This window comes from Ochlerotatus camptorhynchus, unplaced genomic scaffold, assembly GCF_037179485.1.
Source record: "Ochlerotatus camptorhynchus isolate MF236.1 unplaced genomic scaffold, CSIRO-AGI_Acam_v1.1 ptg000221l, whole genome shotgun sequence".
In the NCBI taxonomy this organism is placed as follows: Eukaryota; Metazoa; Arthropoda; class Insecta; order Diptera; family Culicidae; genus Ochlerotatus; species Ochlerotatus camptorhynchus.
In genome coordinates this window covers 408705-552883 of record NW_027040711.1, presented here as the reverse complement: position 1 = coordinate 552883, position 144179 = coordinate 408705, and the positions used below count along the sequence as shown (strand labels likewise).

General features: G+C 38.1%; 9 protein-coding genes across 15 annotated transcripts in view; 5 read left to right on the top strand and 4 right to left on the bottom strand.

The window, feature by feature from the left end:
* The window catches only part of LOC135703768 (peptidoglycan-recognition protein LF-like), a 19940-nt gene extending 8968 nt beyond the window's left edge, over nucleotides 1–10972 (top strand). For 2 of the 4 annotated variants that reach the window (XM_065225090.1, XM_065225088.1), the window contains exons 4-5: nucleotides 10481–10634; nucleotides 10704–10972. In XM_065225090.1, the coding sequence (XP_065081162.1) occupies nucleotides 10481–10634; nucleotides 10704–10957 (408 nt within the window). In that variant the 3' untranslated portion in view covers nucleotides 10958–10972. Of the gene's footprint in view, nucleotides 1–9823; nucleotides 9978–10046; nucleotides 10301–10480; nucleotides 10635–10703 lie in introns of those variants that run through there. The other 2 variants (XM_065225091.1, XM_065225089.1) reach the window with 1 other exon arrangement.
* A 5697-nt stretch (nucleotides 10973–16669) lies between these two features.
* Nucleotides 16670–17512, top strand: LOC135703760 (SOSS complex subunit B homolog). The gene is made up of 2 exons (XM_065225077.1): nucleotides 16670–16829; nucleotides 16891–17512. The coding sequence occupies exons 1-2, from the start codon at nucleotides 16810–16812 to the stop codon at nucleotides 17510–17512; spliced, it is 642 nt and encodes a 213-aa protein (XP_065081149.1). The 5' UTR covers nucleotides 16670–16809.
* Nucleotides 17513–24179: 6667 nt separating this feature from the next.
* On the top strand, nucleotides 24180–60129 carry Coq4 (Coenzyme Q4). Its single transcript, XM_065225098.1, has 5 exons — nucleotides 24180–24278; nucleotides 59036–59290; nucleotides 59355–59559; nucleotides 59627–59850; nucleotides 59908–60129. Exons 2-5 carry the CDS (start codon nucleotides 59049–59051, stop codon nucleotides 60062–60064), a joined length of 828 nt encoding a protein of 275 aa, XP_065081170.1. The 5' UTR covers nucleotides 24180–24278; nucleotides 59036–59048; the 3' UTR covers nucleotides 60065–60129.
* Nucleotides 27769–29816, top strand: frc (fringe connection). The gene has a single exon (XM_065225095.1). The coding sequence runs from the start codon at nucleotides 28480–28482 to the stop codon at nucleotides 29494–29496; it is 1017 nt and encodes a 338-aa protein (XP_065081167.1). The 5' UTR covers nucleotides 27769–28479; the 3' UTR covers nucleotides 29497–29816.
* On the bottom strand, nucleotides 60100–61592 carry LOC135703769 (uncharacterized). Its single transcript, XM_065225092.1, has 3 exons — nucleotides 60639–61592; nucleotides 60432–60565; nucleotides 60100–60367 (listed from the first exon to the last, which is right to left on the bottom strand). The coding sequence occupies exons 1-3, from the start codon at nucleotides 61517–61519 to the stop codon at nucleotides 60168–60170; spliced, it is 1215 nt and encodes a 404-aa protein (XP_065081164.1). The 5' UTR covers nucleotides 61520–61592; the 3' UTR covers nucleotides 60100–60167.
* Nucleotides 61593–66459: 4867 nt separating this feature from the next.
* On the top strand, nucleotides 66460–77409 carry LOC135703758 (ubiquitin-conjugating enzyme E2 N). Of its 2 annotated transcripts, none has more exons than XM_065225076.1 (2): nucleotides 66460–67672; nucleotides 77195–77409. In XM_065225076.1, exon 1 carries the CDS (start codon nucleotides 66708–66710, stop codon nucleotides 67164–67166), a length of 459 nt encoding a protein of 152 aa, XP_065081148.1. In that variant the 5' UTR covers nucleotides 66460–66707; the 3' UTR covers nucleotides 67167–67672; nucleotides 77195–77409. The 2 variants fall into 2 exon arrangements, with proteins under 2 accessions (XP_065081148.1, XP_065081147.1); XM_065225075.1 differs by having other exon boundaries at nucleotides 66460–67676; nucleotides 77199–77409.
* Nucleotides 77410–88613: 11204 nt separating this feature from the next.
* LOC135703757 (chymotrypsin-2-like) lies at nucleotides 88614–89939 on the bottom strand. Its single transcript, XM_065225074.1, has 4 exons — nucleotides 89465–89939; nucleotides 89244–89339; nucleotides 88880–89177; nucleotides 88614–88822 (listed from the first exon to the last, which is right to left on the bottom strand). Exons 1-4 carry the CDS (start codon nucleotides 89698–89700, stop codon nucleotides 88670–88672), a joined length of 783 nt encoding a protein of 260 aa, XP_065081146.1. The 5' UTR covers nucleotides 89701–89939; the 3' UTR covers nucleotides 88614–88669.
* A 6031-nt stretch (nucleotides 89940–95970) lies between these two features.
* On the bottom strand, nucleotides 95971–111445 carry GLS (Glutaminase). 3 transcript variants are annotated; one of them, XM_065225080.1, is made up of 5 exons: nucleotides 110603–111445; nucleotides 102050–102138; nucleotides 98586–98621; nucleotides 98358–98454; nucleotides 95971–98288 (listed from the first exon to the last, which is right to left on the bottom strand). In XM_065225080.1, exons 1-5 carry the CDS (start codon nucleotides 110861–110863, stop codon nucleotides 96684–96686), a joined length of 2088 nt encoding a protein of 695 aa, XP_065081152.1. In that variant the 5' UTR covers nucleotides 110864–111445; the 3' UTR covers nucleotides 95971–96683. The 3 variants fall into 3 exon arrangements, with proteins under 3 accessions (XP_065081152.1, XP_065081153.1, XP_065081154.1); XM_065225081.1 differs by lacking the exon at nucleotides 98586–98621 and having other exon boundaries at nucleotides 110603–111443; XM_065225082.1 differs by lacking the exons at nucleotides 98586–98621; nucleotides 102050–102138; nucleotides 110603–111445 and adding an exon at nucleotides 101058–101222 and having other exon boundaries at nucleotides 95973–98288.
* A 5492-nt stretch (nucleotides 111446–116937) lies between these two features.
* On the bottom strand, nucleotides 116938–123254 carry Nup188 (nuclear pore complex protein Nup188). The gene is made up of 7 exons (XM_065225079.1): nucleotides 123102–123254; nucleotides 122801–123026; nucleotides 121289–122735; nucleotides 118787–121230; nucleotides 118433–118720; nucleotides 117993–118367; nucleotides 116938–117928 (listed from the first exon to the last, which is right to left on the bottom strand). Exons 1-7 carry the CDS (start codon nucleotides 123125–123127, stop codon nucleotides 116993–116995), a joined length of 5742 nt encoding a protein of 1913 aa, XP_065081151.1. The 5' UTR covers nucleotides 123128–123254; the 3' UTR covers nucleotides 116938–116992.
* Nucleotides 123255–144179: the final 20925 nt, after the last annotated feature.

Genomic DNA, 144179 nt, shown 5'->3' with positions numbered 1-144179 from the left:
CGATTCAAAATGCACCTGGAGATCCCACATTGAGTATCTGAAGCGGAAATGCCAACAAAGAATCAATTTTCTCCGAACAATTACCGGAACGTGGTGGGGAGCCCATCCGCAAGATCTTCTAACGTTGTACCGGACAACGATTTTATCGGTTTTAGAGTACGGTAGTTTTTGCTTCCAGTCGGCGGCACATCATCAAACTGGAACGGATCCAGTATCGCTGTCTTCGTATCGCGTTAGGATGCAAGTTGGTCGACTCATACGATGAGTCTCGAAGTGTTAGCGGGCATGTTGCCACTCTCTGATCGGTTTTCGGAATTATCCCTCAGGCTCCTCACCCGTTGTGAAATTATGAACCCACTGGTGATTGCAAACTTTGAGAAGCTTCTTGAGCTAAACCCTCAAACTCGTTTTATGTCATTATACTACGTGTACATAACACAGGATGTCAGCCCTTCGCAGCATAATCCCTATCGTGTTTGCTTCTCCGACTTCGACAGTTCTGATCATTTTGATTTATCAATGACGCAAGAGATTCGCGGAATCCCAGAGCATCATCGTTCCATGATTGCTCCGTCAATTTTCGCTGCAAAGTTTGGCCAAGTTGATTCCGCAAGATCATTCTTCACAGATGGATCACTAATAGAGGCGTCCGCTGGTTTTGGTATTTATAACGAATTTCATAGCGCCTCTCGAATGCTTCATGCTCCTTGTTCCGTATATGTTGCGGAACTGGCGGCAATACATTATACGCTAGAAACGATCGCCTCACTTGCACCAGATCATTATTTTATTTTTACGGATAGTCTCAGTTCTGTCGAGGCTATTCGCTCCATGAGGCCGGTAAAGCACTCCTCGTATTTTCTCATGAAAATACGAGAGTTTCTAAGTGCTTTATCTTTAAGATCTTTTGTCATCACCTTTGCATGGGTCCCATCTCATTGCTCGATTCCGGGCAATGAGAAGGCGGACTCGCTTGCAAAGGTGGGCGCTATGGAAGGCGATATTTACGATCGACAAATCGCCTACGACGAATTTTTCTACATTTATCGTCAACAGTCCCTCGCCAGCTGGCAAAATAAATGGAGGGAAGGGAGTTTGGGACGATGGTTATATTCAATCATCCCTAAGGTGTCGAAGTGTCCTTGGTTCAAGGGGTTGGATGTGGGTCGAGACTTCATTCGTATGATGTCTCGCCTCATGTCCAATCACTACTCGTTAAACGCTCACTTGTTCCGTGTTGAGCTGGGGGACAGTGATCTCTGTGAATGTGGACAAGGTTACCAAGACGCAGATCACATTATTTGGTCATGTGCTGAGCACCGTGGAGTCAGATCCGAGTTGTACGATTCCCTTCGGGCTCGAGGTAGACAACCTAATGTTCCAGTTCGGGATATTTTGGCTAGACGCGATCTGGAGTTTATGCAACTCATATATGTTTTCTTGAAGAATATTAACCATAGATTGTAAGTTTGATTAACCTTGTGTTTAGTTTGTGTTTTGTATGTGTGTGTATTTTTTTTTGTGGATTTGTTTCTGTAATAATTGTATAATTACAGAGTTGATATAACGTCGATAGGATTAAGTATATGTTTTAGAAATAGTGAAATTTTTGAATCATAAATCATATTCCAAATTTCCTTTTCCCTCTCCTGATCCAAACAATTGTACAAATAAAGTAATTAACAAAAAAAAAAAAAAAAAAACTGCTTTGGGTTTTTGTTAGATATGAATTTAAGCCTTTCTGAATTGGTACTTGCCTATAAAAGTTTAGAAGCGTATTCTACGTAGCGTATGACTACGGAACAGTGCTGAGGATCAATAAATGTATTATTAAGACATCTGATATTAAGAAACTTAACGACTGTAAAAGTTATCTTTGATGCACTCGAGGCCCTCTACATATGTTTGGCCGCGAGCTCCCACAAACGTAAATCCGGCCCTGGTAATGATATACAAAAACACAGTCATGAATAAATATTTTCCAAAACATTTAAAGCATTTCTACTTGCCCCACATTCTTACACCCACTCTAGTAAATCGAAATTAGTACAGAGGGGCAAGTTGTAACGGGAAACGCCACATTCTCAATACAAAAAATCATTTCAATTTGTTGGAGGACAGCTGCCCGAGCAAAGCTGAAGATCAAATTGAAATCAAAATTTGCTGTTATGATGTAACTTATTTTGAATACTCCAGTTGATCTCATTTTGGTTGACTTAACGGTTAACACAGCAAAAATGAGAGCAAAATTTTACACTGTTGAAGCAAACGGAAAACTAATCCTGCTTTCAATGAAATCAATTTGATTACTGATTTTGCATTCATAATGTTTAACTGAATACGGGCCTAGAGTAAATGGTTACCATTCATGTTTCTCAAGCTGAAAGACTTAGGCTCCAATCTCACCGCGGGCAAGTCACGAATGACCTAAAATGTGTTAAATAAATCAGATAAACGATAATCATTAGTTCAACGACAGATGAATTTCCATTAAATTTTAAACAAGACGTAAACAGCAGAACTTCAAGTTAAGTTGCTTTCATTTAAAAAGTTTTGACTGCATAATGAAAGCACAATATGATATCAGACTTATGTCGCAACATTTGAAATCAAAATGAGTTTTCATTATGATAGGAACTGCACACTTTAATATCGATTTGCTTTCATTTTGTTAACCGACTTTGCTCGGGTGGGTGCCCGTAAATTATCCACAATATCATAAACAATAGAACCTAATGGTAAAACATTTTAAACAACTCAATTTTTTCACCAACAAACTAAACCCAATGGTTAATTTATCTGATTAAAAGCTGAATAAGCATGCATTAAGTTGCATTAAGTAATATTTGACTGTATAAGCTGTTCTGCAGCTAAAATTGTTTGGTAAGGGGCTCCATCCGATATATTTTAATATTTTCCTATTATTGAAGTTTATGATAATACTGCATTCCAGCCATTAACTTTACAAATTGCATCCATGCAATTGCATCTCCATTAGCATCAATATTTGATTCTTCGTTGGCTTCTGATGTTTTTCCTAGCTGGTGGAAAAACTCATTCGTTTTCCCGGTTTTCCCCGTACTGTTTCCAACTATCGAGATATTGCCGCCTTGTGTGCGTCGTCAAAACATTTTGTACTGATTGTCCTGGACTTCTTATCACAGTAATGCTCGCAATATATCTCATCAGATCAACATAGATTTGTTCCAAAACAATTAACTACCACCAACCTTGTGACCAGGGTTGCTTCCACTCACTTGCTATAAAAAATATTTTTCGGAATTATAAAATCGTTAAAAGAAGAGGTTGCAAAGTATGCGTTTGACACATGTCAATTTTGCTTTCAGAGTGTCACAATCAGCGATTATATGATTCGTGAGCGTTCACTAAGAGTGAGCGCTAGCGAGTCGAAAAATCGCTGATTGACAAGTTGATACGAATTTGACAAGTTTTATGTGTCAAACACTTACCTTTCAACCTTTTCTTGTATCTAACAAGGACAAAATATCATTCCGAAAATCATTTTTTATAGCAAGTGAGTGGAAGCAAGCCTGCTTGTGACATTTACTTCTTTCGTCGTTCGCCAAATAGAGAAAGGCTGGCAAGTAGATGCGATTTATACGGATCTGTCGGCTGCTTTCGATAAAATCAAGGAGCTGCTAAGCCAGTATTTTTCTATTGTCTGCTATTTTTCACCCATTTTTATTTTTTAAGTCCAGAGTACCACAAGGCAGTCATCTTGGACCATTCCTTTTCCTGTTATACAATAACGATGTAACGTCCTTAAATGCCACAAACAAATCTTACGCTGACGACCTCAAGCTATATTATGTTATCAACGAACCAAGTGACGCTTTCTTTCTTCAAGAATAACTAGATACCTTCGCAGCTTGGTACAAGATGAATCGTATGATCTTAAATGCTTCTAAATGTTCTGTTATTTCCTTTGGGCGTAAACGATCATTGACTCTACACGACTACGTAATAAGTGGTAATTCTCTAAAACGTGAGAGTACTGTGAAAGATCTTGGAGAACTTCTTGACTCTTGACTGTTGTTCAAAGATCAAGTGTCATACGTCGTTTCGAGAGCCTCATCACAATTGGGATTAATTTTCCGATTTGGACAGAATTTCAAGGATGTGTAGGTATTGCATGAAGACATTATATTGCGCCTTCAACGCTCGAGTATTCTGCTGTGGTGTGGACGCCGTATTTTCAGAACGGAATAAATAGAATTGACGCCCTCCAACGGAAGTTCGTACGTTACGCACACTCAAAAAATAAATCACATTTCCAATGGAAAATATCCATTAGAATTTCACTTAACTTTCATGTGATCTCATAATTGGGAATCGCATCACAAAATCACATGAACCTTATGTGTCCAATGAAGTTTATGTGATTTGTCATATACAATTCATGTGATCGTATGAACGTTATTTGAATTTCAGATAAAAATCATTAATTTTGTTATTGGAAAAATATCATGTGCGTTTCCAATGGAAACTATTTGAAAACTTTTTACAGTGCACTTCGTCACCTGCCATGGAATGACCGTACTAATCTTCCCAGCTATACTGATCGATGCAGGTTGATTCATCTTGATTCACCCAACGTTAGGAGAGATGTAGCAAAGCTTCTCTCGTCAGCGACTTACTAACAACCAATATCGATTGCCCAGAGCTTCTTAGTCAACTGAACGTGACGATTAACAGACGTGCCCTTCGTTCCCATACGTTTCTCAATATAGCTAGATCTAGGACTAGTTATGGAATGCACGAACACATCTAGAGTATGTATCGTGTTTTGGACAATTGTTTCGAGTGTTTCGATTTTAACTTGTCTAGACGTGTGATAAAACTTAATTTTGTGAGAGCCCTATCTATATGATGTTATTTTTACTGTTACTTAAACGCTGTCCAGACTGGAGAGTTATAACATGTTATAACGGTTGTCAAATAATTGCAACACAGAAACCACCATCAAGATAGCGCTATAACATGTTATAACTCTGTAGTCTGAACGTACTATAACAATAGAATGTATGGATACATCATTGTCATTTCATAATTATTTTTCTGGATCTACTGAACTACCCACGAACCATTATTTTATACACGCTTAATTAAGATTACCAAAGTCAGTAAAAGTTTACTGGATTTTTGAATTGCGGATCACCCAGTACTTATTCCAGCAATAATTTTAACTACTGAGCTGTCAGTAAATGAAAGTAGCCCTGAACTGTCAGAAAAACAACTGTTTATTCAGTAAATTTATCGAAAGGGGATCAGTAATATTAACTGGAAAGTTTTTGAGTTTATCATTTTGTCAGCATTTAACTGACCAGGTAATTATTTTTTTTATCGCTAGTACCGTGTAAGCCAGTTAATTTTTTTTTTCTATTGTTTTTTTTTCTCCTTGATTTGTTTTCCGTCGATATTGTTTTCCGTGCTGAGCACCAATGCTACCAACGCCAGGGAGGCAGCTCCTTCCAGGTGTCCGTACCTATCGATCCATCAACTCATGAACCGGGGACCAACGGCTTTACTTCCCTTCCAAAGAAAGGCGTGATCAGAGATGTTATGCCTCAGAACATCCCGGCGGCGCCGACTGGGATTGAACCCAGGCCTGCTGGGGTGAGAGGTAATCACGCTTACTACTGCACCACCATCGCCGCTGTTTTTCTATAGTTGAAAAAACAAATATTTCAATTCAATAATAATGAACTGCAGAGGTTATAAAGAGACCTTTTCATGATTATTGGTCTATAGAAGAACGATCTCTTATTTTTAATTATCAGAAAAACAAATACCATCATGTAATGCCTCCCACTCTCATGGGAACTCGCTTTTAAAAACAAAGTATGGGGAAAATCAGAATCAAGCACAGAACGAATTTAAACAGCATTTGGAAGCATTCCAAATGGAGCCTTACACTGAAGCAAAGACCATAGTTAGGAATACTATTTTGCAAAAAACACCTATTTTCGGTATAACTATGCTTAATGCCGTTAAATCTACCATGATTTCAGTATAGTTGACTAAAAATATAATCAAATTTACTACCATTCTGTCAAAACTACTATGATTACTCAAAAGGCATAGTAGTTTTGATAGAAAAAATAGTAAAGTTAAATGAATTTCGTTTCTGCACAAATCTATTGGTGGGAGTATTTAATTTAAACCATCAATATAGTATTTTTGCCAATGGATTTTGTTTCTGTGTAGGAATAGTATCATCTTCCAGGAGATAACGCCATCGTCATAGTTGTGTGTTGCAATTGGATGGTCCATTAGTAGATAATACTATTAATTAAAGTTTCCAGTCTTACTCAGTTGATGACAAAATCAATTTTTGCAGTAATTCTTTTAATGAAAATTAACAGGAAAACGCTACTAATTTCTGATGTTTACTGCAATGGGTCTACCCATTTGGCTGTTATTCCAATCTTTTCAGAAAAAGTTGTTGAGTTTATCCAGTATTATGATGATTAGCTCCCACTTCCATTGAAAAACTCGGTTTTGACAAAAACGCGAATGGGACCGACGTGCTATGAGCGGCAGTATTGTAAGCACAAACGAAGTGACAGACGACTAACTGGCGAAGAAATCAATTAAAATAATGTGGTTCGCTGTAATAGAATTTTCTTAGAAGCTTGTGCCATCATCCACGATATGGGCTAGTATTTTGGTTTTAGTTTTGCACAAAGCTGATTTTGTGTACAATGTTTCTTTGACAGTGTGCAAAAAGTGTATCATTTTGTCATTTTTTTATGCATTTCAGTTTTGAGTAGAGTGAAAGAGATAGAACCAAAACATTCTAGTAGATTTGGAGAAAATGCTAGTTCAATCCAGTAGTACTGTTGCCATGTGGTACAATCCAGTAGTAGTGGTGTTGCCATGTGGTACACTGAAAAATTGCAATAGCAGGTTAGTCACCAATGTTTTCGAGCCGCTCCGTCTGTCACTTCGTTTGTGATTGTAAGTCCCCAGGACCACATTAGCCTCATCTGGAAGTGTTTTGGGTATCCCATGGAAGTGGCCAGTTTCTGGCTTTGATTAAAACCTATCATTAAACAACATAAGAACTCATATCCAAGTTCAATGTTTGGTCATATCAAGTGTCAAGGACCATTGTGGTCTCATCCGGATATGTTCCGGGCACTTCCAGGAAAGTGGTCAGTTTCTGACTGGGACCAAAAACCGTCATGTGACATCTCAAAACCAAGTTAGTCATATCGAGTTGCCACATTGGCCAAATCCAGACATTTTCCAGGTATTTGCGGAGAAGTAACCAGTTTCTGCCTTAGACAAATATTCATTATGCAACACTTTAAATCACATGTTAATTCAAAACCAATGGTAGCTATATTAAGTGCCAGAACCACTGTTCGGGAGTTACCACACCCTACCAAGCTACGCAGCTGTCGTTTGTACAGAAACTCTTCCCAAATCTTACCACGTAGAATCGGACCATCTCTCCGCTCGTACGGACACTACCACGGAACCGATAACAGATAGGAGAATACTGTAGCGATATTGATCGGGATTAATGACGTCACTGCAATGATCGTCTAGCTATCAGTAAGAGATCGATAATCATTTATATTTAGGAATAGACAGTCGACTTTGACTCTTTAGGAGGCTGGTAGGAGTGGAGCCAAGGGTTTTTTAAAGTGTTAAATGTGTTGTAATGACTTTGTAAATATGTGAATAAATTGTATATTAGAGTTTTATGTTGGATGAAAATATATGTGTGATGTATGTGACGGATGTACGAATGCGAGTGTGTATATAAACATTTATGGATGAAAGGAACCCCTGTTGCGTTTGAAATTTGTATGGAAATTAGTATTGGAAAACCTACTTTTTGCATTTTCACCCGTAGAGACCACAATTTTGCTTAAACCATGTGACTAACCATATACAAATATAGTCCAAGAAGTGTATAACAACTTTGTCGAAGGAATGACGGTGCAAGAATGTCTCTAAAAAAGTTATAACTGTTCAAATATGTATGGTTTGAATTTAATGCCAAAAATCACTTTTCTGCCAACACTGCCGGTCAATGGAAGTCAGATTCTAAACTGAAATAATTTCAGAGAATCGATCTGCTGCATGTTTAAATTCTACGTTCGACTGGTTCAATACAATTTATCTGGAGGGTGCCTAGATAATTCTGAAGGCGGCACCTGGCACCCCCATTAGCTACGCAAATGAATACAATGGTGTAATAATTGGCGTTTTACACTACAGAATCGGTAATTTTCAGATCCTTAAAATGAAAAATAGTTTCCACCTTAAAATGAAAAATAGTAATTTCCAGATGAATAAATCCGCGCGGAATTAGATGCATTAATGAGCGGAATTAGAAAAATCGCCCAAAACAGTGAGCAGAATTGTGTTCACCGTCACAACATTTTTCAACGCAAATTTTGAAATATTGTTTATGATTTTTTTTTAATCTTATATGTTTTAATGATAATACAATAACAAATCTACTAAATAAAACATTAGACGGTTACTTTTCTCTTCTATCAGAGTTTCTGTAGAGAAAAATAGTTTACATCTTGTCCCGGTATATGTTCCGAGAGCTCTCTGTCCAAAATTTGCTATTTGCCAAAACTTTTCTCATGCAAATTTTTTTTTTCTATTTCTACAGACAAACAGGCTTAACATATTGAATATTGAATATTGAATATTGAATACACTACCGCCATCTGTTGAGTACACTGTGTCGGGCAGTACGATCAACAGATAGCGGTAGTGTCAGCCGTAAGGAAATTGACTATGGACGGTATAGTTAGCAGTACTACCAACTAAGAAAAACAGTAGAACCAACTAAGAAAGAAGGTTGATAAATTTAGGTTTTTTTACGCCTCAATTGTTCCAAATTCAAATAAATTTAAAATCATGCTTTAACAAGAGAGGGTCTAGTTTAAGAGAGAAGCGGACTGGCTAGTTTTGCGCCAAACGAACTGTCAAAGTCAGAGCTAACCAAGCAGTACCTATTTTGATTGCATTGGCAGTGTTTCTAGAAATCACCTAGGCATAGGTTGCCAACGCAATTTATTTTGAATCCGCTCCTATCTTATTCTGGGCCCTCTCTAGTTTTAACCTAGGTGCTCAAGCTACTACAGTATCTTACCAACCTTATTTGTTATGGTATATACCTAAGTGTGTTTACATTGTTGATGCCTAAGCAGTTCGGTATTTTAAACTGGTTTTCCATACCAGCGTGTCAGTAAAACGGTTGTCATCTTAAAACTAAATTTATTAATTATTTTATTGGACTTTTTTTCTGAAGTCTCAACATTTGAAATGCCTCTTCTCACTGTGTTATTCGATCAAAGATATGGTGAACCAAACATTAAGCATACATAAAATGCAAGTTGTTTTTGAAACATACATCGAGCATCCCGTGCTTTATTATAATCAGGTATACGTACTTGTACTTATATTTTACTTTGTTTAGCTGTTAAATTATTTTATATATATATCGCACATTTTGCACCAAAGTAGACTCCTGCGCTGAAATTAATCCCTGCGTATTTTTGTTCGATCAGACAAAAAAAATCCTAATTTTTAATGTTCTATTACCGCTAGTATGTCGATATGATATTGTATTGTAAAATGTAGTACTTTTTGGCATTTAAAATTTCGAAATTCTACTTTTGCTTGCCTAAGCGAAAATACTTCTGAGGGATTATTTTCAGCGCATGAGTCTACTTTGGTGCCAAATGTGCAATATGCTTTGTAAGTCCATTTCAACTGGTATCAATCGTTATTATTCGCCCACAATGTATCCAATGTATCCTTCCAGACGGCCTGTGTGTTTCGCGTTCGGTTTATTCAAGAGCAACACATTGGCTTCCAGAACTTCGGTGACATTGGCTACAACTTTCTAATCGGTGGCGATGGCAATGGCAATGTGTATGAAGGACGTGGTTGGCTCTCAGTAGGAGCCTTCCTAAGAGGTACACCATTCAACCGTTGCATGATAATTTAAACAAACCTATTGCAAATATTTTACATTTATTCATTAGGTCAAAATTCTAAGAGCGAAGGTATTGCCTTCATCGGTAACTACAACAACATGGCGCCTACGAATGAACAAATCGAAGCACTGGATGCTTTATTGGAGAAGGGTGTCAATAGCGGTTACATTACATCTGATTTCAAACTTTACGGTGCCCGACAATGGCAAGCCACAGATAGTCCTGGACATAAGCTCTACGAACGTTTACAGAAACATAAGCATTGGAGCGATGATTATTCTGATTAAATGTTCTTAATAAATCAAAACAAAAGACTGACAAAAATGGCACGAATACAAAAATGAGAAAATATTGTTAGTTCGAATCGAGTTTGTTTCTTTTTTAATTGAGAAAGAAAATCCACGATCTTCAGATGATCCATTTTTTAATATTTAAAAAAATCCACTAACGATTGCCATCATAACAATTACTTACTATTTCAGGCACAATGTAGCTTCATGACGCAGCGAATTCAGGAATTCCACATGGCTGAAGATTCGAAAAACTACTCCGACATTGCGTACAACTTCTTGGTAGGAGGAGACGGTAATGCGTACGTAGGACGTGATTGGGATAAACAAGGAGCTCACACTAAAGGTATATACATATTTCGAATAATGTAATATCGAAGAGTTTACAAAAACTAAACTGTTTTTATCGTAACAGGATTCAACGTGGATAGTATCTGCATAGCGTTTATTGGAACGTTCACTGACATACAACCATCCGTTGTACAGTTGAGTGCAGCCGAACAACTCATAGCGATGGGTTTGAAGGATAACAAGCTATCCAAACATTACCGTCTTTACGGTCACAGGCAGTTAGCCCCCTTCGAAAGCCCTGGTCGGATGTTGTACAAAATAATACAAAAATGGCCACACTGGGCCAGTGAACTAGGGCCCAATCATTGGCAGGAATGATCTATTACCAAATAATCAAAACACTCTAGCTTCCGAGCTTCGGAGTTGTGATTTATGTCGAATATGAAAATACGAGCTCAAATATGTATGTATAATGTAAAAGAATGCTTTGCATTCGTGTCAAATTTTTACTTGTAAACAACTGTGATTCCGATCGAATAAAGTTTTATGTTTTCATCAACGAGAAAAGTGAATATCAATTCCGTATCGATGGCTGGGCCGGTTAACACGGTCCCGGTCTCGTCAAACGACATTCGTTTTATCTTGTGATTTTTTCCACCCACATGTTTTTTTCCGCATCACATTGCACAGTGTCCATGTGACTAACGTACGTCTTTTGGTTGCACCTTCATTCGGCCAGCCCGTTTATTTCGAGTGTCCATCTTTACCCCAGTGAAAGGACATCATCACCATTATCATCATCAATATCGGCATCATTATTCTCACGAAAACAACAACCGATAATATTTAGCTATGACCTGCCTGGCTCGACAATCGAACGCGTGAATCAGGTGAAAGACTTGGGTGTGATCTTGGATTCGCAGCTTTCATTCAAGCAACACATTACATATGTTGTTGATAAGCCGTCAAGAACTTTAGGGTTCATTTTTAGGATAGCTAAAAACTTCACTGATATCTACTGTCTAAAATCTCTCTATTGTTCGCTTGAGTATTGTTCAGCGGTTTGGAACCCAAACTACACGGACAGAAAATTGTTTGCATTGAACCAAAAAAAACTTTAGTTCTATTTAAACAAACAATTCCGGTTGAAATTATATTGCATTTTGTTGTTTCAATAAAACTTAGTCATAGAAGTTCAAAATAGGATTCTTTTTGTTTTAATAAGCCACTTTTCAACTGCAACTATTGTAAAAATAACAATAATGTATTATTAAACCAACAATAGTTCATATTAATTTAGCATTTATTTGCTGTGTCCATTGCCCGGGCCATGAATGCAAAAATTACTACCAACCATTCCCTCGTTTTCAACCGGACAAAAATGTAAACAATAACAAAACTTGTGAATTTCGGGAAATAAGTGCAAAATTTCCGAAAATCGTGAGACTTGAGGCAAGTAAGTATGCTGCAGTTCGAGCTGCAGTTGCTACATATAATCAATTTTCTGTTTTTTTCCTTGATTTTTTTCCGTCGATCTGGTTTTCCGTACTGAGTACCAATGCTGCCGACGCCAGGAAGGCAGCTCCCACACCTGGACCCTACATATCGACCCATCAACTAATTAACCGGGAACCAATGGCTTTACTTCCCTTCCGAAGGATGATCAGTGAAAAATAAAACAAAACATAAAAAATGGCCATATTATTGAATAATTATTTGAATCAATAAACATATTTTTAATTCTGCTGCGTGAATTGTCAGACTTCATAAAATAAATATGATTGAATCAACAAGAAATCTCTTTTAAAAACAAACATATTTTTGTTGTTGACCCAGCTGCCAAATTTGACAGCTTACGTCAAAACCATGAAAGCTCTTGTAAATTCGAAAAGATTTTCTTTTTGATTTAACAATCCATGGGTTTTGAGGAACAAAAATACTGGATTGTTGAAACAATAATGATTTCTTTTTGCAGTCAAAACAAAATGAAATTCTTATTGATTTTACGTCAAATATTATTACGTTTAAAATATTTTTTTTGCGTGTACAACAACGGTGCCGAGAGTATTGAATCTGTTCAACGTCGCTTTCTTGAAAAGTACCAACACGTCAATTGCGTGAACAGATATTTTACAGACGGGTCTCGTCTCAGTGGATCCACTGGCTTCGGTGTCTTCAATGAAAACTCTAGCGCCTTCCGCAAACTTCAGGAACCTTGTTCCGTTTATGTTGCTGAGCTGGCAGCAATCAACTTCGCATTGGGGATGATTTCCAACATGCCCTCAGACCATTACTTCATCTTCACTATCCGAGAAGATTGTTCGATTGAGGCTATTCGATCAATGAAACCAAGTAGGCACTCATCTTATTTCCTTTCAAAGATAAGGGAGCAGATGAGTGTGCTGGTCGAAAGATCATATATGATTACCTTTGTATGGGTCCCTTCACATTGCTCAATCCCAGGCTATGAGAAAACGGACTCTCTCGCAAAGGTGGGCGCGCAGGAAGGCGCATTTTATGACAGGCAAATTTCACACGATGAATTTTACCATTTAGTGCGTCAGAGTACCCTTTCGAGTTCGCAAACCGATTGGGACAATGGAAATCTTAGACGTTGGTTACATTCAATTATTCCTAATGTTTCTTCGAGAGCGTGGTTAAAAGGCTTGGACTTAAGTCGTAACTTCATTCGCGTGATGAGTAGACTCATGTCCAACCACTACTCGCTAGATGCGCATCTCAATAGAATAAACCTCGTGGACAGCAACATATGTCGGTGTGGAAACGGTTACGACGACATCGATCACGCAGTTTGGCAATGTACGGATAATGACGCCGCCAGAGAGCGACTTTTGAATACCCTCGAGGCCCAAGGAAGACAACCCTATATTCCTATCAGAGACGTGTTGGGTACCCGCGATCTCTGCTATATGCAGTCGATTTATGTGTTTCTGCAAATGTCTAGTATAAGAATTTAATTCGTTTGTCTTTTGTATCTCTTTATTAGTTTTTGTTTGTCTTGTCCCCCGTCTCGATGAGTCTCAACGTCGCCCACTGGTCACCATAGCCGGTCGAACTCCAGACAAATCCAGAACCACACTACCGTTCATACTGGCGACATCGCTCTGATGAGACAACGAAACCCTACCCCAAGCTCTTCCCCTTTTCCTATCCTTGGACAATGTACCCCTCTAACCTAAGCCGCGAGTATTCGGCCCAACTCCTACCAGACATAGAATTAAGTGAATTTTGTTACAAACAAAGAACAATGAATTATCGGCTCCGTAAAGCTAACGCGATTGAGCCTTACAAATAAACGAACTAGATCAAAAAAACGTCGCTTTCTTCGTTTTGCGTTGCGTAGATTGCCTTGGAATGATCCGTTTCAATTACCAGCAGATACGAAGGCCATTGTCAACTTATCCGGACTAGAAGAGACACAAGCAGAGCCCTAACCGTGGCCGATATCCTGCAAGGAAGGACAGATTGCGAGGCTATCCTGAGGCAAATTGACCTGAATGTTCAACCCCGACCGCTTCGTAATAACCTTATGCTAAGACTGCCTCTACGTTGCACAAATTATGGAGCATACGGTGCGATTTGCGGACTGCAGAGAACATTCAACAGAGTTGCATCTGTTTTCGACTTTCATCTCTCCCGTGATGGAGCCGGAGATGAACCAGCGCCTGGCTGAAAATCTTCTTAGGCTCTGAACCATTTGGTGGATTATTTTAACTTTTGGTTAAAATTTGACAGATGGAAAGTTATCGATTAACCCTGCTATCCGAGCGTGGTTATTTCTGACAGACAAGAAGTTAAATTTTGACGACCGTGGCTCGAAAACCGGTCGATCGACAGCACGGGGATTTTCGAACATAAGAAATAACTTTAGAAATGTCACTTTTAACTACGAGTTAAATTTAACTCGGCAAATGGTTCACAGCCTTAGGCTCTGAACCATTTGGCGAATTTTTTTAACTTTTGGTTAAAATTTGACAGATGGAAAGTTATCGGTTAACCCTGCTATCCGAGCATGGTTATTTCTGACAGACAAGAAGTTAAATTTTGACAACCGTGGCTCGAAAACCGGTCGATCGACAGCACGGGGATTTTCGAACATAAGAAATAACTTTCGAAATGTCACTTTTAACCACGAGTTAAATTTAACTCGGCAAATGGTTCACAGCCTTAATAAAGACAACCAACCAACCTCCCGTGATGCGCTTCGTCGATTTTTTTCTTCTGTTTTTCACCGTTCTTCTGTGTTTCAGTTCGAAATCTATAACACGCTATGAATTGGTTCGTGTCTGATCTATTATGGACAAATTATTTATATCTAGATAAAACAATCCTGGGAGGGAGAAGCAGATAGCATACACGGAATCCATTGTATACTTGTGCTTCTTGTCATGAAAATTTGTGCCATTGAAATCAAATCAAAACAGGCGCATTAAAATAGCGTGTTTTGTTTTGAGCGTGTAGTGATTATTTGAGATTGTTCAGTGTGCAGTGAAAAACTGTACTTTTCTGTTTGGTATTTTACTATGCCACTAGATTTTTTGACAAAACAAATGTTTTGACCTTGATTATTAATATCTTTAAATTTTGATTTGTGTGTACTTCGAATGAATTAAAAATAGACGGTGTTCCATTGAATAAAATATTTGGAAACGACAGTTTGTCGACAATTTGCGCAAGAATTCAATACCGCCTTGTGTATTCCTGTTCAACTGTAAGAAAAGCATCATAAAATTACTTGGCTTCCAATGACAGTTCGTGGCAGCAGCCGTCTGGCTGCAGTTGACGTTCCATTTTTCTCTCTTCGCGACTATCCCTCAGGTGTTGACAGTTCGGATCACTGAACATTTAAATCGGCCGTTTACGATTTTCGTGCATCAGTCAATATTAAGTGTCATGTCGATTTGCCGGTGGTTTAACTGTTATGTGCTTGATGGAGTACCCGGGTACCCAGCTCCCATTTGAATAACACGGTGTAGAAAAAAAAGCAAAAAATCTTCATGCACAAAAAGCCTGGCGAACACTTTAAAAGAAAGCGGGTTTCAGCATTTTATTGAAAATATTTTAAATAACATTTTCCCAAATTTTGGTTCGCTTGGAATGTACATATACACCCATGTGTTGGCTGTTTTGTTTTGCTCTGGACGATGGTTTTGAAAAAAAAAGGTTATTTGCCACCACTGCCACACAGTTTACCCATTTACAGTTTCGACTGATGTGAGTGGATTATACCCAAACTTGGATAGTTTTTAAATAGCGTGTATAAGTAAGTAATCCCAAGTTTACTAATTTTCCCAATGTATCATGCAATAATTACGCACGAAGTTTTTTTTACTTTTCTATCCCAGCTCCGCCTTAGTAAGATCTTATATCGATTATTTACATGTGTTGTATTATTTGCGTAAGGTACAAAAATACTTATCACAAGCTCTTTCCACTTCTAACGAAAATTAATCGAATGTTACACACTTTTGAGTAAAATTACACCAGCGTGAAGACCTTTATTATTTTTTTTTTTATGTCATTTTCAAATATGTTTCAGTGTATAAATCACTGATACTAAGCTCCAACCGGTATTATCCTCGGATTAAATTATGATCCAGAATGTTCGGCAACTTTGGTGTCGATATCAGATTCAATCAACACGACTCAACATAAACACTTGTAGATCATTCAAACAGGGTCGATATTAATAGTTAAACTGAGTTGGAGTTGGAGCTTACCGTCTGGAGGCTAACTTCGCTTTCATTATGGCCAGTTTCACGCTATTTCAAAACTCACCCACATTTCTGTAGGATCGACACATATCGGTCAAAAGTGAAGCTTCTCAAAAATGAGAAAATTAAGTTGGTATTGGCAAGTTGACATACTAACAACATCGACCTGATTCAGGTCGATGTTGTTGATTTGTCACTTCCAACTTAATCCACTCATTTTTGAAGCTTAACTTTTAATCGATTTGAGTTGATCCTACTCCAATTTGGGTAGTTTTAAAATAGCGTGATGATGTTTTGAAAATTCGATATACTCCCGATACTCAAAAAAGTCCATATACAAAACATAAAGAGCCTGAATTTGGCTGAGGCGACATCTTATCCATTTGACAGGTCTTCTGCTCGATTCGAATTCAGGCTCTTAAACAAAACAATCTCAAGCCCAGCACCACTCGCAGTTATCTTTCATACATTACATTAAACTTTGACTGTTGAATTATGGCTTTGCCACCACACAGGTAAGTAAAACTACTTACCTTTTGTTGTTAAGCGTTCACTATTCCAAGCAATTTTTTTCAGCACAATTGAAATAATTGCCATTAAGGACATCTACCCGGGCCTCAAGAATGTAAATGTGATTTTTATTGTCCTTGATGTAGGACCCGTTACATTGACGAAGGAGAACCGAGAAGTACGTACTTTCAAGGTCGCAGACCAGAGTGCCGCAATAAACGTGTCCGTTTGGGACGAACCTGGTAAACTACTGATGCCGGGAGATATCGTGCGGTTAACGAAAGGATACGCAGCCGTTTGGCGCCAATGCTTAACTCTATACTCCGGAAAAAATGGCGAAATACATCGGTTGGGAGATTTCTGTTTCACCTTCAATGAAATGATTAATATGAGCGAACCGAATCCAACTCTGGCGGTGGGCAATGCTCCGATTCATGGAAATGGTGTAGCGGCTACCAACACTGCTGGAGCTAAAGGTGGACGACAGCCGGTTACAACTGAAGCTGGACCGCCACAAGTCATGGCGGGAGCGGGGGCAGGTGGAGCTGGAGGAGCAAAAGGAGCTCAACAGACAGCACGATTTTCATCCGGTGGAGCTGAGCAGAACAAGTCTTCACCAAAAAACGCTCCACGGACGGGCAGAAGTGGTCAGGCAAAGGGTTCTGCATCGAAAGCTGAGAGGAGATAATAAACGAATGATACTGCTACTAAATACGTGGAATTGAAAATCCTTAATTCAAGTGTGTCCAACACAATGAAAATATTATAGTTATTTTGAAAATTTAATTCATGAGAGCAAGTCGACAATATGGTTATACCACGGACTACTACGTCCTTGGTTATACCCTGCGACGGTTTGGTGCCTCATTGGGAAAGTTGAAATGAAGCGTTTTTCGTATGAAAAAAAGTCGTTTCGAATAATCGTTGATTTCATGAGCCCGTTTTTTTTTTTCTAGGGATAATCATCTTTAACTTTTTTTTCCCTATTCCCGCTTACGAAAGATCCTGATTTGTGTGAAAACTTCGTTTCGACCGTATACGGTAATAGAAGTGAAAGTCTAGAATATACTTATGCCACGTTTTTATAAGTACCACCCCCTTTATGAATTAAGGTATGTTATCCAAGTCGATCGATTGTATCATCTAATTTAAAAAGTAGAATGCATTGAATTAGAATAACACTTCAAAATCCACATACGCTAACTATAAATTCTCTGTGCTATAAACACTGAAATGCCCACCAAACTTGAAGCCCTCTAGTTAAAGTATGGACGACTGTCACAACAAAACTGAAAAAAAAACTGTACCAATCGAGCAAAGTGGTGCATTTTGACGGTTCGATTGGAACAACAGTTGTTACTTTTGATAGACGTCCATACTTTTACCACCCTTTTACTGTATGGCATAAACCAAACTGGGCAAGCTTGTTTTCACTAGAAATCAGTCCCCCATTTGGGTTTTCGTCAATTTTGAGATAACAACACTATCCACTATCAATTAATCATGTTTTGTTGTTTTTGACATCATCCACATCCAGAGGGTCAGTCACTTCGAATGTATGGGAATGGTAGGAAACCATTTGGAAGTGCATGAAAATTTTCAGTTTTTATTCATTATCGTCTTTATGGGCAGTTTTAGAAGCACAAAAATTGCACGAGTACATTACTATGGTGATAAGGTAAACACTCGTTTATTTGCTTTCTTCTGTGAAAGCATGTTTAGTCACAAATCGTGGATTTTCTGATATTCTCCATACTGCAAAAATGATTTTCCTACCACTGAAGGGGTGACATCTCTCGGATCTTCAGTATAGCTACTACCAAATCATATAATTAATTGGCATCTACTTTCATATTATGTGATAAAACTACGGACCTTGATCATGTCAAATGTGAAAACAACATCAAGTCAGTTTGTCCCATCAAGCAAAGTAATCGCATATCAGTCACATCCTTTCAATCGTCCAGAGGTGACGTTACAGCACCGACGAACCGACATGCCACTGAAGCATTTCGTTTGTCCGCAATTCGATTTGTCAAATAAGCGATTCGTTCTATCAAACGGGCGATCAGATCTGTCAAACGAGGTGAGTCTCAAACCAAGTCAATATAAATTTTACGTTGTTCGTGTCCTTGCTCACGATATGACGCGATCGGATGAGTAGATGGCGGTAGTGTTTAGCGTATTTTAAATATGGCGACTTGGGCAAGAATTTGAATGTGGCTTCTATGAGCTGTCACGTTGGTTCGTCGGTGGTTACAGTTCTGCCTTTCGAGTTGCCATATTACTTGCTGATATAACATAACATGCGAGTTCCAATGCAACTGATTTTAACTTGAAAAAAATATTAATAAATTAATCATTTTGTCAAGCTTCTGCATTCATGTTCCATCAGATGTCACTGCTGTTGTTTGCGGTGACATCTATCGGAAACTAGACACAATCTGTTTTCCTATAATTGTTCACAGAGGACACTGAAGTGCAAAACATGTCTGGTACCTCTATATAAGCATTTATGGTGGTAAGCTCCAACCGGTATTATCCTCGGATTAAATCCCGATCAAGAATGTCCGGCTGGTTTGATGTCGACATCAGAGTTAATCAACATAATTCTGAGCAAACATTTTTCAGATCATACAAACAGGGACGGTATTAAAAGTTAATCCGAGTTGGAGCTTACCGCCATTAGATTATTATTCGAAGTCCCTCCTTTTTTACACACTCTGCACACAAAATAGCTCACCCCTCACAGAATTTCCCGCCGAATTTTATGTATGGGGCGGGGCATAAAGTATCTTTTGCGCAGAATATGTAAAAAAGGAGGGACTTCAAATGTTAAAGCAAATGCATATATAGAGGTACCAGACATGTTTTGTAGCGTCAGGTACTCTATTTTGTAATCTGTGAAAGGGAAATCACAAATCGAGTGTCAACAAAATACATGGCATGTTGAGAGATTGAGCTCGTGAGAGAGAATTTCTCTCTCAAATTTGAAATTGTTTGGCTCTCTGGGGACTGGTAGTAAAGCAGGTAAAATTGTATGGGGAAAAATCATTTTTATTTAATTGTAGCTTGTTTAGCATTAATTCCCGGGAAAAAACTGAACGACAAAGCCCCTGACTAATTTCTTTAGGTTGTCGTTCACTTTTTTTGACCTGAATATGCACCGAAAGCGAATTATTCCCACTTCTCTCAATTTCTATATGGGGATTTTTATCACTTCCTACCAGCGGAACAGCGCCATCTCTGTGGAAAATGGTCGAACAAAATGATTAATTTACTATGATTTTCAAATATTTACATAGGAATCGCGCTTTGTAACTTCGACTGCAATTTTCCGAATGCCTACTTTTTCCATATGGGATTATGGGAAGTTCTGGTGATGTATAGTGAACGATATATATATATTTTTTTTCAAAATTAAAGCACTTAATTTCACTAGGCATTCGGAAAATGTTAAAAATTAAAAACAAACTATTCCTTTATACAGTAGCATCGATCTTTAAAGCATTGAGCAGCAACAAAGAAAAAGCGATCAACATTAACAACAACCAGGGCGATAGGGTATTAGAATTAAGAATAGGTTTGATAAACATGATAGTTACTAAAAAACAGTTTTATCCTAATTCTAATAAAGTAAAAATTCAACAAATTAAGTTAAATTGTATAACCAAAAAAATCTGGTCGAAATAAGCCGACGAAACCTATTCAAATTCACTTAAACATTACAACAAAAGCCAGTGACGATTACTCAACAATTCACTTAAATTTAAAGTTAATGAAATTTTACGATCATTGGAACGTCCGTTAAAATTTACGATAAAATCACTTGATTTTCATATGAAGCATTTGAAACAGCATTTCATTCCCAAAACAGGTAATATTCATCTGAAAAGAAGGATGGAAAATATCTACGTACCATTTGTCAAGTCAAAGTGTATTTACCAGGATATTCGGGAGAATTATCAATTACGTCTCCTTACGTGCAGCCCATTCATCATTTTAGGACCACCGAAATCATCTTAGCAACAAACATTCGGTGCCTTTTATTGCTACGGTGCAAGATGTGTGAAGTAAAAAATACCATCAAGTTTAGCTTCAGCCATTGTGATGCTAAACCAAACATCGGAGAGATAGTAAATTTCGCCAAAGCACTCGACGCGGATCCGGCTGAAATGGAAGCTGTTTATCGCATTGGTGAGGAAAGGGGAGTCTTCATGAAGTTCAAATCAGAGGAAGCGATGCTCCATGCTCTGACATTCAATTCGGAGGATTTAATCTTCCACTATGCGAATGGAACGACGGCAAAGGTACGCATGTCGCATGCTGGTGAATTCATTCAATATGTGCGTGTGTATGACTTGCCACCAGAGGTACCCGAAAACGAGCTGGATAAAGTGCTGGGGAAATATGGGAAAATTAAACGCATCATCCGGGAGAAATTTCCAACTGATCTGTGTTTTGAGGTATATACAGGGATACGCGGTATATATATGGATGTGAAGAAGGAAATCCCCACGTCATTACATTTCTTCAATCGCAAAGGAAATATTTTTTATGATGGCAACAAAGATAAATGTTTTCTGTGCAAAGCGGACGGACACCGGAAGCTTTCCTGTCCCAAGCGGAAGGCTCGGAAGGAACCGGAGAAGCAACTGAAGGAAAACGGAAAGCAAAGTGAAAGAAAACAAAACAGCAGCAGTACGTATGCTGGTGTAGTGGTGGAAGGTGCGTCGTTTGTCATTAGCGATCAGGAAACGGACACGGGGTTGGAGATGTTGAATGAAGAAAACGAAATGGACGTGACGACCCCGACGACCGACGAGAGTAGCGGAGAGCATGCAACGGGAAACGATGTTCAGAAGCAGCAGCAGCGATCACGATTCGGGTTCAATGAAAATGAGGAACAAATTCGGGAAAGAAAGCAGTTGCGTGCACGGGAGAAGACCGCTTTGTCACCGCTTCGATCGCCACCAAGAAAAATCATATGATAAAATATGTTTGTATATATATATACTTTTTTTTTTTTGTATTTTGAGTACCGAAATTGGTATTCTATGTTACTCGGCTCCGCTAAGTTATTTTTATAACATTTGAGCCTGCCAAATAAACGAACTGAAAAAAAAAAATCTACGTACCATTTCTGGGTAATATTACGTGTATTTTATTTGCAGTGTAAGTGGTGGTGTAAGCGTGTAAAGGCCCACGCACATTAGATCCGGATCGGACGCGTTGCGGCAAAGTGACAGCTAAATCTATTGTCTAAGTGTCAAATTTACGTCAACGCAACGCAAACGGATCTAATGTGGGTGGCCCTTAAGTGTTAATAAGTTATTAAAAACTGTGATAAAAGTGCACGTTTACTCAAATCGCTTTCGGTACACTATACTGATGAAGCAATACATTCTAGCACATAGTCATCTGTAATGGGGAGTTGAACGTTTGAACACTACTGCCATCTGTTGAGCGTAGTGCCCTTCACTGTGTGGTCAACATATGGCGATAGTGTTTTATGGACAATGTTTTCTTTCCTTGATTTGTTTTCCGTCGATCTTATTTTCCGTGCTGAGGACCAATGCTACCGACGCTACACCTGGACCCTACCTAGCGACCCACCCATCAACTCATGAACCGGGGACCAACGGCTTTACTTCCCTTGGCGTGATCAGAGATGTTATGCCTCAGAAAATCCCGGCGGCACCGACTTGGATTGAACCCAGGCCTGCTTGGGTGAGAGGTAATCAAGCTTACCACTACACCACCGGCGCCACTATGGACGATGTTTTATAATCAATAATAATATTATAATATTATATTCACAGTGTTATATCCGCGGTTATATCTTTTTGTCTCTTGAACACTTCTAGATAGAGCTGGAATTAGGGCGTAACAGTCTTTGTAAACAACGACTTCTCTCGTTGATTTCTCGGAATTCAAGGCACACCTACACAAACTAACATATCCATCAGTTAGGAGAAGTCTTCCTCTACTCGATGGTGATGTCGATTTGCCAGGGAGAGCCATGGCTTTCGAGAAATCATCGAGAGAAGTCATTGTTTACAAAAGCTGTTACGCCCTAATTCCAGCTCTATCTAGACTTTTATCACGAATGTTTTGCATTTAACTCTGTAGTCTGAACTAGAAATACTCAGACGGACGATGGACGGAGAAAACAAAATATAATTCGGCAGCAGGGATTTGTACCTAAATTATCTTGAAATCCTCGATATATACACGGAGAAAAAATACTACCCAAAATGTGAGTTCTTTTTACTTAATATTGAGTTCAGCCTCTCACTTGCACTCGTTATTGTTGTCAATCAATGAATGAGAGATTCGACCCAACGATATAGTTCAGCCCAATAAGTTACTTATGAGTAAATTGCATATTTTCAAATGTACGTGAATTAAACTTAATTTTGGATAGAATGTACTTAAGAGTATACTTATAAGTAAATATTTTTGCGGGTGTTATATGGAAACTACTATTTCGTCGGTGCTACTATATGCGATTTACTTAAATTTGGGTTATTGGGCTGAACCACGGAAAACTACTCAATGTTGGGTCGTATTTCATCTTCGTATAGGATTACTAGTCTGAACGCAATGTGGTACAGAGAGAGGGGAAGCAGACCGTGAAATATGGTAGATTAGTAAACCAAAAAATCCTCAAAAAAATCAACGTAAACGCACACGGAGATGAAAAACTACCCAAAATTAAGTACTTTTCCCTCAATTCCGGGGTTCAGCCCAATAACCCAAATTTGAGTAAATCGCATATAGTAGTTTCCATTTACCATCAGCAAAAATAAATACCTACTCTTAAGTATATTCTACCCAAAATTAAGTTAAATTCACGTAAATTTGAGAATATGCATTTTACTCAAGAGTAACTTATTGGGCTGAACTATATCGTTGGGTCGAATCTCTTGTTCCTTTTTTGACAACAATAACGAGTGCAAGTGAGAGGCTAAAGTCAATATTAAGTAAAAAGAACTCAAATTTTGGGTAGTATTTTTCTCCGTGCAAGTAGTGACGTCACTAATTGCTTGTACCGTAAAGGGGTTAACTCACACAACTTAACCGATTGCTTTGCCTCGGTTATCCAGCTCATTGGTCTGAACGTGCCTATAGAACTAAATTCATTGAGCTGGATTACCGAGGTGAAGCAGTCGGTTAATTTGTGTGAGTAAAACCCCTGTACGATACAAGCAATTAGTGACGTCACTACTTGCGTTTACGTTTTTTGGTTTACTAACCCAACAATATTTCACGATCTGCTTTCCCTCTCTCTGTACTCATTGAACTAAATGCACCTCATTATATCTTATCTTGACAGCGAATCTGTGCAGCGAAGTTAGCCCTCTTGACAGCAGCGTTAAACTTGCCAATACAGATTTAGTGCGAAATATAATCGAAATAAAAGAAATTACTTACGTTCTCCGCAACATAAGGTAAGCGAAACAAAATTTTATTTCCTACACTACACGCCGCAGGTGTAATGTTAAAACTATCAGTTAAACCATTAAATTACTTCAAAATATAATTCAATTCAGTTGTCAAATTATTATTATACAATTGTAAACATTGCGTATTTATCAATCCTCAATACTATAAAATCATCCTACTAACAAACACTACTATACATTGGTGCGATTTGCTTGTGTTAGTGAGATGATATTTTTTGTTAGCTGTTTGAACTGTCATTCGAAAATAAATAAAACGAAAACAAATCCTACGACTGCACGATAAAAATCAAATACCTATTTATGAGTAAGTTTACTCAATTCCTATAAAAGTGGATTTACTACACGGTGATTGATAACGACCCAAATTTGAGTTTAGTTCACTCATAATAGCCAAAAGTGCAGGAACTCAGCGATGAGTAAAATTTGTCTCATGGTTTCCTGTGGAAAACCTTAAAAATCTGCCGGAAAATGAGGAAACTGACGAAAATTTTATTCAGTCTCGAAGTAGTATTGTCGGTCGCGTTTGACACCGGAAAACCCCACACCCGACTTTCGATTTTACTCTCGTTCTGTACAACAACAAAGCGTCGGACATGGTGTGCATTATGGCGCATCATTGTACAAATACAGCGCACTATGTCCGACGTTATGTTTTATGTACAGATTGAGAGTAAAATCGATTGGCGCGTGTCGAATTTTCCGGTTTTCTACTGTATCAATAATACCAATAGACTGAGTGAATCCAATCTTTACTTTTCTCAAATTCGGGAATTTTTCCCTGGAAAAACATGAGGAAAATTTAATCATCGCTGAGTTCCTGCACTTTTGGCGATTATGAGTGAACTAAATTCAAATTTGGGTTGTTCTCATTCGCCGTGTAATTAATGAGTAAAGTAAAGTAATTCTCGCGTAACATTTGAAAAGGGCCTATCGTTGATCGATTCTCTTCATCAACATTCTCATTGGTTTACCACGGCAACACGAACGAATTTCTCGCTAAGCTCGCAACACAGTTTGACAGAAGATGATGTTAGCTTGCGCTTGAAACAACACACTCAATTAGAAATTCATTTGCAGTTAGGCTATTCGCAAAAGAGAAAATCGATGAAGAGAATCGATCAACATCTCGTGTTGCGCAAGAAATAACAAGTTAACTGCTTTTTACTCCTTGATTGGTTTTCCGTGCTTAAGCCTAGCATACAGACCGAAGTGAAACGAAATTTGAAGCACGCGAAAAATCGAGGGGCGATCAACTTCATAAATCAGCTAAATTGTTAATACACTTCGGAAAATACACATTTAAAAATACGTAAATGTGTACACGCTAAAACTAAAATACCCTAATAAAAATACATCGAAAATACTTTGTACTCGACTTTGTACACGAAAAATACATTTCATAATGAATTTAATACACTTTAATACAAAAATACACACAACATAAAAATACATAAATACGAAAAAAAAAATACAAAATACATCTTTTCAAGTCTGGTATATGAATCGAAAATACTCAAGTTGACAGCTCCTCGCGAAGAATCATAAAATTTCTAGTGAAAAAGGTTTTGAAAAAAATTAAGTGGAATATTTTTCAGTTTCCAGAAATCGATCGGTTTACACCTCCGGTGAAGTGAAAAAAATTATCCTAAATTTAATTTATTTTAACTTAATTTTGGGTAATTTTGAGTTTTGCATCCCACTCTCACTTTTTGTTGTTGTCAAAAACGGAACGAGAGATTCGATTTTCTCATCACGGTAATCGCAAAAAACTCTTTTATGACTATAAAGTACGCATTTTTGAAAGAAAACGGGAGTACCAATAAAATGACTAAAATTTTACACATTTTGAGTAATTGATAGTACAAAAATTTAAAAAAAATACGCATTTATGAGGTAGGTACTGCAGCGTGACGTCACGAATGAACTCAGTGTTAATCGGCTGAACCTTTTTGACAGTTCAGTGGTACTGTTTACAAGCACTTAGTCGTTTTTTCGAAAAAAAAAAATTCTAAAATTTCCGAATTTTAACTTGAAAATTGTCGAGGAACAGCGCATTGCAAGGATGTTGCTCGTGAACATTGCATAAATGTGGTTTACATCTCACTGCAGTCTGAAAAATTATCGAGAAAATCCACCCAAGAAAAAATCGGCTAAGTCCACGTAAACAGTACCACTAAACTGTCATCAGATTGAGGTTAACCCCGACGGTGCAAAACCTAATTTACAAGCACTTAGTCGTTTTTTTTCGAAAAAAAAAATTCTAAAATTTCCGAATTTTAACTTGAAAATTGTCGAGGAACAGCGCGTTGCAAGGATTTTGCTCGTGAACATTGCAGAAATGTGGTTTACATCTCACTGCAGTCTGAAAAATTATCGAGAAAATCCACCCAAGAAAAAATCGACTAAGTCCACGTAAACAGTACCACTAAACTGTCATCAGATTGAGGTTAACCCAGACGGTGCAAAACCTAATTGACGAGTGCACGGATGGATTTGAGTTCACTCACTCGACAAAAAGTGACAGAACAGCGGGGCCCTGTTTACTAAAAATGAACACATGAATAATACTCACGTAACATTTGAAACGGGTCTATCAACTTATGTACACGAAACTTGTTGAGTCTTTTTCGCGCGAACCGAATACGCTCACGTAAACTAACAACACCATCGGGCAGAGGAAATTCTCCCTTTCCCGATAGTGCTCTTGGTTTGCGTGGGCGTACTTCGGTTCTCGTGAAAAGGACCTAGCAAATTATTTACAAAAGTTGATAGGCCCTTTTCAAATGTTACGTGAGCATTATTCATGTGTTCATTTTTAGTAAACAGGGCCCCGCTGTTGTGTCACTTTTTGTCGAGTGAGTGAACTCAAATCCATCCGTGCACTCGTCAATTAGGTTTTGCACCGTCGGGGTTAACCTCAATCTGATGACAGTTTAGTGGTACTATTTACGTGGACTTAGCCGATTTTTTCTTGGGTGGATTTTCTCGATAATTTTTCAGACTGCAGTGAGATGTAAACCACACTTCTGCATTGTCCACGAGCAACATCCTTTCACCGCGCTGTTCCTCGACAATTTTCAAGTTAAAATTCGGAAATTTTAGAATTTTTTTTTCGAAAAAACGACTAAGTGCTTGTAAACAGTACCACTGAACTGTCAAAAAGGTTCAGCCTATTAACACTGAGTTCATTTGTGACGTCACGCTGCAGAACCTAATTGCACATTTCACTAACCCCAATAAAAATTGCTGACGTTTATCGTACACACTACGTCACGTATACGTATACGCAAAATGTTTTCATAGGGAAAAAAATTCATAGCGGAAAATTTTCCCGATGAAAACAAATCATACAATCATACTTTAGCGATCTCCCAACCCTTTGGCCCAGACCTTATATAAACGTCATTGCGTCCACCCCAACGTCAATCATACACACCCACCCGTGTTCTTATTCATTCAATCGCGAGTTGCCAGCGTAGCCGGTGTCGATTCGTAGCATAAAACCTACACTACTCAATCGCACCTAGTACGATAACGATGCAAATTAGCAGTGATTGTAGTAAGTTGCTGTCGCGAATAATATTCTTCGCTATTCTCAGAAAATGAACGATCCTCCTCCTCGGTCGTTTGTTTATGTGTGTGCGCGTGTGTTCTACGGGGAAAAGGAGGAAGAGAAGGAATCATCTTTTCTGCCAGTCGATCCCGTAAGATTCTCGGTCTTCACTAAACGTCAAATGAAACCAGAGTTAGAAGCTGAGATTTGGAGTGTTTGTTCAAGTGCACCATCAGACTTTGTGAGCAGGAACGCTCTTCAAACAAAGTTTTATTCCACGCGAAACGTGCTAAAAAATCCGTAAACTCGTCGATTGAATCATAAAGAATCCCACACAAGACAAGGTTGCTCATATTTTTCGAAGTTGTACTTCTCATGCACCGTGGAATGAAGGAAGTGGAGGTGGAAGAATGGTAAAGCTCCAATCATCAATAGCAAGAAGACAAAAGTCCACAACGATTGGGCAAAGTGCCCTGTTGGAAGTTATAATCACGCCCAATAATCGGATAGAGCGAAGTCAAAAGTTACATCGAGTTTGCAGATAAGCAGTAGCAGCAGCTATAATACACTCAGGCATAGAGTACCTAATCAAAGACTTACCCCACTCGTGGGAGGAAGAAAAATTAGAGCAAAATGGGAGCCACCGATATCCCCGGTAATGGGAACGATGGAATAACCCCTCTAATGAAAGTGACCAGCGCCCTGTTTTACGGGTGTGCTTCCTTCCTCATTACCGTGATCAATAAAACTGTTCTCACGTCATACCAATTTCCATCGTTCCTGGTACTTAGTCTGGGACAGCTGGCTGCCAGCATCATAGTACTGTTCCTGGGAAAACATTTTAGGATAGTCAAATTCCCGGATTGCTCACGGGACATACCACGTAGGATATTCCCTTTGCCATTGATCTACCTGGGGAACATGATGTTCGGTTTAGGTGGAACCCAAGCCCTCAGTTTGCCTATGTTCGCCGCCCTTCGGAGGTTTTCCATTCTAATGACCATGATACTGGAGCTTCGTATTCTCGGAATCCGACCTACGACTACTGTGCAGGTCAGTGTGTACTCTATGGTGGGAGGAGCTCTGCTAGCCGCCAGCGACGACCTTAGCTTTAATCTGCACGGTTACCTATTTGTGATGATTACCAACACTCTGACTGCCGCTAATGGAGTTTACATGAAAAAGAAACTTGACACCGCAGACATGGGAAAATATGGTTTGATGTACTACAACTCGCTGTTCATGTTCCTGCCAGCCTTGATTGGAACCTGGCTCTGTGGGGATCTGGAGAAAGCATGGCAGTTCAAAGACTGGAATGATTCTTTATTCCTAGTGCAGTTCCTACTGTCCTGCGTGATGGGATTTATCTTATCCTATAGTACTATTCTATGTACACAGTACAACTCAGCACTTACGACGACCATCGTCGGTTGCTTGAAGAACATCAGTGTCACCTACATCGGTATGTTTATCGGCGGTGACTACGTCTTCTCTTGGCTAAACAGCATAGGAATCAATATCAGCGTGGCCGGTTCACTTCTCTACGCTTATGTTACCTTCCGGAAAAAGGCCCCTGCAGCGGGATCCGGCAGCCAATCATCTGACCGAAAGTCACTACTACCACCACCCGGCCGAATTGATAACGTGTGACGGAGTGAATGGTGTGACTGTTGAAGATTTCGAAGCTGTCGTGCCGGTGTTATCCGGCCGGCCAATGGGAGGAAACCAAAGTGACAAAGCGCGGTTTGATGTTGTATCCTGTGTGTAAAGTGTTTTAGTTTACCGTAAAAAGATTGTATGTATTTAAATTGGTAATATATTTCAGTTACTAAGAAGATGTAACAAAGAAATGAAGAATATTTAAGTTTCAGTGACAGGTAGTTAATTTTAATGATTGAAGAAATTATTGGTAATAAAAGTGGCTAACATGCAGAAAGGCCGACGTGCGGCAATAGTGAAATGAATGAACCGTCTTATTGTATGAAAAGGAAAGGAAAGAAACATCCCTGTTGCCACATATTATCATCATCGATAGTCAGTCATGTACAAGGTAAGCTTTAATTCATCCATTTATTTTATTAAACTGTTAAATTTTACCAACTTATCTTCCGAAGTGGAATGTGAGATGGTATTCATACCAAGCCTTATTTCAACTATTATAAATTAAATTCATTTTCGTTGTGTTTACCACTCGCCATCGGTCAAAGTTGCCGGACTTGAGGTCCCAAACTGGCGCGTTTTTTTACGCCGCGGCAGCGATAGCGAATAAATCGCGTTAACCGCGGTAGCGAAATTCGCCGGAGCGGCAGTTTTTTCGCAGCATCGTAGCGATCGTGAGCAATGGATTCGTCGTCGGATGAAGAAGAGGCGCATTTGCTAATTTCTTTACAAGCAGAGGAAAATGCGTTGAAGTATTTTGGTAATTTTCTTCATTTTAGTGATATTTGTTTACAGTTTTATTTGATATTACAGATTTCTCTACACTGGTGATCACGAAAGTTCATGAAATTTTAAAGAAAGTGTGTCGATCTATAGAAAAAATTACAAAACTTAACTTCCCCTGGAATGCATATCATCAGAAAAATTTGCAAATCTTCAGGAAATTGTACAGACAGCACATCAGGGATTTTCTTTTTCATTTTCCTTAATTTGTTTTCTGTCGATCTTGTTATCCGTGCTGAGCACCAATGCTACCGATGCCAGGGAGGCAGCTCCCACACCTGGACCCTACATATAGACCCATCAACTCATGAACCGGGGATCTACGGCTTTACTTCCCTTCCGAAAGAAGGCTTGATCAGAGACGTTATGCCTCAGAACATCCCGGCGACTGTGATTGGCCTGCTGGGGTGAGAGGCAATCACGATTACTACTACACACCACCAACATCAGGGAAGTTCGCATAACTTCAGAGAAATTTGCAAAACTTCAAGGAAAGTTTTTATATCTTCAGATAAATTTGCAGAACTTCAGCAAAATTTGTAGATCATCAAAAACTTTGCTAGTAGATCATGATCTACGAACTTTAAAGAATTTCAAAGAGGTTCACAGGACTTCAGATATGTTGATAGATCATCAGAGAAATTTGCAACATCAAGGAAGCTCACAGAACTTCTTTAAATCAAATCCCCTATATAAACATTACACCAAAATCCGTGTTACGTCAAAAACAGCTGAAACATTTTACCCATTTATGAGTAATCTCAACTACAAAAATGAGTAGTAAGTATTCAATGGGTAGTCCCAGTTTCCCTCAAAAATGCTTGCTTTGTAGTCAATATTGAGACTTTTATCGAAGACATCAAATGAAGAAGACTGGCAACTCTGCCAGAATCCAAGCGACGAAGGTTGAAGTACTGCATAGAAAAATGAGCAAATACTCGAATGGTTTTTTTTTCTGAGCTTGTAATCTTTGCTATCAAATTCGTTCGAAGCATTTACCTTTGCGCGGAAGATGATAGTCATTATTGGGTATTTATCGGTTACCGTGTGGTATGTTTCTTTGGTATCACTTTAGGGGTCGTACAAATATCGCATTTTGAACCTGAATTCAAGTACGGTAACATAAATAAAACACAAATCTCGCATCCAATAGACAAATATTCCAATCTACATTGATAGATTCTCTTCATCGACTCTCTCTTTCGTAAATAACTCGGGTACACAAACGTTTGCTATCGTATTAGAGGGGGAAGGGGTATAATGAGCATACGGGGTGATTTTAGCACCCCCCCTTTTCTCCAATATTATACATTATTTGAGAAAAATTACTACACAATACGCTAATGTATGATTTTTTTATCTAGTTCGTTTATTTGTAAGGCTCAATCGCGTTAGCTTTACGGAGCCGATAATATACTTAATTCTATGTCTAGTAGGAGTTGGGCCGAATACTCGCGGTTTACCCGAGGCTAGAGGGTTATATTGTCGAAGGATAGGAAAAGGGGAGGAGCTTGGGGTAGGGTTTCATTGTCTCATCAGAGTGACGGACAGTGGACGACGATGAGACTCATCGAGACGGGAGACAAGACAAACAAAAACTAATAAAAAGAGATACAAAAGACAAACGAATTAAACTATTGTATGATTCAACAAAGCAATTTTCAAAATATGAGTATTCTCGTCTTTTAAAAACAACATAAACACTTTAATTGTATTCCGCTGTTCGTGTGACTACGAAATATTATAATATTTCACCACTACTAAATAAAATTTTACCTAGTGGCGTCTCGTCCACACGAGCAACTTGTTTTTTGGAACAAGTAATCAATTTTATCTAATCGATTATCATTACTAATTGTTTTACTAAACCGTTTAATTTTGTGAATTATAAGAAAAAATTATCTTCAGTAGCTAACATCGACAGCGTGTTCGCCTTCGTGAATGAATTTGTGGAAAATGATTCTGACTCATATTTGAGTATCGTTCACTAAAATTCGCAAAAACTTAGGTCACTCATTGAAATTTTTACTCATTATAGGAGAGTATATACTAATAGACTGAGTGAAACCTCTCTGATTGCGGTAAGCTTTAACTCGGATTAACTTTTAATACCGTCCCTGTTTGGATGATCTGTAAAATATTTGCTTAAAGTCGCATTGATTAACTCTGATGTCGACATCAAAGCAGTAGGACATTCTTGATCGAGACTTAATCCGAGGATAATACCGGTTGGAGTTTACCACCATAAATGTTCCTCGGAACGGAACGGAAAACGAATGATGAGTGAAAATGACCAGAAGCCAACACTCCGGTTCCAATCCAGGAGAAGGAGGATCAGAGGATGCAGGAAAAAAAGAAATAGCAAGAACGGGTGAAAGCTGCAATCAATTCACCGCCCTGGAACAAAAACTCGTAATTATTCGAGGGGAGCGACACATCTAAATCTCAATTTTAGATGCTCAAAAAATCTCACACTAGCGAATAAATCTTCGAAAAATCGTCTTTCATTTTTCGCATCTACTTGCATCGCGCATCATCTTTTTGCAGGAAATATTCAAAATCGTGATAAATCTTCTTTCTATCTACTCAGCGTACGCGCAGGTAGCCACAGCAAAACACAATATTTCCTGCATCGTAGATAGAGTCGTCCCCCTCGTAATTATTGTAATGTTGAATATTTTTAAAACTATGTATTGTTACTCGGCTCCGTTGAGTTGTTTTTTACGACATTTGAGCCTATAAAATAAACGATTTGGGGAAAAAGCTGTAGCTGAGAAGTTATAGCTTAATTTACCTATAAATTATTACGGTGAAAGTTTAGGACGAGGTGAACAAATAATTCACTTTTCCCATAGCAATTCGTATACAAACTTCTACCGGGCAGTGTAGTATGAGATCACAACCAAATGAGCTCAAATTTTAGCGAAACTCTAATAAAAAATACCATTGCCGAACGAGAACCCAAATGATAGAACTATTACACAAATGGTTCGAATGATACCCTGAACTCTTCGTTAAGCAAAATAACCATATACAATTTATTAGGGAAGATCAGGGACTGATTTAGAATCGATTAAGGGGGGTGGAGCAAAACTCTCCCCTTGGCTAGTTTTTAACCAGGACGTTGGTGGGCGGGCCTAATCTTATGCTTCATAGTGGAGCGTTGGAGACGGTTGGTTTAGGTCCGGTATCGTTGGCTCATGCCGCGGCAGAATAGCGTCATGAGCATGCGATGAGGATTACTGAGCTTCCCCGCTCTGATGAACCATTGCATGAGAGAACCAAAGTTCTAGCTTGAAGTGATTTTATTACACCTGTTACTCCTTTTTTAAGAACCGCGTCGTAGTACGCTTACGTATAGGCACTGACGTTGGGTGCGATACTGGCGGGTTTTGCCGCAAATCTCTCTTATTTTTTTACGCAGTTATATTTATTTGCGTTTGCAAGGGAATAATACTATTGAAATATTTCAGAAAGTGCCCAACAGTGCTCCTTCTACTTGCGTGACAAGCTTTCATTGTTGTTTTCATTAAGGTATTAACTCAGGGAACAATGTTAAACACCGTTTTTGTACATGGTATTGTAACTAATCTTATTTGTGCTTTATTTTGGTTTGGGATAAGTGTTTGAACTATGGCTTGGGATTTCCACTAAGGCGTACTTCTATTGTGACATATCCATACGTAATTTTGTGACACGACATAGTGGAAACATGTGAGCGTAGTTGGAGCATACACCCTATTTAATTTAAAAATCAGCTAGGAAACTAACTTCAAAGTGAAGCATTTTGGTCACTTGAAGGTGTCACCTGGGACGAACTAATACAGGGTGTCGACTACCTGGAAAAACCTGGAATGTCAGGGAATTCTATTTATGATCTGGAAAGTCAGGGAATGTCAGGGAATTTTAGTGTAGGTCAGGGAAAAAATTAATGTTAATCACATTGCAAAAAATCATGTGTGGGATACATAAAAACAATCTTTGAAATTTTATCAGTACATGACGTCAAAGTTTTTGGGAAGATCCCGGGCATCAGATCTACTCGCTGCGTTTATGAACGCCCTGGCCGGTATCTCGTCGAACAAGTTACTGCAAGTGTCCATGGATGGGCCCAATGTGAATTGATGCTTGCGGTACAAAAAGGTGGCGAGAATCTGATAGATCTGGGAAGCTGTGGGCTGTATATTTTGCATAATGCATTCAAGGATAGTGTTCGCAGTATCAGTTGGGATGTTGTCAAATATTTGCGTGGTATGTACAATATCTTCAAAGATGTACCAGCAAGACGAGCGTTTATCACGATGTACTTAGGATTTTCAAATTTATTCTTCCTTAGATACACATGAACACTTATTACTAGCCACCTGCGCTGAAAGCTGGAAAAAGAGAGCGAACCTCATGTTAACTACCTATTTATGCACTAAAAGTGCTTACTAAGCTATTCTACCCTACTTGCTATACGTATTGGTGCATTCCATGGCGTGATGCACCTGGACTGCGCGCCAACTGCTGCTAGTGGTTAATTCTCCTAACAGGATTTTCCTAACTCAAATTGAGAGCTTGGTGACATTGATTAAATATTCCTATTATTACTTAGTAATGAATAGTGAGCCTAGTTGTGAGCAGTAGTTATATTATAATATTTATTTATAGCCCTAGGCCTATTCACATCCTTCGTAGGTAGTCAGTCATATGTTCTGTAAAAAATGTATTAGTATCAAGTTCTGTTGTACGTGCCATGAGTATTAGACTGCCAGCGAAAATAGTAATTTTTAATTTCGCTAACAAACCATATACAAAATGTTTATTGCCTCGAAAAATGACCCTATGCAAAATTTGAGCTCAATCGGACACGATTTAGGGGTGGCGCAAACGCGTCAAAGTATGACTTTTTTCACTCTCAGAAATCAAAAAAAAAATTTTTTTTTGATGCCAGATGTCTTAAAAATGCATGAAACGTCAAGATTTGGTGTTATCTCGAAATTTTTTTTTTTCAAAAATCGACTTTCTGGGAATTTTTTTTTATGAGTTCTATATGGAATATAGAAGATTGATGAGTCGGCTTCTAAAACTGTTCACAATTGTCTCCAACCTGCTTATATATCGAATTAAACCACCATTTAGGATCTAATACGAAATAATTCACTAGAGTGGTCCAATTATTCTTCATTAGGGTGGTCCAAAAATCAAAACAGGTATGTAAAAACCATTACTTTTTACCAAACGCATGTATCTGAAAATATTATCATGTTGTATTTTGGAATTTTTAAGAATCCAAACTTCAAAACATTTGATGATATTACTTTTAAGTATCCATGAGACCACGTAAAATTGAAGCATAGACAGACATAAATCGTAGAATAATTCCGAAAATTGTACAGGACAACCGTTAGTGCTGTTTAGTTTACAGTACAATCTGACGAAAGTACAATGACTTTGTAACATATCCACCTAATACGGGACAACCCTTTATATGTGTTTCTTTTAAATTCCTACCCTATAGAGGTGCCAAAAAAATACCCGCATAAAGCATATTGTTTCTGGCTTCCTTTTGGATATTAATTAAAAAACACACACTAACAGTGTTCTCCTACAGGCAAGCAACGGTCTAAAGTACTTATTTCTACCTTGACTTTTTCTACCTATGCTTTAGTTTAAAAAAGATGCGATCTGAGGATGTATGATCAATCAGTAGTGCATTTGAAGAAGACAACACAACAAGCAGAGAACTGATAGAGAATAGTACGACAGTTTGTTAAAAATGGTTGACATTTGGCTAGTTGGAGAATATCTGCCGTCGTTCGGCCATTCTATTATTTTGTCGACGTATAGTGAAGTTTTTCGTAAATATATGTTTCATTTGCGTGCTGAAAAAAAAAAGTTGTAAGCTTAGTGCCTTCCTAACAATAAAGGAAATAAAAGAAGGTTTGAAAGAAGAAAAAAACTTAACACATTTGGTAAATGACATCAGCATAAAGAAAAAACTGTTGCTATTTTTCAATACCTGGATACCAAACTTGTCCAATTGAGCTCAAATTTGCATTTTTTGATTTTTTTTTTTCGACTTTGAGTCGACACCCTGTAATATATAATAAATATAATATGTCAAAGTCAAAAACAACTTGAAACACGTTAAATTTTAGATTACATGCACAAGTGCAGGTACTTAATAAAGCATGGGTTATAATTGATTAGGTAGAGTAGAGAATCTCTACTACAGATTTCAATTATTTATTAAATTAGGCCAATGAGATATCATAATCATCAAACGAACTTAAATAAGAAAATTTAGACAGCCTAATAACATTAAGTAGATTAATAAACGAGTTAGGTCCGCTTAGGGAGGCAACTAGCTTTTAAAGCAACTGGTAACTAGCCTTTTAATATATTGGTAACTAGCCTTTTAATATATTGTCTGTTTATTTTTAAGGTTGCTTTAAAATATCAATTTGGGGAAATGGATGTAATGTCGGCCTAAATGCCCCTAGTTTGGGCCCATACATAAATTCAGCAATCGACTAAATTTTCAATATCGACCAAAAATATCCATTATTACCGTTCCAATGACGCGTTCATCTACATAAAATTGATAAATAGCAGATTTTTAGCGATGGGCCCAATCTAAGATCCATAGGCCAACATTAGAGCCATTTCCCCTATGTGAAAGAATGAATCAGTGGGAGATGGATTTTCAGTTTCTTTACATTTTGCAGCACAAATCTAGTAGGGTAGAGCACTACTTCGGCCTAATCGCCCATTTTGGGCCTATCGAGCAGAAAACTTCAAATAAAGCCATGATTTCAGATTGAACAAGTCAATTATGCGTTATGCGTACGATACTTAAGATGATAAGCTACGGAACGAAGTCAATGAGAACGCGTGATATGAAGGTTTGCACCCATTATTCCCAAAAACAAAAGAAGCGCTCCGACCGAATCAATTTTTATCTTCATCCGATAGGCCGAAGTGAATTCATTGGCGTTTTGATGCGTTAGGCCGAGTTAAGAATCCGTAGGCCGAGTTTGGCGTCAAGAAGCAGTGTTAGACTTTTGACAATATCTCAACGATTGGTTTCTCTTTATCAAATCTTACGGCACATACGGAAAGGTAAATAAATTTGGAAGCCATCAGTAATAATAACATTCCGTTTGGTGCTAAACTGCGCTACGTTAAGAAAGACTAAGTGCTTGATAGGCCGGAAATGGGACCCCCCAATAACCGACCTCTTCAATCCCTTCCTTTACCCATGGCGTTCAACTTGTCCGCATAGACTATTCAGCCATTACCCTTCCTTTATCCTCGGCTTTGAATTGACTTGCGCTCCCATTGCCCCACCAAACGCTGCGAAATGAAAATGAAAAATGATTAAGTGGGATGGAGCAAATTCGATATTTTGAACCATCCCAGTAGTCATGCAATCAATAAAATCAATAAAAAAAATACCCCATCAAATCCCATGTATGCCAAGTCTACAACAACAAACAACACAGTAAAGATAGGCAACAACATCTCAATATATCAACTGCGGTACACTGTAAACTTGACAGTTGATAAGAAAGTAGAAATTCTGCTTTATTCAAGTAATGGAATGGTATGACAGCAGTTTTTTCTTGTGTTTGGGCTTCGTGGTCATGCGGTTAGCGGCGTCACCCGTTGTTCAGATGTAGTGTGAGTGCCATGAAGTGAGGGTTCGATTCCCGCTCCAGCCGGTGGTGTTGTGTGTGGTCTGTTGTCTAGTGTTAAGTGTTCAGCATATGTCTGGTTGAAGATATATATACTATAGATTTCATAGATAAGCGGAGGCAAAGTATAATGTAGCCAAACGAACTGTCAGTTAGTGTAGCCAAACGAGCATGCCGTCATCATGGTGTTGTTTGAGCGAGAAGTATTATAATATTATGAGCACAAAACGCTTTCCACACTCAACATTCCAATTTATTTCGCGGACAACGGAAGAAGGAAAAATAAAGCAAACCATTCCTCGATTCATTGTTGCAAAGATTTGCTTTGCACTTCATTTTGAACAAAACTAAACTGCGCAACGAAGAGCTCTATGATGACATGAACTTTTTTCACGGATGCCAGTCAGATCATTTATTTTTCATGGTTGCCAAAACAACTTTTTGTGCCTCCGCTTGGAATCTATAGTTGAAGACGGTGTCAATTATTGTCTTTTCAGCGTAGCTTCGTTAAAACAGCCAGCTGAGAAAAAATACGCTGTTGACATTTTTTTTTCTCTAGATTAGGATGGGTCAACATAGTTTTGGTATTTTTCGCGACATTTTCTGAACAAAGTAGGAAATTTTTCGTGTACATTTTAAAGTGATTAATCCGTGACCCATCATTCCCCACCTTACCATATGTATTTCAATTAGGGTTGAAATCTAATTTCCGTCATAATAAACACAAACCGATCTTTACCTCTCTTTTTCGAACGGATTTGAACAAAAAATTTGATTGCTTTTATCAAAGATGACTTCTAAATTTATTTACCTTTCTTTACTTACAGCTAGATTTGGTAAAGAGTCACACATTATTAAGATGTTACCGAAGGTTGAAGGGTTTCATGCCTGAATAGGAGTCCAAGAATTTTACCAGTAGTGAAAATATCACACATTCTGCTCGTTTATGTATTTGCCACGTCGTAGTACATTTATATTAAGGCACTAACATTATGTGTGATACTAGCGGTATTTGCCGCAATTAATTATTATATAGACGAAGCTAGAAACAATCTAAACAACTTTATATCAAATAGTTTAGGAAAACGACAAAAAAGAACACTTTTAAATTGTGTGACATACTTTCGTTGCTATGTATTCATCTTCATCTTCTTCTTCTTCTCATTTCAAGCTTATATTGCCTTTAAACTTAGTGTTCTCCGATACTTCTACAGTTATGGCTTTCGATGCCATTTTTGCATTAGTTTTTATTGTGTGGCAAATACAATCATAAGCGGCGCCGGTGGTGTAGTGTTAAGCGTGATTACCTATCACCCCAGCAGGCCTGGGTTCAATCCCAGTCGGCGCCGCCGGGATGTTCTGAGGCATAACATCTCTGATCACGCCTTCCTTCGTAAAGTAAAGCCGTTGGTCCCCGGTTCATGAGTTGTTGGGTCGATAGGTAGTAGGGTCCAGGTGTGGGAGCTGCCTCCCTGGCGTCGGTACCATTGGTGCTCAGCACGGAAAACAAGATCGATGCCCAGGGAAGTCGAGAAATTTTCCAAACCCGAAAAATTCCTAGACCGGACCGGGATATATCAAGCTGAACGTTGCATTTGGAATATTTGAAACGAACGTAAAAGTGGTATGTTTATGAAACAGGTCGAGTCCGACCTGAACGAATCTTCTCTCCTCATCTTGACTTTTGCCCTTACATTTTATGTCTGGCCAATGCAACACAAATATCGAGATTACAGCGCTTGCAGAATAAAATAATGCGTTTGATTTTGAGGTGTAATAGATTCACTTCCTCAACTTTGATGTTAGACGCCTTACAATGGTTGTCGGTAAAGCAAAAAATTGTATATTTGACTATGGTGTTCATTTTTAAAGTAGTTAACGGTTTGCTGCCTCGATATTTGTGTGATCGAATTGAAAGAGGAAGTGACTTTCATAGATATAATACTAGAAACGCGGTTGAAATAAGAACACCACATTTCTTGACTTGTGCTTCACAAAATTCATTATATTATAAAGGAATAAATGTTTTCAATTTGATGCATAGACATATCAAACGTTTAGCAACACTTACAGAATTTAAAAGACACTGCATTTCACACGTTAAAACTGTCTTTTGAACAGTTATCCAGTGATTTTTTTTTATGAATTGACAAATTATGTATCTTGACGAAGTTATCTCTAACGGATTATTTTATATGGATAGCTGTCATAACGACTTTTTAATAATTATTGTAGCACTGCAAAAACTATTTTGTTCGCCACGAGGGTGATGATGGATTTTTAATATTTGATTTAATAGTAGATTAATTTAAAAAAAAAGCAGTCTACAAAGGTTTGAGCCTCGCGCGCGTATTACGGATATAGAGGGCTGAATTTAACATTTGATAAAAAATGCCGTTTTGAAGCTTATTTGAACGATAGATTTTGAGTTAGTAGTAAGTTTTCTGGCAAATGTTAGGGGTTCGTGAGCATTCCTGACATTGCTGAAAATTATGATAGCATCAGATTGCGGGGTTCCTAGTGTAATAGGATGCTTTGTTGATTGTTCATTAACTCTTGATTGCTATTGTATTGTATTACAATACTTATAAATATTTTAGGTGGACAAAAAGACGAACTGAAAGGTGGACGCCTGAGCTTTTCCACATTTATATCGCTGTGAAGCAACTGTAAACTCTAGAGGGAATTTATATCTGTAACTGAAACCAGTTCGATTTTGTTTGCCAACCTGGTTAAAATGTCATATTCAATTATCTTAAAGATAAATCGTCCAGCTTAAACCTTTGTAGGGGTAAGAGGTGGGACCATCATCATCATTTATAAAAAAAAAAAAAACTAGCAATATCATGCGTATTTCTAAATAGACGCAATAAATAGTGAACTAAAATGTACACACAAATTTATACATGCCACTGTCCCACCAATGCAATCTAAGCTTATAAATTATATATATATTTTAGGGAAATATCATCTTGGAAAGACGTCTGCAAATGTCCATATTACCCAATTTTTCCCAAATACTGAACAAAAAATATCGCTCTAAAACGAAGCTCTTCCTCTTCCTTAACTGATATATTCCCCAGTTAGGTAGAGATGAACTAGCCTATGACTAAGAATCTCTTTAATAAAGATTAAAAAAAAAACCCCTTAGGATTTCCGAATTCTCACTCGTTTGAAACCCTTTGTGCCAAACGGTCGACAAAAGTAATTTCCTTTAATAGAATCAAAAGTAAATTTTATTCTCTTCAGCGAATGTGAATAAGGGGAGTGATAAGGTTCAGTAATAAATTTTGTAGGTCGTGGAACAAGGTCGATAGGTATACCTTCTTTATCTCTTTATTTTACCATAGAGGTAACTCTAAGACTAGAAGGTCCCGAAGAGCTCAACTTTTTGGCTCAGCTCTGGTACTCTCTTCGGTCCCAAGCTAATCGATGCACCCCTCGAAACATACGAAAATCCACGAACCCCTTATTTTATCTGTCAAACTTTCATAGCAAATCAAAACAAACATTGTGTAGTACTAGAATTTCGTCAAGAATGGGGTACGTTAATCGATTTGCTTGGGACCAATAGGCTAGTCAAGTAGTGAGCCAATTTAAAATCGTTAGTTTCCACCGGTTGATTTTACCACCTTTTAACTATTATCACTACTTCCCTTCCGAAGGAAGGCGTGATCAGAGATATTATGCCTCAATAACAATAAGGGAAGTAAAGCCGTTGGTCCCCGGTTCATGAATTGATGGGTCGATAGGTAGGGTCCAGGTGTGGAAGCTGCCTCTCTGGCGTCGGTAGCATTGGTGCTCAGCACGGAAATAGATTGACGTAAAACAAATTTTAAAGCAGAATTCGTTTGACCCCTGTGGTTATTATTCTGTGATTTCAAATCTATATCTCTACCCTGATGCAGTATGGACAGTGATTTTTCGCTGGAGCCCTGGCTCTATGAGCTCCTTCAGTGCTTGAAAATAAAAAATCAAAATCTAGATTTCAATTCCGTCCATATAGATTGAAATTTCATGGGATTCACTTCGGCATACGGATGAAGGCAGATAAAATGGATTCGCTACTATCGCGTCTTTTGTTTTTGAGACGAATGAATGTATATATTCATATTATGCATTCCTATAGACTTTGTTTTGTAACTTTAGAACTAAACTATCATACCAAACCTATTATTGATTCGCTACCGTCAAAATTATTGATATATTTGATGTTTCCGCTCGATATGACGCTTATGCCGAGGTAGTGCTTTACCCTATCCATTGGTTTTATGGCTGTAGCTCTTCGAAAACATCCCCATTTTTAATGATTTTTTGTGGGAAACAATTTCTCTAAAAGACTTTCCCAGAATTTATAAAGAGACGGCATGTCAAAATTGGAACACTCGATTATCTGTCAAAGTCATAGGAAAAGTTATTCCAATCAAGCAGAAGACCTGATAAGATGTCGCCTCTTTACCCAATTCCAGGGCTGTTACAATAGGCGCGGATTTCGCGATTTTCGCGGATTTGTCGCGGATTTGAACTTTCAGTCGCGAAAATCGCGGAAACATTAAATGATGTCGCGAAAATCGCGAAGGGACTGATGTGCTGTCACAAAAATTTGGAATTCAATGTAACCTTTCCGTCCCGGATTATTTTGCTGTCATCAATTTTGTTGTTCATTTGGCTCTCAATTTTTTACCGGTTCAATCCAAACACCCTGCAAATAATCGAGAAATAACCTCAATTCCATAAGTCACACCGGATTTACATGGAAATTCCATGAGGTCTGTCCAATGTGAGACATTTTCCTTTTTTTTCCAATATGAACTTAGCATTTTTCGTTGTCAAATCATAAACGAATCGTATATATGCGAGTAATTGTCATGTATACCGGATATTCTAGGTTCTCCAAATCGTCCTGGAGTTCAGTTGATTTGTTCTACTATATCAACCAAGACTCCAAACAGATTCAAAGTGTCTATGTGGATTGTACCCGGCCTATTGCTACGTATACAAGATGTTATAGGTTCTGAAATCATTCTGGAGATCATATTATTTTTCTACTAGATCACCCAAGACTAATTAACTATCTGTAGTATCGAAATATGCCCAAACAAAATTGAAGTGTCTATGTGGATCATGCCAACCTATTTCTGTGTATGCCAAATGTTCTAGGATTTCCAAATCGATATTTCGATAATACAGATATTATCCTAGTCTTTGTTGATCTAGTAGAATACATCATCTGAACTGCAGGACGATTTTGAGAACCTAGAGCATCTGGTATACGTGGAAATAATTAAACATTATCCATATAGACACTATGAATCTGTTTGGACATATTTCGATACAACAGATTTTATCCCAGTCATGGTTGATCTAGTAGAATGAATCATCTGAACTCCAGAACGATTTGGGAACTTAAAACATCTGGTATACATGACAATAGTTCATGCATGATCCACATAGACACTGTGATTACTCGGAAATAGATCATGCATGATCCACATAGACACTTTTTTTTTTCGATACTACAGACATTATTGCAGTCTTGGTTGATCTAGTAGAACAAAACAACTGATGTCCTGGACGATTTGGAAAACCTATAATTTCCGGTATACATAGAATCTCATAATGTAAGGGTGTTTTATTATGTTCATTAATTACTCAGAATGTATACTATACATAAACAACTAAAGATGATACATTGTTATTTTTTAAATTTTTTTTCAAAGGTTACCCACGATACTCCTTAAGCACAGTTGGTAAAGGCGCAGCTACAAAGCAAGTTCATGCTGGAGGTGACTGAGTTCGATTCCCGTCCGGTCTATTAGTTTTTCGGGTTGCAAAATGTGTCTACTTTCTTGGGCATAGTATGGTACGGGCATAGAAAGTCCACGATTAAAATGTGAAAGTAGTTCAAAGAACACTAAGTTGAGCGCAGGCAAAGATCTAATATAAAGCAATAAGCTTGAAATGCCATGTAGTAGTACACAAATGCTATTTTTAGGCAATGAAAACAGTTTTTTTTGTCGCGGATTTCTTTTGAGAAATCGCGGATTTCGCGGATCGAATTTAGAAAATCTTGTAACAGCCCTGCAATTCAGTCTCTTTAACCTTCCCAACAGGAGTCAAAACCGAGGGGGCGACACATCTAAATCTCAATTCTAGATGCTCAAAAAATCTCACACTAGTGAATCAATCTTTGAAAAATCTTCTTTCATTTCTCGCATCTACTTGAATCGCGCATCACCTTTTTGCATGCTATCTTCAGAATTGTCATCAATCTTCTTTCTATGTACTCAGCGTGCTCGCAGCTAGCCACAGGAAAACACAATCTTTTCTGCATCGTTGATAGAGCCGTCGCCCTCTGTCGAAACATTGAGTTTTATTTTGCCCACCTTACTCTACAAAGTATGTAGAATTTTAATACAAATCTGGGTTGTAGTGAATGCAAAAAAATCCCACTAAATGACGACCATGTAAACCTTGTATACCATCAAAACAAATCGTTCCCTACTGAAGTGACATCATTATGTCATTGATAGCAATCAATAATGAGGCTCATAAGCTTGTTCATGTTTTTACATCATCACGGCCTTTGTATCTCGTTCACCACCACATCATCTACAAGTGCAGTTGTCATGAAACCTTTGGACACGTGTCATTCAACAATGAAAATAATAATATAATGTATCGCCAACAGGCACCGCGTTGTCATGATAAATTTATTTCCTGCGAATTCCGCGGACAATCTGTAACTAAAGCAATTATTTGGCACCGTTATTTTCGATTTGTCCTAAAGTAGTTCAATGTTCTCCTCTCATAATTAAACTTGAAGGGGTTGCTTATTTAACCGTTGCTGTGTGGCTCAACCTCAGCGAATATCTTCGGTTGGTATTCTTCCTGTTTCGAGCTGGCTTCAATTTCGTCGTTTATTTATTATGCGTTCCTGTGGCGAACATACCTACGTAACATCAAAACAAAACACAGAGGTTTTCTTTGGTTAACCGTATGCTGCCTCTTCATTTCTTTTGAATGCCTCGCTTAGCACCATCAGAGCCTAGGTTGACCTTGAACTTGAACTGTGAATATGAAACAAACCACATGTATACGTATACATATATACTATAGGTACCGTAAAACGGGGTATCTTTGATAATGCGGGTAACTTTGATAGTATCACGTAAAGAATAAATTTACTCGCTGTGCTTTTTCCAAATAAGAAACATTGGTTAGGGTATTTGCATTGATATGGTATATAGTTTTTAAATAGTATGTGTTACATATTTTACAAAAATATTAATAAACCATTCTCGTGTTTTTCGTCTTTTTGAAAAAGCACTCAAACATCACTTATGAAATGTATTTACGATACAGTCATCACAAATTCAATGTTGTATTCTTATTGCTTATGAAGTTTCCTGATTATATACTCATTCAAAGTTTCATATTTAAAGAACTAAATTGTTTGAGTTTCACTCATTTTTTTTCTACATTCATCGAGCATTATCAAAGTAACCCCAAATCAAAATACTAAAGTTCGGTCACAAAACTAAAAAAATAGTGCTATTTTCGTTCAACATATTACTAACGAATTAACTCTTGGATCCTAAGTACTTGTTTTAAAAATGTAAAATTTAAAGACAGTCATTGTTGTAAAAAATATTTACAATATACTTTAAAAAACTATGAATGTTACCCCGTTTTACGGTATTAAAAGCAGCCGAACTTATATGCTGAACGATTGATCTTGGCGTGATGTCAGACGAATACTGCCATAAGCAGGTTCAAGCAGAGGCAACATTATTTTGTCAGTTTAGTTATGTGTAGATAAATAATACAACGATTGAGTGTGCAATAAAAAACAACAAATATGTACATGGGAAAAGCATGACATTTGACGACGGTCCTTGAACTATGTTTACAGTTTTAAAATTAATTTTTAATCTTCGGTACCTAGTGGGGGGACATGCTCATTTGCTCAATTGTTAATAACTCTGCACTACCTTTACGAAACATGGATTTTCTTGAGGCAGTTTTAGAATCTTATAGGTTCATAAAATACTGTAGATTTGTATTTAGGTGAAAAGCTGTTGTCAAATTTGTGTCACAAAAACGAAAAGCTGCTCATTTCAGACTTTAAATGAAAAAAACTAATTGGTGTGAATTCAAATGTTGTGAATCAACTACTCTATGCATGTCTACTGTGAACTCTTATCCTGCTCTATCAATTACTTAAAGTAAAACCAAGTTTCATCAACTGAGTGAAAAGCTATTAACAAAAGAGAAATTTGTTTAAACACATGAGTACGCCAACCCTGCCTTATTACCTCTTTTCAATAGCAATCCCGAAAAAACCATGGTAAAACAACGAAATTACAATTTATCTGGATTACTTTTTCAAACGAATGTATTACTACAAAACCGTAATGTAACTCAAAGTTCGTAACAATGAAAATCGGTCAATTGTGCTTTTACGAGATTTAATTTTTTTTTTTCGATTTTGCCCTCCTGCATAATTTACAGCAACCCTTTTTTTTTTTAATGATTTTATTGTGATTTTTTTAAACAAGTTGCATTAAATTTGGTTGAACATTGGGATCATACGATTTAAAATAGAGCCGAAAAAATCATGTTAAAAATAGAATTGAGTGTATTTGAGAAATTTTCAAATTATAATTTAATTTAATTTAACATACTACAAAAAAAAAGAACAAATCAAAAACGATCAGTACCAATTTAAATTGCCTAACACCATTTTTTTTCGAGAAACATTGACGTTTGAATCTTTGTTTACAAAAGCAGATACGTCATTTTGCAAGAAGTAATCGAGATTAGTTTAGTATTAGGCAATTTATATTGGTACTGATCGATTTTGCTTGGTTTGTAATTTGTAAATTAACAGCTCATCATTTGTTTGTAAACAACCGATAGCTACACCCTGAATGTATGGCGGTGTAGCTACACCGCAAAAACGAAAACATTATTAGTTTGGGTCCTTCCGTATTGTTCAATTTCGGGTTACGAGAAAAAGTATTCGTTGGCTAAAGTGGATGCTAAAGTGAAAGCGATATTTACGAGCGGCAACGATTTTTTCTCAATACTCGTCACCACAGCAACTGGTAACAAACATGGAATGATAATGACTTGGAAAGATAGCTACATTCTATTCTCCCTAGGTGTCGAACCAACCATGATTTAAAGGGTTGAATGACAAAACAACAAAGATAACGCATTGTCAGTAATGGCAAGCAATAATGACAATATCTTCTTGCGTTTTTGACGTAGAACTACGTCTTTGTCGACTATAGGCTCTTTCCATGCACCATCAATTTAGAGCGCGCTAGCCAATTTTTAAAGAAAATGTCATCCAATCCATTTGTTTACATCGTAATAACGATTTTCAAAACTCAAAACAATGTACATTTTATTGCACAACTTGCAAATTTCCATCGGGAGTGGTTGTATTTTTCGATTATCTATAAATCTGAACTGATTTCCAGCTGAAATAACCACTAATTAAAAACCCGGAAGATCATAACCGCTGGGACAATTATTTAATAAATCTTAATTTTTCTCATCAAAAATATATGGAAGCACCAGCAGGATCACTGCAAACCCGATACAGAAAACAAAATATTTCACGTGGATGATGATTTCAAGCACCAAGGGGGGATAAATTAATCAGGAAAGGTGAAAATATTGGCAAATCAAAGTTGGCACTCGTGGAGAATAGAAGAACTCTCGCGTAACATTTGAAAAGGGCCTATGATCAAAATGTAAACAAACCGATTTTTGATACCATTCTGTAGCACTGGTAATTAGCTACCAGTCGTATAGGAATGTTCCGCATTATCGATAAAAATCATTAAAAATAACTTGATTTTAAAAACGGCCGATCCACGAAATTTTTCCAATCATTCGTGCTAAAACGGCCTAACCTCGGGCCTAACATATATTTTTTTCGTTCGATGAGGTTCCATTCATAAGCCTAGCGACGTAGAAGGGCCGATGATTGAAAAATTTCAAATCAAAGCTAGGCCCTACTGCTTGAGGCAGGGCCGATGATTTATTTGACGTTAAGAAAAGGCTTAGCAAAGGGCCTACAATTTATGATGACAAGCACAACGGCTTAACAAAAAGGGCCTAACCATTTAAAGATTCACAAAAAGGCTTATTACTGTGATATTAAATTTTTATCGATTTTCATGTATTTTTGAAAACGTTTCGCATGTTTTGGATGTTGTGTACTGAGATATAGTTACTATTGTTATTGTGAACAATATAAACGCCTAAAATACTTCAATTTATTTATATAGGAATTAAATACTGGCGGAAAAATTTACAATTCATTTTCTGGATTGTTTACATTTTGGACATAGGCCCTTTTCAAATGTTACGCGAGAACTATGAAAGTGATGATGGTTTCAAAATTTTCCACGGGGAAGTATACGAGTGCAATCTTAAAATGCTTTTATTTTGAAAATGGAGCATTTTATTTAAATCTGGTTACTGCTACAGTGGTAGAAAAGCGGAAGTCTATGTTTACACCTAAAAATCTGAAAAGAAATTATGTTTTCTGTATTATATGTCTATTGAGTAGTCCTGAAGTTTTCTACTAACGTAGCACTAACCAGATTTAAATAAAATGCTCCATTCACAAAATAAAAGCATTTTAAGATTGCACTCGTATACTTCCCCGTGGAAAATTTTGAAACCATCATCACTTTCATAGTTCTTCTATTCTCCACGCGTGCCAACTTTGATTTGCCAATTGTCCTCTTCCTATGCTTCACGGTGCAAATTTCCACTCTCATCACTCTTTTGAGGGTTCCCCTATTCACCGCCAGAGGCTGAAACGATCGCTTAGTTTCTTTTGGATTCGCCTATACTGGGGTACAAATCAAAAAACACTTTTGAAAAATGCGCAAATGATAATTTTATCACTAACTAAACGTTTTTCCCAAACCCAGTCTCCTTTCCTGACTCTGCTCATTATCGCTTCGAACGCCGTGGCACTAACCAAGTCAGCAGCTAAAGGTGGTTCATGGCGTGACCATGACCACCACTATGAGGAATGAGACTTGGAAAATTATGTATGTATAACCCACCTCCCTCCCCCCCCCCCCTTAACAACAACCCGAAAAAGACATGGACTTTGACAATCACTTTTTTCCGGGAAATAAATTTTAATCAAACCACAATTAGGGGCTGTTCATTAACTACGTAGACAGTTTTATTGGATTATAAGTAAAAACAATTTTTTACACGCAGCACCAAAATTTAAAAAAAAAATGCTTAAGAGGAGACATACATTCGATTTTTTTCCTTGCTTTGTTTTCGGTTGATCTTGTTTTCCGTGCTGAGCACCAATGCTACCGACGCCAGAGAGGCAGCTCCCACAACTGAACCCTACCTATCAACCCATCAACTCATGAAACGGGGACCAACGGCCCCATTCATAAAAAAGTAGAAGGGTCTGTGCCTAGGAGCACGAACGGAGCACGAACAATCATCAATTCGACAGTGAGCATGCATAAGGGCGTAAACGCGATGATCGATTATTTATCTTCGTCGATTTTCTCTTTTGTTAATAACTCGCTAGAATTAACGTTTCTCGGTGCGTTTGCTGTTGCTTTTGATAGCCAATACAACCTGTTACAACTCTGCATTGAACAAAGTCTAGAAAATTGTTTCGCTTAGCTGTAGTAATGCAAAGAGAAAATCGATGAAGAGAATCGATCATCGCTTATACGCCCTTATGCATGCTCACTGTCGAATTATCTTAACTCAAGCTGAACATTGCATTAGGTCCTAAGTAACATTGATCGATTCTCTTCGTCGACTTTCTCTTTCGTTAATAATTTGAGCACATAACCGTTTCAAGTTGAATTTGTCATATTGGATGCTAGATAAAAGATTCTTTTATCGATCTGTGTGCTGAAAATACCTGGGAATGTCTTTACTTGGCCGTGGGGATACAAAGAAAAAGTCGACGAAGAGAATCTGTCAATGTTACTTAGGACCTAATGCAATGTTCAGCTTGAACTCTTTCCGTTTTTTATTTGTAAGAGTATCAAATTTGTAGTATTTATTTCAAAGAGAAAGTTGATGAAGAGAATCCAAGGGACTGTCAACTTGAGTATTTTCGATTCATCTACCCGACTTTAAAATGTGTATTTTTATTTTTTTGTTATATATTAATTTTTAGGTTTTGTGCATTTTGGTATTAAAGTGTATTTAATTCACCCCTCACAGGATTTCCTTCCAAATTATATGAATGGGGCGGGGCGGAAAGTATCGTTTGTGCAGAATATGTAAAAAAGGAGGGACTTCGAGTGATTGAACTCGTGAGAGCTAATTTTCTCACAAATTTGATTTTATTGGCTTTCTGGGGAGTGAATATACACCCAAAGCGAATTATTCCTACTTCTCTCAAATTCTATATGAACTTTTAACACTTCCTACCAGCGTGTTCTGGAAAATAGTCGGACGATGCTTAATCTCACCAATACATTCGGGCCTACAATTCCACACCTTCTATAGAGACCAGGTTGAGCCTTGATAGCTAGCTGCTTGCGGGAACTGATGACCTTGACAAATGTCCAAATAATACTCTTAACAAATTTATGGTGGTCCTGAAAAGGACCGTTTTTTGTAGTGATGGTTGAGTAATGCTGAGCTGAGCACGACGAGCTACTGATTCCGATCCTAGCCTACTGTGTTACCTGACTTACTACAACGTACCCTGAATACAACGTATAGTTCGTCTAATTTTACATGCTATGCAAAATTAGACGAGTCAGTCGTTATAAGTCAGGTAACACAGTAGCGGTGGGACTTCTTCCTCCTTCTCTATGGTTGCTCATATGAGCTCTGCAGCTCGCTGCTTGCAGGCACCCTTTCGTTGTTGTTGTTGAAAGCACTCCTGCTGCTGCTGCTACTACTGCTGCTGCTGGACTGGACACCACCACTTACGTTGACTGAATGAGCACCGTTCAGTGGGACCGCATCGAATTCGATATTTAAGTCTGTGTTAGGGAATGCGCTGTTTTCAGACACTCGGTGATAATTTTGATCACCATTGCAACAGTTGGACATTTGGTATTTTGCAATAGTGACCTTTTAAAAATTAACTAAGTGTTCATTTTAGCAGATTGGTAGATAAATTTCCAATCGTTTGGCTTGTTTAGAATTAAAATCTATCTGCTATTGGTCGAAACCTGACCTCTTTTAGTAATGCTGTGCATTTTGGTTTTTTTTTTTAAATTGCGTGGATTCTATAGATCCTGTGGAGATCTATCTAGCCCTGATGTATGTGTTGGTAGAGGGAAAATGTAAACTTTGCGGGAGACGATGTCTTAACACTCGACAGCAATATTGTGAAATATGAAGTAAAACAAATCCTAGCTAGTTCTGCATGATGATTTTGTTTGATTTTATTTATTTGTTAAGTCGCCGGGAAATACCAGCTGGCGATTTGTTTTTTATGATAACTCCTTACTTGAAAACAGGCAAAAACTCACAAACAGGCTGCTTTTTCATGGTATACAGTGTGATAATTCAATAATCAATCAATTATCTCAACAATTAGTGGCAAACCATTCATAAATTTTGGTAACATACAAAAAATTCTATAATCCACATTAAATTTTATATGTAAGTGCCGATTGAAACAATCTTTTCGACGTCACTACAAGGGTGATTGATTAAACGAAAGAAACGAATCGTGCGGAATGCAAGCCGAGGAAAAACTAATTGCACCAATGAATTCAGGCCTACAATCTCACACCTTCTATAGACAGGTTGAGCCTTGATAGCTAGCTGCTTGCGGGAACTGATGACCTTGAACAAATTTTTGGTGGCCCTGAAAAGGACCGTTTTGTAGTGATGGTTGAGTAATTCAGAGCTGGATGTTCAACACGGATGAGGCTGTCGAGCTGTATGTCATTTGGAGCGAGGGTGACACGCTTGGCATAGATGACCGACCCGCAGCGACTCACGAAGAGCTACTGATTCCGATCCATAGCATAGCGGTGCAGCTTCTTCCTCCATTGATGATTGCTTATGCGGACTCTGCAGCTCGCTGCTTGCAGGCAGCCTTTCGTTGTTACTGGAGAACAATTTTCAACGCCACACGCCGAAAGCACTGCTACTGCTGCTACTAATTTCGACGACCGAACACCACCACACAGTGGTGTGGTTGTTGGGAGCGTGTGGTTCTGAGTATGGCGATGAGTGTGCAAAATATTACGCAATTCCATCCTCCCTATTCGCACGCGCCCGACGATAGGAGGCGAATGCCACTTCGACTTGTTTCGTATTACTCTCTGACGACTGTGCTGGGGAAGCAGCATATGCATATAGGTAATTGGTGGATTTGTTAGTTAATTCGACGCTTTTGGACAATGCTGGACATTTACCAGTTTTTCAATAGTTTCTTGTTGAAAATCAACATTCGGAAGCATTGCTATCGATGCGTAGCCATATTTCTGATCCATTGGTGATAAAATTATTGAAATTGGACCAGAGGCAGCTGAGCTATTTACGTTCAAAATCTTTCTTAATTTGTTACATGTTCCATTTTCGGTTTTCACAAAGTGTACCCCCATATAGAAATCAAAGACGTAGTCCTACGTCAAAAAAACGGCGGGAAATCCTGTCAGGTGCAGTTACACATCGTTCTGCTTAAACCTGAAAAGATATAAAACAGCGCTGCTGTCGTGCCTGTGCTCATTACCGCTTCGGACGGCGTGGCCCTTAGTCCTGCAGCAAGCTCATAGCAAGCGTCCACAAGAAGCCAACCAGGACGGAAGAAGGAAAACACTCCGGCATTCAGGGTGGAGGACTTCCCGCCTCTTCGTGGTACGCAACACGGTCAAGCAAATCCACGGGTGCAATCCGGCCCCCGTCAAGAAACGTCTGGTGCCTCAGCTGGACAAATCTCTCCATCCCCCCCTGGATTCTGGAGACAACCAGAAGCACAAAACGCCAATCCCGATCTCTTCTCTGCGGATGAGCTGATGAAGATTTTCGTCGACATGACCAGCGCTCTTCGTCAGTGCCGCAACAAACCCGAACAGATCCAAGTGCTCGGTAAGTTTATCATTCGGTATGGCGTCTAAACCGTTAACTATAGTCACGTGGAACGCTTGCTCTGTACGAGCCAAAAAGTTCGAGCTTGCTGACTTCCTCCGCAAGCATAGTATCGACGTGGGCCTCCTATCAGAGACCCATCTAAAGTCCGGCGACAGCTTCTGGTTGCCTGACCACAACATTATTCGGCTTGATCGCACCAGCTCCAGGGGGGGTGGTGTTGCGGTCGTCGTCAAGAAAGGAATAAAATACCACACTCTGTCTCATATCCGCACCTCTATCATCGAGGCCCTTGGTGTGGAGGTGGAGTCGTCGACTGGATACGTCCAGTTCATCGCCGTGTACTGCCCTCGACAGTGTGCCGCCAACAGTGGACTAGCGGCTAAATTCAAGAAGGACCTGTCCACCATCACCCGTAACGGTTCCCGTTTCGTAGTAGGAGGAGATCTAAACGCTCGCCATGAGGCCTGGCGGAACTACCAGCAGAACCAGAACGGTCGTCTGCTGTTCGACCACTCACAGCATGGGCTGTACTCCGTTTGGTTTTCGGATGAGCCAACATTTATCTCACCGGCTGGCAACCCATCGACGCTAGACCTGTTCCTGACAAATATCGGCTTGTCCAAGCCGGTAGCATTGAACGAACTCAGCTCCGACCACCAACCGGTGGTGGCTGAACTGGGCTGCAACGTGGCTCCTGCTTCAAGCCTGCGCAAGGACTACCATCGCGTAAACTGGGCCCAGTTTGGACGCGCGGTAGACAGGCACATCATCGACAACCCGTCGCTTGACACCGTGGAGGACATCGACCGAGCGTTGGAGGGACTCCACCAAGCCATAACCGTGGCTGACGAGGCGTGCGTCCGACGAGTTCCTGTGAGGGGTAAGTTTATTGCCATTGATTCCCACACCCAATTACTGATTCGCTTGAGAAATGTGCGTAGACGTCAGTTCCAGAGAACCGGAGATCTAGCGAGGAGACGTGAAATGGCCGATCTGAACAAGGAGATTGCTTCCAGAATGGTCTCACTCCAGAACGAAAGTTTCGGGCGGCTTGTCCAGAATCTGGACGACCGCTCCAGACCATTCTGGAAGGTAGCTAAGGTCCTAAAGACGCACCCCAAACCCATTCCTCCACTCAAAGATGAAAATGATGACGATCGGCTCATAATCACCCCTCAGGAGAAAGCAAATGCGATTGGTGAGCATATTGCCAAATCGCACTTGCTTGGCTTCAACATCCAAAGTCCGCTCGAAGTTCAGGTTGAGCAATGCGTACTCAACCTTGATTCCTCCCCTTGTGCCATCCCTCCGGAGGATAGAATCACAGTGGAACAGATTTGCTCAACGCTGAAATGCACCAAAAACATGAAGGCCCCCGGGTTTGACGGAATATTCAACCTAGTATTGAAAAATCTCAGCATGAAGGTTCACTCTCTGCTGGCTGCTGTCTTCAACAGATGCTTGGAACGGCACTACTTTCCAAGTATCTGGAAAATAGCGAAAATCATACCTATCCGCAAACCCGGGAAGGACCCAACGCTAGCTTCAAGCTACAGACCAATCAGCCTCCTTTCAGCGCTGAGCAAACTGTTCGAGAAACTGATTCTCAATCGTTTGCTCAAGTTTGTCGAGGAACACAACATTCTCCTACCGGAACAGTTCGGGTTCAGGAAGGGGCACTCCACAAATCATCAGCTAGTACGGGTGATGAATAACATCCGAAGTAACAAGGCTGTATCCAAGTCTACAGCCATGGCATTGTTAGACGTTGAGAAAGCGTTTGATAATGTCTGGCACAATGGGCTTGTATACAAGCTTTGTAACTTCAACTTTCCTTTGCATCTTGTTAAAATCACCCGTAACTACCTCCAGCAAAGGTCGTTTAAGGTATCGTTGAATGGTTGTCTTTCAGACACGTTTTCCATCCCAGCAGGAGTCCCGCAAGGCAGTCTGCTGGGCCCCTTGCTTTACAGCATTTACACTTCCGACATTCCTCCCCTTGGAGACGGTTGCGTGTTTTTCCTGTTCGCAGATGATACCGCAATAGCCGTCAAAGGAAGGATGCCTCGCGAAATAACGAACAAACTTCAACGATGCCTTAACGCCTTTGCTGATTATGCCACCACGTGGAAAATCAAAATCAATGCTTCCAAAACACAAACAATCATGTTCCTCCATCGACAATCACCCAAACTAAAACCGGCTCCCTCTTGTACTGTAATCATGGATGGCACAAGGGTTGAGTGGTCCGCCGAAGTAACCTATCTCGGGATGTTGTTTGACGAAAAGCTCCTATTCCGCTCGCATGTGGAGAAAACCGTAGTCAAGTGTTCCGCTTTGGTTAGGAGTCTGTATCCGCTGATTTGCCGCAGATCCCGCCTCTCAAAGGTGAACAAACTGGCCGTCTACAAACAAATCATAGCACCTGCGATCCTCTACGCAGCTCCGGTGTGGGAATCATGTGCACAGACTCACAGGAACAAAATTCAGGTAGCTCAGAATAGAGTGCTGAGGATGGTTCTTGATCGTCCTTTCGACACTAGAATAACAAATTTACATGAAGAGGCAGGCATTGCCAAAATAGATTCCAAAATTAACGAAATTAAGACTAAATTTGCACAAAAATGTAATTTATCAGAACATGCTTTGATAAGCAATTTGTATATAGTAGGTTAGGTGTACATAGTAGTTGTAGGTTAGTTGTAGTTGTAAATAGTAGTTATAAGTAGTCTCCTTTTTCCAATTCAAATCAAACCAATCCCACCAAGGTGGTCATACTTTAAAATAGACCTGATAGGACTAGGAACTGTAAATAATAATTAAAATCTCAAATGTACTAAAGTTGAAAAGACGCATCTGTGTCACTTAAAAAATTCATACATGTAAACCACACAATCACAAGAAATAAAGATCATTTAAATGGCAATGCCTGTGCTCATTACCGCTTCGGACGGCGTGGCCCTTAGTCCTGCAGCAAGCAGGACCAAGTCAGCGAATAAAGGTGGATCACGGCGTGATCACCTGTCACATAATAAGAAATGAGAATTGGATATGCAAAATACCCCTCTCTCCCTGCCCCCGTTTACAATGTCAACTCAAAAAAGACATGGATTGACGATCACTATTTTCCGATCACTATTATTTTTTTTTTCTACAATTATAAGTAAAAACAAAAGCCAAAATTTTCAAAATAATTGCTTAAGAGGAGACATACATCCTATGATATTATGTTGGAAAATTACCAACAACTAACTGTAAAACATATCTGGTACCTCTATATATGCAATTAGATTAACATAAAAAGTCCATCCTTTTTTTCCATATTCTGCACAAAAGAAACGTTCTGCCCCGTCCCATTCATAATAATAAGTATAATAGTCAAAAATGCATGCGAAACATCAATTTTGTGTGGTTCTACGTCATAACTGCGGTTGTGCCTAGGACACAACACTTTATTTTTTTTTTCATGAAAAACTCCGTCTACAACATAGCTCAATCGGAACGATGGAAGGACAACAATTGTTTGCAAGTCTGTTACGCAGGAGAAGATAAACGTAAGCAAATGGGGGATGATATAGGCCTCTAAACCCCGCCATATGATACCCGCCATTTATTTATGGTACAATACAGTATATTTTATTGTATATTTATTTTATTTAAATAATCATTTATTTTATGGTGTAAACAATAGGTATTATTAAAACCCGTATAATAATAGTTATAATAGAATTAGTTGTTTTCATTGATTCCTTACGGATAACGGTCACTTGATTTTTTACCGACACCCTGTAAAAAATACCGATTCCTAGTCCTGACTACTTCAAACTAGGGGAACATGTAGCGAATTCGTTTATTATTAAGTTCCAACCTGGATCGGGTATCAAGTTTGCGTCTGTTTGTTTTCTGACAAACGTCAGTTTGATCGTTTGTTTTTAAAACCTAACTCAGGTTGAGGTTCACACTGACTAAAAGTTCGGTTTCGCACTGATAATAAACGAATTCGCTATTAGTCCTTGTTACTTTTTATGCCTTGTTGATAATGATAAATCCTCGGGTTGCTTGGACCGAGGATGACCTTGAAACAAGGAATAAACTAGTTATTTATTATTATTATTATTATTTAGCTTTATTAAGGAGGCTTTCAGCCTTGGGCTGGTTCGCCTCCAACTAGTTATTTAGTCTTCATCTATGTGATTCCTAATCTTCTATTCGTTTACCTAGTTTGAAGTGGTTAAGACTAGGGTTCTGATGCATGGTCATTATCGGTGTCATTTTGTTGCTAAGGAATCCAATTTTGACTGACAAAGGGACGCGTCTTTGAAGGGTGTTTCAAACACTCCGAAGAGTATAAAGAGCGGGACCTTCATCAATTCTCAATAGTGATGGAGTGATACGACATGCACTAAACAAAGGACACGGGATATACTACAATAGATCAAATTACTGGTCGCAGTGGTGTTACGTCCCGAACAGAGGAAAAAAAAGCACCTCAAGAAGAGCAAAGTTTGTTCCGTAAGGTAAAAAGGTATTAAAAAGGTTTGTTTTGTAGATCTACAAGATGGAAGAGTCTGCCTGTCATTTTCCTTCGCAAAAAGCCCCACCTAATTCTTTTAATTGGTTACTGAAATCCAAGTTGTTTAAAAACCCAAGCAAATTTTTACTGATTTCGGCAATTTAAACTCTGTGTGGTTGTTTGTCTTGTACCTGATTCTGTGTTGCCAGATCTATGTTATGAACAACGTAAGAGACTAAGTAGCCGAATATATTAAAACTGATTTAGGAGTGAGAGTTTAGTAGTTTTCCCAACTGAAGTGTCGGTCCTCTCATCGTTCTCCCAAGATCGCCACTTTTTTGTGTTTCGTTTCAGTTGTCCCGTCAATCGTCCATTCATCTTTCGAGATCTGTCCATCCTGAAATTCAATCGTCCATAGTTCAAGTTAAAGTGCTGCTTTTCGAATTGCCATATTTTTCGCTGATATAACAAAACATGCTAAATTTATTGCAACTAATTTTAACTTTAAAAAATTGCACTTCGTAACTTCGACGGCCATTTTCTCTATGCCTACTTTTTCCAATAGGACTGATATGCTATGATAGGCAGTGCAGTGCTTCTCCCACGTTCATTCAACGGTTCAACGGTGACGTTGATTAGAACGATTAGAATTCACCCCCATGTTTTAAAATGGTAGTCCTTAACCTCGAATAAGCCGCGAGTAGACCCGTTCTACTAACTTTAGTCATAAGAAATCTTGTTAATGTACATTGAATTACGGCTCCCCCAATAAACAACAACAGCTACTCAAGCAAACACAAACTTTTTCAGTAAAAAAATGGCACATAGGGGAATTTACGTATTCTCGTCAATCTAAGCAGCGTCTGCACTTCTACTAGCATTTTCTCAGCGTCACGCACATATATGATGTGTCTGTTTGTTTACATTCATCTGCTGCTTGCTTCTCTATCCATTCCAATCGACAGAATTTTTCAAAACGTTTTGAAAGCGTTTTTACAACGCTCCAAACTTCTCAGGTGAGTGTGACTATTGTCGGCAGTCTCTTTTTCTTCGGCAACCTTCCCATTAGAACTGCGTGTTAACCAGCTGTTCTATTATCGGCAACTCGAAATCAACCTCATTTTGTAGTGCGTATGCTTTATTTGAAGAAAAATGTAGCATTACTGGATTGCTCGATCGTTCAAATATAATCAGATTGAAGCTGAAAGGCTAAACAATCGTTTGGACACATTCAGGGAAGTGCGTTGATGGGAAAACATAGTGAAATTAACGTTTAAATTTTGGTTGCCGAAAACAGTCAATGGGTGCCGAAGCCAACATTTACCCTATTTGTTTGATCGTTAAGCTGGTTAGAATGTTGTTACAATTCGAGATTTTGCAGGCGAATACTAGTATTAAATAAGAACGTAACTTCTACTTATAATCTTTCTAGTTCTGAACTTTCCAAACGTTCTTTGTGCTAAAGGTATTGGAATATTATGTCAATCATGCTACATCGATCCATCCTTCGCACATGGAGGTTCAACTGCGTGCTCGGTCGAAGCTTTGCAATAGCTGAAAATGCTGACAGTGCTCAAACCTCATCGATCGAATTCGGAACATCGCAACCCTCAGATGAATTCACCAAAGAATTTCTACAAAACCAAGTCAAGCTCACTGAACTGCAGAAGGTTATTCTTAGTGCTGGCAGTTCCATAGCTGCGCTGGTTAACCCCCGAAGGTAAGATGCAATCTATTATAAGCTTGTTCAAATTACAGTCTAACGATTGAATACATCTTTCCAGACATGACATGATCGCTTGCTTGGGTGAAACAACCGGTGTTCAAGCATTGAAGAACATTCACCACCAGATGCGGAACTCAGAAGAAGGTCGCCAAATATTAGCAGATAAACCACGCATCAACAGCCGCACTGTTGATATGGAATCATTGAGAAAGCTTCCGGAAAATACGCTCGGTTTCCACTATGTTAGCTTTCTGGAGAAATATGTAAGCACTGATTGTTAACTGTTCTCATACTGTCTTCAGGATTGAATATTTTTATTTTGAATTGCAGGAAATAACACCAGATTCACGAATGGAGGTTAAATTCATGGAAGATCCCGAGCTTGCCTACGTAATGACGCGATACCGAGAGGTGCACGATCTAGTTCACACCATTTTCGGAATGCCAACCAACATGCTCGGAGAGGTTGCCATTAAATGGGTGGAGGCCATCAATACAGGATTGCCAATGTGCTATGGAGGAGCAGTTTTTGGGGCTTTCCGTTTGAGGCCAAAGTAAGTTAAAGGATCTGTTCGTGATAATTTCGATAAGCTGAAAAATACTGTTTTCAGACAACGTCAGAACTATTTGAAGCGGTACCTTCCATGGGCCTTGCAAATGGGACAGCAAACAAGACCACTGATGTGTGTTTACTGGGAGCAACGATGGGAGCAAGATATCGATGAACTCCGCAAAGAGCTTTATATTGATGTACTTAAACTAGAGTAAGCGTTCTTCAATGAAATATAGTATTGTATATATTGTTGGTTTTTCAAATATACATTCGCCTTACAGTCAATTTATGTACATTCCAAGCAGAACAACAATCATCTCAGAATTTCAGCTCGTACTTTTTCGCTTGTAATTTCTGCTTCCGTTTTCCCTCAGTCTCTACGGATGGTCTGGTTTGCATGCCAGAACGACCTAATAGTAGGTCTAACAATTTCCGATTATACGCCTCCGGTAGAGCAAGGTCCAGATCAATCGAGTTTTGTATAATTTCTGAGCATGCTCGCAAATTTCGCCTCCAATCTGCAATGACATTATTAATAATTTTAGATTGTACCTTCTTCAAGCGTACAGATATTAGCCTCACATTGGTATTCAAACAAGCAGATAAGTATCAACCGACATTGAGGTAGCATGTTATGCTTCAAAAATAGTTCCATCAATCTATAGACAGGTTCAGTGTTAAAATCTTGCATAAAAGCAAAGCATAAACTGTTGATTCTGAAAAAGAAAAACAAAAATTTAATAGCAAAAATCTATGTAGGTACCTATATCAATCCAGTTCAATGCAAACCTTTTTGCAATGGCCAATCTCAAGCTCTCGTGTTTGTCGAACATCGCTTTCGCTGCTTCCTGATCGCTGTACCACTGACTGTGGAAGCTTCTCTCCCACACGTAGCATATAAGAAAACTATCGTTCATTTCTTTCAAGCAAAACTCTCCCATCTCTATCACAGCCAGTAGGACGGCTTCACTTTTTCGCCCGATTGTTTCATCAACAATGTTTATCAGTAGTCGATCAATCACAACTTTAGCATCCGGTGTACAGCCAACCAGTGCTTCTTTCATTTTATCTAATGAATTCAATGAATTACCACTCTTCCAAAGCAATATTGCTTTATAATGTAGCATATTGCAATTCTCAGCCACATACTTTGGACTTACTTTATGGCAAAGATCCACTAGCTTTTCTAATCTGTTGCGATCTAAGGTATTCGCTAAATACTCCAGTAACATATTCAGAACATTAGTAGAAGGGAGTTTTTCATACTCGAGCATTTGATCAAGCAGAAGTTTTACATCCTTATCGTTCTCCTCTTTGATAGCAGTGTCTACCAGATTATCTATATGTGTTTGTTCCAAGAGTTCAATGTTGATAAGAATCGGGTTCGACGTTAGATCATTGAAGATTTGCGTTAATCTGAAAGGTGTACTTTTTGGACTCGAAATAGACGAATTAAGCACAGGAGCTTTTAGCACTGGAACTAGTTTATGTTTGTTGTTGAGTACTTTCCATTTGAAGGCCTTATTTTCCATTAATTCACTGATAAACGAATCGATAGCATCAACATTGGTGCTTTTACGATGACTTAACAAGAGACTCAAGAGCCAGGCGTTTGGTAATGGAACTCCTCGAAAAGCAACATGTCGTGAATTCAACGCGAACAACGCCATCGCAAATGATTTTCAGCTTGAATTCTAGATATTATTGTATAATACCGATATGGTGCATGAAAAATTATTTGAAAATAACAATTTTACGTACTAATCTCCCTTTTTATGGCACAGACCTGTTGGTCCATATTAGACGTACTAATCGTTCGACTTCAGTATCTATTTTGTGCTTGTTGTTGTTTTGTTTGGATGACAGCAAGAAAAATGTCGTTTTTGACAATTATTATGACAGATGAACGATAAGCTGAAATAAATATCAAGCTGAACATTGCATTAGGTCTTAAGTAAAATTAAAAAAAAAAATGTAATATCGATCAACGCAATTCAAGCTGATGTATAAAATAATGATGTAATAGCAAAAATCAGATACAATATTACATCAACGGATGTAAATTTGTTCGCAAAATCGGTATACATCGTACAACGTAATATTACACCACCAGCGGAATGACCTCTGTGCAGCTGTTTGGATGTAATATTCAACAACTTTTTTTTTCTGTGTAGGCAACATTGTATACGGTGACAGCGGGCCCAGTACAGCAAAACAAACGATTTGGGCCCCGGAAATGCTGCCTACTGTCAAACATAGCTGTTAGTATAGGCTTTGTCACCGGCCTGAAATTGATCGATTCTCTTTGTCGACTTTCTCTTTCGTTAATAACTTGAGCACATAACCGTTTCTTGTTGTGTTTGTATTATTAGATGCTAGATAAAAGCTTCTTTTATCGAAATGCTTTCTGAAAACACCTGGGAATGTCTTTACATGGCCGTGGGGATACAAAGAGAAGTCGACGTAGAGAACCTGTCAATTTGATATGGACCAGTTAGGTCTGTGCCACACAAATCAAGAGCCACATGTGAAAAGGGCATACAAGCTTTTTGTAAACAAACCTTTGTAGGCCCTCTTCTCGCCAACCGAGGGTCGCCAACGCAAACTAACAACATCATCGCGAAGGGGAAATCTTCCCCTATCCGGCGATGTTGATGGTTTGCGTTGGTGTCATATGGGTGGCGAGAAAAGGGCATAAGAATGTTTGTTTACAAAAAGTTTGTATGCCCTTTTCACATGTTGTTCTTGAAATGCGAAAGAAAAAAAAACACTGAAATAATAGAAGTCGAGATAAAAGTTACCAAAATTGTACACACGAAACGAAAATTAACTATTCAATTCATGTGTTTCCCCTAATAAAAATGTTATGGTTTTTTATTGCAAATTAAAGACGTGTTCGGGGTATCATCCAAACCATTTGTGGAATAGTTCAATGATTTGGGTTATCGTTCGTTTATGGTATTTTTTTATTAGGGTCAGTTATACATTTTTACCAAAACATCAGCCTTATACATTCCATAAGACAGACATGCTGTAAGAATGCATAAAATGTGTGACCACCCTAATAAAAAAATATCATGAGCGAACGATAACCCAAATAATAGAACTATTCCACAAATGGTTTGGATAATACCTCGAACTCATCGTTAAGCAAAATAACCATAACAATTTTAATAGGGCACTTATACACTCGCTTATACATTTTATTTGACATGACATGATCTGCATTACCTTTTTGCAAGGCTTTTGCTTATTAGTTGGCTTACACGATATTCAAAACTACCCAAATTTGGGTAGAATCCACCCAGATTGGTCAAAACTGATGCTGTCTACTTTGTTCATTTGTCAACTTGTCACTGCCCGAAAAAAAATAACAACAAAAATACAATAAAAAACAATGTAACAATAAGACGAAAATTATTGTCTTAACAATGATTTATATTGTTACGTCTACAATAAATTTACCTTGATTTATGTTGTACAAAACAGTAAATTTCATGGTAAATGGAAAATTTACAATAAAAAAGGGGGGTTGTTAAGTATCTTTACAATGAAATTTTCGTGATTTCCCCATATAATTTTTTTTCAATAACATTATATCGCCAACAGTAAGGCTGGCGAATTTATTGATTAAAAAAAACAGTGTACTTTAGAGTGTATGTGTTGGCTTGACAGATCTACTTTATCGACTTTAAAAATAAATCGAAAAAATAAAACATCGCTCCGGGGAGGGAAGGGGGTGGTAATGTCTGTTACGGGTGAGTCCTTTTTTTACTGGTTATGGATTGAGATTCGATCCGAAACTTGTGAGAAATGGAAGCCAACTCCCCTGCACTCGATCTCTCTAGGTCACGTCTCCTTGGTGGTTGAGCGTCGTGATAAGTTAATGCATTCAACTGGAGAGAATCGCCCATGAAAATATGCTTCCACCTGAGAGTTAATTCCTGACATCTTCAAGTGGTGGATTTTTTTTTATTATTATTGTATGATTATTGACTGTACGGAAAAGGTCTGCATTAAGCGGGATTTAGATGAGGCAGGAGAGTTGAGTTCAACTCAAACCGATCTGGTCGTAGGCGTTCAATTGACTTGGCAACGAATAGAGCCAAACGAACTGTCAAAGCAAGAGCCATACGAGCAGCGCCTATCTTGATTACATTGGCAGTGTTGCTGACCCTCTCATAGTCTGCATGCTTCAATCAGATTTATTTTTATTGTTCGTGAAGTAACCCACAATGAAAACACACCAATATTTAATGTAACAACATTTTTTATTGTAATAGAATTGTTGATTATTGTTCGTGATCGAATCATGTTAACAATAAAATAAATGAAAAATACAATAAAAATCATTGTAACAACATTTTATTATGTACATTCATTGTACAGCTAGGTAGCAGTTTTGCCGTTTTCGGAAGGGTACAACATTATAACAATCATTTTTATTGTCGACAATAAATATTAATGTTAGAGCATTGTTTCCACTGAAAATTTCACTGTAATTTTTTTTTCGGGTGCAAACATAGTTCATCAATTTTTAGGTAGGAAGGTTCAGTTTTGATCGATCTGGGTGGGTTCTACCCAAATTTGGGTAGTTTTGAAATAGCGTGTATACATTTTATGAATAATCCTCGGAATAATCAGCAATATAAAGTTTCCAAAAGGTATAAGGGGAGTTCTATTTGTGCAGAGAGCTGCAATTCTTCAGTGCACGACGTGTAAATGTTTACATCATTGGCAAATTACAGGTAATCATAACGTTTTGTACACGAATGAAAAAAGAGGCCTACTGCGTCAGAATCTGTCATGATTACCTGAATTTTGTCAAAAAAATGTAAATATTTATTTCGCTGTATGCAACAACTTTTGTAAACAATAGCTATGTTTCCGTATTTGCTACTAGCAAGATTCTGTACAGCAAAAAGCAAAAGTAATATGTTCCCGTAATTTCTTCACCATATTATTTTCTTACCGCAACTTACAGCAAAGTGAGCTTCTGGGAGACAAAAACGATTATAGAACCTGAAAAATGAGTGCTTGGTATAACTTATAAATACCACAATTTTTACGTTCGCATGTGGCGGTGACCGAGAAAATTTCTTCTTGTGAGAATAAACACGCGACGTAAACTTATAACGAATTAAAACTTTATTGTAACGATTAAAATACAATCGTTGATCGCGGTGCGCATTACAAACTTTTGGAATATTCTGACGTTTATGCTGCTCGGCTATCATGCGTCAACGGGTGACAGTTACTGTGTGACATATATTAGCGCCAGTGTAAGCCGGTCTTAACTTGACGCTTAACAAGTCAGCAAGCCATGTGCTGTAAGCGCAAACCGGTAAACGGAGGTCTCCATGGCAACGCTTCATAAGCTCACACGGGCAACTCTCCACTCACTTTCGGACCAGCTCTTCACAAGGTAAGTCGCACAGTTACGACTGCCACCAGTGAGCTCAGCGGCAGTGTTGGTAGGGTCGTTTGGTAGAGATGTCCATTCGCCCTAACAACAATGTACTAAATAAAGCGAAGAAATGTTTTTTCATATAAAATTACTAAAATATTGTCAGTAATCAATGTTCACTGATTGTGGGAACAATAATGATTATTTACTTTGCTTGTTTGGTACCCTGCTAGACAGTTCGATTGGTACCTCTGGCTTCACTCTTCGCGGGACTCTTATTATAACATTGACTCTGTTTCACGCCTTGTTCAAACGCTGTCCAGACTGGAGAGTTATAACATAGAGGTAACTCTAAGACCAGAAGGTCCCAAAGAACGAGCTCAACTTTTTGGCTCAGCTCTGGTACTATCTTTGTCCCAAGCTAATCGATTCACCCCTCGACGGAGACGGAGATGAAAAACTACCCACAAATAAGAACTTTTCCCTCAATTCCGGGGTTCAGCCCATTAACCCAAATTTGAGTAAATCGCATATAGTAGTTTCCATTTAACACCAGCAAAAAAATTATCTACTCTTATAGTACGTTCAGACTACAGAGTTATAACATGTTATAGCGCTATCTTGATGGTGGTTTCTGTGTTGCAATTATTTGACAACCGTTATAACATGTTATAACTCTCCAGTCTGGAAAGCGTTTTAAACGCTGTCCAGACTGGAGAGTTATAACATGTTATAACGGATGTCAACTAATTGCAACACAGAAACCATACTATTATAGTACGTTCAGACTACAGAGTTATAACATGTTATAGCACTATCTTGATGGTGGTTTTTATGTTGCAATTATTTGACAACCGTTATAACATGTTATAACTCTCCAGTCTGTACAGCGTTTTAAGTATATTCTACCCAAAATTAAGGTTAATTCACGTAAATTTGAGAATATGCAATTTACTCAAAAGTAACTTATTGGGCTGAATTATATCGTTGGGTCGAATCTCTCGTTCCTTTTTTGACCTCAATAACGAGTGCAAGTGAGAGGCTGAAGTCAATATTAAGTAAAAAGAACTCAAATTTTGGGTAGTATTTTTTCTCTGTGTGCATCGCTCATGACAGTTAAACGATAATGATTTATTTCTCCGGTTTTTAGTTCCATCATCGACTACCATAGCGCTGTAACATTTTCAGACCCGCACAACGAAAGACGTCGCCATCATTCAATCATTCGATTTCGGAAGCACCAGCAGATTGTGAAGATATAAGTATTTTTCGCGTTGTGATAAGCTGAAAAATTGCTGTAAATCGAACTGAAAGTTGCTAGTCTCATCGTACAGTATATAGCGTGAAAATAAACCGCGCGCTTGTCGGGAATAACGAGCAAATCTAGGAAGTGAAAAGTCTCGGCCTATTTCTTAGGTGAGCACATCAGAAAGAAGCAAGAGGAGACAAAGATGGCTGCTCTGCCCCGTAGAATAATCAAGGAAACACAGCGCCTCATGCAAGAACCCGTTCCGGGGATAAGCGCTGTTCCAGACGAGCAAAATGCTCGCTATTTCCATGTGATTGTTTTCGGGCCGGAGGATTCCCCATTCGAGGGTGGACTTTTCAAGCTGGAACTGTTCCTGCCCGAAGATTACCCAATGTCAGCACCGAAAGTGCGTTTTATCACTAAAATCTACCATCCGAACATCGATCGGCTGGGTCGTATATGTTTAGACATTCTAAAGGACAAGTGGAGTCCAGCGCTGCAAATTCGTACGGTGTTGCTGTCCATCCAAGCCTTGCTAAGTGCCCCAAATCCAGATGATCCACTTGCAAACGATGTCGCCGAACTGTGGAAGGTTAACGAAGCGGAAGCAATCCGAAATGCTAAGGAATGGACTCAACGGTACGCGATTGTGGATAACTAAATCATTGCTGATAAACACTTACTAGACACGAGCGGGCGCGACGTTTTATTAAATTAATTTTATAAATACAACAAATCCACATACGAGAAAAAAGTTTATCCTGGAGAATGAAAGCGCTAATAAATATGCAGCTGAACGAGGGAAAAAATCAAGATGATGCGGCAATTTTTGAAAAAAAAAAAAAAAACTAATTTCTGCAGCAGTTCTATAACAAAAGTTCACCTAATTACCTACCAACTACACAAAAATCACCCTCAACAGAAGTCGCATAAAAACAATAGTTTCTGCAATGAATTAATGAGAAAAGAGAAGAAAACAGCTGAAAATCAGACAACAAAGAAAAATACGCCGTGGACGGTCGCAGTCGTAGCGAATATCACCACAGCAAATAGTAGAAGTAGCAGTGCAGCAATAGTGTAGCGACAGCAGTACCCGTTCGCTTCTGATTGATTTTTTTGCTTTTCTTCGAGAACGTTCAGCAACTCCAACCGTATCGGTAATCGTAGGTAAGTTTTACAACGGATGAGTATTTTTTTAGGTTTATACAGTTTAAGCTCACATTATTGGAAAATCTCAACTGAGGTCTTGGGTAGTTGACAACGATCCTCGTAGGGCGGAAGGTTGGATTATTTCAAAGAAGGTAGCGAAGAGCATAACGAATGATTGAGGATAACGTTGTATAGTATTTTACATGCTTCCCCTTTGGAACCTTCACTAAAACGCCCTGCATCCAGTCGGCCAGCGGGTGCAACAGTAGTCCGGATTGTATGGAGTTTACTGATACGCGATAGGTCTCTTTAACAGGTTGGATACTTAATGAATGTCAGTATCAGACTAGAGGTGAACATTTATATGATACATAAGGTGATGAAAGTATATAATTGATAGTTCCGTCAAAGTACGGCAGTGTAAAAAATGTATAATGAGCAAAGGGCAATTTTTCAAAACGGTAAGAATCGAACGAGCATTTCTTTTACCTAGCCATCTATTTGATAAGCTCGGAGTATCAGCGTGGTGTCTTTACTACCGGAAACTGACAAAATAAATAGCCGCCCGATTTGTTCATATACCACCAATATGCAAATACAATGCTATCGATCTTTATCCGTCTAAATAGTCTTTTGACGTAAGCATCTAGTCGATGGTTTTGACCCTGAAGTAGGGTGGTCATTATTGTGGAGTATCCGCTGGGGAAATGGCTGTAATGTTGGCCTATGGATCTAAAGATTGGGCCTATCGATAAAAAATCTCCTGTTCTTAAAACGAGATGAACTAACCAATCCCGTTCTTAAATTTTTCTTATAACAATGCGCCATCTAGATGGATGGATGGATGCATCTCATATTATTGGGTTGCTAGCAGTGTTCAGAAAAACTCAAAAGATCAAATCTCATAGGGTAGGTGTTCCAGTAATAGTGGTGTATCTATAGTTGCGGTATGGAGGTTGTGCCGGAATAGTGGGGAGGATCCGGATAGTTAGATTATTATTTTTCATCGGTAGCTCACCTAAAATAAAGCATATTTGCATATTTCAAACTTAAAATATGCCTAAAAGTGACGGAAAATAATTAATTTTCCTTAAGATTTTCACTCCTTTGCACCTATAGTTGCGGTAGTGTTCCTATAATAATGGAACCCATAAGAAACCAACGCATTCCATTATTATAGGAACCAAAGTTAACAACTACCACAACTACTGGAACGGTGTTCCTATTAATGGAGGACGATCTTTCTAAAATTTTAGGCAATTTTTTTGCAATGTAATATTTTTCTATCAAAATAGAGGTTGAAAGCTATAGATTGACGTATAACAATTGTACAGACAATTGTTATACGTCAATCTATAGCTTTCAACCTCTATTTTGATAGAAAAATATTACATTGCAAAAAAATTGCCTAAAATTTTAGAAAGATCGTCCTCCATTAATAGGAACACCGTTATCGTATATTTATTGTTTAATTGATAAATTGGCTTAGTACCTCCACTACTGGCTTACCCACCCTATATGAGTTTATGCGCCTATGAGTTTTGCCTTGCAAAGTTCGTCGCAAAAATCACCGATGAGTTTTCAGGTTCAAACATTCATTTCTTTATAGTTTGGCGTTATTCATTGTTATTACTATTGTTTGTGCATCAGGGGTTGGACAACTAACACAACATGCATAAGCATGCTATCAATTGACGTTTGAGTGGTTTTTATGAGTTTAAAACTGGAATGATGTTTCGGCGTTGTGAGTGTGAGTGCGTGAATATGCATGAGAATCTCAAGCGTGGATTTTGTTTACCACACTTGCACGCGAGTTTATTCTCGCAGGAAGGCTCAATGAATGAGATTAGAGAATGATTTTCCGAAACCGGTTGCTAGTGAAACATTGTCAACAAATGAATTCCTTTGAAATGTATGTATGTCCAACATTAGGGACATTTAGGCCGACATTAGGGTCATCAACTCTATATATGCAAATACAAATATGAAAATTTGTTTCAAATTTGATGTCGGCCCTAGAGTCACAAACGGAAGTTCTAGTGCGCAGAACCTGCACACTTTCCCTACGTCCGTTTTTAAAATTCATCCTTGAGTTGCACTTGTTTAACATACCAAAATTGATGAAATTTTGGATTTCTGCTATTGTTTATTGTTGTTTATTGTTCATTGAAAAATTCAACTGACAATTATTGTCTAAATGAATAAAACTTAAACTAAATAGTTACGGTCAACCGTACAGAAAAGGCCAAGTAGCGAATGACGAAACACGTTAGCTGTGAAGTCGAACATATAAAATAAAGTTGTTGAATTGACCACTTTGTCAAGCAGTTTTGGCTTGACTTTCTACCAGCGATTTCACAAAACTGGAGCAACTAATTTCAATTTTTTTTTATGAAACGCACAAATGTTGACTACTTTTCTCGAGGTTCTAGAAGAAAAAATCTCAAAATAATGTTTTATTTTAAAGTTCGAGTGGTAGTAAATGTCATTTTAACTGCTCGAATGAAGTGGTTAATTGCCGGCTGATTGCTCGAGTTGGCTCGTGTTGTGTATAAATCCGGCTCCGTGGTTCCAAAAACAGAAAGTCGCGTTGACGAAGAGACCTCTCAGGGGCATACATATTTAGCTGTGACAGCAGTGTTGGACAGTCAATGTCACCCGTAAGCAGCTTTCCAGCGAACATAGCTTGAGCGACCGTCCGTCTCACCTCTAATGGCTCGATTCCCAGGAGACGGCAACGCTCCTCGTACGGTAGCAAGTAATCCAGCTAGCATGGAAAGGGCACCAAACAACTGAACTTGACTCCAATAAGGATCGCACAAGCGAGCAGTAAAGTGACCTGAGGCATAGCGGGTCACGAAACTCGTCGGCAATTTTGAAAATAAAGCCCAATTGTCGATTAGCTCTGGAGATGATGTCATTGTAGTGGATTCTGAAAGTGAGTCTGCAGTCCAAGGTAACGCCGAGATCCTTTATGTGCTCTACACGAGCAAGACTGCGTCCGTAGAGAACATAGTCAAACATGATTGGTTCGATTTTACGGTGATAGGAATTAATGTTACATTTTTCGATGCTTAGACTCATCAAATTTCTTGAGCACCAGTCAGCAAAAATGCCTAACATATTCTGGAGTCCAGCAGTCCGAGAGGCTTTTAATAATTTTGTAGATTTTCGTATCGTCTGCATAGAAAACGCGGCATCCTGGTATCAGCAAGGCGACGTCGTTTAAAAAGATCGAAAATATATAGTACTTTCATAAATTTTCCAACTTCAACACAAAAAAATGAAAAACGTATCCGCATAAAAAAGGATTAGGTGTATGTGCCATCCGCATCACTGAACAAAACCAATAATTACGAAATTCTAAACTAAGGAGACGTCACGTTCAACTTTGTCATTCTCCAGTTCTTCTTTCATTATGGGATTATGCAGTTATTTTTAACATTCTTCATGTAAACTGTTTACCAGCTGCTTTCTGTTTTCCATGATCGATTTCCTTATAGTGACGGTAGCAACGTTTTATTTTTCGCTTTCATTCATAGAACACTGAGCGTACCTGTAATCATGTTTATTACTGTACCGCAGTTCACTCCAGTTTGTCACTTCTGTAAAATCCAATTAAACAGATGGATTGTCGGTGAACTATTTCTTTCTTGTAATAAAATCACGCTGAACAATGCATTAGGTCCTAAGTAACATTGACAGATTCTCTTCGTCGACTTTCTCTTTGCATCCTCACGGCCATGTTAATCCATTCTCAGTTATTTTCAGATGGATGAAAGAAGCTATTATCTTCTAACACTACAAACACCACAAGGAACGGTTTTGTACCCAAGTTATTAATGAAAGGGAATGTTACTTAGCATCTAACATTGTTTAGCTTGAAATCAGGCATAATATTTGATAACGGCACAAAAGCATTTGTAAACAAACTTTCTAAGGCCCTTTACACGTGAACGAAAGTACGCCCGCGACGTGACCAATAAGTGTGACTTATGAAACTCTGGCAATTTCTCGATTATGTGCAGGGTGTTTGGTTTGAATCGGTCAAAAATTGAGAAAACTAGAGCCAAATTAACTACAACATTTAGGACACCAAAATACAAATTTGCAGTGTCTATGTGGATCATGCCAACCTATTTCCGTGTATGCCAAATGTTCTAGGATTTCCAAATCGATATTTCGATACTACAGATATTATCCTAGTTTTTGTTGATCTAGTAAAACAAATCATCTGAAGTGCAGGACGATTTGGAGAACCTAGTCATCTGGTATACGTGAAAATAATTAAACATTATCCATATAGAGGCTATGAATCCAAACAATATTTCGATACTACAGACTTTATCCCAGTCATGGTTGACCTAGTAGAATAAATCATCTGAACTCCAGAACAATTTGGAGAACTTAAAACATCTGGATACTACTTTCAAGAAAATTTGCATTTCAAATGAAAATACATAATTTTTTTAAATAATGTTTCATCAAATCTAGGCCGGTATTATTCAATAGAATCTCATAATTTACAAACGATACTCCTTTAGCTCAGTTGGTAAAGACGCAGCTACAAAGCAGGTCCATGCTGGAGGCGACTGAGTTCGATTCCCGTCCGGTCTATTAATTTTTGGGGTTGGAAAATTGAGGATAGGATGGTACAGGTATAGAAAGCTCTCAATTAAAATGTGAAAGTTGAAGTACTAAGTTGAGAGAAGGCAAAAATCTAATATGCTATAAGCAATAAGCTTGAAATACCATGTAGTATTATACAAATGGTATTTTTAGGCAATGGAAACAGTTTTTTTTTTGTCGCGGATTAGTATTTGAAGTCGCGGATTTATTTTAAGGAATCGCGGATTTCGCGGATCGATTTTAGAAAATCTTGTAACAGCCCTGCAAATGTCCCTTATTTGGGCCCATACATAAATTCAGCAATCTACTAAATTTTCCATAACGACCAAAAATATCCATTAGTACCGTCCTAATGACGCGTTCAACTAGATAAAATGGTTAAATAGCAGATTTTTAGCGATAGGCCCAATCTTAGATTCATAGGCCAACATTAGAGCCATTTTCCCTATCTCTTGTATTAAGTGCTTTAGAATTTCCCTTCTTGGAACTCATTCTAGAGCATGAGCAACATTGCATTTGTTTTTGCAACAAATATCGCTAGTAAATAAAAGGTTACGGCGATTTGTTTTGTATATTTTAACTGGAAAATGTTGATTTTAACGGGTTATGGAGGGTCTAGTATAAGAAAGGAGCGGACTGGTCTATTTGAGCCAAACGAACTGTCAAAACCAGAGGCAATCGAGCAGCGTCTATCTTGATTGCATTGGCAGAGTTGCTAGAAATCGCCTAGGCGTACGTTACCCAATGACGTTTATATAAGGTCTGGGCCAAAGGGCTTATTGGTGTTAGTGAAATGTGCAAATGGTTAGTGGTGTTCGTATTATATAGCAATGTTTATCTTTTTACACGAAACAGCTGTTGGCAGGGACGTATATCTATCTGTTCGCAGCAGCTGGGTGGCATCCCTATCTTGTATGCCTTGCCTTGAAAAGAGCTAACATCGCTGCGGGCCCGCGAATTGTGGGCCCCACTGACAGCTCATAATTTGTAAACAAATAGAAGATTCAAGCCAGAATTTCAAAAAAGGCGTGACTGATATTATGGATATTCTTAATATTTTTGCTTACATTTTGTGAAAAATAAACTTAGGACTCATAAAATATTATTTTCTGATTTTCTACCACGAAGTCAACCATTTATATGGCATAAAAGGGAAAATAATTTCCTTTGATAAAAATAAGACAATTAAGTCACGCCATTTTTGCAGTTCACACTGGAATTGTGACGTTTCAGATGTTGGTTTCAATAACATGGCGGCATGTCACCCAGCTGGTTCGCAGATGTTCAGCAATGTTTACAACATTTTTGCTTCTAACACCAGCAAGCTGCCTGTTGGCCCAGACCTTATATAAATGTCATTGTAGGTTACCAAGGTAGTTTGTTTTGAATCCGCTCCTCTCTTATACTAGACCCTCTGTAGTATAGACCATTTCTGAAAATATATTTGGTACAGGTGCTGGGTCACAATTGCACATATTTGATGAAAATGAGAAAAGCAGCTATCAAAGGAAACTCCTTCGAATGAGTGATATCAGTTTATTTAGACTTCTCAATGTTCCTTAGGACCTAATCAATGTTCAGCTTGATTTGACGAATGCATGGCATTTGAGAAATACTTGTTATCATTCAATTTAGTGTAACCTACACACAAACGGAGTTCTGGTTGACATTCCGGCGAAAAAGCTAAGCCAACCTGACATCAACCTGGCTTCTACCAGACCCCAACCTAATGTTTATCCGACATTGATATTAGATTATTCGACATTCATATATTTCATTGTTCTGGCATTAACGGCGCCGGTGGTGTAATGGTAAGCGTGATTACCTCTCACCCCAGCAGGCCTGGGTTCAATCCCAGTCGGCGCCGCCGGGATGTTCTGAGGCATAACATCTCTGATCACGCCTTCCTTCGGATGGGAAGTAAAGCCGTTGGTCCCCGGTTCATGAGTTGATGGGTCGATAGGTAGGGTCCAGGTGTGGGAGCTGCCTTCCTGGCACGTCGGTAGCATTGGTGCTCAGCACGGAAAACAAGATCGACGGAAAAAACAAACCAAAGGAAAAAAAAAAAAAAAATTGTTCTGGCATTGCTCCGACATCGGTTCCACATGTCTGTTTGGTACAATTTTTGTGGTTTTTTTTCCATTCTCCACTGCCGTATATAAATAAGGTTTTGCACCGTCGGGGTTAACCTCAATCGGATGACAGTTCAGTGGTACTGTTACCAACAATCAATACGAAACTAACAATTTTAAATTAGATCACTACTTGACTAGCCTATTGGTCCCAAGCAAACGATTAACGTACCCCATTCTAGTCGAAATTCTAGTACTACGCAATGTTTGTTTTGATTCGCTATGAAAGTTTGACAGATAAAATGAGGGGTTGTTGGTTTTTCCTATGTTTCGAGGGATGAATCGATTAGCTTGGGACCGAAGAGAGTACCAGAGCTGAGCCAAAAAGTTGAGCACGTTATTTCGGGACCTTCTAGTCTTAGAGTTACCTCTATGCTGTTACGCCTAATAAAAAATTCCATAAACGAATGATAACCCAAATCATATAACAATCCCACAAATGGTTTGGATGATACCTGGAACACGTCGCTAAGCAAAATAACCATAACAATTTTAATGGGACGTGTTTACGTGCAAGGATTTTTCTCGCGGTCATTGCAGAAGTGTGGTTTACTTCTCACTGCAGTCTGAAAAATTATTATTTGCATCAGCCTATCGGAAAAAAAACGTGTTCCTATAGAAGATGGAACTCTCCATACTATAAAAACCAGGGTATCTACTACCTTGAACAGTCCTGGAAAATCTTTAAATATTAGGGAATTTTAAGACAAATGGAAAATGCTGGATATTCGGGGAATTTTCACAATTGTATTGCTTAGTTTACATACGAGTGGCGAAAATCACTGTAAGGGAGCATGCATTAAGAATATACCTAATGCATTGCTTGTCACACTTCATCCTCGAAGCGTGACGTACTTAATGGATTCTTCGTCATACTTCTATGACAGACATACCGAGTAATACCGTTGGACTGTAGTACTACCGTATACGTGATAATGTTTGCACCATTGAGTAATATCAAAATTAAAAAAATTCTTAAAAAATTCGTTTTCAAGTTTTTTATTTATTCAAAGGAGGAATGTTTCTCAGAGTCTTAAACTATGTTAATTATCGATCGAGTTTCCACTTACTGCAATTACGGCCGCCACACGCTTTCGGAATGCACGGCAGGTTCTAATAATGTAGTCTGGATCCAGTTCTCTCCAGGTACGGCTCAATGTTTGTCTGATGCGCCATATTGAGTAATCCAGCGGATTAAGATCGGGGCTGGATGGCGGCCACATATCCTTCGCCCAGAACGGAAGATGTTCCTGCAACCACTTCTAAGTGCGGTTCGAGGTGTGGCACGGAGCCCCATCTTGTTGAAATACAACATTTGGCTTCGGACCATACTGTTCTTTGATCCACGGAAGAACATACTTACTTAAAATCCCGATGTAGACCTCCGTGTTGATCTTGTCGCCTTCTGGAATGAACACCGGGTCCATTTTTTGCCATCGGAAATCACCAATCCGGGGAAATGGTACACTGGGGGAAATTATTTTCGTGGAACTGTTCCATTCGGGGAAAGTGTTTTCGGATGACTGGTTTTCGGAAAAAAGTCGTAGGTACAATCGATTTTGATGCTTCGGAAAAATAAGGTGGCTGAAATATGCATGTTCCCCTGGAATCATTCTATGATGAAGCGATGCATATTTTCCATATTAATGGACTCAGTATTAGTCTTAAAAAATGACTTTAGTGACTGCATTTCAAGAAATAGTGACTTTAGTGACTCTTTTTTTAATGCAAAAGTATCTTTTTTGTGATTGACTAGAAAATAGTGACCAACGTGACAAAGTCGGTTAACAAAATGAAAGCAAATCGATATTAAAGTTTGCAGTTCATATCATAATAAAAACTCATTTTGATCTCAATTGTCACGACATTAACTGCCTATAAAAGCATAATTGTCCCATCTTTGCTTGATTTCCTATTCATATGGGACAGTTATGCTAATTTAGTCTGATATCATATTGTGCTTTCGTTATGCAGTCAATACTTTTTAAATGAAAGCAACTTAACTTTAAGTTCCACAGTTCACGTCTTGTTTAAAAGTTAATTTAAGTTCATCTGTCGTTGAACTAACGATTATTGTTTATTTGTCATTCGTGACTTGCCCGGGGTGAGATTTGAGCTCAAGTCTTTCAGCGTGAGAAGCATCCCGAGCAAAGCTGGTGATCAAATTGAAATCAAAATTTGCTTTTATGGTGTAACTTATTTTGAATACTCCAGTTTATTTCATTTTGGTTGACTAACACAGCAAAAATGAGAACAAATGTTTACACTGTTGAATAAAACGGAAAACTAATCCTGCTTTCAATGAAGTCAATTTGATTACTAAATTTGCATTCATAATATTGAACTGAATACGGGCCTGGCGTAAATGGTTAGTATTCATGCTGAAAGACATGAGTTCAAATCTCTCCCTGAACCTAAATTACATTTTCAACAAGACGTTATTAGAAGAATTTGAAGCACAATATGATATCAGACTTATGTCGAGACAATTGAAATCGCAATGAGTTTTCATTCTGATAGGAACTGCAAACTTTATTATCGATTTGCTTTTATTTTGTTAACCGACTTTGCTCGGGTAATGAGTATCTGTTACTGTTATCTGTTACTCACAAATGAACTGTTACTTATTTTTGTAGCAACAATTACTCATAAATGGGTGGTTCCATTTTCCATAAAAAATGTATATTTTATAGTAATTATTGAGTATTTTGTAATTATCGTGTGGAGAAATATTTTAATACTTCTAATTAATCTTTTTTTTTCTTTCTCGTTTCTCCAGGTAGTCTGAGTTCCGCATATCTCTCCACGGCCTCGTGTAATCAAAGAAGGAACCGGTTCAACCTGCGTTCAGATATCGTTCAAGTTTATGATTTTCAACTTCTATGCCCGCTGCATTATTCTATAATCGTAATAATAAATTATTTCAATACAAAAGCATAAAAAGCCGAAAAAAATCGTAAAACAATAAAAATTTCTGCAGTAAACCATACAAAACTTTTCCTGTTCGTTTGATTATTTTTTGTCGAAACTGAATCTGAATGTCCTTTCAAGTAATAGATAAATGAAATGAAACAAACGTGACAATTTAGAATAATCGAAATTCTGTAGGTTTGGGTACTCCATTTGTGTGTGTCTATAAGACATTTTATTTCTATGCGACTATCACCGTTTATGTTCCTCGTTTTAGATATCCGCAACGCTTGATGATCACGCAATCAGCAGTACGCGTTGAGATGACAGTTTGAGAAACACAAAAACACACAGAAACAGAAAGAAACAAAACCTACACTAAAGCTATTACGACTATAAAAGAAACATAGTTTAAGCTATTGAAAGAATTATAAATAATACTATAACTACAAATAATCAGCTCTAGCGAATCCAATACAGTGGAGTAAGAACAGAAGAGAGTGTAAAACTACAAGAATAATTATAACGAAAAAAAAAATGCATGCAAACGTAAGGATTGTACATTAGAAAAACGAAATAAAAACACTTTAGACAAACAACCTATCTTTTCACCTAATACACAGTTTACAGGTTTGAGTCAGACACCCTTTAATGTGGCGGCGATATGATATTATACAACGTGTGTGACATGCGGCGAACGTCGACATTATGTTTTTTACATGCTGTTAGATGCCATACAATAGTGGGCACCTTGCTTTATGGGCCCTATTATGTAAGTCGAGTCGAGCGTCACTTCTGATCACTCATCTATTTTGGAATTACAGAGGTAATACTAAATTATACCAGTGACCAGAAGTGACTCCCGACTCAACTTACATAATAGGGCCCTATTTTTCAACTCTTTTCCTCCTAAGGTTACACACTTAGAAATGATTACCGACTTCGGTAATTTTTTACCGAACTTTCAACAGCTTGGTAAAATTTGACCCTCATTTCAAAAGCTGTTTCACTAAATTTTAATATCAAAACACTGTCAGCCTTGTTTTAAAAATTGAATCTTGCCATTGTGGTAACGTTTGCCTTGTTTTGAAATCTTAAAACTAATGAATTAAAATTCCTGATTTTTACCGAACAGTTCAGCTGACGGAAGTGAAACTTTGCCGCACTATGATTGGAAAGAAAACCCACACGGCTGTTCAATATTATCTGGTGACTGAGTAAGTTGTATTGCCAGCTCATTTTTCTCAAGGAAATATTACTCAGTTTTTATAAAAACAGTAATGTTTCCGTGAGAAAAAGAGAATGCAATTAGTCGCTGGGTAAGATTGAACGGCCATGCAGTTCTATGCATATTCCCCCTTATTCTGCGAGTCACGTGACTCTCTCTCACCGGTGAGGTGACAATTGTCACCTCGTGTGAGGTGACTCTCCATGCAAATCAAATGGAGAGTCACCTCACACGAGGTGACTATTGTCACCTCACCGGTGAGAGAGAGTCACGTGACTCGCAGAATAGGGGGGATTATATTATAAGGTAGCCTGTAGTCTGTTTTGCCAAAATACTCGGGGCCTAAAGGGGTTAAGGTTTAATTTACTTTGATATTTTTGAAAAATTGAGCAGCAGTTTTATTCAGCTACATACACAGAATAAACTACGTGTACAGGATTTTAAGGAGTTATTTCCAACCGAGGCTGGTATGGGACAGAGATAGGTTAGAATCGTGGCGGGAGTTCCAAATGGCTCCATTCTTGGTCCAACCCTCTGAAATGGGATGTACAACGGCGTGCTGACGCTGAAGCTATCCAAGGGAGTCGAGACCGTTGGCTTTGCGGTGAAAATGGAGTACAAACGGTAGTACCCTCTTAAAAAGATTTTTTGTACCATAACTTTTTGTTAGAATTTTATTATTTTTGCAATGTTCTACAAAATTATAAGTGCTTTAAAAATGCTCATTTTTGCTGAAGGAAGTAAATCACTATTATCACGTTTTAAGGATTTACGCCCGTTTAAAAAAAATTAACGCTATCTTCAATGGGGTGCGCAATGGGAAATTAAAAAAAGAAGGCATTTAATTCAATATAGAGCTGGAATTAGGGCGTAACAGCTTTTGTAAACAATGACTTCTCTCGACTATTTCTAGAAAGCCAAGGCTCGCTCACTCAAATCAACGTCACCATCGGGTAGGGGAAGACTTCCCCTTCCCGCGAGCCTTCCCGTTGGTTATGTTGGTTGGCGTGGGGGTGCCTTGAGTTTCGAGAAATCCTCGAGAGAAGTCATTGTTTACAAAAGCTGTTACGCCCTAATTCCAGCTCTATCAAGATTTATACATCAAAAGTTCGCTTTTTTTGACTAGAAATCGAATGCCTAGCTGGTTGTGCACAGTACGAATAATTTTCGGATAGTTTGAGGCGAAAATAAGGAATTTTACTCTAACTTTTAGTGCCTAAAATTGTGTTATAGTCGATTACTATAAGTGAAATGTCAATCGATTTTAATAAAACCAGTTTCATTTAAAAGCTAAGATTGGCCTTCATAGTCGTATGTAACAAATTGAAAATATTAGGACTTATAAAATTCTTAATGTTCAGCAGTACCATTTTCAGTAGAAACAATTAAAATATGTAAAAATAGTACATTTGGTTGGGTTTTTAGATGCAAACTGAATAAATCATATCATTTCTAAACGGAAAAACCCCGAGGAATCGAATAACAGAGATTTTCTGGTAAAAATACGGGATTTGGTATTTAAGTAGGTTTTGTCCTCGAAGACCCCTATTTTATCATTGAATAACTAATTTTTTTTTTTCATTTCGTTTATTTGCAAATGGCAGACTTAAATGTTTAAAAAAAATAACTTAGCGGAGCCGAGTAACATGGAATACCAATTTTGGTACTCAAAATACAAACAAAAGATATAAAAATGCATATTATTATAGGATTTTCCTGGGTGGCGATCGAAGCGGCGACAAAGCGATCTTCTCCCGTGCACGCAACTTCTTTCTTTCCCGAATTTGTTCCTCCTTTTTTGATTGAACCCGAATCGTGATCGCTGCTGCTGCTTCTGAACGTCGTTTCCCGTTGCAGGCTCTCCGCTACTCTCGTCGGTCGTCGGGGTCGTCACGTCCATTTCGTTATTTTCATTCTCCAACCCCGTGTCCGTTTCCTGGTCGCTAATGACAAACGACGCACCTTCCACCACTACACCAGCATACGCACTGCTGATGTTTTGTTTTCTTTCACTTTGCTTTCCTTTTTCCTTTAGTTGCTTCTCCGGTTCCTTCCGAGCCTTCCGCTTGGGGCAGGAAAGCTTCTGGTGTCCGTCCGCCTTGCACAGAAAACATTTATCTTTGTTGCCATCACAAAATATATTTCCTTTGCGATTGAAGAAATATAATGAAGTGAGGATTTCCTTCTTCACATCCATATATACCGCGTATTTCTGTATATACCTCAAAGCACAGACCAGTTGCAAATTTCTCCCGGATGATGCGTTTAATTTTTCCATATTTCCCCAACATTTTATCCAGCTCGTTGTCGGGTACCTCTGGTGGCAAGTCATACACACGTACATACTGGATGAATTCACCAGCATGCGACATGCGTACCTTTGCCGTCGTTCCATTCGCATAATTGAAGATTGAATCCTCCGAATTGTATGTCAGAGCATGGAGCATCGCTTCCTTTGATTTGAACTTCATGAATACTCCCCTTTCCTCACCAATGCGATAAACAGCTTCCATTTCAGCCGGATCCGCGTCGAGTGCTTTGGCGAAATTTACAATCTCTCCGATGTTTGGTTTAGCATCATAATGGCTGAAGCTAAACTTGATGGTGTTTTTTACTTCACACATTTTGCACCGTAGCAACAAAAGGCACCGAACTGCTAGCAACGAACAAAGAGCAACTATATAATAGCGAGTCTCGAAAACAGGCTATCGCGTGCTTCACACCGAAACAAAAATTCGACTGCTGCTGTAGACAGCTGTGGGACAACTGATATTTATGATTTAATTATTATAATATTATTTTTAATTTGATACATGCGATTATGAAGGACAATCTTAGCTTTAAAATGAAACTGGTTTTATTAAAATCGATTGACATTTCACTTAGTAATCGACTATAACACAATTTTAAACTAAAAAATAGGGTAAAATTCCTTATTTTTGCGTCAAACTACCCAAACATGATTCATGCCGTGCACCTAGGCAAATGCCTTTTTTTGAAAATAAAATTCCCATTGAGGGGTGTATCTAGCCAGGTAGCAGGTATTAGCAGCTAATGTCAAAGTCATTTTGTTCAGCAATTTATACCCTACTGTTACATATACAATTCATAAGAGGATCCAAAGGGATGCCTAATGAATTTTTAAGTAAAGTACCTTAATTTTGTATTATGCTTTGCAGTTTTCATGACCATTTACACAATACAAACATAGAGGTGACTCTAAGACCAGAAGGTCCCGAAGATACGTGCTCAACTTTTTGGCTCAGCTCTGGTACTATCTGCGGTCCCAAACTAATCGATGCATTCCTCGAAACATAGGAAAATCCACAAACCCCTTTTATCTGTCAAACTTGCATAGCGAATCAACGTTAATCGTTTGCTTGGGACCAATAGGCTAGTCAAGCAGTGAGCCAATTTAAAATCGTTAGTTTCGAATTGATTGTTGATACAAACGCGGACCTGTTTTGGGGTCCTTGTTTACCTCTGCGTCCCCACAAAGGCCACAAGAGAGGAGATATTATTAATAGGTTGGGTTCGTTTATCCAGGATTCACAATGATAAGTGATACGATCGTAGTTTTGAAATAATGAATTGTTTATCGAAATTCACACGAATAATAGTTGAGATCTTTTAATGAGCGAATAATGGGATCTTCACAGAAACTCATGATTTTCTGCTCAGTAAACAAAAACGAGTCCCTTGTACCTATTACATTATTGCTGATTGCATCTGAAACTGGACTGTCCCAAAAATGCAAAAAGTGTTATAAAAGTGCACGTTTCCGTCAAAAAGTTTTGATGTCTTCGGAGCACTTATTGCCTGCATCATAAGGAATAAGTGCACCGAAGACACCAAGACGATTGGACGTAAACTTGCAACTTTATCACACTTTTTAATAAGTAAAAACGCGCTTATTAGTCCAATTTGGTGTGAAATGCGCAATACATTACCAACGAAGATTAAGCGCTAGCCTGACTGAGCAGTTATAACATAGAGGTAACTCTAAGACCAGATGGTCCAGAAGAAACGTGCTCAACATTTTGGCTCAACTCTGGTACTATCTTCAGTCCCAAGCTAATCGATGCACCCCTCGTACACAGCAAAAAAATAATTTTGATATCACGTCAAAGTGGATGCACTACAATCATGTCGAAAATATGGTGTAATATTACTTGCTAAAAAGGACAAAATTATCATTAATACAATGCATGAACTGACATTACGCTGCTTTTACTGCATTTGTTTATTTATATGGTCATAAAAATTACATGAAATTTTCGACATGATTGTAGTGCATCCACTTTGATGTGATATCAAAATTATTTTTTTGCTATGTAACATAGGAAAATCCACAAACCCCTCATCGTGGATTTTCCTATGTTTCGAGGGGTGCATCGATTAGCTTGGGACCGAAGATAGTACCAGAGCTGAGCCAACAATTTGAGCACGTTTCTTCTGGACCTACTAGTCTTATGTTATAACTCTGTAGTCTGAACGTACTATTAATGTACTATTATTCATGTCCAGTGATCAACTTCATAAATCAGCTGAATTGTAAATACACACTTCGGAAAATACACAAAAAAATACGTAAATATGTACACGTTGAAACTAAAATACCCTTAAAAAAACTCAAAAATACCTCGAAAATACTTTGTACACGAAAAAACATTTCATAACGAAGTAGGTAAATACATTTTAATACAAAAATACACAAAACTTAAAAATACATAAATACGAAAAAAGACAAAGTGCACCTTTTCAAGGCGGGGAGATGAATCGAAAATACTCAAGTTTACAGCCCCTCGCATGAACCTACCCAAGTAACCATAGGCACGTTATTTCGCCTTTTTGGCTATGGAGCTTTTTGACGTTTAATCAACACACACTAATGCACCATCTAAATCGAAGAAGTGCAAGCAAGAGGGAAACAGCTTAGTGGGAAAACAATAAATCCATTCATCTCCGTGTGCTAGATAGACAAAGATAACTTGGGAACCGGTACATCTCAAAGCAAGGATACGCTTAAGATAGTTAATTGGAATGTAAGGGGATGCTCGGAGGAGAGTAAACGCAACGAAATGGACTTATACTTTCATCTGAGTGGTTACATGGTAGTAGGGTAGTAGCACTTCGCCGGCGCCGGTGGTGTAGTGGTAAGCGTGACTGCTTTCTCACCCCAATGAGTCTGGGTTCAATCCCAGTTGAGGTCGGTGGGATTTTTCTGAGGCATAAAAATCTCTGGTCACGTCTTCCTTCGGAAGGGAAGTAAGGCCGTTGGTCCCGGCGCAGGTGTGGAAGCTGCCTTCCTGCACATTCGATTGCCGTCAATGGATGGCAATCGATGTGCGTCGGTGATTGGCACTAGATTGCGGAACAGAGACCGACGTTAAATAAAGGAAAGAAGAAGTAGTAGCACTTCAAGAAATAAGAATGGCCCAATGTACACTGGAATCACAAAATTACTTCTGGTTCAATGTGAACAACAGCGAAGAAGTCAGGACGCGGATAGGAGGTGGTACGGTGATTGTTGTATCAAAAAGTATTTATAAAAGCGACAAATTTAGAAAAATAAGCTAAAACGCATATTCATATTTATGCGATATATTTGGAGAAAAGATCTTAATAATATCAGCATAAGGTCGGAAACACAGGTGGAAAGCAGGGAATTTGCCAAAATATCAAGGTATATTATCAAAATACCAGACCATTAAATAATGGGAAACAGCCTTCATCACCAGTTCTGTAACCCGAACGGATTAGGTCTTAAAGAGCTCATGCATGGTCTAAACCTGAAAGATTATCTCACATTTAGCAAATCACTATCGGTTGTTACAACATGGAGCAATGGAAAGTCGACATCGCAATTGGATCACATCCTGATGTCAAAAATGGATTTTGTCAAGATTCCAAGCACTAGAGCATATTTTCTACCCCACCTAAAAAGCGACCGTAAAATGATAGAATGTATGTTGAAAAGAGAAACAAGAGAACGTGCTGCTAGCCATTGCTCTCGTACGACCATCCCGCAGGCTAAAAAGGCAAGATACGACCTGGAGATGCTGAAAAATGAAGAGGAACGGAAAAAAAATACCAGGATAAAGTTGACCGAAATCTGTTTGCGACAACGATAAGTGATAATGTCAGCGTGGATGAAAAATGGACTAGGATCCAATCAGCAATAACAAGCCGTGCAGAGACAGTGCTTAACCATGGGATCCCCACCGACTCCAAGAAGAAGGGAAGCATCAAAAAAATACTTCCTGGCAACGCAAAGGAGAATGGCGGACAAAAACAATCCAGATTTAAGAAGGGAAGCAGCGGCGGCAAGAGTTGAAAAGAAGAAGGCATATGATATGCATTTCACCGAAAAAGTAAATAAATTTCTTGGAGCAGTTGAAAAAGAAAACGAGTTAGCCCAAATAACAAAAATGTTCAGGTTTATAAAACACCACAAGCGCAATAAGAAAAGCAAGTCGCGAAAATATATACCAATCCAACATTGGGAACGAAAAATTAAAGACATATCAATTGACAAAGAAGGAACATCGCTGAATCCACTCGAAGAAGATGATGGACGAGAGGCAGGACCGGCGCCGACGAGAGAGGAAATTCAAAATATTATATGGACAACTAGGAACAATAGCGCACCAGGACTGGACAACCTTAATAACGAGTTGACAAAATATGGATCGGAAAGCTTAATTGATAGCATAGTGGAAATAATGAAAGAGGTATTCCGTACAAACGTAGTTCCAAAGGCATGGATCGACACAATACAAGTACCAATCCCAAAAATTGTACATCCTCAAAGCATGGAGGATTATCCATGCATAACTTTATGCAATAGCCCATATAAAATATGTGCTAAACTATTGCTTCAAAGGCTGCAAGAACAAGTAGACCCATTGTCGGCATACCAAATGGCCTTTCAGAACAAGAGAAGTGCAGCACTAAAGATTTAAAAGTCATTTGAAGGCACCTTTGCTGAGAAATTTAAAATAAGAAAACTAGAGCAAAATAACTATTTTTTTTAGCGCCACCCTAACTCAATTCAAGAAAATAGCTCTAAATCGGCCAATTCAAGAGATACAAAAAAGTTGCTTCCAACAAAGTGGCTTGAAATTAGCTCAGCTATAACTTTGTCGACGAATGTATACCTTAATTTATTCAAACAAAAAAGTTAGATTTTTTATTTTAATGATAATAAGAACCACCCTAGGATTCATTGTCATAAAAATGAGGGTCTAACTATAAGAAACAACTTTGTAGAAGAGACTTTTAGTCTAAAGTTTCAATTTCAGGCTCAAAACATATCATTCCACCTAAATCTGTATTCTGGACCACTGTGCATTGGGCCATACAAATAATAAAATTTTCGTTCGCTACCTTACAACATTCATATTATAGCAAGGGAAACAATGTTTAGCATGTGGATATATTCATCAATGATATAATTACGCTATCATGGAAATGGTTGATTAAAATTAAATAAAAAATATATTAACGTAAAACTTGATGCAGGGTGAAAAGAGTCAAAACATAAATTTGGTTGAATTATCATAAAATATGTAAATGTAACGTAGCTATTAGTAGTACATCTGTTTATGATCATAATGTACGTCATATGTATGGCTAAAGATCACGTGTAACCCTCTAATATCCACATTAAAATGTGTGTTTAAACTTTTGTTTGCCTGTGGACATTTTTAAAAACGTGTTTTTGCTAATATTCATGACACTTAACTTTTCAGTACTATTTAAATAACACTTTACTCCAGGAGTTCAAGAAACATATTCTATTCATCATTTTCTGTATATTCAAGATATTTGCATCAATAAACATTTTTAAATTTTGGCCCAATGTCACTCCCTAGGCCTACTGTCACCCCGTCTTACGGTATAGTATAAAATTAAACGCATCCTATGGCTATGACTGTCAAATCAGGTAGTTACAGACAGCTTAGCGTGCAATTTTCAACACACATAATCTAAGCATTGCTTCAATCTTCTAAAAAAAGTTAAATTTTCTGTATTTTACCCATTTCCATGCACTAGGGAAGCATATGGAGGCGAGTTGGAGTGATGATATAAAAATGAAGTTACAAAAAATTTTCAACATTTCAACCATTTCAACTTGCCCCACATTTCTACACCCTATGATGCAAATCAAAATAAGTACAAGTTGAAATGATAGATATCCCATTTTCAGTACAAGAAAACTTCAATATGTTGAAGGATAGCCATGAAACAGCGATGGGTGCGTTTAAAAAAAATTAAAACTAATAGTTTTACCTCGAGTTTTACCATAGAAAAGGAAGGTCGAATTATATTAAGTATATAAAATCTATTTTTCACCATCAAACTAAATTCATCAGTTTTAGCTGTTAAAAAAGCACATTAAGATTGTTTTTAACTTCATACAGTTATATTGGCCTGTATAAGCTGTTCTGCAACAAAAAAATATTGTTTAGAGCAGTGATGGCATAATCATTAGAAAATTGACAATTTTCTGCTCTCATATAGTCTCAATATCACACGTGATATTGGAGCAAAATATAAATAAATGTATTGTAAACCCACAGATAGTATGTGGTAAACCAATTGTGGAAATTATATGATCATTTGACCAATTAAATTTATTTATAATTGGGTTAACTGTCAACAATAGTATGGTAATTTCATTATCATTTCATGGTTATATTTCTACGTGGACTGAAATTCTCACCGCGTTCATCGTGGTATACCTACAGTGGTGGCCTTTAAATTAGCACAATAGGCCGATTTTCATACAAACTAGTCAACGTTGGTACGTTGCAACCAGTGTTCGGAAAATCATTCTCAAATCTCCTTCATTGAGCCTCCCTGCGAGAATAAACTCGCGTGCGACTGTGGCAAACAAAATTCACGCTTGAGATTCTCATGCATATTCACTCACTCACACTTGCAACGCCGAAAAATCAACGCTCATAAAAACCACTCAAACGTCAATTTATATTATGCCTATGCATGTTGTATTAGTTTTCCGAACCCCTGATCCACAAACAATAGTAATAGGGGAAATTGATGTAATGTCGGCCTGAATGTCCCTAATTTGGACCCATACATAAATTCAGTAATCGACTAAATTTTCAATAGCGACCAAAAATATCCATTAGTATCGTCCCAATGACGCGTTCATCTAGATAAAATTGATAAATAACAGATTTTTAGCGATGGGCCCAATCTTAGATCCATAGGCCTTAGATCTTAGATCGTTAGAGCCATTTCCTCTATCAACGAATAACGCCAAAATATAAAGCAATGAATTTTTGAACCTGAAAACTCATCGGTGATTTTTGCGACGTTGAATTTTGCAAGGCAAAACTCATGCATGAGATTTGAGTTTTTAAGTTTTTAAGAACACTGGTTGCAACTATGTTTTGTTATGCTCAATTGAGCTGAAATTTGGACACAGTTCTACAAATATGCTGAAATTTGCGTGTACGTAATATCAAATGGGATGAAAATGGCCAACTAATTAGCACATTTATAATTCGAAATTTGCGAAGTGTTATAGTTTTAAAATTTTCAACTTTATTGCCAATAAACGGCGGCGTGCATAACAAAGTTATTTACGAAATTTCAGCTCAATTGATCATAACAAAACATAGCTGCAACATGCCAAGGTTGGCTAGTTTGTATGAAAATCGGACTATTGTGCTAATTTAATGGCCACCAATGTATATTCCCATCAGGGTTTGATAAAGTCCATGAACGGTTATTTTGTACGTAGATGATAATTTTCATCGTAAAACTGATGTAATATGTGTGTTTCAGCTTACTTTACTGTATAGGGCAAGATGAAACAACACATAAATTTTTTACGATAGATTCAACGAAACTTTTGGTTCAAAAACATCCGGCTTATGTTACTTTATGATTTTTCCAGAGAGCCTCAAAGTTTAACTTTGAAAAACCCGTTTCAACTTGCCCCTGTGTACCTTATAATAGGAGGCCATCCATAATATAAAAAGACAGTTTTGGTAAATTTTAAACACAAACTTTTGATCTCTTCCGGTAGTATTTATTGTTCAAACATTGTTTCTTATCCTTATCACAGATCACACTTCAAACTCAGTTACTATTACTCGCCACATTTGTTCGAATCCAATCATGGTAGTAGGAAATTCTGGCATGAGCATCAGGATAACCTCGTCCACAAGGAATACCCCAGTTTACCAGCGCCACTAGCTTTCCTTCCCATGTCAGCGGGCCACCCGAGTCACCCTATACAAAAACAATCGATGAAAAAACGAATTGATGGAGCTATTGCACTGATCTTACGTTGCAAGCACCCTCTCCAGCCTTGGTGAAAGTGCACAGATGTCCAATGTCAACACTTTCGTCACCACCATGCAGTTCTTTGCAGCGATCGTGATCCACGTTGAGCAGATTGATGGTTTGCAGCTTGTTGGGAGCCGTTCCACCAGCTGAAAGCCGTCCCCAACCAGTCAGGGTGATGGTAGCATTGTCCGGAACATATTTTTCCGAGTACTCAATTGGCTTGACACGATCGCTGAACTTCAACTTGGATGCTAGCCGAACTAGGGCGATGTCGTTGTGATAGGAAGGTGTATTGTAACTGGAAAATAGTTCATTGTATGGTAATCGTGAACCAGCTGGATGGCGACAATTGTTCGCAACCTACCGACTATGATGAACCAGGAAGTCAACATCAAGTACTTCACCACCATTCTTGAGGTCATTTGTACCCACAAGTATTTTTACCTCCGATGGCTTACGACTGATGGTGAAAGTAGAGCAATAAATTGTAGGGTTGTATTAAATGCCACACCATGCGTCCCCATCTTTCACGATAATATGTATGCAGACGCATAGCATTTCACAGTCAAATCCGTTGAAACTTACCCAACAATGCAATGTGCGGCAGTTAGAACCCAACGCTCAGCAATGATTGCTCCACCACAGTTGTGTCCAAACGACGACTGCAGCGAAATTTGGTACGGTGTAGATCCTTCCTTTGCCTCTTCTCCGCCAACGATTTTGGTTGACCTGGTGTTTTGTCTATCTAGCGAGGCTCCGTTGGCTTCAATTACTGTCCACAGTAATACAGAGCAAACTATCACTAAACGTTTGGGACCCATTTTTGAACACTTGTTACAAATCTGAAATCTGAATGCTTATTCCTGCAACTCAAACCTACGAATGATACTGTCTGAGGAAAGCGCGTGCAACTTATAATCATTGGAAGTGCTCCAGTCGTGCGCCACTTGACGCCCTAATTAATGCCCGCCAACTTGAAAGTCATTCCACAAATGGGGAAATAGTTCAACAATCCCATTCAATCGGAATAGATAAAACTTAAGCTTCGTATGAACTATTTTAAATTATTTATACGAGCTTAACGTTGCAGAACAGTACGTCTACTGTGCATGTCAGACAAGACTTTTTTAATCTTAGTCAAGAGGTTGCGGTTTATGGGGAAAGCTATTTACAACCTTGAGTCGTTAAATATTTGAAATTAATTCTTCTGACGGCAGCACTTTTTAATGATACTTGCAATACTATATAGAATAACGTCACTAATCCAGTCATTGACTAAGTGGCATAATTTTAAACTTTCGTTTTCTGAGCAATCAAATCTTTGATGAGAGAGTAAAGGCGTTGGTCCCCGGTCCATGAGTTTATGGGTCGATAGGTTAGGTCCAGGTGTGGGAGCTGCCTCCCTGGCGTTGGTAGCATTCCAGCGTTCGGCTGAAAGTCTCCTTAATAAAGGTGACTATATAAACTAACGACCCGTGAACCCCCGGTAATATGACCGGTTTTAATCTGAACACTTTTTAATTTGAACCCCGCTTATCTGCACGGCGTGCAAACTAAAAATTGCCTAAACGTCATTTTACACATGGAACGGAGTAAAGCGAAATGGAACATTGCAAAACGGAACGCAGAATCAAAACAAAACAGCAAATAAGGCAACCAGAAACACGCTGATAGGGTTACTAGAAGTTCAAATTAAAAATGAACCCCGTTAATATGAATGAGGTGTCGTTCAGATTAGCGGGGGTCCACGGTATCAGTTTACTCACTGAAACCAATAGACTGTAATACTCGAATCAAACACTAAATGTTACTACTTTTCATTGCTATAGACAACTATTGTTCTACGTTAGACTGACTTAAGATTATTGAGAAAAAATGGTCGGGTTCGGGCGAATGTTATAGAATCGTATTTTTTTTTATCTATTTAATATTCATTGCTATTATTACTATTCTACTTAGTGATGTACCCTTCTTTAAATCTGATTTCAATTACAATATAAACATATTATTACTGAAAGTTTTGAATTTTACTTTTCAAAAATAGGAATATTGCTTCCGCAAAATGGCACGGAACGTTAAATGACCGATTATTATACAATCTACTATATGGTATACTTTTCTGTGAAATGGTTTTCTGGGGAATAGTGCATTATGGGAAATGAGATTCAAGGGAATGGTTTTCTGGGGAAGGTTATAGAATCTTAGAGTATGTTATACAATCTTATACATTCAAAAAGTAAATGAAAAAATTCTACATACTTCAAGTCTCCCTGTACATCGTACGGGTTAGGCAAAAGGTGTGCGTTTGACTTTATACTGTCACATTAATGGCCCTTTGCTCATTTTCAACTTCTATTCAATTTTCATACCGCTGTACTCTAACGGAACTATCCACCTACCCTTTTCTAAAGATCATTCTCTAGCGTAGAGGCGAATGAATTTGTTAAAATTTAAAACCTCTTAAATAAAATAATAATAATAATAATAATAATAATAATAATAATAATAATAATAATAATAATAATAATAATAATAATAATAATAATAATAGTTCTCTAGCTATTACATTATCACACTAAAGCTTCATGTAAGCATTTCCAACCAACTCTGAAAATCGCAAACCTCGCGTATGAAGTAATATAAAAACACTTTGAATTAAACAACATTCTGTTAAGCATCCAACAGGCCCCAGATTTGAGGGCAAAACGTCAGGCTTTCTCCACAACCACAACCACGAAATTAACTATTTAACTTATAAACATAATTTAATAGTGGTTTATCTCCCAGCGTATTTCATATATACCATGATATTATTACCTACAACTTCTCATTTTGATAATAAAAAAAATCATTTTTACCCTTCTTACAAAGAAGGGTATAGATATCACTTGAAAAACCGACTATCGATCCGAGGCCCGGAGGGCCGAGTGTCATATACCATTCGACTCAGCTCGACGAGATCGGAACATGTCTGTGTGTGTGTGTGTGTGTGTGTGTGTGTGTGTGTGTGTGTGTGTGTGTGTGTGTGTGTGTATGTGTGTGTGTGTGTGTGTGTGTGTGTGTGTGTATGTGTGTGTGTATGTAACGAAATGAATGCGCTCACGTTTCTCAGCAACCGCTCAACCGATTTGGACAAACTCGGCGCCAAATGATAGGTCTTGGGGTCTCATTGAACGCTATTGAACGGTTTTGGAATCGGTGAACCGGTTCCGGAGATATGGCCGGAATAAGATCCGGTGAATATGGGTCTTCACGCTGGATTTAACGGAAAACGTATCAAAACCATCATGCGACACAACAAATTACTACAGAATTCAAAAATAAGATCAATGCAAGTCGTGTTAAGTGTTCCAGACCACATTGGACACACTTGGACATGTTCCGGGTACCCCGGGGAAGTTGCTTGAATTTGAATTGAATTAAAACCCATTAAATCACATTAAAATACGATGATAAGGTGATTGGTAGCCTCACCAAATAGACTACACGCGGATATATTCCGGGTACCCGGCGTAGGCAGTGGCGTAGCGTCACTGGATGACACGGGGGTGGGGGGCTTGGTCACTGATAATGACAATAAAATAAATAAACTTGAATAAGTAAGAAGGGTCTGATCACACCATAGGTGGATAAATTCGGGTTTTTTTTATTTATTGCGGCGAAATTTACAATTTTTTATGGGAAATGTCCCCTTAGCAATCACCATATGTGAAAAGATTCATACAAATCATTTTTGCCGTTTTGAGCTCTATGTAGGGTGCCGATCCTCAATGGTCGCAAACCTCTGTCTGGCATCGCCGGTGGTGTAGTGGTAAGCGTGACTGCCTCTCACTCCAAAGAGCCTGGGTTTAATCGCAGTTGGCGCCGTCGGGATTTTCTGAGGCATTCATATCTGATGCGGAAGTAAAGTAAATCCGTTGGTCCCCGATTCATGAGTTGATGGGTCGATAGGTAGGGTCCAGGTGTGGGTGCTGCCTCCCATGCGCCGGTAGCATTGGTACTTACCTTACCAATCAGGCTAAGGCCTTGTTGTCCTCTGCTGTCCGAAGAAGTCGTCTCCACTCTACTCGATCCATGGCCACACTTTGCCAGCCTCGTAGTCTGCGAAGGGTCCGCAGGTCACCTTCTACTTGGTCGATCCACCTTGCCCGCTGCGCGCCTCTTCTTCTTGTTCCTGTTGGGTCGCTTTCTAGAACCATTTTCACTGGGTCGTCGTGCGGCATTCTTACAACGTGCCCAGCCCACCGTAGTCGCCCAATTTTTGCAATGTGGACGATGGATGGTTCTCCCAGCAGCTGGTGCAATTCGTGGTTCATTCGCCTCCTCCACGTTCTGTCATCCATCTGCACTCCACCGTAGATGGTATGCAACACCTACAGTCTCGTGACTGTAGATGACCACCGGTCTAATCAGCGTCTTGTAGACAGTCAACTTCGTACGGCGGCGAATTTTATTTGACCGGAGCGTCCTCCGGAGTCCAAAGTACACACGATTCCCTGCCATAATGCGTCTTTGAATTTCTTTGCTGGTATCATTTTCGGCGGTCACCAGTGAGCCCAAATACACGAACTCATCGACCACCTCGATTTCGTCACCGTTAATCTGAACTCGGGCAGTGTTCACTCGGCTGTCGACAAAAGCAGGCCACTCTCGATGTGTGCCACGCGATCGTCTGTTTTCTCGGCAGCAACTATTGTGTGGTCCTCCTCATTGTTCTTCATCAGCAGTTCTTTCGGTCGATGCGTCGTTGACTTTGGAAAGCAACCGTTTCGTGATGAGTGTGTGAGGGCTGACCAGGTTTTGCGTCCATTACTGCAATGGAAGCGCTCTGACCCTTCCCAGACAACCAGAAGTCGTATAACAATGTACATACAGTATCATAAATTGCTACAGGTTAAGTCAAAATCGCATATAAGAATGGCATACCTCGCATTATGTTTAAGTTAAATCGTATAGAATGCAAATTTCCGACTTATATGCGATGGCTCATTTTTCCGTCGTACTGTATCACAAATTAAATCGGATTACATCGTAAGACTTTTAAAAATTAATTTGTTATTACAGATTAAATCGTATGTGATGTTAAATCAACTCGTTTAAAATTAAACGAATATATGCACGTATATGGCCTCCACTTTTGTACGTATAAGCCATTTCTTTGCATTGTCAACAGTCCGCTTTGAGAAGCGTCCGAGAACGGTTGTGTGGTTTTGCTCCGCTGCGTGCTTTTTTTTAGAGCTCGGGCTATCTTTGTGCTGCCGTGTAGTTTTTCGGTGCTCGCATTTGAATAGTTTTATGTCCCGGACGCGATAGTTCTATTTAGAATGATTTGTGCTGATGTTTTTCCCCTGTTGCTTTGGTGCCTGGTGTGCTCTCGCTCCCTTTGTTGACGGTGTGTCTCGACCGCGCTGATCTATTATTAGGTTTTTGCGGTGTGCATTGCTTTTGTGCACAGAGTGACATGAAGAAGAAAAGTGATATTTAGTTATTGTGTGGTTGGATTCGCTGGAGGAGGAATTGTTTAAAAATGACTAGAGAAAATTAAGCATCGAGAATGCGCTCCCGGATATATTGATTTGGTGAGTACGTTCCAGTTGAAGATTGTTCTCTCTAAATATCCCTTTTTTGAATACGTTTCATTAATCAAACATTATTATATGCTGGGTTTGGGGGGGCAGCCTAAGGGTTTCAATGGATTTGTAGACTGGACAAGGGTTCGTGGATTTGCCAGTCCCTTGTCACGTGTTGATAGACGTACATCTTGTCGTTTGTCTTCCAAAGGTCTTCAATGAAGTTGATTCACCCTGCTGCAACAAACCATGAGGCAGAACTTTACAACCAGTGAAGTATCTGCAGTCATAGGTAATCATTGCACTGATGGTGGGTTCTATTCACATCATCACATCACATAAGCCATTTCTTTGCATTGTATACGACTTGTTTATTTGTATATCACGAAAACAACTTTGAATATACTTGCATTCTGGTTGTCTGGGTTGTTGGCAATACTGCCGTAAAATGAAACCAATGGAAGCGGCTCCCGTTCTGAAGGAGGAAGCTTTTTGGATAGCAGAAGATAAAGTGTTTAAGGTGTTGTACCTTTTGACTATAGTTTTAATATGTATTCTATAGTGACCAAGAATCCTCGGCTCTGTAAAGTTAATTCGGTTGAGCCTTATCAAATAAATTAATAAATAACAATCTGAACTCGGGGTGGGAGGCTAACATTGTTTTCCCTAGAACCTCTTCCTTTCATGTATTTTGTCTTTGATGCGTTGATGGCAAGTCCAATCCGCCTAGCTTCAGCCTTCAGTATGATGTATGTTTCCGCCATCGTCTCAAAGTTTCGTGCCATGATGTCAATGTCATCGGCGAAGCCAAGAAGCTGGATGGACTTCCTGAAGGTCGTGCCACTCGTGTCTATCCCAGCTCTTCTGATCACACGCGATGTTGAATAGCAGACACGAAAGTCCATCACCTTGCAGTAACCCCCTTCGAGATTCAAAGGGACTCAAGAGTGTCCCCGATACTTGAACAACGCACATCACTCGATCTATCGTCGCCTTGACGAATCGCGTCAGCTTATCCAGAAATCCGTACTCGTGCATAATCTGCCATAGCTGATCTCCATCGATTGTGTCGTATGCGGATTTGAAATCGATGAACAAATGATGTGTGGGTACGTTGTATTCGCGGCATTTCTGCAGAACCTGCCGAATCGCGAAAATTTGGTCCGTGCGGCGGCATAGAATTTGGGAGAGTACCTTGTAGGCGGCGCTCAGCAGTGTGATCGCGCGGTAGTTGCAGCAATGGTACTCAGTAAGAAAAACAAGATCGTCGAAAAACAAATCAAGGAAGAAAAAAACCTCTGTCTGACAACTGACATCAAGCCAAATCGATTCGACGTCAGCCAGACGTCAAGCCAAATCGATTCGATGTCAGCCAGACGTTTGACATATCTAAAATCTTCTAAGCAAGACAGGTCAAGCAGCATAGCTGTAGAACAATTGAATTCATCAATTATGTCCATGACATAATAGGGCGTGATATAATATGTGATGTGATGTGATTCTGTTTTCAAATTAATTTATTTTTGATTTTGCACAGTGTTTGACAATTACATTGAATATACATAACAATCACAATATTGTCGAGTTCATGCAAAACTGTCCCAACTCAACATAAAAATCGCCGAAATTTTCACTTTGCTTTTGATTTCTAATACATATTGTATGCCTGAACTCAATGTTTTGTCAGTCCACCGCTAGATTAATGTACGGCCTTCGAAAATGACATTATTTGGATTTTGTATGCTTTTAGCCGAAAAAATGGGAAAATGTGAAATTTGACAGGAGCGATATATTTGTCTTAGATCATAATAATTGACACTTGCCAAATTATAAGTAGATACATCAATATGTATTGTAATGGTAACAATTTTGTGCTTAATATTTGTATATTATTGTCTCGGTATTCCATTCGTTAAGTATTTTATCACTTGCATTTCTATAGATCAATTTTTATAAAAAAAAATTAACACATTTTTTTCACTAAACCTAGCCATAATAAAAACAAGAGACATTTGAAATTGAATTAAGCTATAAATATATGCTCTAAAATAAGCTACAGAGTTGCAATTGAATTATTGTCGACATGATAGTCCATAATTATTGATGTTCCTATTTGGAACTTAATTCTCTCAAAATAACAGTTAAAGTTATTCAACAATGAGAACAATTACAATTACCCTTAGCAGTAACTTATTTTATTAGGTACATTTATCTGAATAGCGAACGATGACGATTTATTTCAAGATATCTGTAGGATTGTTATCAATTGCTTCACTCGAAGTAGAAAGTTCACTTTTCACGCTATCCTGATCAGAACTGTATCCTGTTTCATTTCCCATCTTCTTCGCCAGCTCTACCTTTTCGTCCCACTCTTTCAAATACTCTGATACTTCTATGTGGCCAAATGTTTCAGCTTCATCCAATGGACTGTTTCCCCAGCGATCCTTAACATTATGTGAAACACCGCAATGCTCAATTAGGAATTTAACGCATTCCAAATGTCCTTCGGAACACGCCAAGTGAAGCGCTGTTCGACCATCATAATCCGACAATGTAATATCCATTCCCGAAAGCTTGTGCCTTCTGAGTGCTGTCACATCTCCACTAGCCGCAGAAAACAGCAGATTAACGACGGATAAACCTTTGGTTTCATAACGATGACGACGAGGATCCTTCTTATTTGAACCATGTTTCAAATTGTCATACAAATGAAAGTTGAAGATGTTCACTAACTCCTCGCAGAACTGGACTCCTCGACAGCTATTTCCGAGTGGATCCAATGGTGGCGACCACATAAAGATTCCCATGACATTTGGGATGACTAGCATAACACCTCCACACACACCGGATTTCGCAGGAAGACCGACCTTGAATGCAAATTGTCCAGAAAAATCATACATTCCACAGGAATGCATCAGAGATAGGACATCCCGCACATTCTCCGACTGGAGTACTTTTTCCTCCGTTAGTGGACATATACCACCATTAGCTAGGGTCGCACCCATGATTGAAAGTGATTCACAAGTGGCTTCCATTGAGCAGCATTGGAAATAGAAATCCATACATTCTCGCAGGTTAGTTTTATCCGGATAGCACTTATGCTCACGCATATAGAAACCAAGTGCATAATTACGGTCTGCCGCTTCTCTTTCGGATAGGAATACTGCATTGTTGAATCCTAGCGGTTCGTTACCAGCCATTCGACTAAACCAATTCTGGGTATAGTCAAACTTCTCTGCGAGTGTCATCTCTGGATGCACTAATGTTTTCAACAGCGAACAGGTAAGAATGGATCCAGCATTGATCATGGGATTGTGAGGTTTCTTATTGTAATCTAAAACTAATTCGTTGAAATTCCGACCACTCGGCTCCTGTCCAACGTACTGATGAACTACATCCGATCCTAGCTTTTCGAGTGCAATAGCATACGTTAAAGGTTTGCTACAACTTTGTAATGTGAATGGAACGTTAGAATCTCCAATCGAGAACCGTTGACCGTCAATTGTACATACGCTCACACCCCAGAAATCTGGATTTACTCGTGCCAATTGAGGTATGTAGCTGGCTACCTTTCCATCGGTATTGCTCTTACATTTCCAATAGATTTCTTCAATATCTTTTGTAAAACCCTGAAAGTCGGGAATGACGAACTGATGCCGGAAAGCACGTGCAATTAGTACAATGTTCGGAGCGACTACCGCCTTGAATGTTTCTGCGTTGAGATTTTGCGTCAATGGGGATCCACCGTCATAGTTGTTCAGCTTGTGTACTTTCTTTAGGTTCTCCATCATCTCACTGATGCGTGGATCGTTTCTACGGATACCTGTTGTACGGAGAGCCTGTGGATGGTTAGAAATGGATTAGTTTGTGGTTTTGGTTACAGATTAATAATAAAAGCAAAAGCATACCGCCAGGAACTTTCCGATGTTGAGCAGACCAGTGGTTTCATTTTTGAACATGTCAAAGAGTAAATCCTCTGCATGCTTCTTATCAGAATCCCGTTGTCTGAAAGGAGGTAAACATACGCGTTACTGAGATGGGACAGTAGTTAAATGATCTCTTATGGATAAATAGAAATTATAAAAAGCTCAACATAATTGTGAAGGAGACAAGGTGGACCTGCGCAAAATACTCACATCAAGACCATTGACAAATGTCTCCTACATTGAAAGCTTGGTTTTTAAATAGACAAAAATAATTGGTAACGATCAATAATTATTGAGCTTCTCGTACTAAAAATATAATAACAAAACCAAATAAAGCTACATATTTGTATAGCTGGGAGATTAATCTAAACCGAATCAGAGATATTATTAAATTAGAAACTGACATAGAACAAAAAATGTTTTTGGAAATTATGAAACCATTAGATGGTATTAATGGTATTTTGAACTAAAAAAATCAGCGAATTCCGTGAAAAATCTACCTTTGTATTATTGGGAAGAAGAGCCAACCCTCTCTTCGCGAATTATTAGACAAGACACTCGCCTCAACTAAGACTCGAAAAACTAAATGTTATGAAGTGGGTTGTTAATAGAATACACATAAGTACAAGTGATTTTTTCCATATAATTCCACTTAGTATTTTGTATCCATGACCTTCCGTGACAGATTTTCGCTCCACAGACTCAAACGGTCTCAAATCGGATTCTTATTCTCCCAAAATTTTAACTATGGTTGTTTACCGGACATTTCGGTACTGGTAGTATGTTTGTTTAAAACCCAAAATTAAAAAGCCAAATGTGATTTAAAGTGAGTGAGAGTGATCAATAAAGTAAAATATGTCACTTTCTAAATCAGATTTTTGTTCTATATCATGATTTTGGGAGGTATTCACAGTTCTTGGAGAAAAATAAAAGTTATTGTAACTTATCAGATTTAACAGAACCGTAAAACGTGATGAAGTTGATCATTGAGATGGAGTTCAATTGTCGTTTTCAACAATCTTTTTTCATGATATTGTTGTAAGATAATTTGTTTAGTATTTCATTAAATAGTTTAAAATATTACTTTTGCAACGTTCCCCCTAACAAACGATGCACTCTCTAAATGTCCAATTTTCTGCAAGTGATAAAATATGTTCCTAAACATCCTATCAGAATCAGCATTTATTCTGGTGCTGTGTTCGGTGAAATTACTTATTTTACTCAACTTTGGGTCGCTAAATCCGAATCTGAAATCAGATTTTGTTAAAATGACCGATTACCTAGCATACAAATGATTTTATGTGTAAAACTTATGTTAATTTCCTACATTTAGGCGTATTTTTAACTATTTTGCTACAGAATATCCAGTTTTTTTTTTCGAAAACAACAACTTTTTTTTATTTAAACGCCAGATTTTTCTTCAGCGAGTAAAGGTTTGAGGGTATTTGTTTGTGTGCCAAACATATTGTTGGAAAAATATTCAGATTTATCGGTATAAAGTGACCAGGGGGAAGCGTTTTACGGTACCAAAAATAATGCCTTCAGGAATGGATTCTACCGTTTTATCAATCCAGGGAAGATCAGGTCAGATTTTACCAGCGGTCACTATACCTGGTTGGTTCTATGGTTCCAAGGCAACAAAGTGATCAAACACATCAACCCACCCAATTGTCCTCAAACAATACGCCCAATCACAAAATTTATGGCTATCGTCAAGTAGAAACTATTTTATGGGAGTTACCATATTTTAATCCATCGTAATACAGTAGTAGTTGAGTACACCGTATTCACTGCTACGACACCATGATTCTAAGATTCTAAAATTCCACATTCCTTTGACTCATATTAATCGTAATTCATCAATCAACTCGTTAAAAACTCTCTACGGTTGGACTGACTAAGAACCACCAAATTCATTCTGATCACACTATCATTGGAACATTTAGTGAAATCCGTAAACTGTAAACACTACGTCCGCTTCCTGTCAAACACATAGAATTTTTTGCATAGCAAAGCTTGGGGAAATTTTCTTTTCAAAGAATTATGTATTACTCTGATTTTATAGCTCTGAGGCTGTGTTCCATTTGGTGAATTTTCACTTAAATTTGACAGATGGAAAATTTCCAAATAAACCTGCTATTCCAGCAGACTTATTTCTGACAGACAAGGAATCAACTTTGACAGACGCTTCCTCGAAAATCGGCCGATCAACAACAGAGGGATTTTCGAACATCTTAATTTATTTTCGAAGTGTCAAATTTAAGTGAAAATTTTGCAAATGGAACACAGCCTGAGAAGCCCCAGTTTTTTTGAAAACTGAGTAATATTTCCGTGAGAGACAAAGAGATAATAATACAAATTAACTCAGTCACTTGGTAAGATTGAATGGCCGTGTATACCAGATAGAAAATTGTTGTAATCAACAAATTTGTGATTTGATATAACTATCTACTTCATCTCACTGTAGGTCACTGCTTTCACTGCCCGTTCATTATTGCTCAACCATATCTGTTGTTGATTGAATGAGCTTTGATTATATACAACGAACATTTTGATTGAAAACTACTTGCTTCGTCAGCAGAGAAGGTTTTCGAAACATGTAAAACATAGCTTCTCCTTATCTCAGTACACACGTTTTCACACGCATTGGTTCAGAGCGTGTAAAATTGTCAACTTCACTACCTTATGAAATTGGCCAGCAACTTCACGAATGCTTCACGTTGCTTCGGATGAACGCCATTGATCTGTTCACTATCTTCGTGATTCAAATGCTCATCGTTTTCTATCGCTCCGACGCTTTCGTTCTTCATTGTAACTTTTAACACCGATTAGTATCCGTTACTGAATCCAAACGAACTGGACCATCCGGGCTCTTGGAGATATGATTTTATATAGAAGATCCGATCGATCGCTATCTAGTAACAGCAATGTTTGGAAAACTAATTAACATTATACATGTTGATCTGACGTATATGGATATCAATATGTTCAATCGTCAACGCAACAAAGATGTGAGAAAAAGTTTATTGGAAATTTGCAAACCACCCACCTCTCCACGTCAAAAACGTCAAACATGCGCTAATGGATAGTATAATGCTTAATTTCATTTCGATTCTTTTGATAAAGTGTTGATGGATAAAGTTGTTTACAAAATTCTTAATCCATCCTACAGAGCACCCGACGATGATCATGCAATCTATTTGAGAAACAGAAGATATGATTTTAATTTTAGAATGTACCTTCCACTAAATCATGTCTCAAGTGAATGTCGTAAAAACACGTCATAGGCATGTATACACATGAATAACGTCTCGTGATACATTCTAGATGAATCGGCGATAAGCGCGAATATCCAAAAGATATCTGTTTATTGTAGCTAATTCATAGTAGCGATAAGATAAGAGTTATCCGAAAGCGTTTGCTTACATAACATTTTCCGGTCGCATTAGTAGTAAGTTGGTCGCATAATATTGAAGAATCAGTCAAACGTGGCTGATAGGCCCGCAGGAATCGCTGATCATGTGTAGTCAGTTTACACGACACGCAAGGCAATGAATTTCAAAATTAGTTATCACACCTTTTAGGTGATTCATGTAACACGCTTGGACGCATTTTTTTCCTATTAAATAGCACGTGCTAATCTTATAAATACTAATCTTATGAATAATACTCACTCAGGTATGATGGCGCCTTGGTTAGCATAATCTTTGTAAAATGCCGCTCGTTTGCTGTAGATTTTATTTGGTAAAACAGATACTTGAATCTGAAACGGAAAAAATGCATGCATAGATATGCATGTTATAGAAAATCTTCTTAATTCGGTATAACAGAAGTATAACCATTCATCTTTGGTATCGACCCATTTCAAGAGTTCTTTAGCACGACTTTTCGACTTTTTTTTTAAATTTGCTGTGCTGTTATTATTTTAAATTGAGGTTTATGTTACACAAAGCTTATAAAACAAGTTTTAAATCATCCGAGTAATATCAATATATTTATATTCACGTTAATTAATATCAAAAAAATTATATTAATGAAAAAAAAACTATTTTTAGGCAGCGTTTTGTCACGTGGCAAAATATTTTACTTCTAGTAGCATTGATTCATTAAAGACTGTAGTCGAAAAAAAAATGCAACAAACAAAAATGATCCCCAAAATTTCATTTTAGGTCGGATATTTTCGAAACTCTCAGGGAATAAATAAACACATATTAGCTATGTTTTTGCAAAGTTGGTTTATTCAACCTCCTCTCCTAGGCTAAATGCCCGCACCTTGGACTTAACGCTACCCATAAAATTCTTTGCAACACTTACGCCATCTTTCTTGCACAGTTTCTTCCACACTTTCTTCAAACCCTTGTCGTTTTTGAAGACCTTCCCTGTCTTCCGGAGCTGGAATTTTGACGTAGGACTACGTCTTTGATTTCTATATGGGGGTACACTTTGTGAAAACCGAAAATGGAACATGTAACAAATTAAGAAAGATTTTGAACGTTAATAACTCAGCTGTCCCTGGTCCAATTTCAATAATTTTATCACCAATCGATCAGAAATATGGCTACGCATCGATAACAGTGCTTCCAAATGTTGATTTTCAAAAAGAAACTATTGAAAAACTGGTAAATGTCCAGCATTGTCCAAAAGCGTCGAATTAACTAACAAATCCACCAATTACCTACATGCATATGCTGCTTCCCCAGCACAGTCGTCAGAGAGTAGTAAGTAGACGAAACAAGTCGAAGTGGCATTCGCCTCCAATCCTCGGGCGCGTGCGAATAGGGAGGATGGAATTGCGTAATATTTTGCACACTCATCGCCATATTCAGAACCACACGCTCCCAACGACCACACAAAATGCTCTCCAGAATTGTAATCTTGTTACCAAACTTGGAAACAGGGGATACACTCAAAAAATATATCACATATGTAATGCATGAAATCCATGTGAATTTCACATAGCTTTCCAAAAAAAAGTGACGACAACCTAAAGAAATCGTTTATGGACTTTGTCGTTCAGTTTTTTTTTTCCAGGATTTTGTTTTTTAAATAAGGTAGAATTAAATAAAAAAGGTTTTTTTCCCATACATTTTTAACCGCTTTACTACCAATCCCCAGAGAGCCAAAACATTCAAATTTGAAAGAGAAAATTCACTCTCACGATCTCAATATCTCAACATTCCTTGTATTTTGATGACACTCTGTAACATTTGGTGGGCGAGGGAGGAATAACATTTAAAGTCCCTCCCATTTTGCATATTCTGCATAAAAAATACATAAAAATTCCCTCCCTTTTAACAAGAAAGCCTGCAAGAAAATACTATTTTTCAAAAATTTCTCGATAAAAACTGGACGATAATGAATGATTTCTTTTGACTTATTTTGACCATAATATGCATCCAAAGCGTTCCATCCACTTTTCCAAATTTCTAACTTACTATCAATGGAACAGCGCCATCAATGAGAAAAAATAGCCTCGACTTAATGGTAAAAACAATTTTTGTAGTACTTTAAAAATTCTACTCTAACTCTTTTCTTAAATGAACTTGGTGGCCCTGAAAAGGGCCGTTTTGTTACTTGGTTGTTGGTGATAATGATGCGTAGACGACATCCATGGCCAGGACTGTCTGCTCTTGGCGTGTTCAGTGACGGCATCACGGATCACATTTTCTCGGCACACCTTCAGCACACCTCGGGTTTCCTCGTACATTTGCCTCGGGTTTCCCCGTTGTTTGCCGTTGAACGGGTGCATCGCAACTAATGCGAACGCGCAGTTAGCTACCTGTTATATAGAAAACCAGCTCTGCCGGTACCATATTTTATCACTTCTCAATGGTTACGGTAAACATCGGTATCGGTGTCATCGTGTGATAACATCCAGGGCCTGCCATTCGTCGTCTGGCTCGACGTGGTGGTGTCAAGCTCATCTCCGGTCTGACGTACGAGGAAACCCGAGGTGTGCTGAAGGTGTGCCGAGAAAATGTGATCCGTGATGCCGTCACTTAATACGCAGCTGCCTACACGTCATCATCATCTTCCAAAGGCTTTAAACCTGTACTACCATCGGCCCTTTTCAGGGCCACCAACATTTTCCAAAAGAGTTAATTTTCTGAACATGTCCCAACTAAAATTCATATAAAAAGGTTCTTTTCAGGGCAATCATAGTCATACTAAAGAGTATAAACAGAGAGAACCCCGCTAAAATTCCTATTCCTACACAAAACACAAGCTCCTGCTGCAATTAACAAAAATATTTATTATATCATACCACGTAGTCCTACGTCATCATTGCGTACAACCCCATTGGTTTGTCCCTTGTAGTTTTTTTTCTATTGGGCGAAGTTCTGGCCAGTTTGGCGGATTTGCTTCCTTCGGCACAAAAACAACATCGTTGGCGTCGTACCACTCCATCACCGGTTTCAAGTAATGGCACGATGCCAGATCCGGCCAAAACAGAGTGTCACCTTCGTGGGACCGGAGGAAGGAAAGCAGGCGCTTCATGAGGCATTCTTCTTTATACCGGTCGTTTTGTACGGCTTGCTGAATTTGCCACACCCACAGATCGCCTGCCACACTAAGTACTTCTTGGTAAATTTGTCGACCTTCTTCCGACTTGCCGACGAAAAACTCCAGGCTGGGGATCTGTTTGGCGTCCGCTTTAATGTACATCTCGTCGTCCATTACGATGCATTTTGACTGTACTAATCACTCATGGTACAGTTTACTGGCGCGGGATTTGGCCACCGTATTCTGTTTATCGGTTCGGTTAGGCGCCTTCCTTATCTTGAAGACATGAAGTCCGGCCCACTTCATTGTCTGCCGAACGAACCAGACGGAAGAATTGACCTTCTTAGCCACGTCCCGAATCGAACGGTTCGGATTGCGCTTGAAGTAATCCCTCGCCTTTCTTGCGTTCACGGGGTCGGTCGTCCTCGCTTTTCGTCCGCTGCCAGTCAACTCACAAGTAACAACTTTGGTTTTATAAGGGTTCTGTAGACCATGATTTAGACTAGTAGAATGCTTTAAAATCGCAAAAAAAACATGAAATGTTCTTTAAGTTAATATCTTGTTAGTATTACTTCATGCATGAAGTTAACGATTTACATAGTTGAAGATGCTTAACGTCAAATATTGTATACGATTGATGAGGAGATGAAAATATAGAAATGATAGTTCCGATAGAGTAAAGCAGTGTGAAAATTGTATATAGAGAGTAGAAAGCGAGCATAGGTACATTTTGAGGAAGGCCTGAATCGGGTTCATCATCTCCTTTATCAAACTCCCCTATTGGGGAGGGATGGTGAGAGGTATCTCCCCCGCCACCACTTGCAAAAGAGATGATCACCGATTTGATCACGCATCTTCGATGTGCGGAAACAGTTCATCGATTGTTTCACACTCAAGTCGTCATCTGACGTAAGCATCTAGTCGATAGGTTTGGAAATTACAGCTATTGTTGCCTCTACTGCTACACTGCCGTCTCGCTACATGTTTTTAGACTCTCTGAGAGAGGCAACACGTGGTTATTCAACAGTTAATCGTGGCAATTTTGAATTAAACCGTTGGAAGCTTGACCTCAGACCTTAAGTGTTCATGGGGTTATCAGCACCTTCTAAGATTCCGTTGAATGGTTGTAAAGACTTTGTTTACTAAGCAACTTTGCATACTTATTTCCCTTGAACAAAATTTGAACCACCGTTTGAAAGAAGCAGAACTTTTTTTTGCAAAAAGATGTAACTGAAAACTAGCAATATTTTAAATATTTTTTATCAAAAATTGAATGTATAAAGAATAATGTAACATTGCATAAAAAATAAAAATAAAAATTACATTTTTTCAATAAACAGTTGGATTTGTGATCCAGATTCATCGGAAAGTGTTTTAACCACCAGAAAATCTGGAAATCTTAATGTGTATTGCGTGCTGCATATTCCCTGTATCATGGATTTCGTATAATGTCTCTGCTTTCTGGCCCTTCATACAACGGAATGGGGACGATTATAGGGATGCATCGAATTATCTTGCCATTATGAAGAACCGTGCGTCATGGCAAGTCCTGCACTGGTGGTGGATTCTTATTACTTACATACGTATTCATCGGAAAATGTTTCGGCTACTTCTCCGAAAACAGTTGACCCATTCCGAAAATATTCAAAACCGTTCTATGGGACCATAGAGTTAACTCTAAGACCAGAAGGTTCCGAAGAAATGTGCTCAACTTTTTGGCTCAGCTCTGGTACTATCTTCGGTTCCAAGCTAATCGATGCACCCCTCGAAACATAGGAGAATCCACGAACCCCTCATTTTATCTGTCAAACTTTCATAGCGAATCAAAACAAACATAGTTTAGTACTAGAATTTCGACTAGAATGGGGTACGTTAATCGATTTGCTTGGGACCAATAGGCTAGTCAAGCAGTGAGCCAATTTAAAATCGTTAGTTTCCTCCGGTTAATGGTACCACCACAGACAAACAGACGTAACTCTTTGAAAAACTTGTTCTTGAAAACATAGTATCTCAAAACATATAACCTCAGTAACGACATCTATCTGGCTTCTCGCGGGAAACAAGCTTGCTCGCTAACTCGTAAACAATATTGCATAAAATTTCTATAGAATATATAGAAACGTCAAAGTAATATCTAAATCAACCGTTAAATGCATGAACGAAGACACACAATGAAGAGTTACGTCTGTTTGTCTGTGGTACCACCTTTCATTAAGATTTTGTTGAGCCCAATTCGGGGTAGTGATTGACGAATCGCACGACTCTTGTAATTCCTCATTCCTACACTGAAAAAAACGATAGTATGCTCATCTTAAACAATCTTTTTATATTTTAAAACGTGTTTTTTTCAGCTAGAGATATTTTTATGCTATATTTTTTTTTATAAAAGCTCATACAATTTTCTTCAAATCGTTCTTTGGCAGCATTTTTGGATTTTTTTTTTTCTAGAAAAGTTGAAAAAAAAGTTCTTTCCTTACCAAATTGTGCTCAAGACTTTTTTAACAAAATAAGTAAGGGAAATGGATGTAATGTAGGCCTGATTTGGGCCCATACATAAATTCAGCAATCGACTAAATTTTCAAAAGCGACCAAAAATATCCATTAGTACCATCCCAATGACGCGTTTATCTAGATAAAATTGATAAATAGCAGATTTTAGCGATCCATAGGCCAACATTAGAGCCATGTAAAGTTGCTTAAATAGACGAAATCTTTACATCCACAAAGTTGTATTGAAACCTGAGAGTGTGCTGCCGACCATTTGTCGAGTTGGCGTGAAATTCATTAGTTGAAACGTACACAGGTACGTCGTGTTGACCGTTTCTCAAAACAAAATCAATCCCACATGCAATCGTACACTCAAGCGTACACCCGTTCGATTCGGAAATAAGTAGATCAAATTAGTGCCTTATAGTTGATTAGCTATCTCATTCTATCCGTTTTGAGGTTTTCTTTTTATTATAGAATCGATTATTTAGCTAAGAAGCCGATCAATAATAACATCCTATTCTGAAAGGCTGATAGGAGTCCTACAACCTATGACACTATGTTTATTAGGGTTCCAATGAATTTATGGAAAAAAGTGAACCTCTAATTTCCAAAATCGACCATAACAAAATGTTTATTGTCTCGAAAAAAGTCCATATGCAAAATTTAAGCTCAATGACATGATTTAGGGGTGGCGCAAAATCGTCACAGTTTGAGTTTTTTGGAAACCCATGAAATTTTGGAACATTAATGAATTGGTTTCTAAAACTACTCACAACTTTCTCCAAATTATTTGTATCTGATTTTAAATCATCACTAGCATATAATACGGGATGCTTCTCTAGGGTGTACAATTAGTTTTCATTATTCAAATCTACATTTTTCATTTATTCATGCATTTAGTGATCTTTAAGATTTAAATATTAAAAGACTACATTTTAATGTTAAAATCTTAAAGATCAGTGAATACATCTAAGTCGAGGATTTGTAGTCAGAGTCCGCAGGAATTTATTGAACTGAAGAGTCTGAGTTGATGCTAGAAGCTAAATAAGAAGATTCCCAACAAATATTAAACATTGAATAAAAGTTTGTTCAAGAAAAAATAAGCATCATCAGCTTATTAATTGAGTTGAATATAGTTTGAAAACAATGTTCCTCTAAACTCTTCATTTTATGTTGTTAAACCATTCAAGGCATTTCAACTTCATTTTTGCTGGAGCAATCAATTATGCTTGTTAATTATTCCAAATAAATTGACGTTGCAGTTGCATAATACAATTACTTTATTGTATATTATCTGATATACTGAGATCTTCAATCGATAATTTGTTTGAAGAATAATGACTTTAAAAAAACAGGTGTTCTGAGTAGATATGATGTTGAATTTACTTTCAACCCATGATTATTTGATTACTGCAAATTTTATGGCATCGAATCTTCAAAAGCTTTTCAATGTCTAAAAATAACAACAAAAACATCCATTTGGAACCAATATTACGTCCGGTATCTAAATTCAATTTCCAAAAATTCACAATTTTGGAATTACTCTTAGTCTTCCAATGAAATTTATTATACACAAAACCCAAGATCTGCAAATCCTCTACCCTTTCCAAAGATCCTGATGATTTTTTAAAGTCTGGAAGCATGGAGACTCTCAAAATTTTTAAAATTGTCTCTTGCCCTAGATTTTGCAAATTTTTGCATGTCAACAATTTATTTTTTTCGATATCTTGGATCCTCAACTTTATTAAAAGTCAAGAACCTTGACAATTGATCATATATTGTAAATTACATATATATTACATCATTAATCAGTTAATTCCACATAAAGTTGATCGATGTTACAAAACCATTCGTGCACCTTACTGACTACCATAACCATTACCATTAAAGTTCTCAAACCATAAGTTAAAAGGTTCTAATATAGTTCTCTTTCCGAAAACGTATGGAGAAAACAAGAATTTGGAACGGTAATGGTTCTTAACAACCCATTATTTGTAAGGTCCAGTTCCAAAAAACCATAATACATAAGGTTGAAACTTTATCATTAAACGTTCATGTAAAGTTCCATAACCATTTCAGTTAAAGTTTAGCAGGGATTATAAACAATTTTTAACCATTTTAGGTAAGGTCAATTTATGGTTCGCGTTTATGCGGGATATTCACAACGAGTTTTCTTTATCGATTGTGAATATTTATTACGCACGATTGTTTCCCTATTTCCAATGATTATCACTACTTGATCTTCAAAACTTTGTGTATTATTCACCAAGATCCAGATTCTACCAGCTGTTCGTGTTTTTCAAAGAACTCAACTGATTGATTGGTACACATGTTCAAAGTGTTAGTTACAATAGCTCTCATCTAAATTACCAACCGTGAATGGAAAATCCCCGCTTTTTCAGAAAGATTCGAAACAACCTATTCCTAGTATTTCCTCCAGAACTTCAATTTTACTAAATCACTGTTATTATCGGTTTTCCTTAATACATCAGTCACTAAGTTCTCATGATCGGTTATTTCAAACCACTATTCGTTACTGAACAAATAGAATCAAAACTGGAATAGACGTGGTCAAATAAAGTTCTAATGTGCCTGGAAATACGCGTATATTAATCATCAACGCTGGTCACTAGAATTGAGAGAATAATATGAAACACCATAATTCCCCACGTACAACCCCGGTGGAAACTAACGATTTAAAATTGGCTCACTACTTGAGTATCCTATTGGTCCCATTCTAGTCGAAATTCTAGTACTACACTATGTTTGTTTTGATTCGCTATGAAAGTTTGACATATAAAATGAGGGGTTCGTGGATTTTCCTATGTTTCGAGGGGTGCATCGATTAGCTAAGGACCGAAGCTGAGCTGAGCTTAGGATCAGAGCTGAGCCAAAAAGTTGAGCACGTTTCTTCAGGACCTTCTAGTCTTAGTGTTACCTCTATGGTACTATGCCGATCAAATGCTTAAATTTCTAGAATATGAGTTTCTACTAATAAAATTAAACTTTGAGGAAGCATTGGCATTCCAATATGATGCCTCTGAACAACAGTTTAAAGTGTGTACTGCATTCCAGTTGACAAGCGGTGTATCCACTACGTTAACGTGAAATGTACATATTTTCGAGATAGCAAGTTTCTTAAATAAATAGATTCAATTTGTTAACACATGCATTTCGAACGATACAGCTATAAAAGTCAGATACATTTTTTTATGAGAAAAGTTCACACTTACCACACTAGAGTCATGAATATTTCGACGTTGACCATCGCAGAGATTCGCAGTAGTTAGATTTTCCCACAAATGTCCTTGATTATACCTTTCCTGTGGGAACATTCCCCACTGAGCATGATAAGATTGATTCCGATTGGCAATAGCGAGGGTGGAGTAATTATTGTTGCACTGATTTATCGTCGCCGAAGTTCGCACACCAGTTTGATAGTTTTGTGCGAAAAATTGCACCGACGTGGTACATCTGCTTCTAAGATGATGCATTTTCAACGGTAAGTGTTAGGTAAAATAAACTCTTACACGACGTATCCTGCAGATCAGCTGAGGTAAATGTTACTGCACTTCGCGGAGGGTTCTAGTTGCGATAGTAAAAATCGATTTTTTTTTCCTGCTTCAGACTTGACTTCTCTATAGTAATTTGTTAACCGATTTTTGCTTCAATCTGAATGAAATCACTACTTCAATTACGGGAATTTAATTCGATAAATGATTGGATAACGAGTTGAAAGGAGGAAGATAAAAATCTCGTGTGTCTACTACTCTCTGGCTGATAAGAACACTTCAATGTAAGTCAAGAATGGCACTTCGCACTTGCCAGGATATACCAAACGCCCACTGCCTTGTAGTTTACGGAGTGACTGCGTTGGTGCTATATTTTCCCCTATTTTCCTTACCAATGTCGTTTCGGCTTTCGGCATGAGAGCGAGAGATTGAGTTTGAGATGTTTACTGCGTGAGCGCGCGTGTTCACCAGTCACTCGATTGTTTCAAACTGTACTGCCGTTGTGGTTCATTTGTTCGCGGCAGAAATAAAGCGAATAGAAGTTATTTATTTAGATAACGAAATACCCTACCGAAACAAATGTGGTGATTCAACAGCATGTTTGTCTATGATATAAATGTACGCACTTTTGTTTACGTTTCTACTCCTCCTGGTTCTGGTAGGAGCGTAAACAGTAATGATAATCCGTAAATCACGAAAACATTTTACTCTCTGAGCGCTCTTTCTGTCTCTCTATCTCTCTCTACTGATATGATGTGAGCAAATCCATGCCTACAGTTTTCCACGTGGGTGAGAGGCAATGTGATGATACATCACATTGGGTGAGAGCACAAACAGAAGGGAAACTTCGGTTCAGAAAGTGGCTCCACTATTCATTGGCGAACACTAGCGCACCAAGCGGTAGAAGGCATCTTCTGCCTGCAGTTAAGATAGTGTGAGTGCGCATAGAAAGCCCGTGTGGTTGAGCAGAAAAAACGTACCACATCGTTTTCGTTTTTGCAGTGTAGCTACACCGGTGCTACACTGCCGTACACCGGAATAATGTAGGGTGTAGATATACACACTTATTTTTTTTCGCCGAGATTCCAACAGCCGAGTAGTTCTGCAATTATTTTTGCTGAGATTCAGTAAAACAATTGCCGAGACTCAGCTAACAAATAACATTTTGCTGAGATATCAGCTAACAAACAGATATTTTGCAGAGATATCAGCAAAAGTAAATGCCGAGGTAATCGACTGTTGGACATTTTATCGAGCTAGATTAAGTGTGTATATACGTATGAAAAACGTAAAATTTACGTGAAAAACTAGATGGAAAAATCTATGTATGTTTTCATGTAACATCTAAGTGAACAATTTTCTGAGTGAACGCTTACACGGTAACTGCACAAAAAATATTTTTAGACCTTTTTGACGTTTAAGGTTAATTCCGTCCTGAGCGATATTTCACGCGCGGGGCAAGATTTTGCGAAGGTACGAGAGGGAGAGAAGTAATAGTTGTCTCTCTCATTCCAACGCAAAATTTGCTCCGCTTCGCTAATGCACGCTAAGATTTGAATACACCTTTAATCGTCTTTCTCTATCTAGCACACATGGATGAATGGACGGTTTGTTTTCCCACTAATCTGTTTCCTTCTTACTTGCACTCGTTCGATTTAAATAAGGTAGATAGAGGTAATTCTAAGACTAGAAGGTCCCGAAATAACGTGCTCAACTTTTTGGCTCAGCTCTGATACTCTCTTCGGTCCCAAGCTAATCGATTCACCCCTCGAAACATAGGAAAATCCACTAACCCCTCATTTTATCTGTCAAACTTTCATAGCTAGTCAAAACAAACATTGTGTAGTAGTAGAATTTCTACTAGAATGGGGTACGTTAATCGTTTGCTTGGGACCAATAGGCTAGTCAAGTAGTGAGCCAATGTAAAATCGTTAGTTTCGTATTGATTGTTGGTAGTCCTGCCGGCGAAAACCGGAGGAATACTTTCGACGAAGCACATCACGGGTGAGATGATACTTACCTTACCAATCAGGCTAAGGTCTTGTTGTCCATCTTGCCCGCTGCGCGCCTCTTTTTCTTGTTGGGTCGCTTTCTAGAACCATTTTCACTAGGTCGTCGTGCGACATTCTTACGACGTGCCCAGCCCACCAATTTTGGCAATGTGGACGATGGATGGTTCTCCCAGCAGCTGGTGCAATTCGTGGTTCATTTGCCTCCTCCACGTTCCGTCATCCATCTGCACGCATAGATAGCAACAATCAATACGAAACTAACGATTATAAATTGGCTCACTACTTGACTAGCCTATTGGTCCCAAGTAAACGATTAACGTACCCTATTCTAGTCGAAATTCTACTACTACACTATGTTTGTTTTGATTCGCTATGAAAGTTTGACAGATAAAATGAGGGGTTAGTGAATTTTCCTATGTTTCGAGGGGTGAATCGATTAGCTTGGTACCGAAGAGAGTACCAGAGCTGAGCCAAAAAGTTGAGCACGTTTCTTCGGGACCTACTAGTCTTAGAGTTACCTTTATGTAGATAGTACGCATGAGTATGAGCATGAGTAAGTAGCACACTCGTAGCACACATTGGTTTATAACTTGTACTAAATATATATAAACGAGATTTGACTAGGTACCCCTCGGTACCCAACGCTCAAATTTTCAGGAGTACTATTTTATAAGGTGATCTTCCAAATACAATCAGTTTTCGACTACATCAGGGCCCGCCTACCCTATTTTCGAGCCATTGAATATGACGTCACAAAAACGCATGATGGGGTACATATAACATTGACTATTTCGACTCGAGATTTGACTAGATACCCCTGGAAACCCAGCACTGAACTTTTCAGGAGCACTATTTTATAATGTAATCTTCGAAATTCAATCGGTTTTAATCCCTGCCAGGGGTCGCCTCCCAACTTTTCGGGCCGTTCAATATGGCGTCACAAAACCGTCCGATCTTCTTCTTCTTATTCGCATTTCAAGCTTATTGCATACGCATATTAGCTTATTGCGTGCTCTCAACTTAGTGTTCTAGTGCTTCCACAGTTATTAATTGAGAGTTTTCGATGCCTGTACCATTTTTGCATTGGTATAATTGTGCGGCAAGTCCAATCATACTTCTATGCCCAGGGAAGTCGAGAAATTTTCCAACCCGAAAAATTCCTAGACCGGACCGGGAATTGAACCCAGCCACCTCCAGCATGGTCTTGCTTTGTAGCTGCGCCTTTACCGACTGAGCTAAGGGAGGCCCTGTATATGGGCTGTATATAATATTGACATTTTCGAATCGAGATTTGGCTAGGTACCCCTCAGTACCCAACGCTGAAATTTTCAGAAGTACTGTTTTATAAGGTAATCTTCAAAATACAATCAGTTTAAGACCCCGCCAGGGCCCGCCCACCCTCTTTTCGAGCCATTGAATATGACGTCACAAAAACGCTTGATGGGCTGTATATCACATTGATTTCAATGAAAAGCATTGGTGTATTCAGCAAAGTTGTATATTTTAATGATGCCAACAATTTCTTAGAACATGATAAATTGATCAAATTTGAAAATAGCACTAATTAACACAAAAAACCAATATTAAGGTAGTCTTAAAAGAAAATCTATTATAGCTCTACAGAGTTATGATGTAGAAATTTGATGTCTTTAGCAAATGTTCATAAAATCAACTGCTCTACAATTTTGTCCAAGACATGGAAACATTATCTCGTAACTGGAAAAAGCTAGAATTTGGATGTATAATACTAGCTTAAAGATTATTCGGGTGTGTAATTTAAAAGATGCGGGATATAATTTTGAGCAACTTCTCCCAAGACACCCATACACGTCTCTAAAACGTAGAAAAAGGGTAGAAAATATTTTTGACCGTCTTTATTCATATTCGTGCCACTGTGCGAGGGGGGGGGGGTAAATTTCTCCTCGATTTAGCGTGACATAATTAATGCATATTGGAATTTCTTATGAAATTTATCTTAGAATGAAAATGCTGGTTATGATTTATATGCAATGCATATGATATGACTCCCATAATATGGTCGTCAGATAATATCTCATTGGTGAATACACTGACCAACTTGTCGGAAAAGGCGGCATATATCCTGAGCGCTAGCAGCAACTTCTCCGTTGAACTCCATAGACGATGGGAGGCTGGACTCCCTGCGTTGCTCGTTCACGTAGTTCCAAAAGGATTTCGAGTGTAGCTTAAGTTTGCACTGGATGCCTCGTTGGAAACTCGAAAAGCATTCACGACTGACTCACTGGTACAAGTGATTCAACCTCACATAATGAAGTTCCAGAGGAAGCGTGCGATACTTCGTAAATCTTTCGCTCACTTGCAATATATTTTCAGAATTTTGGAATCATTAGATGCTATACTGATATTTTGTACATGTTGGATTCAAAAAGAAGTTGAAAGGCAAGTGTTTGACACATAAAACCTGTCAAAATTGCTTGCAGATAGTCACAATCAGCGATTTTACGACTCGTGAGCGCTCACTCTTCTTGTATCTAACAAGTTCAAATTTGCATCATAACATATCAAGAGCAAATTTTCATTACGTCGAAAGTAACAAAGGTAAACAAAGTCGAGCTATCAGTGTCAATCGATGCTCCTGCTATTACACTATATACTGTCCGAATATAGGATCACATCCCATTTTTAAATTTATTTACCAGTCAAATTGCTTTTTGACGTAATCACCTTCCGATCAAAATATTTTTCGATGTTATTAAAGTCACCCGATTTCTATGGAGATGCCGTTTGACAAGTAACGGCGCAGAGAAACCCGTGAAAAGTGTTCGTTCGTCGTTTCGCTTTCTCATTATTAAAGTGAATAAATCGAACTGTTGGTTGCTAAGATGATTTCGGTGGTCCTTGAATGATGAGGGCTGCACGTAAGGAGACGTAATTGATAATTCTCCCGAATAGTAGGTGCACAATGAGCCGAGGAAATTAATAGCCCTGTCCTGAGTGCTCACGAAGCAGAGGTTCAAACTACGATTATTTTCGTTAACTAGGGGAAATGGATATAATGTCGGCCTAAATGCTCCTAATTTGGGCCCACACATAAATTCAGCAATCGACTAAATTTTCACTTGCGACCAAAAATATCCATTAGTACCGTCCCAATGACGCGTTCATCTAGATAAAATTGATAAAAAGCAGATTTTTAGCGATGGGCCAAATCTTAGGTCCATAGACCCACATTAGAGCTATTTCCCCTACATGGTTAATTTTAGAAAGCGTCGCTGCACTGTAGTTATCGAGACGACCACTAGCTCCTGCGTGAAATGTAGAGTTATCAGGATCTGTATACAGGAATCCGCTATGAGATGGACTCCACGAAACGCCTGGCAGATTGAAGTCACCCAAAATGAATATTTCATCAACTGGAGTGGCACTTTCGATAACTGTGAAAACTGACCGACAGTGAATATCGATTAGTTCATTGTCCCGGACTCGATCAGGTGGAATGTATAGAGTGTGAAATAGAAAAAGTGTGCGATCACCCAGATTGATGGCTGTCCAAACCTATTACACATTTTTCAATGAATCGTTCTCGATGACCTTTGCCTCCAACACGCCACGGACGTGGCATGTGACTGAATTCAGTTTTAATTAATTTTTTTCTCGATTTTTTAAATAGTTTTTTTGCAGAACAAAAGCTACGCTAACCTAACAAATGATGAAACAAATATAAAACAAAATTTGTTTAATACATTTCTGGGCTTTTTCTGTGATGTTTTTTTTTTAACTTTAACATTGCCTTGAATGAGCGGAAATTGATACACTGATGTTAATTTTGTGGAAAATTTTCAGGTCTATAAACTGTAATTCCACTAAAGCCTAACAAGAAGAAGAATAAGAAGAATGCAAATGACACACTAGCGCCGCGTAGTGAGTTAATTCTTAAATGAAGAAATGTTAAATGAACTGCCCACCATCCAATGGACTTGTCCATCGCAATAGGGGAACAATGACAATAATTAAAATAAAGCAGAGATTAATGTTTGAACATATGCATTACATTTATTTAGGCAACAGTTTTAATCAAAGCTTACATCCTTCATTCTAAACAATAGTAGATCTTCTAGCTTTAATGTTCACTCTGTGCTATGATAAAGAACAAGTTCGACATCAGATGGAGATAATCTTCCTCGACAATCCTCACGTGCGACAAACCTGTATACTTGCATTCCTCCGGTTCGTATAAGATAGGTTCATCCTCGGGGCCTGCGTAGGCAAAAGTTTTATTACTTTCCAGGCCTTCGTCGAACATTACCCGCTTGACGGATACCGCATTGGGTGGTCTTAGAATGCCTCGAGGCATCGCCGGAGTAGACGAGGAAGCTTTATGCAGAGCGGGATCTACCTGTGAACTATGAGCAATTGGACTCAGCGGTGACGAGGCTGCTTGTTGTAGATGTTGCTTCAGCACTACATTCACTCGCATCGATTGACTGCGATCGGGTTTCTTCGGCAATGCTACTGGCACAGTTTTCACTGAATTTGTTACTCTGTTTTCGGTGTTGTCATCGTCTTCGTCATTCGCGTTATAGATTGGCACCGATCCATACTTTTTGCGCGTTAGGATTTCTTTCGAATCCTTCAGGATGCGTTTCTTTACAAAATCGTGGAAAATCAACAATTCTGTGCTCAGTTCTCGTTTAATGAGCTGTTTTTCACGCTGCGATAGATTGGTATCTTTTAGTGCGAGCAAGCTTTGGGATGCTAGCAGTGTCAGGACATATTCCAAACCGCTTATGCAGAGCTTCGAATCGAGATGTGTAAGAAGCTCGTTGGAAAGTGTGATAGCATTTGTCGATGTGAAACTGGATACCGATGTCATCGAGAGTGACTTGGCGAAAGGAGTACGAGAGCTTGACTGGCGAGTTGTACCATTATTCGCAGCCAGGGTAGATCTGTTCAGCTGAGCCAATGATGCGTTGGATAAGGACGGTATCGCATCGACACAGTCTGTTTCTCCGGCGGGAAGTTGATTTAGTGGAGTATCTTGAAACGAATAGTGTTGCTGAAATTGGAAGCGTTGAAACATTAGATTCTGAATAATGACAACAGCATAGAATGGAACTTACCACATTCAAAACTTTTGTGAACATGCAAACGGCTCTTAGGACAGTTCCAAAACTGAGTTGTGAGTAATTATCTGCGTTCATCTTCGGAACTCCAAATTGTATTTCTATTAGTGGATACCATCGACCAGGGTAGAAGTCAACATCACAAAGCAGATTCAACAGATTTGGGCTGAACCTTAAGAGACACTTGGCACTGAGAGTGATAATCCCAATAACATTGTTCATAGCAGTTACGAGTTCATCGGAAGTATCGACAGCATTCGGATCGTCCTGATCGGTGCAGAGTTCTGCAGAAGGTCCTTCCGTAAGTCGTTTCAGAATTTTCGGTCGATAGAGCAGGGCAACGCTATGATCCATGAGGACTTGCACGCATCTCTGAAGAAAGCAAATTTAAGTCTTGATTTAGAGTACCAGATAAATGTTTAAATAGAAAAACTTACCATCAGATTGATCAAACTTTGTCCATGGTCCAGTCGCCATTCCCTCTCGTAGTATACCAGTTCACCCAGCAATTCGAGTGTCCCTTTGATCAGCTCCACTGCCTTGTCTTCCATTGACTGTTTGGCCAACAGCAGCGAATCTATGAGGTATTCTTCGTGAATTCCAGCAAAGAATAACGCATCCTTCAGAAAACGATACTTGTGTTGGGCCAGCAGCACTCGGACCAATTCTATCCCTCGAGTGTAAATTGGCCACCAATCTTGAGACTTCCATTTGTTTTCACCTTCCTAAAAATGAGGATGTAATTACGTTGCTATCATGTAGATACGTGAATAGTTTCAAAATTAACTCACATTTACCATCGTGTTTGGCTTCTTTTGTAATAGTTCCTTCGGTGGCAGTAGTTTCAGCCAAAGATAATCTCCTATCTCACAGTGTAGCATTTCGCTCGAACATCTACTCTTGGCCAACACAACGAGGAGCTCTAAAATTTCTTCGGTTATCTTCCGTTTGGAATACAATGGCAACAAAACGTTCGTGACACTGATCAACCGGAGAAAAACTTTATTTCGAATAAACCAGCACTGCCACCGTGAAGCCGGATTTTCGTTTTCTTCATAAACGAGTATTAATTTCTTCAACAAGTTCAGAGCCAAGAGTAATGGTATTTGCCCTCGGCTGGTAGGTTTAACAGAGGATGATTTAATCTCAGCTTTCGTGGATGATTCCAGATCGTAAATTTCATGACACACGACATCCACAGAAGAACGTGTTATGCTCGAAATAATTACCGTATTTTCAATCAGTTGATCAGACTGGAGTTCCACTGCCTTAATAGCAATCGCCAGGACGGATTCCTTTGCTCTTGAGTGCAGTTCATTGTAATTAATGGCAAAAACGTTCAGCAAGCTTTGAATCTTGTGCAACACATCTTCATCCTGTTTGGAATCGTCGGTATATTTGTGTTCGTAGTCTGAAAGTACTATGAGGTATAATTCTGCAAGAATCACGAATGGGCGAAGATCCTCCGTATACTGCGCACGTTCCAGCAGCACATTGAGGCACTGATGCGCTAGGAATCGTTTGCTGCGATCCGGAAGATATATACCGGTGTCCTTTTTTTTTAGAAGTAGTACTACTAAATCTTTGAAGGACTGCAACCGACTGAGCCATTCCGGAGTTTCGTCGATTATTGCCGAGGTAAAAGAGACGCTATCATCGCATGCATCGCTACTGGTTCTAGGAAGTTCAAACACTGCACGGACCCACCGTGAGAAAACATCATAGTCGAGAAATTTCTCATAAACTTTCTTGAGATCTTCATCAATTTTTCTCGGGCTGTCAATTTTAAACAGTTCTATACCGAGAATGTTGAACAACTGACTGTAAGCTCTGATATTTTCACTAACATTCCCAAACAGTGGATTACACAAACTAGGCCAAAAGCTTTTCTTTTCCAGCAGTTCTTTACAGAGAATCTGCATGTTGTTCTTCCAAAGAGCATGGAACAAAGACATCATCCGAGACAAAAGAGGACTAGCCAATTTCTTCGGATCGCTGGAGATCGCTTCCAGATACTCCTCCATGTAGGTTGGTATTCCATCGCTTATGTTCTTCTTTTTACCCGGTTTCACCCCTAAGAAGAGCCTGTTATCTACGTTATCGTAGTGTATTTTGAAGAAAGCTTCCGTTAGACCTGGTTGTTTATGAATGCAGGCTTCAACGAACTCCAAGACTGCTATCTTCAGGTTGTCACTCTCGAGATCATCTCTTAGTCGTTGAAGAAAAATTAATCGAATTTGATCCGGTTCAATGTCCAAACAAGCAAGCAAAGACATCTTAAACTCGAGCGAGAAGCGTCTCAATAATCTACAAGACAGTATTGGCAGCCTTCTATTGAATATGTTATTCATATAACTCGTCACGACCGGAATAATACGTAGGGTATCTCTTTGCTTCGGTTGGGTATAAATGGCTGATTCCAAAGGTGTCAACAGTTTTTCATTATCAATTACGGTACGCTTGAGTCTCAAAATTTGCATCAGAATAGTCATCGATAGCTGTACCAACTGATTAATGCTTTGCTCTTGGGCCATCATCCAGCTGGTTTCGTTTTCCATTATCGACTGCAAGTAACCATTGCCTAAGGCGACAAACTTCAGCAGAGTGAGTCCGTTGTCCAAATCAAGCAAACTGTAAACGCAAACATTTTGCAGCACCGTTCTGGGATAGTCATTCTTCAGCGCTTCCGGACTCAGTTGAAGAATTTCAAACATATACTGCAAAATGAATACATAAACTTTCTGTCGTTCCAATTCGTTCTCGACCCGCCATGAGTGAGCAAGCGGAAATACTTCTCTCAACAGGAAAATCAATCCGGGCAGTTCTACTGCAAAAATGTTGCTCTTACCCAATTTGGTGTAGGTTTTCAAAAAGTTGAAGTATGCCATCAAAATACGATACTTTCCTACATTTTTCTCGCAATTCACCAGGTAATATCCTATCAAACTCGACTCGAAGCTAGTTCCGGTGGCGTAATCCTTGAAGTCCAAATTGGCATTATTTACCGTGGGTAGGATGTTCAAATTGATGACACGGGCGTATATTTCCTGTTCAAAAAGCGGTACTAGCGCAGCGCAAACATTTAAACATTCAGCCAACAATTCGATTGGTGGATTTTGAACCACTTTGAATTTGAGCAGAATGTCGAAGACCATTTCTGTTGGATGGACCATTTCCGAGCTGATTTCTTGTGGCTGATGGATACGTTTTACAGCAACAGCTAAGTAGCGTATACCTGTAGAAGGAATTTATACGCTGGTAAAAGATCAACCAATATATTAATACTAATTTACCTGCAGTAATCCGTTGAATCCGTTCGTCATTGAGCTGAGTGTAGGCCAGCGCATCCGACAGCATTTCGTTGATTTCGTGATGCAAAGCATCATAAAAATTCAACTTTGTCCGAAAGTGCACCATCGTATGCGTTCGTTTGTCAAGCACTACCGCACTGGTGCCTCGAGGAACTTTGAAACCAATTTTTCGAAAAGGTACATAATCGTGCGTAAGCACAAACTCGTCCTCGCTTGAACCCGAAGGACGCAATTCGTATTTGTCGGGGTCATACACTTCACTGTAAACTGGTAGACGCTCCAGCAACGCATGGACATACTTGTACGAGCTTGGTCCTGCTGAAGCCAAAGCGTGAGCAATCATTGCCAGGGGTTTGAAGTCCACTGGGAATTTTTCCAATGATGTATCGAATAACGATCGCGCAGGATTTGCTTCATTTTTGCAAAATTCAGTTGCAATAGACGGACTATGGAGCAGTTCGCTGAGCAAGTCGATGACTTTCGCAAGATCAGCAACGGATCCATCAGTGTCGAAAAGTTGACAAAGGAACCCAAGTTGATTGAAGATTGCTTTCCGCGTGATACGGCAAACAAGACTGTGATCCTTGAAGGTTCGATGTGTTACCAAAGCTTGAAGATACTCAAATACACCAAGCTGCATTGCTCTGGAACCAAACTTTCGATACCGAGTAGACAATTCGTCGTCTTCCATCTGACTTGGAATTCTAAAATTAAAAAGCATCCACACTAACAAAAGTGGTCCATGTTCCGGGAACTGATGCAATGAAAACAATTCACTATCAAGTGCTTTGATAACTTCTTCTGCCCAGACGATCTTGTCAGGTTTTTCGGTAAGATCTAATGCCTCGCACACAATCGCTAGTTCACTGAATGTAATTCTTTTCACCAAATCACTATGACTCTCGTTAGCGCTGTCCAAATACTGCTGTTGTCTGCCAAATGCGTGTCCTTTGAACAGTTTAAATAGACGGCTAAACTCATCCACGCTAATCCCATCGTAATGGATGATCATAAGAATTATGTGCAAAATTTCATTCATTTCGCGCAACTTCCGTTCTGATCTCAAGACCATCTTGGCATGATTGTTGAACATGTCACCCGGGATCAGCTTACCAGGCATATTATCGTTGATTAGATGCTCTAACTGTTTGATATATGCAGTCCTGAGTTGTGCCAATCCAATTTTATCGATAATGGTTTTGTACTCCTTGGAATACGGATGACTACCGGAATTGTAGAATTCCAGCAAATTTTTGACAATTTTCAAGAGTACCATCCTTTCCAAGCTGTAGAATGACCAGATATCGCTCAGTAGAGTCAACATTGAACTTTCCGCTGAGATGTAGTCTGCCAAAGCACTGGCTGGTCCACGATATTCGTTGACAAGGTAGAAACAGAGAATATTCCACGATTGTATAGCATCAATGTCCTGCGAGATAAATTTCTTGCAAGTTAATCAACCAATAAACTATTAATCTTTCCTCCCAAACTCACCAAATACTGATACAACTTGGTGGCAAAAGCAAGCAGCTTGTGCTGGTTGCGTTCCTTCATTACTTTCTTCAACTGCTCTTCGGAGGTCTTGTCACCGGCAGCTTTTTTATACATCAAAATGCCATCGGTTAATTGCTTCGAAACATCCGACAGCCGGTCCTGAACGACGGCGTTTGGTGTTTCGTAGTGAATTCCGGATACAAGCTGCCACAGCTTTTTCCACTGGCTGCAATCAGAGGTTATGTTGAGGTAAACAGAGGCCTTGTACCGAGGAAGAATTTCTATCAAAAATAATACTCACATAACATCTTCACTCGGATCACTCATCGTCGGGATTTGTGATGAACTATGTCAAGTTGCAATTAACGTTAGATTTAACATTAACACTCACAAAACCTTTCAAATTTAATGCACCAAATCGAAAACAAAATCTGAAACCGCTAAAAAACTGCCACTGCGGTACTGCTGCTAAACGAGCAGGAAAAAAAAGTCGAGCAAGAAATTTTTTTCGAGCTGCACTTAGCGCCACCTGTTTGTGAAAAAGATAATCATTAAAAGCTTTTGCAAGCTTTTTTCCTACTAGATTTTTTTATGAAATCGAGCCTACAGCAGGGTGGCCAGATCCTAAGCGAAGACGAAACAGCTATATGATCCAGTTTTTGATCCAGACGCATTTCCATTATCGATTGCTTCACCCGCGGATAAGTCGGTTCGGTTTTCAAGTGTACTATAATAATTATGTGCGAGAAATGCCTATCGGGATGTGTATTTTTATTTTTGGTAGTATCATTTTTAACAGGAATTAAAGATTGCGCACAGTACGCATCAAATAAATCGACGCGCAGTACAACTTCCTTTAGTGTGTCATACGCAAATTCAATCCAGAAATATATTACACGAAGTACACCAACGTTTTCTTACATGATGCTATCCGCAGATATCTTGAGCTAGGTAAAGATCGTACCGAAGTTGGAGAAACGATTGATTAATAATGCGTGTTACGAAGCTGCAGCTCTACTGAGAGCCACAATATTCTTGCTTCTCTAACCAAAACTCTCACTTATAGACGCAGCCTGGTACAACCGATAGCTTTCAGTTAAATTGATGTTGACAATTAAAAGCCTCTTGTGCTTGTTAAAATAAACAAGTTTTGGTATTACTGACCAGATAGATTTATAGAATACAATATCACATCCTATGAATATCCAACGAGGTCTAGTGTTCAGAATCATAAGGGCCTAACTGCGATGATCGATTCTCTTAATCGATTTTCTCTTTTTCACCAACCGACCGATAAAACATTTAAAAAAATTCAGAAAAGATTCTGGCTACCCTGCTGTATGCTTTCATCTCTGCTTTTATTCTTGTGTTTTCATTCCAGCTCAACCATTCATTTTCATTCAACAATTAATACGGTGTGCAAATCAAGTGGTGCAATTTTGAAAGAAGAAAGTGGTATTTTTACAAGTGATATTATCACATTTAAATCAAATCGTAAGTAATAACAATGAATTTTAGTAGTCCTTACAGTGGAGGATATTTAGCAACATATCCGCTGTATATCCCGGTATGTATTTCTCCCGTGCAGGTATGGGTCCCTCCCGCAGGCTACCTTCCTTATTTTCCCCCAACACCTGTTTTTCCAAACTCACTCACTCCAAACACACCAACAGTATACTCATCTGCCGTTTCGCTTCCGGGTTTTTGGGTTCCAGTATGGGGCCCGATGATTCCATACCCAGTGATGAACTTTTTTCAACCGCCTCATTTTGCCATGCAGAGTTCTACCGTCGAATTTAGTCAGACTGCACCAGATGCATCGACATGTCCTTCAGCTGTTGGTTCTTTCTCAGGCATTCAGGTTCCAGTATCGGAGCCTGTAATCTCGAATCATTTGACTCATTCCGCTCGGCCTCCTTTGTCCTCCACGCATACGCTGGGACCAATATACGTCAGGTCAGGTCAAACTGTAACAAATACTACAGCGGTGTATTCAGCTGCTGTTTCATCCTCAAAAATCGGTATTCTAGCATCACGACCTGTACTTTCAAACCCGTTACACTTGGTTCAATCTTCTTATTCCGCCAAGTTAGGACAGGATCCAAAATCGATTCGATCAACGAAACCCGCAGTTTCTTTGGTTGATGGTTCAAGCTCGGACATTCGGGTTCCGGTATCTGCGATTCTGGGTTATTCTGTTCAGACTCCTTGTTCCGTTGGATGTATGCAGCATCCAAATTGTTTCACCTCGACTGCTGGTCCATTCACGAACATTCGAGTTCCAGTATCAGAACCTTTTTCTGCGAGCCTAGACACAAGTTCTGTTCAGCCTTTTTCCTGCTCGTGGGTGCAGGATCAATATGTGGATAGATTGACACAGGAAAAATGTACAGTGTCATCAGTTACTAGTTCATCCTCAGACATCTGGCTTCCAGTAACGGATCCTGTAATTCATCCTCCTTGTTCCGCCGTTTTAAGACAGGATCCAATATCGATTCGGTCAACGCAAACCGCAGTTTCTTCGGTTGTTGGTTCTATCTCCGACAATTGGGGTCCGGTGTTAGTACCTCCGATTCTGGGACATTCTGTTCAGCTTCCTTGTTCCATCGAGCAGCATTCTAATCCTATCGAATCGTGTCAAATACCGTCAACCACATCAACAGTGTCTTCAGCTGCCCCTCTGTCCATGATCATTCGCGTTCCAGTATCAGAAACTGTTGCTACGAAGCCAGTTGAACGTTCAGTTCAGCCTTCTTGTTTCTCCTTGTGGGTGCAGGATCAAACTTTTAATAGATTAGGTCAAACTGCACAGGAAAAAGTGACAGTTACTAGTTTATCCTCAGACATTGGGCTTCCAGTAACGGATTATGTGATTCCGAATCCAGCTCAGTCTTGTTTCATTTCGGTCGAAGATCCAATGTTGCTTAGGTCAGGACAAACGGCAACAAACACATCCATAGGGTCTTCAACTTCACGTTCCATTAAAGGTCCGAAGGATCCAATGTCGGTAGGGTGCAAAAATATTGAATTTTTGAATAACCACGAAAGAGTAACTTTGTTCAGCTCTTCTAAATTCCCGGCACTAAATTTAACGATCGAAGATATTAATTCACTAAATCATGGAGAAATGTTAACTAGTGGTTGCCTGGAAGTTTGTCTACAAATTTTAATTACACAAACAGATAATATTAAGGTGCTAAATATTTATGAGTCCAAGGCTTTTTTGTCAGCTCCAGGTGGTGTGTATGACGAGTCTCTCGTTTTTGATTCGCTAAACAAAGATATTTTACTAATTCCATGCCACGAAAATATGCATTTTTATTTAATAGTTTTAGATTTAAAGAGCAAAACAATGTATTATATGGATTCAAAAAGCTTACCTGATTACCAAAAACATGCTCGTAGTAAATTGAATCTTTTTTTAACGTCGATGAAAAAGTATTCTGAAAGTAATTCAATCGCGAAAAAGATTCTATCTTGTGAATGGCATGTGAGCACACTGCAAAGTGATAGCCAGTTTGATTCTTTCAACTGTGGGATATACGTTTTACATAATGCTACACATACGGTTAACTATATTAAAAATAGAACGGAAAAGTTTTTGCCATTATTAAACCCAAATATAAAGCGAAAGGAATTGAAAAAAATTATTGAACAAAACTTTAGCGATAATATGGCAACAGTTGAACAAGATATAGAAACATATTCAAACGATAAGACAGAATCAACTATTTCTGCTTTTCCAAATTTAGTTCCCAGTGATTTTGACTCCTCATTTAGTCAGGAAGCTAAGGTGACAAACACTGATGTAGAAACGAGAAACAATAGGGAAATGAATTTCAAATTATCCGAGTTTTGGGACTCTGGAATTTCGTTTGTTTGGTCCAGAAAACAGCTAGAAGACTACATGAACCCTCAAAATAAAAAACTTTTCAATTATAATGAAAGCCATTTTAATAGAAGAAATTTCAAAACAATGTCCGAAAAGATTAACTATGCAAGTCATCATGACGTATTACGCTGCCCAAACCAAACATGCGAAGTTTATTTTAAAGGCAAGGATGATTATGTGCCAAAAAAAAAAGTAAGTCGGACAATAAAAATATATGGAGTTTGTTCGCAGCCAAGTTGCAAAAGGTTTATTTATACCACCACGTTCTCAAAAACCGGATCAGGTGAGATAGTTTTCAAAGTTTTACACGATATGGATAATTTCCATCATCCAGAGCCTTTGGCTAACCAATTGCGTGGTCAGTCTAGAGCAAAATCAAAAGATAAACTACTGCACATTAGACCTCGTCAATTTATTCGAGAGGCAGATGCAGATCTTAGCAAAAGTACAAATTATACAATTAACAAAAATTTACAAAAATGCTTATCTTACAGTGCTGTAAGACAAATTGCTACAGAGGCTCGTTATGAGCTCAGGGAAGGCAAAGAGTGTTGGGATTCACTTGTAGAGATGGCACATCAAAAAGAAACATTTATTTTCAAATTAGATAGGAAGCCATTTAACATTATACTAATGAAAAAATGTCAGATTTTACATACACGAGATGTTGCAAAACGTGAGGGTCCACTTGATGTTTTCATAGATGCAACATCTACCAAGTGGAAAAAAGTAATTAAAGGACCTAATGTTCATTATTACAGTATAATTACAAGATACAAAAATGTAAAATCAGATAGTGCTATGACGGTCTTTCCTATAGCTACTTTCTTTACAAACGATCATCACTTAGGAAATCTATCAAATAATTTATATAGAATAATAAGATTTATGCGAGTTAATTGTGGTATTGATAAGCTGAACAGAGTAATCAGAACTATCACCACAGATTTTTCAATGGCTCTTGTCGGCAGTATCATAGAAGCATGTAATGGAATGTCGGTTATACAGTACCTTCAACATTCTGCTAATTGGATTATATTGAAAAAGAAGAATCCAAACTTTGACTGTGAGAAAGTAATATTAAAATTATGTACCTCTCATGTAGTAAAATGTATGTTTAACGATTTGGAAAAATATTTTCCAGTAGAATTAGTTTCAAATAAACAGATTTGCAAAATTGCTCTCTGCCAAGCCTTTAATTTTAATGATTTGGATGAAATAAACGAATTATTTATGAATGTCTGGAGTTTTCTCATTACTAAATGTCCAGAAAAAAGATGTCAACAATATGAAAAGCTACAAAAGCAGATTCAATGTTTTAATGATGTGGAAAATTATGGCAAAGACGAAAAGTGTCACCCTAAAGTCGACATGGATAGATTTTATAAATGTAAATCGGATGAAGAAACTGCGAAACGAAAGACAATTTACAACTCTAGCCCGTTTTACATAAAGTGTAAAGCCGATTATGAAAGTCAGATATTATTGGAATTCGGTAGTAAACAAAAAGTAGATGAGTACTATAATAGCTCAACGCATAAATTTATCCAAAACTTTTTGCAGAAATACGTAACATACCTTCCTTTCTGGACTCCTTTATTGACATATAGAGAATATCCAGATATTAGCAACTTAAAAATAAAGCAACAATTAAATCGTGCCAATAATGGGCCAATCGAAGGATATCATCATGTATTAAAAAAAAATATTGAAGAATCACCTGCGGTTGGTTCTGGAAAAATAAGAATAGATGACCATTTGTTACACATTTATATTCCAGATATCAACCACAAAATAAACAAATATAAAAATGCTATTCCAAGTTCTAGGAATACCAGAACGAACCGCAAGAGAAATACAAAAAATCGACCAATAGCGTCTTCCACGCCAACATCGAAAAAAAGCTATGCTAGTTCTGTGTCCAACACATTAAATAGTCCTTGTTCTTCTGTGTCCAATGTCTCCGTTACATCATTTTCAAACTCAATACTTATTAATGAAATGTTTATAGATCAATTGCCGAAAGCAAAAGAAACATTCAAAAAAGATAATTCTAAACTATCCTGCGTGAAAGGAAAACACAGGTTGACTGTCTTTGATCGTAGATTGGAACCACCTGATAAAATTATGAAAGTCGATTCCTACGAAGAAAAGTACTGCACTGATTTCAAATCGACTGCTAAAACCAGACCTCCACCAGTAAGTTTTCCAAAAAAATGTTATGCAACTACAGCACGTCTCTCAACTATTTCAGAAGAAATAGAAGAGGAACAATTAGAAGAGGTTACATATTTGACAGCTACGATAAATGAAGATGAACTTATAAAAGAAGGTTTTCTTGGGTTTGACAGTTCTTTAGAATCAATATGCATAGGGTTTTCAAGTGTTTCACCGAACATGGTAATAAAGAACTTGAATTATTATATAGAAAATAAAACAACATATTGTAACCATCTTACGGTTGTTTCAAAACATCCACTATCTCTTAAATTAATTCATTTTAAAACTCTATGGTCAAACAACTGGTCGTGCTGGATGTCAAACTTTCTAATAGAATACAGTTTGCATATCCTTATTTCCATTAATATGCCATCAGCCTGCTACTTAGACTGTGATCAGGGCACAAATCTATTTGGTTTCGCCAAAAAAAAACTTTCAAAGGTTACCGTAAAGTCGATACAAAAAAGAATGCAATCCAGAGCATATGTAATAATCATACCAGTTTGGTATGAAAATCATTTCACAGTCGCTATAATTGATAAACGTAAAAATAATTTTATATACATGGATTCAAAACAACTGCATTCAGCAGGAAACATGTTGAAGAGGCTAAAATTACAGATGACTGGAAATGGAAAAATAAGTCAAATGGTGAAAAATCTAAAAATTTTAGAATTATTATGCAATACACAAGATGACGATGTACACTGTGGAATACATGTCTTATGTCAAGTTCAAAATTTTCTTAGCGGGAATGATTCCATAAACATTGATTTTGACCCAGTAGCGCAACGGCGTGATTTCATGAATCTTATCTTAGAATCTTCAGATAATGTTCAAAATATGTGTCCGTCGTGCGGAGTAGTTGATAATTCATTTTTATCTGATAGATCGTCAGTAAATTCACTAAGTGATAGTCGATTACCTGATAAAATTGTCAAGTGGATACGGTGTGATTATTGCAGGCGTTGGTGGCATTTAAATTGTTATGAATCTCTTCAGATTTCTAACATAACCTATTTTACTCACTTAAAAGTTGTTCCTTTTTATTGTGCTATGTGTTCGCACATGCTTATTAAGAAATAATGTAATAAAATGCGACATTAAAAAATAATTGTATTTTTTTTTTATTTGACTACAATTACACTGAACCAGTGGTTAGAGTTGACCATGGTGTTTTCCAAATTTGTATGTTTTAGATATAATTGTATATTGAGATTGCTCTTTGTATTCAATTTCTCGTCTCCTTGTGCGTTGCTGGGGAAATTGTTATCAGGTCTATGAGCTGCTATAATTTTCAGTACGCTGACTATATAGTTCCATTTCGTGGACTAGTTAGTGTACTTATCAATGAATCCATAGTTCAATTTTTGTTAGATTTGTACAAAATATTCTGAATAATATCGTATAGTGTATGTTAGTAAGAATGTTGAACTGATTAGTTTCAACCATGTCAGAAGAGCGTAGGTGATTATGTTGATAGTCCTTTTCTCTTACGATATTATCGGGTGGTGTTTGCGATTTGCGTGGGTGTATTGCGTTTAAAAATGGGCCCTTTTGAAGGCTTTTAGGTTTTTCAGTTCATTTTCATAAGTGCAGTGATTACTAATATAAAATATATTTCATTACAGCAAACATCATGCATCGAAATGCGGAAACATAACTGGCGGATTGTAATATGTAGTAATAACATAATAATGTAATTTTCTTGTGTATTCATAGGAAGTTGAAAGGAAAAAACAAAATTCATCAGCGTATATTTGCTGTCCCTACAGTTATGGCTGGTCGTATACACTGGGTAAGTAAATATCAAGCACATTATTGAAAGTTTTACAGTATCCGCCGCTTATCCGACACTTGCTAATCCGGAGCTCATTAATCCGGAAAATATCGGATTAAAAAGTATAAACACGCGTTTGTATACATTGTGCTGTCAATTTGATGTCTATTTGTTTTGACTTTTTAGTATAGATTTGACAGTCGGATTAGCGAGTCAAACCCCGATAGTCCGGCCATGATTTTGTCGGATGAGCGGGGGATACAGTATAGAGTTGATGTCCATACTCTCTAATGATGGTTTAAGTGTCTAGCATTTTGCCCCGTTGACTGTTTATAATAAACTTGTATTTAGCAAGAGCAAAACAAAAGGATGTTTATTTTCCATTTAATTCCGCTTAATATTTTTAATCAATGACACTTACGTGCGTGTCGACTGCAATTTAGTCGAAGTACATGCCTGCCGTGGATACAAAATATTGAGTAGAATTAAATGTAGAATATATATCCTCTTTTTGCTCTTATGAGTATTCAACTAACATCGCAATTCATAATTTAAATTTTTATTTACACCATAAAGTTTCCGTTTTTTACCGTGTCAATTAATCAGGAATAAATGGTAGAGCTTTTGGTTGTTAGAACACACAACATTATAAGCTGGGTTAGCTAATTTTCAAGATAACAATTAATTGCAGTTTTTTGATAATCCGGAAATCATTTTTTTGAAATTCTTAGCTCTCTCTCTTATTTGCATTTTAAGCTTATTGCTTAGCGCATATTAGCTTATTGTGTGCTCTCAACTTCCACAGTTATTAATTTTCGATGCCAATACCAATGCATGAATTTGTATATTGTATGGCAAGTACAATGATACTCTATGCCAAGAAAAAAGTTCCAACCCAAAACATTCCCTCGACTATGGCTATGAGGTCCCTCAATTAATCATATTGTCGAGCAGTTTTGGGACGACCTTCTACCAGCGATTTTACGGAAATGAAACAATCAATTTTACAATTAAGACCCTATTTTCCCGAGGTTGTAGAAGAAAACATATTAAAATATTGTTCCACGTTCCACGTTCCAAGTTCGAGTGGTTGGAAACGTCATTTTAAACTGCTCGAATGATGTGATCCATGCTCAAATTCTTAGCTCATGAATCACTAATTGTAGAAAAATCTTAAATAATGCAAAGATAAGAAAACTGTCTCAGGAATTTGAATTCAGGAATTTCCACAAAGAGTGCAACCATTCGCCCTACCACCTTTAGTTTTTTTTTTTTTCCTTTGGTTTGTTTTTTTCCGTCGATCTTGTTTTCCGTGCTGAGCACCAATGCTACCGACGTGCCAGGAAGGCAGCTCCCACACCTGGACCCTACCTATCGACCCATCAACTCATGAACCGGGGACCAACGGCTTTACTTCCCATCCGAAGGAAGGCGTGATTAGAGATGTTATGCCTCAGAACATCCCGGCGGCGCCGACTGGGATTGAACCCAGGCCTGCTGGGGTGAGAGGTAATCACGCTTACCACTACACCACCGGCGCCGTTAACCAACTTTAGTTGTACCGCTTTGTTTCGAGTAACTGACCTTAACGGTACAGCCCTTTTACGTGGGGAGTGTACAACTGCTCTTAAACCCGCTAGATCCGTTGTAGTCACGGGATGAAGTTTTCACGCGTCTGGCCTGCCTAGCGATTCCTGACGGGTAGTTTCATTACGTTCCTCAGTGGCTGCGTAACTGAATCATAGTAGGTGAACGTCATTAGGAGCATGTTGGCTACCTCTGAAGGATGATCTGGTAGAGTACCAGCACTTGCCGTTAGCCTTCCAGCACCATTAGTTCCGCCTGGTTTTATCATTACAACCACCCTCGCTATATCTCTTTGGTTTGATTGGTGTGAAACTGCTCTTTAGCCCACCAGATTCCCGGTAGTTAAACGAAGTACAAACGCGACTGGCCTGCCTAGCGATTCCTGACGGGTAGTTTCACTACGTTTCTCAGTGGCTGCGTAACTGAATCATAGTAGGTGAACGTCATTAGGAGCATGTTGGCTACCTCTGAAGGATGATCTGGTAGAGTACCAGCACTTGCCGTTAGCCTTCCAGCACCATTAGTTCCGCCTGGTTTTATCATTACAACCACCCTCGCTATATCTCTTTGGTTTGATTGGTGTGAAACTGCTCTTTAGCCCGCCAGATTCCCGGTAGTTAAACGAAGTACAAACGCGACTGGCCTGCCTAGCGATTCCTGACGGGTAGTTTCACTACGTTTCTCAGTGGCTGCGTAACTGAATCATAGTAGGTGAACGTCATTAGGAGCATGTTGGCTACCTCTGAAGGATGATCTGGTAGAGTACCAGCACTTGCCGTTAGCCTTCCAGCACCATTAGTTCCGCCTGGTTTTATCATTACAACCACCCTCGCTATATCTCTTTGGTTTGATTGGTGTGAAACTGCTCTTTAGCCCGCCAGATTCCCGGTAGTTAAACGAAGTACAAACGCGACTGGCCTGCCTAGCGATTCCTGACGGGTAGTTTCACTACGTTCCTCAGTGGCTGCGTAACTGAATCATAGTAGGTGAACGTCATTAGGAGCATGTTGGCTACCTCTGAAGGATGATCTGGTAGAGTACCAGCACTTGCCGTTAGCCTTCCAGCACCTTTAGTTCCGCCTGGTTTTATCATTACACGCGACTGGCCTGCCTAGCGATTCCTGACGGGTAGTTTCACTACGTTCCTCAGTGGCTGCGTAACTGAATCATAGTAGGTGAACGTCATTAGGAGCATGTTGGCTACCTCTGAAGGATGATCTGGTAGAGTACCAGCACTTGCCGTTAGCCTTCTAGCACCATTAGTTCCGCCTGGTTTTATCATTACAACCACCCTCGCTATATCTCTTTGGTTTGATTGGTGTGAAACTGCTCTTTAGCCCGCCAGATTCCCGGTAGTTAAACGAAGTACAAACGCGACTGGCCTGCCTAGCGATTCCTGACGGGTAGTTTCATTACGTTCCTCAGTGGCTGCGTAACTGAATCATAGTAGGTGAACGTCATTAGGAGCATGTTGGCTACCTCTGAAGGATGATCTGGTAGAGTACCAGCACTTGCCGTTAGCCTTCCAGCACCATTAGTTCCGCCTGGTTTTATCATTACAACCACCCTCGCTATATCTCTTTGGTTTGATTGGTGTGAAACTGCTCTTTAGCCCGCCAGATTCCCGGTAGTTAAACGAAGTACAAACGCGACTGGCCTGCCTAGCGATTCCTGACGGGTAGTTTCATTACGTTCCTCAGTGGCTGCGTAACTGAATCATAGTAGGTGAACGTCATTAGGAGCATTTTGGCTACCTCTGAAGGATGATCTGGTAGAGTTTAGTTCCACTTGCTTTTATATTTGGCAATTCACTGATTTTATTTGTATGTTTCCTCTACCTGTGAAATTTTCATGTAGAATATTGGTTAAATAGCATTTTTTTAAATAACTGAATAAGTATTCGTATCATTTCATTTTAGTAAAGATTTTGTAATGGATCATATCATGCGAGCAGTTTAAAAAGACGTTTCCTACCACTCAAACTTTAACGTGGAACAATATTTTGATATTTGTTCTTCTACAACCTCGAGAAAATAGGGTCTTATTTGTAATATGCTTGAAAAATCTGGAATTTATTGTTTCATTTCCGTAAAATCGCTGGAAGAAGGTCATCTCAAAACTGCTCGACAATATGATTAATTTATGATTTTTGAATTTTAAAAATATGTAATGGACGCAAGATTAGAAAACTACAACTAAAATGTATATGGAAAATTGCTCACCTCAACTTGTTAAGCTTTATTTTAGAATGTCAATACTACACCATAAACTCTGTTCATAGGCAATATTTTATGAAATGCCGAGATCCTGGGTTTTGCATGATAAGAAAAAAAAGTAATTTAATATCAAGATAGCTTATATTACATTAATGTTATGAATTGGGCTGTTAGTACTTTGGATCACAAGATAATAAGGCCAATTCAAAGTACATCAAATATTGGATTTTACCCTAACTGCCTTTACAACTCCTATACAAATTTTCACTCTAATAAAACTATTAATTCAGAATACATCACTTTCTCCAGCTAATCATTATCATTCAAACAATAAAAGGTTTACCCTTAAAATTAGCTATTTCTACTTTAAAATCGATGATGAATATAAAGATTGCTGATTACTAAAAAGGTAGTATAGAACTTTTTTTTGGAGTGCAAGAACCTTGTACTTACGATCATACCTAAACTGATGGATGATGCATAATTATCCCATGTTACAAACACACAAATCTGTAGAAAACAAAAATATCAAGTCAATTTGTCCCGCTTTAATAATGGACGCATACGTTTACTACTTGTCCGGCAGTAAAGTTCTGCACCATACTTGAGCATTCAGACAAACGTCAGAGAAAACTATGTTTTAGCACAAATCTTACTTATCAAACTATTTAGGGCGATGGATTGTACTCACACACACACACACAAATCTTACTTATCAAACTATTTCACCGAAATTCATGCAGATATGGAAAATCTAAAATCATCCCTTTTTAAAGGAAAACATCGCTTAACACCAACATAACGAAAGTTGTTAAAGAATCATTATATGGTGTCAGTTTTGATCTCACAAATACTGACAGCCACTTTCCTAAGCAGAGGCGAAAAGTTAACCAGACAAATAATGTAGGAGAATATGAAATTTTTTCTATCAACCTTCATTCATCCATAAAATGTCAATAAAAATTAAATTAAAATTGAAATTAATATTTTTTTTATTTTCTCACCAATTGGGCTCAAATTTTAAAGGTTATCAAAAAAGTCTTCTAGTTTTGATTCATGTATTAAAACTTTTTATTGGTCACATGGTCCAGATATATTATATAATTCCATGGGGTTACACCCCCACTAATACACTGTTTCACATTGGTTCATCAAGGAATTCTGAAATATCTCTGGAACCATGAGTCCTATAACGAGTCGTATGCATTAATCTAAACTAGAAGATTTTTTTGGTAACCTCTAAAAATTTCAGCCCATTTGTTACAAAAATGATTTTTTTTTAATTTTTTAATATTTCAACTTTTTGGCAAATATGTTGGCTGTATGAAGGTTAATACACTGGAGTCGCTTTTTACGCGGGTGCTACGTCCCGCATAAAAAAAAACCGCGTAAATTCCGGAATCCGCGTAAAAAAAAACCGCGTAAATTCCGAAATCCGCGTAAAAAAAACCGCGTAAAAAAAGACCGTGTAAAAAAAAACCGCGTAAAAAGCGACTCTAGTGTATAACGATATACCGCGTCAATTCTGAAATCCGCGTAAAAAAAACAAAATCCGCGTAAAAAAAAAACCGCGTAAATTCCGGAACCTGCGTAAAAAAAAACGCGTAAATTCCGAAATCCGCGTAAAAAAACCGCGTAAAAAAAATCGTGTAAAAAAAAAACCGCGTAAAAAGCGACTCCAGTGTATCTATTTTGAAAACAAACGAAAAAAGAACATTTGGTAGGTCTAATTCATAAATCATTGACCCAGTATCTTCGCCATTTTATTTCGTATTTTCGTTCAAGTCAACATTTTCTGGTTTTTTGCATAGCAAAAAACGCTGTAACTCACAAGCGCCATTTGCTTGAAAGTTGATATTCCATTGAAGTAAAAGTAACTCACTCTCTGACTGAGTAAAATTCGTTATCGATGAATAAATTAACAGCATGGTTGATTTTCGCAAAATTGGAGGTGATCTATTTTGTATGCAGAAAACTGGAAAATGCTGATTATAACGAAGTAAGGGTCTTTACTGGAAAAAGGTGATGGGCAATATTTCTACAACGCTGCCCTACCAAATGTTTATTTGTATATGAAAGCTTTTTATTCTTTGTTTTTCATGTTAGCCTCAAACACATTTTTTTGTGATTTAATCAACAAACAATGAATATGGTGGTTATTAATCCTTTTTAAAAATGTTACACCGTTCAAAAAAGTAGTGTAAATTTCTGTTCAATATGATGCACATAAATGGAGCGTCACGTATCATATACGTTTGCATTATATATCATGTAAAGTTCTGACACATTTCATGCAATGTATCAAATATTGTATACAAAAGCCCATCTTTGCAAACAACATTGTTTACAAGTTGCTCGGTTGCGTGAAATGAAATACAAGTTTACGTGAATGAATGTTTACATCACAATTAAAATTCAGAATTTGTATCTGTGTATGGTTCTCGTTTATGTGGGCCTCAACTCCAACTTTGAAGAATAGTGAATATTTTCTTGGCTTGTAGATGATATTTTAACCTTTTTTTCACACTAGTACTAGTACCAATACTAGCACAGGTAACAAAATCCAGTAGAAATTTTTATCAAATAATAAAATTGACTATTAGATCATTTATTAATATTCGATATTGACACCTCTTTGTGGTATTTAATTTGATCAAGTTTTTTGTATTGCTTATTTTGACTCGTTCCAATAGTTATTGTATTTAACATACAATCAGAGGATGTTATTACAATTCACAAGTATTGTTAATATGTGTGAAATCCATTGACATGGGTACAAAACAAAGATATTAGAGAAATTTATAAAAAGGATTATTATAAAACCATACCTACTATGTGACCATATGACCCTACTGACTACTATAACTATTACCATATTTACTATGAAAGTTCTCAAACCATTTACAAAAAGGTTCTATTATAGTTCACTTTCCGAAAATGTATGGAGTAATCAAGAATTTTGAATGATAATATTATTTTAGTCTTTATTAAAGAGTTCGACGTCTTGAATGGTTATAGTCCTAGCAACAAATAGTGGAAGTTCCAAAAAAATATGATATATTTATATTTATATATCATTAAAACATTGAAAATGCTTTTGTAGCTTTCCATATTGTCGGCATGTGTAACAAATGGTCATCTATTCTTATTTTTCCAGAACCATGCGCAGGTGATTCTTCAATATTTTTTTTAATACATGATGATATCCTTCGATTGGCCCATTATTGGCACGATTTAATTGTTGCTTTATTTTTAAGTTGCTAATATCTGGATATTCTCTATATGTCAATAAAGGAGTCCAGAAAGGAAGGTATGTTACGTATTTCTGCAAAAAGTTTTGGATAAATTTATGCGTTGAGCTATTATAGTACTCATCTACTTTTTGTTTACTACCGAATTCCAATAATATCTGACTTTCATAATCGGCTTTACACTTTATGTAAAACGGGCTAGAGTTGTAAATTGTCTTTCGTTTCGCAGTTTCTTCATCCGATTTACATTTATAAAATCTATCCATGTCGACTTTAGGGTGACACTTTTCGTCTTTGCCATAATTTTCCACATCATTAAAACATTGAATCTGCTTTTGTAGCTTTTCATATTGTTGACATCTTTTTTCTGGACATTTAGTAATGAGAAAACTCCAGACATTCATAAATAATTCGTTTATTTCATCCAAATCATTAAAATTAAAGGCTTGGCAGAGAGCAATTTTGCAAATCTGTTTATTTGAAACTAATTCTACTGGAAAATATTTTTCCAAATCGTTAAACATACATTTTACTACATGAGAGGTACATAATTTTAATATTACTTTCTCACAGTCAAAGTTTGGATTCTTCTTTTTCAATATAATCCAATTAGCAGAATGTTGAAGGTACTGTATAACCGACATTCCATTACATGCTTCTATGATACTGCCGACAAGAGCCATTGAAAAATCTGTGGTGATAGTTCTGATTACTCTGTTCAGCTTATCAATACCACAATTAACTCGCATAAATCTTATTATTCTATATAAATTATTTGATAGATTTCCTAAGTGATGATCGTTTGTAAAGAAAGTAGCTATAGGAAAGACCGTCATAGCACTATCTGATTTTACATTTTTGTATCTTGTAATTATACTGTAATAATGAACATTAGGTCCTTTAATTACTTTTTTCCACTTGGTAGATGTTGCATCTATGAAAACATCAAGTGGACCCTCACGTTTTGCAACATCTCGTGTATGTAAAATCTGACATTTTTTCATTAGTATAATGTTAAATGGCTTCCTATCTAATTTGAAAATAAATGTTTCTTTTTGATGTGCCATCTCTACAAGTGAATCCCAACACTCTTTGCCTTCCCTGAGCTCATAACGAGCCTCTGTAGCAATTTGTCTTACAGCACTGTAAGATAAGCATTTTTGTAAATTTTTGTTAATTGTATAATTTGTACTTTTGCTAAGATCTGCATCTGCCTCTCGAATAAATTGACGAGGTCTAATGTGCAGTAGTTTATCTTTTGATTTTGCTCTAGACTGACCACGCAATTGGTTAGCCAAAGGCTCTGGATGATGGAAATTATCCATATCGTGTAAAACTTTGAAAACTATCTCACCTGATCCGGTTTTTGAGAACGTGGTGGTATAAATAAACCTTTTGCAACTTGGCTGCGAACAAACTCCATATATTTTTATTGTCCGACTTACTTTTTTTTTTTGGCACATAATCATCCTTGCCTTTAAAATAAACTTCGCATGTTTGGTTTGGGCAGCGTAATACGTCATGATGACTTGCATAGTTAATCTTTTCGGACATTGTTTTGAAATTTCTTCTATTAAAATGGCTTTCATTATAATTGAAAAGTTTTTTATTTTGAGGGTTCATGTAGTCTTCTAGCTGTTTTCTGGACCAAACAAACGAAATTCCAGAGTCCCAAAACTCGGATAATTTGAAATTCATTTCCCTATTGTTTCTCGTTTCTACATCAGTGTTTGTCACCTTAGCTTCCTGACTAAATGAGGAGTCAAAATCACTGGGAACTAAATTTGGAAAAGCAGAAATAGTTGATTCTGTCTTATCGTTTGAATATGTTTCTATATCTTGTTCAACTGTTGCCATATTATCGCTAAAGTTTTGTTCAATAATTTTTTTTCAATTCCTTTCGCTTTATATTTGGGTTTAATAATGGCAAAAACTTTTCCGTTCTATTTTTAATATAGTTGTGTAGCATTATGTAAAACGTATGTGTAGCATTATGTAAAACGTATATCCCATAGTTGAAAGAATCTGGCGATCATTTTCCTGAATCTTTTTTGCGATTGAATTACTTTCAGAATACTTTTTCATCAACGTTAATAAAAAAGATTCAATTTACTACGAGCATGTTTTTGGTAATGGCCTTCACTATAGTTGAAAACAGGGTTACTTCCACTCACTTGCTATAAAATTTTTTTTTTTCGGAATTATGAAATCATGAAATAGTATAATGCTAATTAGTACTTGTAAGCTACAAGAAGAGGTCATGAAGTATATGTTTGACACATAAAATCTGTCAATATTGCTTTCAGTGCGTCACAATCAGCGATTTTACGACTCGTGAGCGCTCACTCTGAGTGAACGCTCACGAATCATAAGATCGCTGATTGTGACGTTCTGAAAGCGTAACTGACAGGTTTTATGAGTCAAACACATACTTTACACCCGCTTCTTGTTACTTACTAGTACAACATATCATTATAACATCTAATGATTGCATAATTCCGAAAAAATATTTTTTATAGCAGGTGAGTGGAAGCAACCCTGGGAAAAGTTTTTTTAATTTTTTTATTTTTATGATTCATCTAGTTCTCTTGTCCTCGACCAAGTAAACAAAATTCCAGAGTCCCAAAACTCGCATGATTTGAAATTTATTTCCCTGTTGTTTCTCGTTTCAACATTAAAACGAGATTCAACAGGAAAATGAATTTTAAATTATTTGAGTTTTTATACGGCCAACAGCGACTGATATTAATTGACTCAGAGAATTTTCTTTCCATACGAAATTTACTCAGATTTGGAAGAAAAAACTGCAGTTACTCACACAGTAACTGCAGTTTTTTTTCCAAATCTGAGTAAATTTCGAATGGAAAGAAAATTCTCTGGGTCAATTAATCTCAGTCACTGAGTTGGTATGATTGGCCGTGTAGGAAGAACTTTTGAGTGTATTGATTTATTTCCTTTTAATTTTGTTATAGTTGCTTATCTTTTAACAGATACGCGTAAACTTCATCAGTGCCAAGTACTCAACACCACTTGGCACTGATGACGTCTGCAAGTAGTAGACGAAATACGTGTATCTGTCAAAAGATAAGCAACTATAACTGAATTATAAAAAAATTAACGCACTCAAAAGCTCTTCATAAAGGAATTCCGTTAAGAGGTTCGACAAGATTTAAAATATTGAGTTTTTAGACTTGTCTAAACGGAAAACTCAACAGAGCCAATCTCATCAGCAATATTACGTCATTGACTCTATGGAGTTTTTCGTTTCATCGCACCCACACTAAGCATGTAGATTTAAAAATGCCTTTACCCACTTACCCCCACTTTCAAACATTTCCAATTTGCCGTTACACAGTTTACAGAAGGCACGTGTTCGGAGTGTTAAGAATTGTTTTTTCTTAACATCTTTCAAACTCTTGTTCACTCAAAGAAATTGTTAGAACATTATCACAAAAGTTTTGTTCAATCTTTTTTTTTCTTAATTATGTTCACTTAATGTTCGGATTTAATAGTAGCAAAAACTGTTCAGTTCTATTGCTAATGTAGTAGAATCCACACACTTAGATTTTTGTGCCGAGATTGGCACCACCGAGTAGCTCGGCATTTTATATTGCTGGATCTCAGTGAAAAACTTGCCGAGATTCAGATAACAATGGGAATTTTACCGAGATCTCAGTAAAAATAAATGCCTAGCTGGTCGGCAATCTCGGCAAAAAAATATCTAAGTGTGCACTACGAAAATAATCGTGCTGACGATCACATTCCAATGCACCAACATGCCTTTTACTAGACAGAATATCTTCGCGATAAATTACTTCATTAAGCACATTAAGCACCTTAAAATAATAAGTAAAAAATGTAAAATAACATGCCGAGATACTCGGTGGTGCCAATCTCGGCAAAAAACCTAAGTGTGCAATACTCGAGTTGAAGCTTAAGAAGTCTGTAGTCACGAAATGCGCCGCTATTATCGTTAATATGCCTTATCACTTCATATTTTTGATTGCACAAATTTCACAACTACAGTATGCAAAAAAAGTTTATCCACCCCCCTACCAATTGACATTTTTTTTTTTGTGGTGAAAATCAGTTTAATTTTATGGGTGTTCCTCCATGATTTATCAATTTATGTTTATTTATCATATTGCCATTGAAAATACGGCATTTATATCTTTTCTTGAGATTTCATGTGATACATTATGAAAAAATGTAAAAAATTACGCAAAAAAAGTTTATCCACCCCCAAACGGAAACTACGATTTAAGTGTGTTTTACAGAGTTTTAGTGTGTATTTTGCAACTTTTTCGAATGAAAACATTGTGTCTAGCTGTCAACTAGTGCTCTTGCTCAAAAATTCAGTTTCGTGTTCAAAATTGGAAGTTATTTGTTGCAAAATGCCCAAAAAAGCACAAATTTCGAACAGTATCCGAAATTTGATTATTGAACATCACAAAACTGGCAAAAGCTACCGTGATATTGCCGATATTGTCCAGATTCACAAAGATTTTGTCGCTAGAATTGTGCAGATGTACAAAAAGCGTGGTTCTATCTCACCAGCTAAGCGATCGGAGCGTCCCTAAAAGACAACTGGCCGAATTGACAGAGCTATCGTGAAGAAGGCGGAGCTGGACCGGGGACAGCTCCGAAAATTGCGAAACAGATTGAAAGCTAGTTTTCCATTCAACTGACATCACAATCCGTACGAAATCGTATTCATAAGAAAGGTCTTAAGGACAGAGTAACTCTTAAGAAGCCATGGTTGTCCGCAAAAAAAAATAACAAAAAAAAAGATTAGGGCTGATTGGGAGCAATATCGAACATTTATGGAATATAACTTCGATCCAAACATTCCTTTGCAAACCAAAGATGAAATTAATTATGCTCTTGAATCTCTGACTACTTCTATAGTTGAAGCAAGAGCTGCCTCAGTACCAAAATGCGAGGTTAAATTCGATTCAATTATAATAGACGACGATCTTCAGCTCTTGATCCGTCTTAAAAATGTCCGTAGGAGACAATTTCAAAGAACACGCGATCCTGCCATGAAAGTTATCTGGCGGGATCTGCAAAAACAAATTAAAAAGCGATTCTCTGCCCTGAGGAACAAAACTTTTGAAAATAATGTTTCTAAATTAGACCCGAGTTCCAAACCCTTTTGGAAACTCACACAAATTTTGAAGAAACCTCAAAAGCCAATTCCAGCGCTTAAAGAAGGTGGTAAATTTTGATCAAAAATTTGGAAAAAGCTCAGAAACTTGCTAAGCAATTCGAGAGTTCCCATAATTTCAGTTTGGGTCTTACTAGTCCTATTGAGAATCAGGTTGCTCGGGATTTTCGGAATATTTTCTCTCGGGAAAATATTTTTGATGATTCCTGGGGGACTGATTTGGACGAAGTTAGGTCTATAACTAAAAAGTTTCAAAATATGAAAGCTCCAGGTGATGATGGAATTTTCTATATCCTCATCAAAAAACTCCCAGAGAGTACCTTGTCTTTCTTGGTAAAATTATTTAGCAGATGTTTCCATTTGGCATACTTTCCTGATAAATGGAAAAATGCAAAAGTTGTTCCAATTTTGAAGCCGGATAAAAATCCAGCTGAAGCTTCTAGCTACCGTCCAATAAGTTTGCTTTCTTCAATAAGTAAACTTTTTGAAAAGATAATTTTGAATAGAATGATGCTTCACATCAATACGAACTCAATTTTTGCAGATGAGCAGTTTGGATTTCGCCATGGGCATTCAACTACTCATCAACTCTTAAGAGTTACCAATTTAATTCGTTCAAACAAATCTGAAGGCCACTCAACTGGAGTTGCTCTTCTAGACATAGAAAAAGCATTCGACAGTGTTTGGCATGAAGGTTTGATTGCTAAATTGAAAAAGTTTAATTTTCCACTTTATATTATGAAATTAGTTCAAAATTATTTAACTGACAGAACTCTGCAGGTAAATTATCAAAATTCCAAATCTAATCGACTACCTGTTAGAGCAGGAGTTCCTCAGGGTAGCATTCTTGGGCCTATTTTGTATAACATTTTCACTTCGGATCTCCCTGATTTGCCTCAGGGTTGCCACAAATCTTTGTTCGCTGATGACACAGGTATTTCCGCTAAAGGAAGAAGTCTTCGTGTTATTTGCAGCAGACTGCAGAAAATTTTAGATATTTTCTCTTCTTATTTACAAAAATGGAAGATTTCTCCCAACGCTTCCAAAACTCAAATTATAATATTTCCACATAAGCCCAGAGCTTCCTTTTTGAAATCTAGTAGTAGTCACATAGTCACTATGAACGGAGTTCCAATTTCCTGGTCAAACCAAGTGAAATATCTAGGATTAATACTTGACCAAAAATTAACTTTTAAAGATCACATTGAGGGCATTCAAGCCAAATGTAACAAATATATAAAATGTTTGTATCCTCTTATAAACAGG

What these genes read in the sequence shown, in the direction of transcription:
- LOC135703760 (XM_065225077.1), top strand. Translation starts at nt 16,810, where the DNA reads ATGGCTTTGCCACCACACAG. An exon ending in ATGGCTTTGCCACCACACAG is followed by an intron (nt 16,830 to 16,890) that starts GTAAGTAAAACT and finishes AATTTTTTTCAG; the next exon opens with CACAATTGAAATAATTGCCA.
- frc (XM_065225095.1), top strand. Translation starts at nt 28,480, where the DNA reads ATGGGAGCCACCGATATCCCCGGTAATGGGAACGATGGAATAACCCCT.
- Coq4 (XM_065225098.1), top strand. Translation starts at nt 59,049, where the DNA reads ATGTCAATCATGCTACATCGATCCATCCTTCGCACATGGAGGTTCAAC. An exon ending in GCGCTGGTTAACCCCCGAAG is followed by an intron (nt 59,291 to 59,354) that starts GTAAGATGCAAT and finishes ACATCTTTCCAG; the next exon opens with ACATGACATGATCGCTTGCT. An exon ending in GCTTTCCGTTTGAGGCCAAA is followed by an intron (nt 59,851 to 59,907) that starts GTAAGTTAAAGG and finishes TACTGTTTTCAG; the next exon opens with ACAACGTCAGAACTATTTGA.
- LOC135703769 (XM_065225092.1), bottom strand. Translation starts at nt 61,519, where the DNA reads ATGGCGTTGTTCGCGTTGAATTCACGACATGTTGCTTTTCGAGGAGTT. An exon ending in AGATTGGCCATTGCAAAAAG is followed by an intron (nt 60,566 to 60,638) that starts GTTTGCATTGAA and finishes TTTCTTTTTCAG; the next exon opens with AATCAACAGTTTATGCTTTG. An exon ending in CTGCTTGTTTGAATACCAAT is followed by an intron (nt 60,368 to 60,431) that starts GTGAGGCTAATA and finishes ATGTCATTGCAG; the next exon opens with ATTGGAGGCGAAATTTGCGA.
- LOC135703758 (XM_065225076.1), top strand. Translation starts at nt 66,708, where the DNA reads ATGGCTGCTCTGCCCCGTAGAATAATCAAGGAAACACAGCGCCTCATG.
- LOC135703757 (XM_065225074.1), bottom strand. Translation starts at nt 89,700, where the DNA reads ATGGGTCCCAAACGTTTAGTGATAGTTTGCTCTGTATTACTGTGGACA. An exon ending in GCCGCACATTGCATTGTTGG is followed by an intron (nt 89,340 to 89,464) that starts GTAAGTTTCAAC and finishes TTTCACCATCAG; the next exon opens with TCGTAAGCCATCGGAGGTAA. An exon ending in CTGGAGAGGGTGCTTGCAAC is followed by an intron (nt 88,823 to 88,879) that starts GTAAGATCAGTG and finishes GTTTTTGTATAG; the next exon opens with GGTGACTCGGGTGGCCCGCT.
- GLS (XM_065225080.1), bottom strand. Translation starts at nt 110,863, where the DNA reads ATGCATCATCTTAGAAGCAGATGTACCACGTCGGTGCAATTTTTCGCA. An exon ending in CAAGGCGCCATCATACCTGA is followed by an intron (nt 98,622 to 102,049) that starts GTGAGTATTATT and finishes TTAAAAACCAAG; the next exon opens with CTTTCAATGTAGGAGACATT. An exon ending in CATTTGTCAATGGTCTTGAT is followed by an intron (nt 98,455 to 98,585) that starts GTGAGTATTTTG and finishes ACCTCCTTTCAG; the next exon opens with ACAACGGGATTCTGATAAGA.
- Nup188 (XM_065225079.1), bottom strand. Translation starts at nt 123,127, where the DNA reads ATGAGTGATCCGAGTGAAGATGTTAT. An exon ending in CCAAGTTGTATCAGTATTTG is followed by an intron (nt 122,736 to 122,800) that starts GTGAGTTTGGGA and finishes TTTATCTCGCAG; the next exon opens with GACATTGATGCTATACAATC. An exon ending in AGCCAAACACGATGGTAAAT is followed by an intron (nt 118,721 to 118,786) that starts GTGAGTTAATTT and finishes CCTCATTTTTAG; the next exon opens with GAAGGTGAAAACAAATGGAA.